The 144,179-nt window shown below is 38.7% G+C and overlaps 1 protein-coding gene across 1 annotated transcript; it reads left to right on the forward strand.

The window, feature by feature from the left end:
• Positions 1 to 2,799: 2,799 nt before the first annotated feature.
• Positions 2,800 to 89,355, forward strand: LRRC8C (leucine rich repeat containing 8 VRAC subunit C). The gene is made up of 3 exons (XM_063106560.1): positions 2,800 to 2,963; positions 51,657 to 51,798; positions 87,082 to 89,355. Exons 2-3 carry the CDS (start codon positions 51,661 to 51,663, stop codon positions 89,353 to 89,355), a joined length of 2,412 nt encoding a protein of 803 aa, XP_062962630.1. The 5' UTR covers positions 2,800 to 2,963; positions 51,657 to 51,660.
• Positions 89,356 to 144,179: the final 54,824 nt, after the last annotated feature.

Consider the following 144,179-nt stretch of genomic DNA (forward strand, 5'->3'; position numbering starts at 1 on the left):
CAGTTGAGCGCAGATCTGTATAATTCCAAATCTCTTACGATGGCCCTACACTGCCTAGAAATATCTAGTACTGCTCCCTATTGCCAACCATACATGGTTAACTTGTATCTGTGTGGAGTCTGAGTGTGAAAACTCACTCTGGAAGCCCATCTGGAATGTCAAAACTTGGACTAAAGAATTGGGTACAAAGTGAAAGGCCAAGATGGAGATTGTATACCCAGTTGACCTGGCCCACAGTGCCCTCTCCTTTCCTTGAATTTCAATCACATTTAGTTTGAAATGGTTTATTCTGGTTCATGTGTATGCCAGATCTCCTCTCCCATGAAATGTAAACACATTAAAGTCAGGGAATAAGCCTTATATGTATTTGAAACCCTTAGGGTCCAGCACTCACACAGTTGACTATTGATTGCCAATTCACCCCGTGTTTTACAGAGAGCTTGATAAGTGTGGATGCTGATTTGAGTTAGATTGTGTGAGGTGAGATGATCAGACTTAAGGTTTAAATGCTATAAAACAAGAAAAGGTGAACTAAGCAGTACAGCATAGTGGTTTTTAGACTACTAACTCTCAAACTTTAATATGTATGTGAATCATTTGCCTACATGCACGGAACTGTGCAGTTTACCCTATTAGAAGACAGGCAGAGTAGACAAAAGTATTGCAATAAAGCAACTCAGAGGGAGACTCAGTCTGAGTCTGGGGATTCATATTGCTGGGGACTTATATCCCGTGTTTCCAAACCTTGTTGCTGTTCCTGGTTCTTTTGCTTTCAGGGCATGAAGAGTGGTAAGTACAATAACAACTATCATTTATCAAATACATACAAAGTGCCTGTCACTGGTTTTGGTACTTTAAGCATGTTATCCAATTCTCACAGCACTCTGTAGTGCTCTGCCTATTTACTAATGATGAGGAGTGGGGATGCTAAGAAGGAGCAGTAACTTCCCTAAGTTTAAACAGGAAGAGCAGGAATTTAATCCTGGTCCACCTGAGTCCAAAGTATAGGGTCCAATGGTTCCTTGACACTTGGTAGCCATGCAGCATTTTAGGGATGCCTCAGCTTGTGGTCAAGGTGCCAGTGGCACAAGGATAGAAGTACACTCAGAAAGCACCTGCAGGACTAGGCCTTCCACAGGAGGTTTGTGCCCTTAGTCCTTGCCTCACTGAGTATTTAAGTCCAGGTTGGATATTTAAGAGCTGGAGCTACCTCAGAGAGAATTTCTGCATCTCCCTGGTGGCTTACGAGGTACCTGTTTTGTTTGTTTGTTTGTTTAGCATATTGCTAAAGTGAGCCTCTGCCTTTTTCCCAGAGACTCTCTAGGAAATCTTTCCATCTGCTAAGAGGAAAGCCCCACCCAAGATTTTTGTCTCAATGTAGGTTAATTAAGGCTGTTATTAGTCATCTTCTAAGGCCTAAGAGGATTTAAGGTTGACTTCTGGGAAGGACATACAGCAACAGCACTGGAATTGGAAATAATGGAGTATTTCGCTAGAGCAGGGAAAACAAACAGTTAAAGCCCAAGAGAACAACTTTTGGACAATCTTTTCATTTGGGCTTGGAAGTAGAAATGGGGTGAAAGGAGATAACTGCTTTCTGAAGGTTTGCTGTGTAAGAACAGAACAACTGGCAAATGTCTATTAATTTCTCTACTCACATACATCTGTCTTTTCCAGATTGTCAAAACAGAACAATAGTTTAACTTTTGGTGCTCTTGGAAGAGCTGGCTTGATAAGGCATTCCCAGAAAACTCTATTAGTGAGTGATCTTGTCTGTACAATTTTTCACCGGGCAGAAAATTTTCCATACAGAATGCTGCCAGCTTTCAAGAAGTCAGAGTTTGCTTTTCATCCTGAAATTGGGTGGGCAATGGGGGGGAAGAAAAGCAAAGTTTAGATCAATAAATGAGGGAGAACCCCTCCCCCATGCGCTTTAAACAACAGGTGGTTTTGCTGTGCACCAGCTCCTTTATGCACTGCACGAACTGTAGGCGGAGCATTTAAACTGGGTGTCCCTGGAACGTGCTGCTTAGAGATGAGGGAGCCCGTCCGACAGCGTTCGTCGGGGCACATGGGGATTCCTGCCCGAGAAGAGACTCTGTTGTCAAGGGGCTCAAGGGCTTCCTGCTCCAGGGATCTGGGTTTTGCCTTCATCCTTTTCCGCCGCCCTCAATGCATCCCCCCATCCCCTCCCGCCCTTCTGTTATAATGCGGTGGGGTTATCTCCATCCTGAGCCGGGTCTTCCGAGGAGCTCCCAGAGGGGCTACTTTTAGTGGTGGCTGTCCCCCTCCTCACTTACCCAGGGGAGGAACTGCGGGAGCGAAGTCGACGCTGCACGCACAGAAGCTTCGAGTTTTCCGCTCCCTGTTAGGGATGAGGGGGGTGGAGGTCGTAGTAGACGCAGCCGACCCCCGGGACACAGACTGCCCGGTGGGCGTCCCAGGGGCCCGGTCGCGAAGCGCCGGGAGGATTTTTTCCCTTCGTCCTCCAGGAAAGCCCCCAGCGGTCGGCGGCAGCCTTCGCTGGCCAGTCCCAGGCGCGGGGTGGTCTCAGCAGGGGAGGAAGTTCCCGGGCGCCGCGGCCTGCGTCACAGCGGGGCTGGCACCGCGGAGTCGGCTCGGCGGGCGGCTGCGGCGACCCCGGGCCCGGGCGCTGGGCGGCGCTGGCTGCCGCTGGCCGGGCCGCACGCGGGGCGGTGCTGGAGGCGGCACCGTCCGCGGCCGGGGAGGCGGCGGGGAGGAGGGCTGCGAGGCTGGGGCGTTAGCCGCGTCCCGGCTCGGAGCCCGCGAAGAGGACGAGGAAGGAGGCGCCGCCGTGGCCGTGGCCGCCGTGCTCCGGAGCGACAAGCCATGAGCGGCGGCCCCTCGGGCGACCCCGTTGTCGCTGGCCGCCGCTGAGCTCGACCCGGAGGCAGCTCACCGCTCCCCAGCACCTTCTCCAGCCGGCAGCCCCGCGCTCGGAGGTAAGGGCGGGGAGCCCGCGCAGGGATGGAGAGGGGCAGCCGCAGAGGGCTCCGCGGCTCGGTCCGCTAGGCGCGCCGGAGCCAGCCCTCGCCCCGCCTCGCTCGCGTCCCTGCCTCCTCCTGGCTCTCGGACAGGCAGAATGTGGTGGCCTGCCCAGCGTGTGGTCGCTGCAGCCATCCGCTGCTGCACTCGGGAACCCGCCAACCCCGACCCTGCCCATCCCACGCTAGCCCCGGCGTCCGGGCAGGGACCTCAGCCTGGCGCCCGCCGAACGCCGCGCGGCCGCGGCAGGTTCTGCGGACTGGGGGCGGGGGACACGAGGAGCAAAGGCGGTCACGGCGGGGCTGTCGTCGTTCTTTCCTACCTTGAAAATCCCTGAGACCCCGGGGCCTGCCCCTCCTGGTCTGTACCTCCCTTGCCACCCCCCAAACGCCTGAAGTTATTAGCACTTTGGGGGAGAGAGAGGAATGTGTAGGTTTCCGAAGGGAACGAGAACGCTGCTCACCTGCGAGGGGGCTTAGCCGGATCGGGCGGGCCCCGCAAGCCGGGTGTCTAGGCCAGCGCTCGAGGCCAGGACCGCTGCCTTCATCCCCACCTGAGGCCTGCTGACCTTTCCTTTTCCCGCTGGTTCCCAGCAACGGGCAGTTTAGGGATGGAGCTAGCAACTCTGGAACCCTCGGACGTGCTCTCTGGACGCCAGTGCCTTTCTTTTCTCCCTCAGCCAGTTCTTCCCTTCCCCACCCACGCCTACCCGTACTCATCGGATTCCAAACAGTTTCTTCAAAACCTCGCACCATACCTCGCTTTGCAATAGGCGGACACCTAGCCCACATTCTAATGCGGATATTTCGGCGTTAGGGCCAGGCTTCACTCGGTTTCAAATTCCTTAAGCATTTTAAACTCTCAGCAAACCATTTAAAAAACACTTTCAGGTTCCCAGACTCCATAAAGTAAAAAAAATAAGAACCAATCAATCTTTGTGGGAGTGCCGGCCGGCGTTTGGCAGAGGGGGGCTTGCATGACCCTCTTTAACACAGCCTTTGGAGAAGGGAATAGGTAAAGGAAATCGCAGGCCTATTTTAGGCACACACTTCTTACAAAACCACGGTAGTGTAAGAAATGCAGCCTTAACCAACGGTCACATTTCCGGGCAGGTGTGTAGTGGTTTCCTAAAGCATGGACAGGTCATTAAGATGCCATCTAGATGAGAGAGGAGTAAAAGTGGTGGTAATCCATGTATAAAGCTGATTGGCTCTGGCATTCTCTTTATTTTTTAATGATTCTTGGAAAACTTATAAACCCAAAATGTAATCTGAACTTCACAAAATTTGCTCATATTCATAAACCATATGTTGGATATATGGACAGAGAATAGATTACTAGATTTATACAACACTAATCTACAATATTTGAATTTCTCCGGACTTACTTAAATAGGAAGGCCAAGGGTGTAACCCTGAATGGCTTTACTTTGGAGTGATTAACTTAAATCCAGTCTTGGGGTCAGTTTGTTTGCTTGTTTCCTTTGAGGGGGTCGTGGGTAGCACTTTTGTCAGGATGGATATTTTCCATGGTTAACATAATTGTTTGGGGCCGGTCGATTAGGTCAGTTGGTTCAAGCACAGCCTTGTAACACCAAGGTCACAGGTTCAGATCCCTGTACCAGTCAGCTGCTAAAAAACCCTAAAAATCAAAAACATAATAGATTGACCACAGATGGGGCCCACCAACCCAATGAGTATATCAGAGATAGCAAGAATATTTAACAATTTTCTTATTAATAAAATTGTCAAAGCCTTTGTTAGTGGTATTAATCTCTTATTTCTCAGATTGACTAAACCCTTTATTTAATGAAGTGTGTTTTCAAAAGGGAGTGCATTTGGTGAAAAAAATGCCTTAGGAGCTGAAAGAAATTAATGAAAATTTCCCGCTTATATGAAGTTTATCTTTTTAAAAACAACACAAGGTTAGAAATATTTTTAACTCCTAAGGAATCTAGTTTTTACTGAATAATTGCTATAATTTTTTAGTAGTCTGTAGTATTCTAAAGTTACAGTCACCTGTAACATTATAATAAGCCCAAGTTCAAAAAGATATGAGGTGGAAACTATACTTATTTTGCTAAGAATTTTGTTAATGGTATAATATAGTACATTTCTACTGTATAATATAGTCTAGCTGCTCTAAGTACCAAACACACATTCTCTCCTATTCTTACGACAAATCCCTAAGGTAGATGGTGCATCCACATTTTATAGAAGAAAGCTCAGAGTTCTTGCCAGAGACCATAGAACAAAGTTAATGCCCAAATGAGGCCAAGCCTCATTTGAATTTTGAGTCAGGGCCATCTGTTTCCAAAACCCATGTTCTTGCCACTGTCTCTATTAAATAACTGATTCAGAGCTCAGCCTCATGGACAGTTCACTCCTCCTGCCCATCAGCTGTTCTCATCCACGTGACGACAATGGTCTCATAGGCTGCAACACACTCCCAATATTTTATATCGCATCCCTGGAGTGTTGACTCTATCTCTAGTCCTGGGTCACTTATGAAAGCATATTACAAACAATGAGGGTGGCACTACTAGGGAGGTATCCTTGAATCCATTTAATCTTTTTTTAAAAAAAACTATAAATCATTCTACACTGGCAAAGGGTAAAGAGCATGGCATCAACATAGGAAAAGCTGGTATCAAATTCTGGCTCTACTGCACATTGGAATTCTCAGAGCCCCGGTTTCCTCTTGTGTAATGGAATTCAAAAAGCCTAGTTAGCTGGATCACTGTGTGGATTAAATGTAGCAATGCACATAAAAGATAACTCTTGTCACCTGGTAGGTGCTCAGTATTAATACCATTGTCTCCTGGTACTGACTGAAATTTCTGCTGTGTTTCACTTTATGCCTATTTTACATGCATGTAGTGATTAGTCAGTGCTATCAGTGGTTCACTCTTCATTAGAGATCTAATCTGGTTTTTATTTTTTTTATTTTTTTTATTTTTTTTTTTAAAAGATGACCGGTAAGGGGATCTTAACCCTTGACTTGGTGTTGTCAGCACCACGCTCAGCCAGTGAGCGAACCGGCCATCCGTATACGGGATCCGAACCCGGGGCCTTGGCGCTATCAGCACCGCACTCTACCGAGTGAGCCATGGGCCGGCCCCTAATCTGGTTTTTAGCATCTTTAACTTTTGAATCACATCCTTTTTTTTTTTAGTCTTGAGTAAGAAACATACTCACCTTTTGTAGTTTTTCCTTTGTTCTACTCTCACTATTTTTTAGAACTTTACTAGCAATATTTCAATGGATTGGAATTTGTATATTTTTTGGCAAACACACTTCCCTGTTTTCTGCCTCTCCTGATCTTTCAGTTTTGCTTATCACTTAGGGTAACATGGCAATGCCGGTATCTCCCCACCACACATCTCACCCTTGATCAAGCCTCTCCGGCTAACCCTAACCTTAATCCTAACCCTAACTCTAACCCTAAGTCCCAGCCTAAATATCATCTCCTTCCTGAGCCCATGTGCCTCCCTCTAAATCCTTTGTCAGTTCACTTATAATTCAGACAACATGTATCCCTAATGCTTTTTTAAAAAGTTGTTATATTTTTAAATTTTTTCCCTGGTAATATACTATGAAAGAATGTAAACTCTTTGAAGTCAAGGATATTTTTCTATTTCTTTATATTCTTTTCTTAGGATAACACACAGATAGTTTCTATTTCCTGAATGAAAGACAAGTCATATATTCTGGGAGAAATCCTTACAATAATTAGGAAAGACACCCAAATTATTCATCTCTATTACATGATTGTTAGTGGCAACTTACTCGTTATTATTACACTTGTTCATCCCAGACTTCTACACTAACTTAACTGGTAATACACTTGCTGAAAGGCCATAGTTCTTAAACAAAGCCTTGGTCATTAGGTACCATATCTTGTTATTAAGTTGCTCCCATGGTTATATAATAGCCTCATTAGTTTGCAAATATATTGAGCACATCAACAGTATTGAGTAGTTTGGCATTTTAGTTGGGGTAATGGTCCAGATGGATTTCTTTAATTAGGAATAATACTTACCTGGGAGGAAGGAACATCTACCTCAGAGGGAAGGTTGCGATAATGAGCAAGGGGGATTTCAAACCACTTTGGTTGGAAATAGGACAAATCATGGCAGTGTGGAGGCTACAACCAGAGTGACCTTCATGAGAGAATTAGCACAGGCAAAAGACCTAGACAGTCTCACCACAAATGAGAGGTGAAAAAAATAAAAACAAGAAGGCAAAAGAAATGAAGAATGACTATAACGCTGTGTGACTGAGATCGACTATATATCAGTCATTCCTGAATGGTAAAATAGGAAAGAGACTGTAGGGTCAAGATGGGCAAGAGAGGAGAGAAACTAGTGTGGCCTTGAACATCTAGCACATTAATTTACTTCCACTTGCTCCCAGGGCTAGCACAGAAAGGCAAGAGGGTAATTTCAGAGCTTTTTTTGGATAGTTTGGCAGGAATATGTTGAAAATTTCCTAATCATTAAAAAGTAGAGAATGACTAAGCTCTTTATCAGGGTGAAACAAACAAACAAACAAACAAAAATCTGGGTTATCTACTTAGAAATGTAACATGTCACAAATTTTAGGAGTGAATTTAGGATCATTTTCTGGTGTTGGATGATTGTATTTCTTAAAAGCTCCTCCACCTGCATCCTTTAGTTTACTGGATGGGAAGCCCTCCCCAGACTTCAGATGTTCAACATCCTTTATTTATTTCTGTTATTCTGATAATGCTCTGATATTAGCCATTCATTCTTGTGACTGGTCAATTATATGTGGATATAAATTAGTTTGTCTATATTAGAGAATTTGTATTTTAAACCATTTAATTATGAAATATGGTGTTCCATATCAAAGACATTTCAGTTCACAACGAGTAGATATTGGGGAGAGGAGGGCCCCTGAAGTCATTCTTGGCTTTTTCATGTTCGGTGCCTTGCTCGGTTTCCCTAGGGAGCATAAGCCTGGGCTTCTGATGCCTAATCTTGGGAGCTGCCAGGACTGGAGGAGCTTATCTTCTTTATATATTGGTGCTTTCAGCATCTGAGGCCTCTCATACCCTGGAATGCTTTCTTCCCCCAAAACAACTCATCCCTCATCTCTTCCAGCTTTTATTTTAATCATATTGTTTTTTCCCCTTTTCTTTACCCTTAAAACTCCAGAATGTTTGTTTTTCAACATCATTTCTCTCTGTTTGATTTTTGGAGTTACACTGAAACTTCCATGAGAAAAGAGGCCATATATGTCTCATTCACTGCTGTACTACAGCACTTGCAAAGTGCTTACGACGTAACCTCCTGAGAAATAGTCGTGTCATAAACATTTAATGATATATTTTACAATAACATTTCTTACATACTATCTTGGAGTAGACCCACTTCCTTTTCTATTATTTTAAATTATGGTAATGAAATTTGATGGTGTAATTAGAAGTCATCCTTCTTAATAGGGATATAAAATATGGACATGTAAATATTTCTACATGTGATTGGAAATTAGAAGCAAGCATATAAAACACGAAGTCAGGACATCAATGTAAATCCTAGGTAAAAATCAAGAAATAAGTTAAATATATGAAAACTCATGGGTCCTGTGAGTTTTCCCTGTGTATTTTAAGAACTTATCAAAATCAATGAAAATTACTAACCATTGTTTTCAAATATCTTAAAGGTTTATGAAAATTAAAAACATGTTCAAATACTTTCTTTTGTAAATGGGAAAGATATAACCTATAAGTCCAACTTCTGGGAAAATACTGTAAAGGATTATTTAGTTAATAACACCTTGATTGTTTAAGTAACTGTGAGAATGGCTTCATTAGGAAAACACTGACAGGCTAATTTATATTATCTCCCTTAACATTCGCAAGGTGCTTACTGATAATGAATGTGTTAATCAGTAAAGTTAGGAAATACCACCCAGCACACATAACTTTCTAGTTAATGCACAGCTATGTGGATGATTATAACCAGAAAGTGGTTATTAGTTGAGGAGCAGACAGCTGGAGGTGTGTCCAGGATTTGGATCTGCATTGGGTGTTTCAGCATTTTATCTAAGGATCTGGATGGCATGATAGAAAAATATCTGATAGTTATATAAGTGACTCCATGGTGAATACAGTGCCTTGGTGTTGAAACAGGGGTTTGAAATGAGCTTGGCACAATAAAATAACTAAAATTAAAATGAAAGGAAATAGTCAGAACCAAGCAATTAAATTCATTTAAGGAAAGTACGGGGTGGGACCTTGAAGAAAAATAAACAAATGAACCATACTGATATACTAGATTTTTGTTTGTTGTATTATGTTCCTTGATGTATCACCAGTATTTAGAACACAGTGCACAAAATGTAGCAAACATTCAGTAAACATTTGCTAAATGAATAAATGAATGAATTGAAGATGGAGGAAGACTATGTGCCATTAGGGCAAAAGTAGACTTATTGCTAAGGGGATGGTGAAAAAAACTTTAGGGGCAAATAATTTATGAGCACATTTCAAAGTTTTAGTTCACTATATGTAAAAGGCTTCTGGGCCAATTCAGAAATTCATTCTTAGGGACATTTGGTTAGAAAAGTAGATGGTTAGATATTGTTAGGCTAGACAAAAAATGTGGGTTCGAGGTCACTAGGCTCTTGACTGACAGCCGACAATTAACTGGATGGCTAGGTAGCTGATTTCTAAGAACAAGTCTCATCCCCATTCAAATTAATCAAAAATTGCTTAAGCATTTTGTAAAGAATGTTAATTTCTTCACAAAAGGAGATTGTGAATTCTACCTTGCCAGTAGGTTCTGTCTCAGTTCAAGTTTGAAACATTTGAAGTGGTGGACTAATGGGTACAAAACTATGCTATCTACCCTAAGTGAATCGTTGTTTAGTATATGTATGTGTTGAAACAACACATCGTATCCTACAAAAATAAACACAAATAAAATGGAAAAAAAATAGTCACTCGATTTAGACAATCTTTGCAGATCTGTTTTGGTCAAGAAATGATCTGTCCATCTCATTCCATTTTTGTAATAAGGTCATTGAATTCGTTGCCTATTCAATCACTTTGTAGATTTCTTCATTTATGCTGTACATCTGCAATCACAATTACCAGTAATATTTGTTTAAAACACTGACACAAACTGGTATGAGTTTTGAACTAGTTTTCTACATCAGGGAAGATTTTCAAAGCATCATCTAAATTAACACTGTTTCAGTGTTATCTACTTCACATGGTTTATGAATCTGGGCTTCTATATTTTGTATTCAGCATGTTTTATTTTAAAAGGTACAGCAACAGGTGTTTACTAACACATTTTGTGTGTGGTCAGCAAGTTCACTGCCATGTGATATGATATTGAACAACCACTAAGTTAACTTCTTTGCAGAGTTTATAAAATCCCTTCAGTTATATATTTGATTGCTTCTTTCAGTCTAGAAATACTTCTTACTACTCTCTCAGCTTGTTAACTCCAAAGCCAGAATCCGAGAAGTATCTAATTTATCTCCATCAGACTTTGCCTACAGTACTTATAACTGTGGTATCCCTACTTTCTTGAGGACCTGCTCTTTCCCTTAAGATTCTTGACATGTTAGGAAGTTATATTCTTTACTGCCTGAAACTTTGAGATTCTGTAGGCCATATAGTAAGTACCACACTAGTATTCAGGAAGGACATTGTAGGCATTGTTACTATTTATAAAGTGTAGCATTAGTATCTTAATAGTAGGATTGTCATACCAAACTAAATTCATCTCTAAATGTAACACTTTTGGCATGGCATGTTAAAAATTAGGCTTATTCAGTTATATACTGATAAAAAGGACAGATTCTTACTGAACCTATGCAAATAGCTACATAACCAGGAGCAGTAAGGGCTTCAATAATGACTGCCATTCTGCACAGTGTGGAGAAGGCAAATCTATATATGTCCCATTTTCTAGGGGATCATGATTCCATGGTAGTGGAGTTATCTACAAATGAGATTTTACTGCTTTTAGGTGTAGTTAGAATAAGTAAAGTTTATCTGAATAAAAACTAGTTGTGTTTTTCTAAGTTTACCCTCTTTAAATTTCAATTATTAAGAAGATTATTGTTATGTTCTCCTGAGTATTCACTAGTTTGTGATCACAGCTTTTCCTATTATCATTTCATATAAGATGTTTTCCTTCATGGTGGTAAAATACTGGGAAATTTTGTTTGTTTCAGAATTCTATAGATTGTGCTGCTGTTGGGTAGTATTCTGAGGAATGTAGTCCCTCAACCCCTAAAACAGGGTTTCTGACATATACAGCATTATTTATACCAAATAGAGATTTGAATTTTGATGTAGCTGCAGTTATAACCAGTAATCGGAGATATTTAAGTTAGAAGTCTTTTGGTTTTAGCAGTTGTTTTTTTTTTTAAATATACCATACAAATATATTGAAGTAACCTGCCAAATTGAGAATTAGAGATAATGTAAGAAGAAAAAAGGGGGATTTATCAGATACCTTGCAAAAAATAAAACATCAGTGGTGGAATAGCTTGTGCCAATTAACTTTCAAGCAGATAACAATTATAAACTCTGAACAAAATATAAAACCCAAGTATTTGAAGGCATGGGAGAGCAACCAAAAGCAAGTAGGACTGGAGGGGAGCTGATCCTTGAGAGGAAGGAACTGCACTGGGTGACATTTGAATTATGGCTTTTCTCCTGAAACAATTACCCAGTCCATGTGGTCCAGAGCTGCTAAATCTCAAACCACAATACTGCAGACATACTGACTTGAAAAGTCGTTTGAGCCTTCCATAGTGGTTGGAAAGTAAAGGGGAAATCCTGGGGAAAAAGGAGTCACATAAAGGGAGAGTCCCAAAATCTGCATATAAACTTTCTCCAAATCTTTGCCAGATCCTGGAAATGCTGATGGGAGGTGAGAATCCATGGACTCTAACTGCAAATAATAACTGGAAATCTAAAAGACATGAGCAGATATTTCAGTGGCTACCCACCTTAGGAGAGACAGATTTTGGAGTTTGAGAATAACCAAGTTAATGGCCTGCTAAAACTAAAACCAGTACTTTTCAGAGGAAGTTAACAGACTTCAGAGCTTCTATAACATATCATCTAGAATATCTAGTATAAAATCAAATGATCAGACATAAAAATGCACATGAAAATGTAACCCACAATCAAGACAAGGAATGGGCAATAGAAATTAACTCCAAGGTGATCCACATGTTGGAATTAGCAGATAATGACTTTAAAGCAATGCAAAAAAACCAAAAAACATAGTTGTAATGAATTAACAGATGAGAAAAAAAGAAAAAGAAAGAAATGGAAACCATAAAAATAACAGCAAAGTGGAAATTCCAGATTGAAAAATCCACCGGATGGGCTTAACAGCAAATTGAAGATGGCAAGGTAAAGAGCAGAGAACTTAAATATATATCAGTAGAAATTATTACAATCTGAAGAATAGAGAGAGAAAGGATAGAAATTAATTGAACAGAGCCACAGTGACGTGTGGAACAATATCAAAAGCATAACAATGTCTTAGAAGGAAAAGAGAGAGAAAAAAACGGAGGTAAAAAAGAAAAAAAAATTGAAGAAGTGATAGCCATAAATTTCCTAAATTAGGTAAAAAAAATAAAGTTACCAATCCAAGAAGCACATCATACAACAGCAGGTTAAATACAACAAAATCATTCCTAGGAATATAATCATACTCTTAACTACTGGAAACCAAAGGTAAACAGAAAATGATAAAAGCAGCCAGAGAATATAAAAATACATCTTATCCAATAACAACAATATTAATGATGACTGAGTTTTTCTTAAAAAATAATAGAGGATAGAACATTATAATTGAAATATTAAATTGTATTCTTTGACCACAATAGAATTAAATTAGAAATCGGTGACATTAAGATATCTAGAAGAGCCTCAAGTATTTATAAATGTAATAACAAACTCCTACATTTCTTATGGGCCAAAGAAAAAATTCAAGAAAATTTAAAAATATTTCAAACTGAATGATAAAAATACAATGGAAATTAATGGGAAAAAACAATGACGTAGCTAAATCAGGACAGAGGTAGGTTGGTAGGTAGACAAATGATATATAGATAGATAAATGTGCTTATATAGAGCTTGATGTGCTTATATTAGAAAATAAACATTTAATATCAATGATCTAGTTTCTCCCACAAAAAGATTAAATTTCAAAAGAAGTGGAAGGAAACAATAAAGAGCAGAATCAATGAAATGGATGAGTGATAGAGAAACATTAAATAAGCCAAAAGTTGGTTATTTGAAAAGATTAATAAATCCAGCAAAACCTGTAAAGAGGTGGAGGGTAGGGGAAAGAGAGTGAGGTAGAAAACACATTAGCAGTATCAGGAACAAAAGAGATGTGTCGCTACAGACCCTACTGACATCTTTTAATGATAACAAAGAAATATTGCAAAAAGTAAATGACAATATATTTGACACATGGGAAAACAACTTCTTGAAAACACACATCAGAAAGCCTGAAAAAAAATTTATTTATAACCAGAAATCTTTCCCTTAAGTAAAACTTCAGACAAAAGAGATTGAATCCCAAGAATGCAAGGTTGGCTTAACATTCAAAAATCAAACACTATAACCACTATATTAAATGATCATATTATTTTCTGTCATTTATTATCTCAATAGATGCAGTCAACATTTTCAACATCTATTCATGATAAAAATTCTGAAAGATTATCTATAAATCTCATAAAGGTCTTTTATTTTAAAATAACCCATAGCTAGTAGCATCATACTTAATGGTGAAGTTTTTAATGTGTTCCCCCAAGACCAAGAATTAACCAAAGATATGTGCTCTCACCACTTTCATTCAGCATTGTACAGGAGGCTAGCCAGTGCAATAGGGATGACAAAAATTAAAGACAAAGATTGGAAAGAAAAAAGTGAAACTCTCCTTACAGACTTTGTGATTAGAAGTTAGGATTCCATATCCTAAGGAATGTACAAAGCAACAACTATGAATAAGTGCCACACTAATCTCTAATTGATACACAGTTATTTAAAATTTACAAAGAAAAAGAAATTAGAAATAAATCTGTTGACAACTACTGTGTCAGTCAGCCCTTGTTTGTGAACATAGCAAATAAGCCAGCCACCTAATAATAGCAAATACCATAATCACAGTAATGACATTTTACATATTAATTTTGTTTTTACTTGACAGCTTCCCCCATAATGTGAGTGCAATAAACAGAACTACCTACTGTTGACCTAATTAAGGAATTAAGAAGCAAATCAGTTTAAACTAATTATTTCTAGCATCTCTTTAACTTGTGAGTGTCACATCATGGTTTATAGAAGAGGGACCAACCTTTGGTGCTACCTAGATGCTCTCTAGTGTGTTATCAAACGTGTTTTGGGTATAAAAGCATCTGCTCCTTTTGTTATTGCTCCAAATTTGGAACATGATCTTAGAGTAAAGCAACATTTCAAAATGGTGTCAGATAAGAATACAGATGTCCAAGGAGAAGAGAAGGCCATAGTGGTGGCTGGCTTATTAACTAGTAATAACTATATCAGAAAGTATATAAGAAATGTTAGAATTTTCATTTCTCGAGAGGCTAGGAATCCTTAATATTTTGCTTGTTTGCTTTCAGTTATTTATAATTTTGAAATATCAAAAGCAACACAAAAGCATGATAGCTAATTTCCCCTTCTGTAAGAACACATTTGGGTTGGATGAGAAAAGAAAATAACTTTTGCCATCTGTGTACAACATACAGTAAGTAAATTACAGACTCATACTGAGAAAAGACCACCTCAAAAATAATTTCCTTTTGAGTTATTAGTTACCTATTTTACTTAGCTACTTTAAAAAATAATTTTACCTCAATATGTGTTATTTTTTATATAAATCACATAGGCCAAACAATGGCAAATGACAGTTTTTAAAGTGTTAATGTTTAGTTTTTAAAATTAATTTTATGACGCATGTTATAATGAATGGCTATAGTCTTATCTGAATTTTGTAAAGAACAAAATATGTTCATGTATAGATGTGATACGTAGGTTAAAACTATTGTGTGATAAGATTTTTGCCAAATTTTGGTAATTACCTAGTTTTAATGTTAGTCTCCAGTCTTAAAATTAATTATCTTCAATTACAATTTACATTTCCACTGAAAAATAATACAACCACTGTTCATGTTAAAAACTCACCAGAGAAATGCAACATTCCATGATCTCACATTATTGCAGCATTGCCTAAAATTTACAACCATTAAAGAAACAGACAATAGTTACAAATCAATGTTGTTGAGCACATCTATCATCTTAAATTTTTCCCATAAATAATGATCAGCTATTTTACCTATGAGACAATATAAGGAAGTTAGTATCTTCCAGTTAAATAGGCATGCCATCAGAAAAAAAAAGATAGAATGAAGTAAAATGCATAAACTAATAATTGTACAAACTAAAATACATTTTTAACAGCTTTATTGAGATATAATTTACATACCTTAATGTTTGTTTGTTTATAGTATACAATTCAATGTTTTTAAATATAGTTACCAAATTATATAACCATCACCATAATCTAATTTTATAACATTTTCATCACCCCAAAAGAAACCTGTACCCATTAGCTATCACTCCCTACACCCCACCTTATCCTCTACCTGTCCTTCCGATCTCTAGAAAGCCAGTAATCTAATTCTGTCTCTATAGATTTGCCTGTTGTGGATATTTCATGTAAGTGGTATCACACAATATGTGTTTTTTCGTGACTAGATTCCTTCACTTAGCATGTACTTGAGGTTCATCCATGTTGTAGTGTGTATCAGTCTTTTATTTCTTTTCATTCTCAAATAATATTCCATAGTATGGACATATCACATTTTGTTTATCCATTCATCAGTTGATGGACATTTAGGTTGTTTTTACTTTGAGACTATCAGGAATAATGCTCCTATGAACACTCATGTACACATTTTTTGTGGACATGTATTTTCATTTCTTTTAGATATGTGTAGAAGTGGAATTGCTGGGTCATATGGTAACTCTATGTTTGACATTTTGATGTAAATGAGGTATAATTTTTGCATCATATCTCTAACTAGAATAAAATCAGTGCTAAGACATTTAACTGTCTTTTTAATGAAATTTAACAAAATAATTTGTCCAAGTATTCATCATTATCAGGAATGTCAATTGAACTTTACATTTTATAAAATTCACTCAAAATTATTTGCAAAATATTAAAGCACTGGTAAATCTCTTTGCATTTTGCATGCAAAGTTCTGGCTAGGAAATATAGAAAGGGCTGCTAAAAGGTGACCAGATAGCTATTTGCGTATTTTTTGTTCTTTATCCTTAGTGACCCGTGCACCATCCATTAACTCCAAACTTTCCTGCTGTGCCTTTTTTTCTCTCTTTGTTGTGTCAGGAGGGGGAATTTTTCAGATTCCCTTATTCTAGATGTATAAGTCCTTATTAGATTCTGTCTAGAAAATGGGAACCCCATTTATTTGAAAGACTTTACAGTCTTAATTTCTGTCTAGAAGAAGGTAAGGAACTTTTGAGAAGTAAAACAACTTTCCTTAGTTGACATTTTGGGGGTCACTATTTTGCCTCGGATGGGGGGGGTGTAGAATTTACGTTGATAGATTGTAGATTGTATCTGTTTGCACCAATTTACAGCTATTCTTTTAATTCATTGTCAGCTACAGACACAGCAGTAATTTCCTTTAATAACCCTTTCTCTTCACACCCTTGTGGAACCACCCAGGTAGATTTCCTCTCCTCCCTTCATCTCAAAGTGAATCCATTTGTTTAATGAGGCATTCTCAGAGATCACAAGACAAACTCCTGTGACCACTTAACCTTCATTCTTAGAGGCATTCTAACTGGGAAGCTATTGTACCCAAAAAACTCACTAGCCAAAAAACCAGAACACTGAAAAAATAGAACACTACAAATGTGCAGAAAACCTCTGAACCAACTCTATATACTTTTACAGTTTTAACTGTTAGACAAATGTAAGTACAGATGCAGATATATATACAAACAAACCCACTGCAGGCAAAACACAAAATAACTTAAAACTTCTGTGAATGTTGTCAAAGTATAATTTTCAAAAAGTTAAACGTGACTCAAACAGATATAAAATAAGCATGTCAAAGATTTAACTCATAAATGAGAGAGCCAGCAGGATGGCAAAACTGTTTCAAAGAGTATTCAAGGAATTATTTTATAAAAGAATGTTAGAATAACATTGCTAGGTTAGATATACAACTAGGTAATGTCCTTCAGGTAAATAAAAACCATAATGTTTTGAGTTTTCTTTTCCACTGAAAAAAATCTACAAGTCTGGGATTTCACCAGTAGTAATTAGCATGTAAAAAAAGAAAAAGGCATATGTCCCTAAATAATCCTTGGGTGTGCCAGTTAAATAATTCTTCAGTATTATATTGAAAGGATATACTGCTCTTCCTTTGCCTCACTTCTAGGTTTTGGATACTTTGTTTAAACAGTGCAAACTTGCTCATTCTAAACTTTCTTTTTAAGGACTATGGTTTCTCAGTAATATAATAGACATTTAGCCATGGAATGTGTCAAAGAATAAAACACTGGCCATGGCAATCCGCAATCTTAAAACATGGGACAGAAACTTTGGGTTCTACACTTGCCTTCTATACTTATGTCACTCAGATATCAAAGTGTCGCTCTAGTTACATCCTGGGGGAGGAGTTTATTTTAACTACAACCCCAAATTCTTTTTTTTTTTGTCTTTTTCGTGACCGGCACTCAGCCAGAGTGCACCGGCCATTCCTATATAGGATCCGAACCCGTGGCGGGAGCGTCGCCGCACTCTCCCGAGTGCGCCACGGGCTCGGCCCACAACCCCAAATTCTTAGCACCCAAATAGCTCTGCAAGGCCTCAATTTAGATAGCATTTTAAACCCAGTACAATGAGAGTCCTTTCAAATGGCCATTAGACTTTGACATTCAAGTGCTCAAATTGCTGTATTTCAGCAAAAAAAAAAAAAAAAAGAAAAAAAGAATCCAAGGTTCAGGAAGAGAAACACAATGGATCTCAACAGCGTACATTCCATGAAGTACCTTGATACAGAGGCTGCCAACAGCTCTGCTTCTCTTGAGCTGAGTAAGTCTGTCCATGGGACTTCCAAGAACCATTACAACAGGAATTGGCAACTGCGGCCCATGTAGTTTAGGTCTGCAACCTGTTTTTGTATGGCCCACCTGCTGAGGTTGGTTTTTAAAGAGTTGTTTATTTAAAAAAAAAAAAAAAAAAAAAGAATATGCAACACAGACCATATGCGACCCTCTAATACCTAAGTATTTGCTCTCTCCTTTTATAGGAAAAATTTTACTGACCCCTGCAATTAAAAAAATTGACCAACGACTTAGCTGTTAGCATGTATCAAAGTTTTATAATAAATTCGTTATAAGGCAAAAGCTCTCTAATAGGCTAATTCAAAGATTTGCTCTTGGTAGAAATATTTTATAGCAAAAGAAATGGTTAGAAAATCATTAGATTTGACATCAAACAAAATAATATTTGGTTAAAGGTCACTAAACTCTTGGTTGACAGCTAGTCAACTGCATGGGTGGTAACTAATTTCCTGGAACAAGTTTTAGTGTGAGTAGAGTTCTTGAGAATCAATTGTTATACTTAGCCATTTTATCAGGAACACTACAGTAATTTCTTTCTGGGAGAAGATTATAAGTAACATCATACAAACAGGTTTGGGACAACTTTTCTTTTACAAGGCAATGTAGTAGTATATTTTAAAAGCATATACTCGGGTGCATCAAAAGAAAATAGACTGTAGGGATCTTTTGGCACCATAGTAACTCTTATAGATTGATCGGTTTAGCACTACACAATTAAATAGGAAGATGAGAAATCTGGAACAGAATCAGAGGACCATCACAAAGAAGATTAGAGCACTGAAAAACAGAATCCATGTGGAAAAAACAAAAGGAATTGAGATGTTTCAGCTATAATGAGGAGGTCAAAGAAAATTTAATAATTATTTTTGGGAATAAGAAGTGATCTTCCACTGAATATGAAGAGCAGTTGTATGTCTCTTCTGAAAAGAAATAAAAGTTTAACCTGCAGCATGAGGATTTCAGTGGTACCTCAAGTGATCAGCCTTTTCACAAATTTTCACAGAGACTGGGTCTTTGAGGGATCTTAAAAACAGAATGGAGTTAGGACTCTCTGCCATGGGACTAATATGGTCTTGCCTGAAAGTTTAGCCAGATAATTCCTTGAGATCAGCCATGTATTTATATTTAAGACCACTCTGGGTACAAACTACTAGATCTGCTGGCCTTTGGGGCACTGTCCCTGAGGACTTACTCTGTGATGGAGGGGGTAGGATAAACAAATATACAAGTGGGCAAAGATATGGGGTAGCATTATCACAGAAGATCAGGGAAATAGTTGGAGGTATTTAAATATCTGGAAAGGGAAAAAGTTGAAAATATGGCTCATAAGGCAAAGACCTGGAGGAAGGGAGGGACGTACCAATATCTGAGATAGGAGAGGTCCAAGCAGAGGGGACATACAACTACACTCATAAAGCTGTATCCCTGTCATGACAGAGGAGCAGCAAGAAGGCAAGTGTAGGTGGCACTGAGATATGGGGGAGCAGTAGTTTTTAAGAGAGGGTGTTACAGGCTCACGAATGTCTTGTCCTCTACTCTGAGATGGGCAGTCATGAGAGGGTTCTATGCAAATGAGATTCTTAATCTGACTTGGGTTTTAAGAGGATCACTCTAGCTGTGGTATAGAGTAGCCCTTAGCCAACTTTTTCATCTCAGGGCCTTTGCACTCTTAAGCAAGTATTGAAGACCCCAAAGAGCTTTATGTAGATTATATCTATAGATATTAGAAATTTAAAACTAACAACTATTTATTTATTTATTTATTTTAAGATAATAATAAAGCCACTACATGTTAACACAAATAACATATTTTTATGAAAATAACTACATATTTCCAAAGCAAATAAAAAGAATGGGAAGATGGCAGTGTTTTAAATTTTCGCAAGTCTTTTTAATGTCTGGCATTCAGTCTGTTCACTATCACGTGTCATGTAGTCTCTAGAAAACTTCACTGTACACTCACCAGAAAATGAGTTTAAAAAGCAAATAATGTTTAGTAGTCTAATGCAAATAATTTTGATCTTCTTGATTCCCCAAAAGAGGCACACTTTGAGAGGAAAGTAGACTCACGATGGGAGAAAGGACGGCAGCATGGAGAATAGTTAGAGACCTGAGGCAGTGAACCAAATTAGACATGCTGATGGCTGGGGTTATAGCAGCAGTGATAGTGAGAATTGGTTAGATTCTGGATATGTTTTACAGGTTGAGCCAGTTGGTTTTGCTGACAGAATAGATCTGGATGTGAGAAAAAGAAGCCAAAATTGACTCCAGGATTGTGAACCAGAGGGACTGCAAGGATAGGTTTCCTGTTCACTGACATGTGGAAGATTGTGAGAACAGCAGATTTGGGGGTGAAATAAAGAATTGTTTTGGACTTGCTAATTTTGAAAGGTCTATGAAACATTCAGTTGGAGATGTCAAGTCAGCAACTGGATATCTAAGTCTGGATTTCAGGAGAGGGGCTTTTTATTGCCTCTATATCCCTCAGTACTTTTAAAGGAAAAGCTGCATCAAAGTAAATTTTCTGAGTCCTTCAATGTCTGAATTATCCTATTTATCCTGCTCTCAAATTTGAAAGTTAGCTTGGCTGAGTATTGAACTCTAAATTGACAACTACTTTCACTAAGAATTTTAGAGGCTTTTTACCACTATTTCTAGCATCCAACATGGTTACTAAAAAGTATAATGGTAATCCACTTTTTGTTTCTTTTGTGTGTGCACTCTTACCCTCTCTATCCAACCTCCAACCCCTGCCAAAGCTTTTAGTAAAAGCTTTTACTAACAATACAGGATGCTAGAAGATAGTGGTAAAAAGCCTCTAAAATTCTTAGTGAAAGTAATTGTCAATTTAGAGTTCAATAATCAGCCAAACTAGCTTTCAAATTTGAGAGCAGAATAAATAGTATATTCGAGACAATGAAGGAAACAGAAAATTTACTTTTATCCATTCTTTCCTTAAAAAGTACTGAGGGATATAAAGGCAATAAAAAGTTCCTCCCCCAAATTCCAGACTTAAACAATTCTTCATGAGGGTGGAGTTCTCGTGACTTAAATACTTCTTAAAGGACCCACCTCTTAATACTGTTACAATACATGTTACATGTTACATTTCAACATGAGATTCGGAAGGAAAAACATTCAGACCATAGCACCATATTTAATAGTGAAGTGTAGATAGCTGTTTGGGAGTTCTGTGTGAATTGTGGAACTTGTCCACTGAAGGGCTTCACAATAGAGTGATCAGGTTGTGAGGGACCTTTTCATTGTATGACTTCCACTAAAATGTCACTGCTACAAGATTACAACTCCTAGCATCTCATTGCCTTCCAAGATCACGCCTAAGTCATCTTTATCCCCTACACAACCCAAAAACATATGTATGCATGACAGTGTATTGATTGGACAGATACACGTGTGGTTCTGTTTTATAAATGCAAAAGCACTAGGGCAGTAGGTCTAATATGTGTCTAATATATCACTGTCAAAAGTGGAGTCTAAAATCTTGGACTTACAGTGTAATGTTCTTTCTACAACTAATGTTCCTCCTACTTCCCATCAGTGCCTTCCTCAAGATAGAAGAGATTTACTATGTATTTCAGGAATCTGGAAGTAGAGCTACAAGCATTTCATGTTAAGGACCAAATTTTGTTTAATATCTTATATTTTAACTTTAAAATGCACATGAATTTTGCTTTTGAGTCTATAATTTTTGTTGGTTTCAATATATTTCCTTTTAATCCAAAATCTTTGAGTAAAGTCAGTGTTCCAGGAAAATATGCCATGTGTATCCCATGTGTATCCTGTGTGTATCCCGTGTGTATCCCGTGTGTATCCCATGTGTATCCCGTGTGTATCCCGTGTGTATCCCGTGTGTATCCCGTGTGTATCCCGTGTGTATCCCATGTGTATCCCATGGCTTCTTGTCCTCTCCCTCCTCCACTTGGCATGTATTCACCAGCTCCAGAGTGGGAAGTCCTACCCCATGTGACTAAAGAGTCAGGCTATGAGTTCAAATGCTGTCAGAGAGACTCTCCGTCTCCTCCTCAATACACAGTTGTGACTTAAACCAGAAAGGATATTGTTTCGTCATCTCTCATAATAGTCTGGACATGATCATGTGGGTCTGTGATGTTAAGCCTCCTTATGTCCTGATGTTCCACCATTGCTAACATGTATCTCTTGCTTATCTGATTGAAGATTAATAGTAAGCCCACATCCCACCTCAGAAGTGGGAGAAGGGTCTAAGGACACAACTCAGAGTTGAATACATCTTTTCCATTTATGTTCCAATGGCGAGGACCAAGTCACAGGGCCACACCTGCCTGCAAGTAACATGTACTTATCTATTCTTATGAGAAAAGGAGAGGCTGGATGTTGGGAGACAAGCTGTCTCTCCCATTGTGATGCTGCCAGCATATAGCCAGGGCACATAGAGCAAAGGGGCTAAGTAGTAGCTAGCAATGAAGATTCAACATGAGGACCCTTTCAGTGACTGTTCCTGGAGATCATATGACTCAGCTTCCAGGACGTCTCCCTTAAAGGGACATATCAATCCCACAGATGGCATCTGGGTTTGTCAGACACAGCTGCTGACCATCCTCTAGACCCCAGAAAGGCAGATGTGGTCTTGGATGGCAGCAGTCAGAAGAACAGCTTTTCCATAAGTGGTTCAATCTTCATGCCAGCAGGTAGAACCACCTATGAGGTGTGGGGTAGGGATGGTCCCTTGTTCTTAAGGAACGGTTCAACTGATTTTAACATTATTGGTCATAGCTAATGAGGCTTCCTTAAAACTTTGGGTCATGCTCCAGAGATGCCAGGTAATGAGTAAGCTCCAAGGGTCACGTAGTCTGTGGAGAATCTAGTTGAATAACACATCTGGGACCTCTGGATTTCCGGATACCTTATTTAAGAATGAGGACAGGTTTGCATTACTTGTGGCTTTGTTTCAGTAAATCCATGCAACAGGACAGGTAACATATGGGGGTTAGAAATGGTTGACTTAGAGAACCTGGTCTATCTTGAGGCAAGGGAGAAAAAATTACTGAATGTTTTAAAGAGGACACCACAATTTGGGGTACTCTTGGGCATTTTTCATGAACAGCAGATATAGAGGAACATGGGTAAATTGGATTTTTTAGAATCTAGAAGATTCTCAGGAGAGAAGCCTAACTAATATTTTCTTAATTAAATAATGAGGTTGATAATTGTCACATTTGCTGCCAGGTACTTTTCCAAGTGTGCATAATTTAAAGAGGTTAAATAACCTGCCCAAGGTCACCAGCTAGTAGCCATAAAGCTAAATTTTAGACCTATATCTTTCTGGCTGTAAAATTTGCATTGTAACCACTTCATTATGTTATATGAAATGGTGACTAGAGATGACTTACTTTTATTTTTATTTTTTAGATTAATGTGACTGCTTATGACTAAACTTAGAGTTCTGAGAATGCAGATTTCAATGAGATAATGTATACATATAAGATAATAACAGGAGTATTTTTTATTAGTTTTACTATTGACAGTATATTGTTTTGGACTAAGGACTTCATATCACCCTAAAGGTACAAAACAACTGTGATCAGTTCATCGAGAAGATAACTTGCACAAATTACCTTTAAGTTTTGTATTAAAATGCTATTAGTATAATGTTGGTATTCTAAGTAGGAGCATATTCCGGGTCATTGTGGTTTAGAAGGTGCTTAGAAGGATAACAGGAAACAGTTTGTTTCTGCAGAATTTTCAGGGGACCTATTCTTCGATAGGAAGGAAAATAAATTTAGACCCAAACTGGGGCCATGCACAAAGGACCATATAATATTAGAATATTTTATAAGATAAAACAAAAACATTTTAGGTGAGGCAATAAGTGTGTTACTAATGTTAAGCAGCAGATTTATTTCCAGAGAATCTCAGGAATGCAAGTGTCTGAGAGTATCTTTACATTTACTCAGCTGGACTGAAAATTTTTTTTTAATCAAAATATACCATGCTTTCAAAAAGCCCCCTTGTGCCACATCCAAATAAGAGCAGAATAGTTCCCTTATAAGACGAAACCACAAATCTTGAAAACAGAGGTTTTCCTTGATGTTTTCTGGCTACATTACTGTTTGGTTTAACTAGCATTTCTGGTAATGGAGTTGCTTGAGCCTCAGAATTAGTTTGCTTAGAATTTTTGTTTCTGCCAGACCTCTTCCTGTTGACATATTCAAACTGAATCAAAATTATTCACATGACATCATAAACCGTGTTAAGTCTAGCATTTGAAAACAGTCAAGATTCTGATATATTAATCTATTTGAGTGTGTTCGCTTGGAAACCTGGAATGAAGCCTGTTTTAAAATATGTTTGTTTTTACAATATACTCTGAAAAAGTTAGAAAATTCTTAACCTCAGTAAGGTTTTAAAATAGTCATTCCCCACATCTCAACATCTCATACTCCAAGGCATTTTATTTAGTGGAAGTGGGGAAGGTGGCAGAATAACTACATTTTAAAAATAACCACTATGTCCTCATTTTTAGAAAGATTATACCAAAGCACCATCTCTATTTTTATGTTAGGATCATCAATGAACAGGATTTAGGAAATCCTTATTATCTTTTCAAAACTAAGCAGTCAATATAAAAATTGAAGTGTATTTTTAAAAAAATTTTTAAATTGAAGTGTGTACCATTGTCTTTCATATTGAGTGATATACTATAAAATGTTTAATAAAAAATATATATGTACACATGCTGAAAATGGGCACTTTGGGACAGGAAAGTATACTGTCATTTAGCTATTGGGTGAAGTAGATTCTACTCTTTAAATTCTTTGAAATTATTAAGCACCTGACCAAGTGGCTGCAGTGCTAAAAGATTTAAAGCTGAAGAGTTAGGAGCCATTTCCAATGGAAAAGCAAACAAATTTAAAAGAAAACATCTATGAGCATATATTATACTCTGAGTATAATATAAATTTTAAAGTAAGCATCTCTGATATTATAACGTAAGTTAACAGGAAATTTTAGGTAGGTCACTCCGCTTTTGAGAAACCCTTCTGTAAAGGAAAACACCCTTTCTTGTTAATTAATTCCTAAATTAAATCAAGAAGGAATTCAATTCAAATGTTAATTCTGTTGTTTCTGTTGTCAATGGAATGTTAGGTTTAGTGACCTAAAATAACAGGCTCTAAAAACAGATTGCCTGGGTCACATTCAGGCCCCTGTGCTCACCACTGTGTAATCTCAGGCAGGATATTTAACCTTCCTAAGTCTCAATTTCTTTCTAGGCTTAATACCTAGAACCTAGGGTTATTTGGGGGTTAAATAATATAACACATGTGAAGCGCCTGACACAATCTAAGTACACACTAAACCTTAGCTCACATTGTGGAAAAAGTGGAGTTTTCCAAATATGTAAAGAGAGTTTTGTTAAGTAAGATCAATCCTCACTGTTACTCTGAAATAAAACACTTACCAAATAAAAGTGGACCCCACACAACTACAGTTCTAATGTTCAAAGCATCCTTTGCATTCTGAAAATGTGCCAGAGGGGTAAATCACTGCTACACATGTGGAGCTCTGTGTCCTATAAAAATGTTACTGCTCAGATAACTAGGTCGGGGGCTGGGAGTGCCAAAATAAGCACTCCCTTACAAAATTTACAGTGTGGGAGGGGAGATAGATGAGAACGTAAATAACCCAGGGGAGTGAAGGAGAGATCAGAGCAGGTAGGAAAGTGTTGCTCTTGGACTGCGTGTGAAAGTACTCAGCCACAGATTTCCAGAATAGGACGCTGCAACTATGGTCTAAGACCCTTTCAAATATTGTCCAAGCAGCATGCTCTTCCCGAGAGAGTGTTGGGCTGTGTGGGGAGCCTTTCAGTCCTGATGTGGTGATCTGGATCAATGTGGTGGTCTGTCTGGGTCTAGGTAAATATTAACTAGAGATATGATATTAAAACATAAATGCAATCATTTTAACTAAGAAAACCTGCCTTTGGTAGGGCCAGATGAAGCTCTGGTTTTTCCTTAAGACCACATTTGGTACATAACTGTACTTTTTATCACAAGAAGAAGAAACAGATATTTCTGGAGGTCTCAACCTCCACTGCATGTTGGAATCACCTGAAGATGTTTTTAAAAAATCTCATGCATAGGTCCCACCTTAGGGATTCTGATTTAAGGGCACCCAGGCATTAGCATTTTTAAAGCTCTCCAGGTGATTCCAATGGGCAGCCAAGGATGAGAGCCACCCCTCTACTCACCCTGGTTTTTATTTCCCCCAGGTGTTCTCTAACACATTTCAGAGACTAACTCAGCCAGATCCTGTCAACAGGTCTTCCAGTCGGCAGTTCCTAATTTAGTACCAGTTCATGTGTTTTCCCTTTGGAAACACATGGCACTTTCTGTGTTTCACTCCGTGATGTTGGCTCTTAGCAGATGGAGCGGCAGGGGGCCTTCTCATCTAGCACCCTGCCTCCAGAGAGCAAGCTCACCATCAAGACATGACATACTGTCCTATTTTCACCTCTCCATGGCAAGAGCAACCCACAGGTTTTGTTCTAGAATCTTTTATCCAGTCATTTAACAACAGGTTCTTCCTAAGTCTCTCATGAAGCAATTTGAAGCCTGTCACATAGTTGAAGCATTTTGTAGCTGGTCCTGTAGTCTGTCGATGTACTTCCAGGCTCTTGACAGATCTGTTAGTTTTATATATTCTTTTGCTTATCTCAATTGATGTAATGTTTCTGTATAGGTTTTGTTCCCACTATTTACTCTTTCATTCAGCAACTATCTTGAATGACAAATATGGGCCAGGGACTCTCCTGGAAATTAGGGACAAAACAGTTTTCAATTCAGGCAAAAAATTCCTGCCCTCATAGAACAGGAGACAGAAAAGGAAATGCATAAGTAAGTGTTGTGGAGAAAAATAAGGCAGGATGGGAAGAAAAGGAGTGCTGGGGGGAGGGTGGGTTATAATATTAAATCAGCTTTGCAGTGTCATCCATACAAGAGGTGGTGAAGGCTTTGACCAGAATGCTAGTGACAGAGATGGTGAAAAGTAGTTGAAATCTGGATAAGTTGCAGCATGCTCCAAAGAAGGCAAGAGATTAAGCCATGCAGATATCAGGACGAGGGTAATTCCAGGCAGAGGTGCTACAAATGTAAAGGTCCTGAGACAAGATCGAACATGGGATGTTTTAGAAACCATGAGAAGGACCAGTATGGCTGGAGCAAACTGAGTGTGAAGGACAGGGCTATGAGACTGGTATGGCGAGGGAGTGAAATTGTGTAGGGCCAGTAGGATTTTAGTAGATATTTTGGCTTTTTCTCTGAGTGAGATGGAGAGTTATAGGGAGGGTTTTGAGCAAAGGAGAAACTCAGTATTTTAATAGGATCATTCTGGCTGCTTGGTTGACTAAGCTAGAGAGGTCAATGGTAGAAGGAGGGAGACCGGTTAGGAGACCATTGCAGTGATCTAGTTAAGAGATAATGATGGCTTGGACAAGGGTAATAGCAGAGATGGGTTGGAAATGGTTAGAACCTGGATATGTTTTTGAAGGTAGAATTTGTTGCCCTTAAGTAAAAGTCTAATATTTTCCACATTCCTCTTTAAAAAAGTAGAGCCCCAATCAATTAATAAATAACCAAATAAAAGAGAGAGAGAGAGGAAAAAAACAACAGTAGCAATAATATGTTGAACTTTTAGAAGGAGAAAACAGAACTGTTGTTACTAGAAGTGGAAAAGGGGAGGGGGAGGAGGAGAAAGAGGGGGTTAATGAGAAATTGTTTAACGGGCACAGAGAATGACTGCCTATTATAATGATGAATAAGCTAACTATCCTGATTTGACCATCACATATTGTACACAACTATTGATAGTCGACTTTGTACCCCATGAATATGTATAATCAATTATGCTTCAATAAAACAAACAAACAAAAAAACCCAGCCCTTACTCCAATAAGGGACCTGGATAATGCTAGTTACAGCAATAGGCTAGCTTTTCTGGCTCTTGAATACCCCAAATTCAGTACAGTGCTATTTTTTTAAACAACATTACTGCTGATTTGTTCCACTTCTGATCCATCATAACTTGCCACAGTCCTCACTCTTCCATTTTGCTGTGCTTGTGCATTACTGGTCATTGGCCATTGAGTATTTTGACCCAAATTGTCAATGATCACTACTGCACTGCTGTTGCCTAGTAAACACCTGCACTTCTCTTCTTGCCATTTTTATCTTATTCCGTGGTAGGTCTCTGGAAGGTGACTCAGGCAGGCAACAGGAGTAGAGGAAAGAATGTGATACTGCTACTAATTTTATAAAGGAGCCCATGGTTCAAATTAAGTCAGACTGAGAACACCTCTTGCCCTACCTTCTTTCTTCCCTCTTCCAACTCCCTGAATAAGGCAAAGAAAGAGGATTTCCTTTTCCACCTCCACACACATCTCTCAGTGACCTCTTTATAATTTCTTTGCTTCCCTTTTGCCCCTAAGCAGAATGCAGGTATCATGAGAAAATGCAGACCAGTGCAAAAGAAATCAGGTGACTCTCCTCCCCAAAACTAAGTGCACTTTACTCTAAATTCTGGTTTTCACATAAGCATTTCTGTTACACATTTTTAACAACTGGGAGAATTTCAGAATAAGCACACAATCATTTTTCATTCATTTGCCAATTATTTATTGAGTACTTTTTATGTGCCAGGCACTGTTCTAGGCACTGGGAGATAGGAGTGAACAAAAACAAGTTCTTATTTCTTAGGAAACTTACCTTATGATGCAGGAGACAGACAAAAGCACGAGTGAACAAGCAAATACAAGGGTACTTCGAAAAGTTCGTGGAAAGGTAGAATCAAAGTTAATGTGAATTTTTCCATGAACTTTTTGAAGTACCATCCTATGTATATAGTAAGTCTGATAAAGACAATGCTGTTGAGAAAAGCAACATAACAGAAGGAGAAAGGAAACGCTGGGATGGTGTGCTGCTGCTGCTGCTGCTGGTGAGTTAGTATGAATATTTTCAGTAGGGCAACCAGAGAAGGTGTCTCTAACAATGACATTTGTGCAGTGACCTGAAGGAAGAGACAGAGCAATATTCATGCCCATATGTGGGGGCAAAATGTTATTTGCTGCAGGAAGTCCTTAGATAGTTTTTCCTTCTCTCTGTATTCACTGAGTGGTTTCATCCTGTGACTTTAATAATTTTCTATACCAATGACTCCCACATTTACATTTCTAGCCCAGATCTTTCCTGAGTCTACTCTAGTAAATCCAACTGTTTGTGGAACCCCATTATTGGACGTCTAATAGACATCTCAGATTTAATATGTCTTTAACCAAACTCCTCATTCCCCTTCTTCCCAAACCTGCTCTTTCTGTAGCCTCTCACTCCTTATAGTAAATGGCAACTCCATCCTTTCAGTTTCTCAAGTAAAAAATCTTAGAGTCACCATGACTTTTCTGTCTCAAACCCTCCTTTGATCCAACAGATAGAGCGTGAGTTACTTATATTGGGAAAAACTAAAAAAGGAGGAAACTTGGGACGGGGGGGTGAAGAAATCCCAATAAAATAGAAAGCAAAGCAGTAACAGAAGTACCCACAAGGCAGTATTTGATGGGATGAAGAAAAGCGAGCTATGGGTATTTGAGCCCTGGAACTATATGAAATCACATCATAAGTCATATTTCCCTAAAAGAACTAAAACTTGAGAGTGGTCTGCTATGTTTCAATATGTCTCAACATCAAGTGTTAGTTGGCAGAACTGAGGCTATAGCCTCATGGATTGGAAAGAGACTTTATGTACCCACGGGAATATTTTATATAAAATTCACCTGAAGCATTTTCTGTTTCTTGCCTCTGGAAACACTGTGGGACCTGGATGGGGAAGTCAGAAATGCAGAGTCATAATTTAAAAAAAAAAAAAAAAGAAAGAAAAGAAAACAGTGAATATTTCAACCAGTCATAGAAAAATGAATCCTCATTTTGGGCATATTTGAGAAAACCAAAAACACTTTGATAAACCATCGGGGAAGGGAGATCCTGATAATTTTCTAGGGGCAAGAGATGGTTAACTGTTAAGTATCTTGACCAAATTAATTTGAACAAAAACAATGAAAAGGAAGTAAGCAGTCACTGTCCGTCTATTTTAATTTGGTCTAAGTTTCCCAGTATTCTGACTCTCAGTACAGAAGGTTCTTGCTGTTTTGCTGCACAAAGTTCCTGGAAATCAAATGCAGATCCTCCAAAAGTAGATTGCAGCAGTGCAATATTTGGGACCAGATTCTCCACCCAGGGATTTTGCATCAAGCAAAAAACAGGTATAACCAAGTGTACAACCTAAAAGAGTTTCTGTGGCTCTAGTAATATTTCATTTTTCTAGTTATTTACAGTAGAAAGGTACGTTCCATACTAGTGACTCTTCATGGACAGAAGATGAGTCCTTTATAACCTCTAAAAGGATCTTTCTTTCTCAGTGCCAGATTTTAGGCTACAAGTTCAAGTCACGAATGTGATTGCCCTGAGTAGAGTTCTTAGATAGCTAACTTCCAAATAGGTGCTTTTGCTAATGGATATCAAGTCTGAATTTCCCGTAAAGGAGGTTGTTAGAAATTAAAATAACTTCCCTCGTAAAGTGGAATGAGCTTGGAAATTGGAACCTGACAATCCTGAGATGGAACTTTTGCTATGCCATTCATAGCCTTTGTAATCTAGGGAAATCCTTCTTTGCAGATTTCCTTTTCTGTAGAGCAAAGATAATACCTACCTCATAGATTTAATGTGGAGTTTAAACATATAACATTTTTAATGTCTGGCAATTAGTGGGCACAATGACATTAAATGTGAGTTGGTATACCTTTCCTTTCCCATTTAACAAAAACGATTCTTTCAAAGTTTGTTTTTTCTATTTTTATAAACAATTCTTTTTTTTTTTTTTTTTTTTTTTTTTAGTATGTACCTCAGGTTAGGACTGAAGGCTCCATACACCAGTAAATTCTTATTCTTAATAGTAAACTCCCCTATTCACAATAGCCAAGATATGGAAGCAACCTAAATGTCCATCAACAGATGGATAGGTAAAATGTATACACCTACAATGGAGTACTAAGCAGCCTTTAAAAAGAAGGAAATTTTGTAATATATGTGACAACATGGATGAACTTTGATCACATTACTATAAGTTAAGTAAGCCAGTCACAGAAAGACAAATACTACTTATATGAAGTATCTAAAATAGTCAAATTCATGGAATTCAAGAGTGGAATGGTGGTTGCCAGAGGCTGCGGAGAGACAGAAATAGGGAGTTACTAACAGATGGGCGTAAGTTTTCAGTTACCAGAATAAATAAGCTCTAGAGATCTGCTGTATGACATTGTACCTTATAGTTAACAAAACTGTATTATATACTTGAACATTTATTAAGAGGGTAGATTTTATGTTGCGTTGTTACCAAGATATATTAAAATTTTTTAAAATAGTAAACTATCACACTTATCAACTTTGATTGTCATATCTATTGATAATATTAGTAGCTGTCATATGTCAAGTGCTAATTTCCTGCCTAGTACTCCAATTAGTGTTTGACACAGTTATTTCTTATACACTCTCAACCTTGTGAAGGAAGATAATATCCTTTTCCCCATTTTAAAGATGAGGAAACAGAAGAATTAAGTAACCTGCTCATGGTTATAAGTGGCAGAACCAGGATTCAGACTCAGGTACCTTGACTTCAGTGTCCAAACTCCCAACTATTATGAGTCTAGAGTATGACTTTAATACTCTAGTATTATATCAATATGATTGTTCTTGAGAAGAGACACATATTGCCTTAATAAGCAGGGACAAAACTCCTCCGGAAAAGTGGAGATCAGGCATGGAAAATGTAACCTCGGAGGATGTTTCTCTTTTTTGTTTGTTTTGCTTTTTTCTGTAATAAAACCAGAGCTTTAGAGTGAGTGGAGATTCTATGCCATTTGGGGAAAAAATGAGTGGGTGGAAATAATACATAATGCTTAATTTTAAAAATCATTTTGATTATATGTCACTGAAGGAAGTCTCATTTGATCCTTGCAAACCCTATGCCATCTCTCTTTTTAGTTCTGTGAGTCAAAGAAAAGAAAGGTACAGAATCTTTATTAGATCAGCTTAATCCTGATTACCATGCTTCCACTCCCTTGTATAATTTTTTATTTAATCCGTTTACATGTTTTTTGCATGTTGCCATGGTAAAGCTCATTCCATGGTGTGAGAGACCTTAGTGCTGACGAAGGTTTTCTTAATGTGAAACCTCGCATTTTCATTTCCACATTTTATCTTGGTGTTACTAGGGCAACCCAAATAATTTCATCTTTTCTTTGAAGTTGATGCCCTTAAGACTGTTATACCCTCCTGCTGATTCATTTCAAAAGAAATGTTCTTACAATTTCTTTTTCTATATTAATTCCTGCAGCTACTTCCCTCACCCAGATGTTTTCTATGTTCCTTTTAATAATCATAATAGCCAATACATTATTGGTGTAGTGGTTAAGTATTTGGGAGGATTATAAGTCCCATGGGTGATTAGAAAAGAGCTGTAGACCTTCTGACGAGAAAAATGCCAGTTTAAGAAATAATGGATGAAAATATTGAATATATAGAAACTTATTCAAAAATCTCTTATCCCTAACTATTTGATTCTTAGATTTTGAAGAGCAAGTTGCAAGAGTTTGTATAGCAAGGGATTTATCGAAAAACCTATCTGAATTTATTACATTTCTACATTCAGATTGTGAAAGTTAAGATTCCTATTTATATCCATTTTCATTTCTTCATCCCATTCATTTCTTCATTGCCCATCAGGGCAATCTCATGGTTGGTTTTATTCCCTGTCCTTTTCTGGCAGGTCTCTCGGCAAACTACCTGCAGGAGTTAAACGGCTGGTTGGCATGAATTTTTCCCAGTTCTGGTCTGACTCACATAAACTCTTTGGGTTTGAATCAGTATAAATAGCTGAGAAGCATAAAAAAAGGGGTAATATATTTTTTAGTCTCCTTGTTTATAGATCTGTTGCCCACATATTCTATTATAGACTCTTATTTATCTTTTATCCCCAGTGCTTGGCACCCAGTAGTTAGGTAAAAAAATGTAGAAAGAGGGAGGGAGGAAGGGAGGATAGAGAGAAGAAAGAAGGAGGAAAAGGAAGGCCGAGGAGCACATTAAAGGAAGAGGAGAAGAAAAAGAGAAAAGTCAAAACAGACCAAAGGAGACTGTCCTCTGACCAAAGTTGAATTTCCTGTGTGTCGCTCGGTTGTCAGTTCCTAAGGAGGTTCTAAGTGGATTTTGAGTGAGGTGACTACAGGACGGGCCGGCACACGTTTGGACAGATGCAGGGGAGAAAAGCAGTCTGTCCCTCATCGTTGCCACCTGTGTTCAGTCTCAGGAAATTGCTGACCAGCCCCTCATTGGTGCTGAGGCTCACCAAGATTACAGAACTACGTTTACTACTTTTGATGAGAATTTTGTGAACTTGACACCAAACGTGGGGTACATAAGGATTGCTTTGGGTAAATTTTCACCCATACCATAGAAATAGACTTTTGGTGAGTGAGTGTTGGTGACTTTTTGCCAATTCAGTGTAAGAACATGAAACTTGTTGCTTTTCTTGTCTCAGGGCATCTGGACCAGCGTGGACTACCCCTATCCTTACATCTCTAGAGACAGAAAATGTCAGGGTCCAACCTATTCAAAATAAACAGAAACAAGACATGAATAATGAGTAATGGAGGGCAAAATGAAGCATCTTAAGAGGGATAAAAAAAAAAAGCAATCACATTGCATGCCTTTTACTCTGCCTGGAATGTTCTCCTGTCCCTGGTCTCCAACTTGATCTAGCTAACTGTTACCACTTTATATACTTTATATTTCTGTGCAGGCATCACTTCTTAAACCCCTACTAGCTCAGGTACCTCTGTATACTATCAGAGTATCTTAAACTTCTACTTCATCAGTCTTGTTGCAATTGTGGTTAAATGGTTGTGTGTAATTTTTTACTATCTGTCTTTCCACCATAATGCAAGATCTGTAAAGACAGAGGTTATGTCTGTCTTGCCCTTTGCTTTATCCACATTAGTGATCTCAATATCTTGCAGATAAAAGCAATCCTAGTTCTTGTGGAAAGAATGAATAAAGCTGCCAGGCACTGTTGTAGGTGCTAGGTATATAAAGCTTTACAAAGACACTGCTTCTGTCTTTGAGATACTTTGTACTCCAGGAATAACTGTCTCCAGTGATAATCTGTCTTTCCTTCAGCCTCCAGAAAGTGAAAGACCAAGGGTGAATCAAGATCCTAAGACTTTTTCCATCCCATTTCCCCAATCCTACCTTCCCACGAGAACCCCAAGACTGACCCTGCTTGTATCCAAAGACATTGAATAGAAATGAACCAACTTATCTTTCTACCACCAATTTCCATTTCTCTGTTGAGTGGACTTTTTTTTTTATCAGAAACAATTTTAATTTAGGTCTGTGTAACCTTTGATCTGTGATGAGTTTTTAAGATGTGTCATCTGAAAAAAGGATCAAACACTACAGAAGAAATTAAAAAACCCAAAACATCCCTACAGTTGTTCCATAAAACCCTTCTTTTCCCTTGGCCCTAAGCCTATTTTCCACCACCCAAAAAATATCTACTTCATTCCTAAATCCCTCTTCAGAGCTTCCAAAGATATCTCGTCTTTTAAACATTTGACTTTCATAAGTTTGTCTTTCTTCCTTAGTTTTTCTCCACTAAACCTAAGGTTTTAATTGAATTCCTGTGACCTTTTATGCAATTTTTCAATTTTTTAGTATTTGTGATTAATATAGTTAAATCTCCCAATTTAACAACTCTTGAGCTAGTTTCACTCCTTCCAAGCACCCCAAGTTCTCCTTTTCATTCTGGTGATGAAGTCACTAAACAAGTTCTGAAACCAGCTTTAGATGTCACCATGCAAACTGATGTATTGCTAGGTTTTCATATCTTGTTTTCCAGGTCTTTCAGCCATTTTAAGAAAATACATTTGACAAGGCTGTAGATCTTTGAGATGGTTTTCTTGGGAAGACCACATCTGGCCTTAAGCCAGCTTTCTTACTAATAATAGCAACTTCAAGTGAACTATTTTGAAATACTGTAGTACAGTTTGTCTATACAGATGGCATTGCTTTGTTCCAAGTTGGCTGATGGGCTTTAAGTTTTTTCCTCTATTTTCTTTTTGCTAACAAAGAATTCAAATTAATAAATCTGAGACCCTGTACTTAGACTGTTCTCGTAACTTTGTTTTTAATTAATTATTCATTTATTTACTCAATGAATATATACTGAGCAACTAATATATGCCAAGCACTGTTTGGGAAAGCCATGGAAAACAAATCAGAAATTATTCCTGCCCTTATGGAACTTATAGTCTAGGGGGAGACCAACCATAATTCAAAAACAGGAGTGAATGGAAAATGGTATTCGTGACAGGAGCCATCTAGGGATGTCTGAAGTGCTGTTACAGCCTGAAATGCTGGATTTGACCTAGTCAGGGAGATGGGTGTGGCTTGCCTGAACAAGTCGCCCTAGAGCCCCAGTCTGCAGTATGCATACGAGTTTGCAAAGCAAGGAATTGGGGGGACTGAAAGAACATTCCGCTTAGAGTATTAGTACCATGAGGCCCTGCCACTATTATTTATATCTTTTTTGTAGTGATTTCTTAGGATCCACATAGATCATTTGGCCTTTGCTATCACGTAATGTGTATCACCTAGTTTTGCTTTTTTTTTTTTGATGGGAGGATAGTTGTTTTTATCTTTTTAAATTAAAGAACAAATATTTATCTTCAGAAACAAATGCCTTTTAATTAAATGACTCACATTTTCCTAGAATTTTTTTATGTAGATTTATGGCACAGTCTAAATTTGAGAAGGCCTTTGATCATGTCCTCCCACATCTTCATATAAAGAAACCTTTTATGCCTTTCTTCAGCTTCTAGGATGTGTGGCTCTTAGACTATCAAATGTCTTCTTCACATTAGAATTTATTTAGCTTTGGTGTGAGAAAAGAAAACTTGGAAAAGAGAACTCACATAATGTCTAACTTGGAAAAGATGGCCATTTAAATCAATATGTTAAATTTAGAGCCAAACCCAACAATTATATTTCCCACTGTCACAAAGCCTTGCATTAAATATTTATCGACTGGATGGACAAAAACCTAATATTCTAATTTTTAGGTACACTCATATCCATTTTAATACTCTGACAATAAAATTTCATAGTTGCTGATTTCCTCCTGTGGAGTTGTTTTTTCCTGGAGGCTAGAGGACCTGAACTACTTCCCATCATGGATTTTATTCAGCACATCCAATAGCAACAACAAATCAAGGGTTGGCATGAGATTGAGGGTAGCCTTCTTGAGAAGTCTCAAGGAGGATTGTTCAGTAGTTAGTGTTTTTCTGGAATTATCAAACCTTCCATAGTCTCTAATCCCAGAAGGGAAATTTTAAATGGTAGATTTCTATAAAGATTAATTTAATAAAAAAGAAAGGCAAAAATAATCATATTCTACATCCATTAGTCTTTCAATCTCTCACTTTAAATATCCAACTCTTGTTTCTTGGGAAATCTTACTTTGTTTCTTAGTTGCTGTACGTATTTATCATAGCAGGAAATTTTAAATTTTACTCTATTAAAAAAAAAGAAGATCCAAGTGGGAAAGTTTTTGACAAAAAGTTGCTTTAGCTTCCCTGATTCATTTTTGGTTGACTGTTTTTATAAGTGTTAGTTTACCATCTATGTTGGTGAAAAGGCATTTAGAAAACAAGCTTTAATTCCTGTTGGAACAGAATTGAATCATTAAAAATTCAACTCAACTATTTATTGAGTTTTTGGCCCCTGAGTGAGGCATATGAAATAAAAGATGACCCCTAATTTTTTACATTACCGTAAACCTCAGAAGTTGAAAAATAAACAGGAAACTTACTTTTAATGTTCTTGAGGGCAGAAGCCTTCCATGTTCTCCACCTTTTTTCTCCTTGTTATATCCCTTTGTCAGAAGGAAAGTAGCATTCCAGGTAGACAGCTTAGCCAGCACTTGTGTCTGGAGGTTTTGGCCTGCACTGTGTGTTCACAGTGTGTCTGCTACTTAGAACTCATGTGCTGTCTTTGCTCAAGGAGTGAAAATGGATTGGAGATACACTTCAGTCTCTCTTTGTCCATGGAAGGGAGAGATAAGTAATCTTCAAAACAATCACTGCAGATTTACTTAGTTGAATCCTAGACTTTGTTTTTGGAGGTTGAGACTGATAAGATGAACCAAAATCTTGTCTAAACTACTATTGAATGACATTGAGAGTTTGAGGGGAAACACACAGTCTTTTCAAGGGTTTAGAATTCTGTTGGGGGTTGGGGTATTTATACACTCTACCTCCTGGAAGACTATTCATGGTTTAAAGGGGATGGGGGGGGGGGGATAAAGAAATAAAGAGGTTCCTAAGAAGTCCAGAGGAATGCAGAGAGCTGAAGCCATTTCTCAGAGAGACTAGGTGTGTTCAGATTAGCTGAAATAAGGAGAGGAACAACTAACATTTGAAGATAATCTTTCATGGTCAGTTTATATAAGACTATTAGATCACTGCTTAGCTTCATTTCAGAAAGGATTTAAATTTAAATATACTTGAAATGTTCAGGATAAGCAATAAATAGTTATTAATGTCATATAGATGTAGCTGAAACTATTTGACAAAAATCCCCCCCAAATTAAAGCCTTCTTTTAAGATCTCACCAAGATTTAGAAATATAACATTCCAAATCATCATGTTATTAACAAGAGTTTTATGTTTAAATTTGTTTTCTGTGACTCGTTTCTTAATAGGATCATGTTCTGACAAGGGAGTCACAGAATGTGGCCATTTCCTTGGGTACAAGCTGAGACCTTAGGAGACATTATTGATCAACACATCCTCTTTAGCACTCTAGTGACAGAACATTGTGCATTAAAATTTCAGTGATCCTTAACTTTGAGGTTATGAATTATTCGTAACTCTTTTCTTCATCTCAAACATTCTCATCAGTAGTGAATGTTCTTTGGATAATCATTATTTACAATATAGAGCTATGTGGTAATAGTCACTCTTTTATATATTGCAATGTCAAGCTTTATAGATAACATAAGAGTTTGGTCTTTACTACAAAATGCTTAATGGGGTATGTGTATCTGTGCATGTAAGTGTATGTTTAAGTCTTTTTCAATTTAACAAATATGAGAGTACTTCAAAAAGTTTGTGGAAAAATAGAATTAAAAAATGAGTGAAAGAAAGTGAGCCATGCTTGTGAGAGGAAAAAAGAAACAGCTAATGATCATAATGTGTAATAAATTTTTACTGGATTCAAAGGCCTGTACTACAATAAAGATAACTGTGGAAACAGTTGTGTAAAGCAAAGGCCTTGAGATGGATGCCTGAAGTACAGTGATCAAAAGGATTATTCTTTACATATGTGAAGGATATCATTGAAAGAGAAATAATATCTTCATCGATTAAGGGAGAACTAGAACTGCCAGGCAGGAGTGATTTTTCTCCCCACCACCACCACTCTTAGAAAAACAGACTAAGCTCAAGTTGAAGACTTCTCCAAATAATGTAACTGGGCCATTAACTAAACATTCAATGTCATGGAAATATCCAAAAAGAAGATAATACAGAAGTATCCATGAGTTGCAAGTTCAGTTTGTCTGTTAAGATTCCTTTGAGTCAGAAGTTCTCTCATTTTATGATGCCATAAAGGCAATATACCTTAAGAATCATTTAAATGTACTCATATTAATAACAGTTTATTATTTTTTGATTTTTTATTATCAAATAAGGAACATGAAAAGAGAGATCTGAGTATAGGAGAAATTCTGTCTGAACTATTTGTTTCTTAGTACATTTTATATTCTTTAAGTTCTAATCAGCATCACGTAATATTAGCAAAGAGCTCTACAGTGAGGAAGAAGATTTGGTTAGAAGTCATGGCTCACCACTAGCTGTGTTCCTTGGCCAAGTCACCTAATCTCTTTTGGCTCAAGTTTTTAACCCATAAAATGAGGGCTATGGACTGGATGTTCTCTTTGGTCCCTTCAGGTTCTCAAATGTTGTAACCCATTTATGATTTTCTTTTTTAATTAAATATATTTTTATAGAACCATACAATTACATTCTTCTTCAGTGGATTTTTCTAGAAATATTTTGTCATGTGTGCCACAACTATACAATAAAATACAATCAAGAGTTGTGCTTTCCCAAGGAAGAAAAATAGAATTTTTATATGATTGAGAAATTTTGGCTTTTTTCTTCCTGTTTTTAATTTCCATCCTCATATTGCCGGAGGAAGAGCAGTTTGTTTCATATCTGATGTTTTGAGCATATCCTGATGTTTTTTGATTTGTGGAGCCTTTGGGTATAACTGAGGACCCATAAATTTTAAATCATGAAATTTATGTGTTCTTCCACTTCCACATTTGCACTTCTCCATACTGGCCTCAGATGTGCTAATGTTCTGGCCTTGCACTGTGGGACCTTCCTCCCATGACATTACTCAGACACACACTTTGCTTTTTTTTTTTTTTTTTTTTTTTCGTTACCAGCGCTCAGCCAGGGAGTGCACCGGTCATTCCTATATAGGATCCGAACCCACGGCGGGAGCGTCGCCGCTAGCGCAGCACGCTACCGAGTGCGCCACGGGCTTAGCCCACACACTTTGCTTTTTGAAATTATTATTTATAAAACTGAAGGCAATTGCACTCCCTTTCTTCGCTAAAATTACTGCACATTCATTAGTTTATTCATCAAGTATTAATCGAGCATCTACTATATGCTGAGTTACTTTTAGGTATTTGTGATACATTGATGAACAGAACAGAACTAAAAAGAAAACTTCTGTCTATATGAAACTTACATTCTTGTGGAATGAGAGAGGCACTACATTAAGAAACATAATAAATTAGCCTTTTTTGAGAGATTGAATATGATGTAAGAGACAGAGAGTAGCCAAGGATGACTTCAAAATTTTTGGCCTAGGCAACTGGAAAGATAGAATTGACATGTACTGAGATGGAAAAGCTGCAAGTGGACCAGGGCTTTGCTGTGGGGATGGGGAGTAAGGAGTGAGACAGGTGTAGGTTTTGGACATGCTATTTGATGTGTCTAGTGGACATCCAAGTGGAAATGTCAAGCAGGTAGTTGGATCTATGAGTCTAGATGGAGATATGAAATTATTAAGTGTTCAGTGTAGATGGTACTGAAAGCATTGCGACCAAGTGTAATCACCAGGGGAGTGAACAGTTAGGGAGTAGGAGAAGACCAAAGACTAAGCACTGGGGCACTCCAAAGTAAGAGGTCAGGAGAAGAGGAGGAATCAATGAACGAGTGGAAGAATGAACAGCCAGGAGGAAAGCCAAAAGCCTGTGGGTCCTAAAGGCCAAGAGAAGATTAGTCAAATTATGTCAAATGCTGCTGCTGATAGCTCAAATAAGATGATGAATGAGAATGAGAACTGACCATTGGATTTAGCAACATACATGAACAATACACATGTGGGTTTCTTTTCTTTGAATTCATATTTCATGTGCTCAGGAATTATTATTATTTTTAATTCATTTTGGTAAAGGGACACTCACTGGTTACTGATATGATAACTATCATCATTTGGAATTGTCCCTTGCTTCCTTGAATAATATATGATTGTGCTGTCTAAAGGCGATGCTATTTACCTATTGCCCAAAAAATGTGGAACAAAACAAATTTTAGCTATACCTACCTGATAGCCATAGGAGAACAATGTTAGCAATCAGGTTGGAACCAAAGTAGAATGAGTTTGGTGTTCTTTAAGTCATGGGTTGATAAATAGAGCACAATACATTCTGTGTAATTAATTGTAAACGAGAGTACTAAAATGATCCTGTGGAGGGATAGGGACACATTATTTTAGGAAAAGGCATATATATGAGAGAAATAAGAAACTCTATGTTTGCACCTAACTTTACCAATATTCTTTACAAAGGATTATATGGTATCTTTGAGAGGTAAAGTTTATGGAATATGGAAATGTGGGGGGTTTTTAAATAAGTATTCTAAATAAGGAAATGCATATGGGTTTCTGCAAAAGATTTCAAAAGCAGAGACATAATGTAAATGTTTACATTTTAAAAATTAGGACATCAGAATCTCTTTATTTAATTTGAAATGCCATATTTCCAAAGACATTACTAATTAGATAAAGTAAATGCTTTTGTGATAAGTTGGAAATTGCAATTGAAGGAGGCATAAAGATAATTATTTACATTTCTAAAAGAGAAAAATGTTTAAATAGAAATAAAATAATCGTGATTGATCTTTAACCCCTAACTACTTAAACACAACAGTTTATCCAGAAGTAGCTCCCTTAATTTAAAATGATACCTCTTGAAATTGTCTCACATAATTTGGAAACAGTAGTAATGAAAGCAAAATCATGAATAGCTGTCACTGAACTGCATTAATTTTCAGAGGTGCTGAAAGTTGTGAAAGGATACAAAAAAATTTTCAGTTAAGCAAACAAAAGGTCTAAAACCCTCTCTTTAGTTTTGGGGTTTTTTATTCAACTTCTCCCTTTCTCCCCTTTTTGTATCAAAAATATTAAGGATTAATGATGTGCTGGATATCGGCTTTCAGCTTTGTGGTATGTTACAACAATAAAGTCTTTGTATGTGTGTGTGTGTGCATGTGTATTATACATCTATATATTATTAACATGTACATACACAAGCACCTATATGCACACACCGAAAACTCTAAGTGCAACAAGAGTTGAGTTATAACGTTAAAAGGCTTTGTCATCTTGACAGCTGTGTGTCTAACAAGTCTTGTAATTCATTTTAAATAGGCTGTGCCATATTAAGAAGCAGTAGATAATACTTAAGTTTCTAAGACTCCTTAGTTTGTCTTTATTTCTCATATTAAAAGTATAACTAGCACCCATGAGGCAATTCAGCCAAGGATTCAGAGAACCCTACCTGTTGTGAGTGCCCAGGACTTTCTCAAGGAAAGCCATAGGGATAAAGAAAGGAACAGTGACCTGCTCAATGCCCCAGTGGTTCTCAAAGTGTTGTCCATGGAACCCTAGTAGCCTGGACTTTTTTTTTTGTACTCAATAGCAGTATAGCAGTATTTATTTTCTAGAGCTTTATTCCCAACAGTTATAAATCGTAAGTTAAAGAAAATTTTTTTGCCTAAGTACTGTATGTGTTTTGGGGTTTTTTTTGTTTTTTGGTTTTTTTAATTGTAACATAGTTGACTGTACATATCTGTGGGGTACAGACTTGAATATCAGTACCTGTGTGCAATATGTGATGCTCAAATCAGAATAATTATTCAACAATATATACTGTCATTGTCTTTCATGGCCCTTTACTAATTCCTCCATCCCCCTCACTTCCCACTTCTGGTAACCTCAGTTCTCCTTTTGAAAGTTCAACATATTATTGTGATTGTTGTATCTTTCTTTCTTTCTTTCTTTTCTTTCTTTTTTTCCCTTTTTTCTATGCTTATTTTTTAGTTCCCACTTATGAGTGAGGACATACAGTATTTCTCTTTCTTTGCCTGGTTTATTTCACTTAACACGATTTTCTCTGAGTTCATCTGTGTTGCTGTAAATGGCAATATTTCATTCTTTTTTATGGTAGAATCGTATTCCATTGTGTATATACACAGCATTTTTCTTATCCAGTCATCTGATGATGGGCACTTAGGTAGGTTCCAACTCTTGGCTATTATAGATAGAGCTGTGATAAACATAGGAGTGCAGGTGTAGAGGATTCATAAAGCAAATGTACTTCACAGGCCCTGGTATTCCAAAGCCTTGCAGTTTCAAATATTGACCTTGCAAAGGACAGGGAATTAACCCCAGGCTATATAGTCTCTTTTGCAAGATAAGAATTGTAACACAGCAAGGTTGCTGGCTCAAAGCCAGACAAGTTACTAATTGATATGTAAAGTTACTAAAAAGCTGCTGGACGGAAAAAGAATGTTTGCTAGATCAAGCTTTTTTTAGTGAATTGACTTAATTGCATTTTACCAGCTTCTATTGTGAAACTTTTTAAACTGTACTTAGCATAACCCCACCTATGTCTCTTCCTGTAACTTGCTGGTCTGGAGAATAAATGCAGGAAGAGAACCCCAATTTGTGGTTAATTTCCCAAGTGGAAGAAATGCCTCGCACTTGAGGAAGTTCTGGGATGTTAACCCCTTTCTGGGGCTTCTCACTGCTCAGAAGAGATGGGCTTCAAGTAATCTTTGGCAGCTCCGTCACCCAGGGGAAAAGGGGTGACAAATCTGTGGGAGGCAAAGCAACATGCATGTATCCTTTTGACATGATGATTTCAATTCTTTTGTGTATATACCCAGCAGTGAAATTGCTAGATCGCATGGCAGTTCTACCTGCAGTAGTTTGAGGAACATCCATAACATTTTCTATAATGGCTGCACCAATTTACAGTCCCACCAACAGTGTAGGAGGGTTCTCCTTTCTCTGCCTCCTCTCCAACATTTGTTGTTCTCCATCTTTTAGATAATAGCAAGTCTAACTGGGTGAGATGATACATATATATTTTTTTGTCTTTTTCGTGACCAGTAAGGGGATCGCAACCCTTGGCTTGGTGACACCCGCACCGCGCTCAGCCAGTGAGTGCACTGGCCATCCCTATATAGGATCCGAACCCGCGGCGGGTGCCGCTGTGCTCCCAGCTCCGCACTCTCCCGAGTGAGCCACGGTTTCGGCCCGAGATGATAGTTTGATGTGGTTTTGATTTGCATTTCCCTGATGCTGAGTGAAGTTGAGCATTTTTTCATGGTCTGTTTAGCCTAGACCTTTTTAAGGAGCCACAGAGTCAACTATTTTACAATCCTAAATTTTTTCTGCCTTTTTTACTGATGGTGCAAAAGCAATTGTGGGTAAGGCACCCTTGCATGACTCAAGATCGAGGCACCAGAGTGTACTGAAGGGATTGTATTATGCACTGGCACACACTTGCAATTAAAAAAAAAAGCCAATTTCACTTAATGTCCTTGTTAAAGTGGTAAAATTATTATTACATGTTGTATCCCAAAGTACAATGGTTGTCTCAAGGGAAAGTCGTGCATGATTGTTTGAGTTGAAACTTGAATTAGCTACGTTACCATATCATACCATATCATACCACTTTGAATAAAACAATTGATTATTGATATTTGGGTATGTGGCATATATGAATGTAGTGAATCTGACACTTGAAGGAGAACAACTAACAATATTTGTTGACACTGATAAAATAAAGCTTTCAAGTGATAAATAGAACTCTGGAAAACTTGTATCTACCGCCATGAGCTTAACAGCTTCCCAATACTTGAAAATTTTTCTGATGATAGCAGTGGTGATAGTAATGAATGGGATTTTTTATACTTTTTAATGGAATGTGTCAACATTAGGAAGATGTGCATAACTCAGTGATCCAATATTTTCCATATTACCAATTCATGATGTTACAAAATCATTCCTGGGTAAAAGATTCATTTAAAGTGCAAGATAGACTAATGGGTTTTAATATAATGGAGTGTGAAAAGTTTATTGAAATAGTTTCCAGGGGGCCGGCACCATGGCTCACTCGGGAGAGTGCAGCGCTGGTAGTGCTGAGGCTGTGGGTTCGGATCCTATATAGGGATGGCCAGTGCGCTCACTGGCTAAGCGTGGTGCAGACCACACCACGCCGAGAGTTGCAATCCCCTTATCAGTCAAAAAAAAAGAAATAGTTTCCAGATTCCATATTGTAACTAACCAAGGTTTGGTTTAGTCTCAAAAACAAATATCCACAATGATATGAAAAGGCTATTACTCCTCATTTTTCCAACTACATATCATTTTTTAATTGACACATAATAATTGTACATGTTTATGTAGTACAGAGTCATATTTCCATACATGAATACAATGTGTGATTCAATTCAGGTCAATTAGCATATTTATTACTGCAAACATTTATCATTTTTGTGTTGAGAGCTCCTCTCTTTCAACCATTTGAAAACATATAATAAATTGTTAATTATAAGCCCCCAACAGAACCTGAGGTCAGCGTCAGTGTTTCCCTTGAACATGCAGGAAAGGCAAGGCCATGAGTGGACCAGCCGTGCAAACCAGGACTCTATTTGAAAAAAGAAATGCTGCCCCAATTTTACATTTATCTGGTGGGATGTGACTATCGTTAGGACAAATTATTATTATTATTTTTTTTTTATTTTATTTTGTCGATATACATTGTGGCTGAATATTGCTCCCCATCACCAAAACCTCCCTCCCTTCTCCCTCCCCCCCTTCCCCCCAACAATGTTCTTTCTGTTTGCTTGTCGTATCAACTTCAAGTAATGGTGGTTGTTGTATCTTCTTCCCCCCCCCCCCCGGTTTTGTGTGTGTGTGTGTGTGTGTGTGTGAATTTATATATTAATTTTTAGCTCCCACCAATAAGTGAGAACATGTGGTATTTTTCTTTCTGTGCCTGACTTGTTTCACTTAATATAATTCTCTCGAGGTCCATCCATGTTGTTGCAAATGGCAGTATTTCATTCGTTTTTATAGCTGAGTAGTATTCCATTGTGTAGATGTACCACATTTTCCGTATCCACTCTTCTGATGATGGACATTTGGGCTGGTTCCAACTCTTGGCTATTGTAAAGAGTGCTGCGATGAACATTGGGGAACAGGTATACCTTCGACTTGATGATTTCCATTCCTCTGGGTATATTCCCAACAGTGGGATAGCTGGATCATATGGTAGATCTATCTGCAATTGTTTGAGGAACCTCCATACCATTTTCCATAGAGGCTGCACCATTTTGCAGTCCCACCAACAATGTATGAGAGTTCCTTTTTCTCCGCAACCTCGCCAGCATTTATCGTTCAGAGTCTTTTGGATTTTAGCCATCCTAACTGGGGTTAGGTGGTATCTCAGTGTGGTTTTGATTTGCATTTCCCGGATGCTGAGTGATGTTGAGCATTTTTTCATATGTCTGTTGGCCATTTGTATATCTTCCTTAGAGAAATGCCTACTTAGCTCTTTTGCCCATTTTTTAATTGGGTTGCTTGTTTTCTTCTTGTAAAGTTGTTTGAGTTCCTTATATATTCTGGATATTAATCCTTTGTCAGATGTATATTTTGCAAATATTTTCTCCCACTCTGTTGGTTGTCTTTTAACTCTGTTAATTGTTTCTTTTGCTGTGCAGAAGCTTTTTAGTTTGATATAATCCCATTTGTTTATTTTTCCTTTGGTTGCCCGTGCTTTTGGGGTCGTATACATGAAGTCTGTGTCCAGTCCTATTTCCTGAAGTGTTTCTCCTATGTTTTCTTTAAGAAGTTTTATTGTTTCAGGGTGTATATTTAAATCCTTAATCCATTTTGAGTTGATTTTAGTACACGGTGAGAGGTATGGATCTAGTTTCATTCTCCTGCATATGGATATCCAGTTATCCCAGCACCATTTGCAGATGGATTCACAGCAGAATTTTACCAAACATTCAAGGAGGAATTGACACCGATTCTTTACAAACTATTCCAAAAGATTGAAACGGACGCAAATCTCCCAAACTCATTCTATGAAGCAAACATCATCCTGATACCAAAACCAGGTAAAGATATAACCAAAAAAGAAAACTACAGGCCGATATCCTTGATGAATATAGATGCAAAAATCCTCACTAAAATACTAGCAAACAGAATACAGCAACACATACGAAAAATTATTCATCACGATCAAGTGGGATTCATCCCAGGGATGCAAGGTTGGTTCAACATACGCAAATCAATAAATGTGATACACCATATTAATAAACTCAAACACAAGGACCATATGATCATCTCTATAGATGCTGAAAAAGCATTTGATAAAGTTCAGCACTCATTCATGACAAAGACCCTCTATAAGTTAGGTATAGAGGGAAAGTATCTCAACATAATTAAAGCCGTATATGACAAACCCACTGCCAATATCATCCTGAATGGGGAAAAGCTGAAAGCTTTTCCTTAAGAACAGGAACTAGACAGGATGCCCACTCTCACCACTCCTATTTAACATAGTGTTGGAAGTACTAGCCAGAGCAATCAGAGAAGAGAAGGAAATAAAGGGCATCCAGATTGGAAAAGATGAAGTCAAACTGTCCCTGTTTGCAGATGACATGATCCTATATATCGAACAGCCTAAAACCTCTACAAAAAAACTGCTTGAATTGATAAATGATTTCAGCACAGTAGCAGGATACAAAATCAACACACAAAAATCAGTAGCATTTCTTTTCTCCAATAGTGAACATGCAGAACGAGAAATCAAGAAAGCCTGCCCATTTACAATAGCCACCAAAAAAATAAAATACTTAGGAATTGAGTTAACCAAGGAGGTGAAAAATCTCTATAATGAGAACTACAAACCACTGCTGAGAGAAATTAGAGAGGATACAAGAAGATGGAAAGATATCCCATGCTCTTGGATTGGAAGAATCAACATAGTGAAAATGTCCATACTACCCAAAGTGATATACAAATTCAATGCAATCCCCATCAAAATTCCAAGACATTTTTCTCAGAAATGGAAAAAACTATCCAGTCATTTATATGGAACAATAAAAGACCACGCATAGCCAAAGCAATGCTGAGCAAAAAAAATAAAGCTGGAGGCATAACACTACCTGACTTTAAGCTATACTACAAAGCTATAATAACCAAAACAGTATGGTACTGGCATAAAAACAGACACACTGACCAATGGAATAGAATAGAGAATCCGGAAATCAACCCACACACTTACTGCCATCTGATCTTTGACAAAGGCACCAAGCCTATTCACTGGGGTAGGGACTGCCTCTTCGTTAGGACAAATTATGAGAGACAAGCCAAGAAACTCCTGGAGTTGATGGAGAGCACAGATGTGATGATTGTTGCCGGGGGAGATGGGACACCACAGGAGGATGTTAGGGGAGTTCTTCCAAGCACAGAGAAGGCTACCTTCAGTAAGATTCCCATTGGACTTATCCCACTGGCACTGACCAATAGTTTGAGTCATACTCTCTTTGCCAAAAGTAGAAACAAAGTCCAATATAGTACAGATGCTACCCCTGCTATTGGGAAAGAAGAGACAGTTTGTCCTGATGTGTTGAAGGCTAAGGGTGAAAAGGAACATCCCGTGTTTGCGATAACTGGTCTTCAATGGGGATCCTTCAGAGATGTCTTTCAGGCTCATCCACGTTGCCATGAATGACAGGATTTCATTCTTTATGGTTGAGTAGAGAGTTTCATTGTGTATATTTACATTTTCTTTATCCATTCTTCTGTCGATGGACACTTAGGTTGATTCTTTATCTTGGCTATCACGAATAGCACTGCAATAAACATGGGAGTGCAGATATCTCTTCAGAATACTGATTTCATTTCCTTTGGATAAATATGCAGCAGTGGGATTCCTGGATTATATGGTAGTTCTATTTTTAGTTTTCGAGGAACCTCCATACAGTTTTCCATAATAGCTGTACTGATTTACATTGTCTCCAACAGTGTGTAAGAGTTTTCTTTTGTCTGCATCATTGCCAGCATGTTATTTTTTGTCAAAGCCATTCTAACTGGGGTGAGATGATATTTCGTTGTGGTTTTGATTAGCATTTCCCTGATGATTAGTGATGTTGAGCATTTTTTCATACATCTGTTGGACATTTGTATGTCTTCTTTTGAGAAATGTCTACATAGGTCATTTGTCCATTTTTAACTGTATTCTTTGGGGGTTTTTGCTGTTGAGGTGTTTAAGTTCTTTATATATTCCGGATATTAATCCTTTGTTTAATAGTTTATAAACCTTTTCTCCCATTCTGCTTGTTGCCTCTTCACTCTGTTGATTGTTTCCTTTGCTGTGCAGAAGCTTTTTAGTTTGACATAGTCCTATTTGTCTATTTTTGCTTCTGTTGCCTGTGCTTTTGAAGTTTTCTTCATAAAATTTTTGCCCAGACCAATGTCTTGAAGAATTTCTCCTATGTTTTATTCTAGTACCAACTACATATCTTTGTGAGACCATATTTGATTTATAAATTTTAATCAGAACAACATATCACAATACATTAAATGCAGAAGCAAATGTGAGAATCCAGCTGTCTTCTGTTTTAAGCCAGACATTAAAGAGGTTTACAAAAATGTAAAACAATGTCATTGTTCTTACTAACTTTTTATTTCTGAAAATACAGTTATTTTTATAATATATTTTGACATGTAGTGAGTTTATTATGTTGTAATTAATGTATATTTTTAAAATTTCTTGATTTTAATTTCTAACATGGTAAATACTTATAGACATAACTGACATAACCATTTTGGGGTTCTCCTCATTACATTTTATAGCATGAAGGAGTCCTGTGACCAAAAAGTCTGAGAACCAGTTCTCTACTTTGGTGCATTCTATTCCTGAAATTGTCCCTCACTTAAATGAACAAGCCCAATTTCCTCCAAGTAGTAAAGGAACTTATCATGAAAAATGTGACACCCAAACCTATCGAAGAACAGTGGACTACCGCACAGGCAGTTTGCTAATCACCACTGTCACTGCAGCTGGTTAGGGTCACCCTAAATGTGACTTGAATGAGCATTGCTCCATGAATGAGCTCCTGAATTCATTCATTTATTCAACAAAGAGTTGTTCAGGGCCCCTTATTTTCCAGATACTATGTCAAGTGATGGGGATGCAAAATGGAATAAGACAATAGCTTCTGAAGTGGAACTTGGAAGTTAAGATGAGTTAGTTCTTTTCTGTGTCTGCCACTGAAACTGACTAGAAAACATTTGAGGCAGTGAGATTGTAATGATTCATTGAAGAGAAAAGATGTTATAAAGCATCAGGAAAATCAAAGTTTAAGCTAGTCTGAAATTTTAATGACACTAGGAATATGCAAAGTAATTTATTTAGCTTGTGCAGTTTGCCTGCAACATGATTTGAGAACACACATACACATAATTTACAAATTCTATCCTTGAGAAGCTTGCAGCCTAGTCGTGGTAACAGAATGGAATTAAGAAAGGCGGGTTTCAGTAAAATGAGGAAATTGTATCGAATGCTGCACAGATGTCAAGTAGGTAGGTCATAGGTGAAAGCATCAGCAGACAGTTGAAATTTTCAGCATTGTGTTAAAGAACAAATCCAAAAAAAGACAAATTATCGTTTAAGAAAAAGTTATAAAGCAGCAAGACAGAACAGATAATACAATAGTTTCCAAAGCTATAGCCACCAATGAATTCAAAGAGGAGGCTTTGCTTTTATTTGGGGTGTTTACCGTCTAGTCCTTAATTCAGAATTAGGGAAGGAAGATCCATGAAACAAACAAAATTTGAGAGACCAAACAGCAAATATAGCCTTTTTCCTGCCTCTTTAATTAGGACTAAATAACAAGGACAGATGTAGAGAGCTAGGTTATTGGAGCTAAAGAAGGCGGAAGAGAAAAATTTTCTTTTTGGCTCTCATTGGTCACCATTATTGCTTGCTGTAAGATAATGGAAGAATATTTATTCTCACAGTGCAGGGCAATTAATCTCAAGTCCTGGGTGACAGTAAAGGCATGGGAACGAGGAGCAAGAATGGAGACCAAGAAAAGGATGTGCCTCTTTTTTTCCTTATCCCAGAGTCTCAGATATGCCCTATTCATTTATCTTCTGTCATTTCAATAGAGCTAGGAGTTTCCAGAACAATCTGATTTCTCAGAGGAGAAAATCAGGATAAGTTTGAGGTTCACAGTGAAATATGAGAAGTACAGGAAACAGAGAAAAGAAATCAAGAGAAAAGCACAGAGAAGAAGGAAAAAAAAAAAAGGCAGAAGAAAAAGGGATCCTCCCTAACCCACCACCACCACCAATAATAAGATCTTTCCTCTTAAAAGACAAGGACCAGGTGGCAAGATTGTTTTCCTTCTCTATGGAGCAAACAGAATGCTTTACAAATAGGACTCAGTAAAGAAGTAGCGCAAATGAATGCAGAAATGACGCTTAAAAAAGAGTTTAAAGCAATAACCCAAGATGGTAAGATAAATAGCAAAAACATTTCAAAGGATGGGCTCTGTTCTTTCTGGCATCTTCATGTTCTATTTAAGAGAAATGAGGATCCAGGAAATAACTGAGATGTGGCAACTCTTTTGGCCGTGGTCTCTCTGTCCCATGTGGAGCACAAAGGGAGTCTAATTATTGGACAATGATTCAGTAAAAGAACTTGCCTTTTTCATATGGGTCTCCTTATTTCCTCAACCTGTGGTTTTATCCAATGGCTCGTGGAAACAGACGTGCCTGGACAGCTCCTAGACTCCTTTCGACCACTACTTCTGATGGACTAAAACAGCATTCCAAATGCTGTTAACAATGCAGTATGTTGTGCTTGAAGATAAGTTAACTCACCAGTAATCTCTTCTTTCTTAGAAACATGATTCCAGTGACAGAATTCCGGCAGTTCTCTGAGCAGCAGCCTGCCTTCCGGGTGCTGAAGCCATGGTGGGATGTGTTTACCGACTACCTCTCGGTGGCCATGCTGATGATTGGTGTGTTTGGATGTACTTTACAGGTAGGTGCCTAGGCCCATGGCAAAATGGGGGTCAGAGCAAGACATCAAGTCAATGAAACATCTTTAAAGAGCTGGCTGTGTGATTTTTAATCATGTAAATATTAGTTGCTCTTATCTACTTGTATATGGTATTTATAATCATGGAAGGGAGCCTAAAGCACTTATTCAGTGAACTTTCCTAATCAATATGGTACTCAGAAGATTTCAATGAGCCAACAGCAGTTGATTGAATTCAAGTAATGTTGGATGTCACTAACATCTTTCAAAGTTGGCTTTACAGTGAAATATAGAATGTATATCCATAATGCCATTTATATTACCAAAATGGAACTTTTTGCGTTTCTTTATCTCTTATACTTAGCCCTGATAAAATTTTCTGGAAGAACTAACATTTTGATGAAATATCACTATTTTACCCAATATTTAAAATGATTCTGATTTAGAAAGTAACCCAATCAAAATTTATTCTATATAGATGCTATGTATTCATATATTGAATCCAGACTTTTTTTTTTTTTGCATACTTGCTATGTGCCAGGCACCATATTTTGAGGACATAGATACCTATAAGAGTTTATTTCTAGGGGAGAACTAAATAGACTAGCATTCAGAAGAATTCTGTTATATTCCTAGTACACAGAGGCATCCACAGGCCGCTAAGAGGGTGCAGAGGAGGGGTGCTCAACTTGGTTTGGGAACAGGAGAAAAGGTGATGGTTGAATTAAATAACTTAAAGAACCAGATGAAGTTAGTCAGGGAGAGGGAGCTGGAGGTGGGAGAAAGTGCCAGGAAGAGGAAAGAAAGCTCCAAGTCATGGAGGAGAGAAAGAATGCGACATCTTTGGGAAACTGTCAGTAGAACTGGTAACTGACTAGGTGTCATTAGTATGAGAGTTGATGCCATGGAGTCACCCAAGGAGAATGTGGTGAGTGAGATAATGTCAGGAATAATATCAAAGAGTAGTGGAGGAGGAAGGGGAGCCTCTGAGGAAGGCTGAGAAGGGGCGGCCATAAGGACAGGTGGAAAGCAGGGAAGAGGAGAGTGACAGAAGTCAAAAGGAGGTGTGGCCAGTGATGGCAGGCTGTACACAACTAACTCATGGACTAAGGAGAGGAAAGTGGTAACTAGGTTATTTGAAATCTTATTTGCAGTGGTTGAAAAAGTGATCGGAAGTTAAAGTAGAGACTGTGGGGTGGGTGTGACCTTCAGGAAGATCAGCTGGAAGAGGAGGTAGGAAGAGAGAAAAATAGCAACAAGTGGTGCAGAGTGGAAATAACAGCCTTTTAAAGTTGATTTTTAATAATAGTTAACATACAGTGCTTAACACAATGTCTCCAGCACTCTTCTGAACACTTTACGCATATTTTTACTCATTTCTTCCTTGTGGCAACTCTTAGGTGTAGGTGCTATTACTATCCTCATTTACAAATGAGACACCTGGGGCACAGAGAGGTTAAGGAAACCTCCCAAGATGAGAGTCAAAGCCATTACTTAAACTCATGCAGTTTGGTTCCAAAGACCCTGTTCTTAATCCCTAACACCATGCTGCCTTTTGTTTGGTCATTGAAAACATTTTGTCACCTTCACCCAAAAAAGGATGCCAGTGAGAAACTACAGCCTGAAAGAGAGCAAGGGCATAAATTCATTTATAAATAAAACAAATACTTATAGTTGTTAAAGAACCTACTGTGTGCCAGGCGCAGTTCTACCAAGAATTATCAGCGAAGGAGGAAAAACTAAAATATAAAAATCCCAGTCTTATAAAGCTTAAATTCTATGGGGGAAAAAAAGAGCAAAGTAAGCAAAATCAATTAGTAAATTATATAATATGTTAGAAGGTGATAAGGACATAAAGCATTCAAGGATGGTAGAAGGTCCTAGCAGGTGAGATAGGAGTTGCAGTTTTCAAATAGGATGGCCTGTGAAGGCCTCATTGTAAGGTAACTTTTGGCCAAGCAGTCGAAGGAGGTGCAGGAGTAGGCCATGCAGATGCCCTGGAAGGAGCCGTGCAGACAGGGAGCGGCAAAAGCAAGGAGCTCACAGACAAAGGGTTAACGAGACCCTGTCCCCTCTGCAGAAGAATTTGACTTTTGACTTTCTCAGTGTTATAGCTCTGTTTCCCAAGAGACTTGATAAAGTTAGACTGTTAACTGTGTTACTAGGTTACATTGCTTTTGGTATAAATGACCGCTGATTGGTCACCTGCATCTGGGCCGGGAGAGGGGCAAATGCTTGGTAGGCATCCGTGTCACTGGACTTCTGTGACTGTGGTGACACTTGTAACTAGGTGTCCCTTGACACATCGAAGGTGTATCTATTGAGTTACAAGAGATATTGGCTCCTTTAGGGCATAAGGCTTTTAACCCAGGATAAATCCTGAACCTGCCTAAGGTGAATCTCTTTTCCTGGCACCGGAAATGACATGGGGGATGAAGGTCTCAGGGAGAGACTAGGTCATACTACTGGGCAGTAGTATGGACCACTGCATGGACAGTAATGAAGATCTTCCCAAAGGAGGAAAGCCTGATGCTGCCTTGCTGGCAAGCTGTGTCTCCAGTCCTGTCTTTCTAAGTGGTTCTGGTGCCAAACGAGGGTCATGATAATCAATCTGAATGTTGAGGTGAACCTAGAAAGATCCCTGGTGATGTTACAGGCCTGAATCATGGGTATCCCCAGCATGTCAGAGGAAGAACCAGGAGGCAAGTGTGCTAGAGCAGTGGGCGTGAGGAGAAGGGGAGCAGAAGATGAGACTGGGGAGACAGTACGTGCAGATCATATAGGAGCTTGTAGGCCACTGAAAATTTGGGTTTTGCTCTGAGTGAGACGGGACATGTTTGGAGGATTTTGAGCAGAGGATTGTCATGCCGTGTTTTAACAAGACCACTCCAGCTGCTGAGAATATAGTGTAGTAGGGAAGGATGGAAGTGGGGGGATTATTGGAAGGCTAGTGCAATAATCCAAGCTAGAGATGAATCAGATGGCTTGAACCAGGGTGGAAGCAGTGGTTCTGGATGTATTCTGAAGGAAAAGCCATGAAGATTTACTGAAAGATTAAATGTGAAATATGAGAGAAAAAGAAAAATCAAGGGTGACTCTGAGGTTTTTTAGGCTTGAACAATGGGGAAAAGTTCGTTTCTGTTCATGTTAAGTTTGAGATATATGTTAAGCACCAAAGTGGAGATATTAAGTAAGCAGTTGGATATAAAACACAGCAATTCAGTGTAAGTGATGAATGGTCATCTTCAGGAGGAAAGAGGCGATGGACCCAGGATCCAGGTGGGAAGATTACCCTTGATTTGGGTGGAGGGGGCATCTTCCACTAGAATGGGAATGATGGCTACAGATGCATTTTATTTGGAACTGGGCAGAAAGATGGGAGTTTATGCCTTACGGTTTCTGGTTTCTCTGTAATATAGAAAGCAACATATCTGTTGAATGATTGTGAGGGTGAAGGAGGTAGCAGAAGGTGGAAACAAGGAAGGGAGTGGAGTGGGAATCTTAAGGAGAAAGGCAAAGATTTGGAACGGCCAGGTTGGGAAATAGTAAAGGGGGTGACATAAGATCATCAGGAGGACAATAAATCTGTATTACTTTATTACAGTGTCATGGCTTATGGTACTGCTGTAGGATCTGCTTAACAAGCATGAGGAATCGTTTCTCTTGTTTACGTATTCCATGGCAGGATAAAGTGCAGAAAAGAGAAAGGACACTGAAAATCTATAAGAACGAGTATGTAACTTGGAATAAAATGAATGAAAATAAGGGAGTGTACCTATGAAGGTGTGTATAATGAACATCACTTAGGAGATGTGTCTGCACTGGGTTCAGGAGGGGATTCAAGCACAACTTAAACCTCTTTTCCTGTACCATGGTCAGAATCATTTTTCTGCATCACAGGAAGATGTCTCTCTGCTGTGCAGAAGGCTTTGAAGCTCCCCACTGACCCACCTGCTCAGCACCTCCACCAATACCTCCTGTGTTCAAGGCCTACTCCTCAGATAGGTTACCTAACCTGGGTCCTTCACATATAAGCCTATATTATCTTTATTGCCTTTTCAAAGAAATCTGATGCCAGTTGACTGGGTTCAGGAAGCATAGACTGAGCTGCCAAGGTTCTGAGAAAAAGTAAGATGCCCTGAAGGAATATTGCATCAGAATATGAAGGTTGCAAGGCTCAGAATTCTTATGGAGTGGGCCATTCAATTCAACATACATCCCTGAGCACCAGCAATATATATGGCACTGTGTGGGGTTTTAGACACTGAAAGAGAAATACAGCACAGTCTGTGCCCTCCGATTGCTAGCAGTCTAAAGACCATAGAAATACATAAGCAATGCCTTCTGATGTATAAGTGCTTTAATGATGCCTCAAGAGGATTAAAAATCATGTTATAATCAGCCACTGGAAGTTAGGGACTCGAGGAGGAGATAATATAGGGAAATCTCAAAGAATGAATATTCATAATCAAAATATATTTTCAAAAGAGGAGTGGAAGAAAAAACAAGCATAAACAGAAGATTTAATATGATCATTTCACAAAGCCCTCATTGATCAGCACAGTGACTGGAGGGCACAGAGAGCATTTTAGCGGGTAGGGTGAGGGATATTAAACATTTGAAGTAAGTGAGACATTTTCCACACAATAGAAGAATTGTCCTATCCAGAATACTAATAGCACTTCCAGTGAGTAACACTGGTAAGGGGACCTGTGCTAGAATCTGTATGTACTTTATTTAGTTCTTAGAATGTCTGTAGAAGTAGATTAGTCCCATTTTCGGATAAGAATTCTGAAATATGTAAGGTTAGGTAACTTGCCCCAAAGCCAAGAGGAATACACCCAGGATTCAAATCTCAGGCTGATTCCCTAGCATGTGCCTTTCACCCCTGTACACACTGCTTTCGAATATTATAGAGCCATTACAATTGCACAGATTGTGTGGCCAAAGTTTGGTCTGTAAAACAGGATTTTCAGTACAAAATGAAAATAGAAAAGTTATAAAAAGTATCAATTTTCTGAATTACAGGTTAGATTTTTTAAGGTTATTTACTGCATACCTGTCATAAAAAGAATAACTTCAAACCTATAGTAAGCATTGAAGAAAGAAGGAATAACATATGGTATAAATCATTAAAGAAAGTGAAACTATCCAGGATCCATATTACGAAAGAAAGTAATGTTCCTTAAGGAAAGAATTTAAGCTCTTATTTTAGCTCTGCTATGATAATCTTCCAAAGTTGGCTTGATGACTGATAACTTTTTAAACAAAGAGTTCTCTGTGAAGCTCAAATTCCTTTCCCATTTCCAAGGTGATGTTAAAATGATTAAAATATGTTATTATTCCTTGATTTTTCCTTTTAAATTGAAAATGCAATCATTCTTTCTGATCTTATTTACAAAGCAAGTTAACTCCTAGGTTCGGAAACATGACAAAGCAAAATCTAAGGTAGAGTTCGAAGAGCATTCATAGGTGATAAAATAGTAAGCCATCAGCTTTTATTTCCACTGTCAAAAGACAGATTTATTTGTCTTCCCTTCATCCATAATTTACGGTTTCTTCAAATAAGTTTAACAAAACATATCCAAAATGTTAATCAGCACATGCATGATACCAGTTAGTGACAATACCAGTATTTATATGTACCAAAAAAAATTTCACCAATTAACAAGAGCCAATGTGGACTATTATTCCCTTCTTCAGGAAGAGAAGTCTTCTTCAGGAAGAGAAAATAGCGTTAGCAGAACCAAGGGAAAACTATTTCTGAGTAGCGTTCTTTCCCCGAAGGTGAAAGTTAAGAAATGTGGCCTTTGGCCTGGTTATTTTGGAAAGTAGATGAAACCGGAAGGGACTCTGAAGATTTGGTTGAATTTCTCCAGTGAGATGAAGAATCACCTGTGAGTGTCACACCAGCATTGCTGGTGGGAAAGAATTACATTCCTTTCTCTTGAGACTTCTGCATCCGAAGACTAGAGGGTAGAAGAACTCAGTAGCCCTCCTGGAAAAGCAGCCCATGGTATTCAGAAAGCCTGCCTACCTTGTCTTCCAGCATATCTTGGACTTCAACAGAGATGATGTCTTGCAAACAGTTACAATGTATACATTCTGGGCTGTGGCATTACTCTGCTCCTTTTCTTGCCACTTCTTCAGCGACCTAAATTTGCAGGTCATAACATCTCTCTTCTCCCAGATATCAATACCACTAATCTCCAGGTCCAGATTAGCAATGACAATTTTTATTAACTCTTTCCCCATCTTCCCAGCAAAGGTAATTAATTGAGTCTTTATTAACAGTTTTTTAGTCTTCACTCCAAATTCTCTCAGTTTTGCTGTCTGTACAATTCCTCGGAATCCATTTCAAATAAAAGTAATTCAAAATCTATTGATTGCTTCAGTGCACTTCAAAATAACTTATCCATTTGAAAAGTGAACCATCAACAAATTAAATTTCCTGTTCTCTGAGATGCCAGCAGTGTGGCTGCTCATCACCTTGCAGCCGGGAGGCTCTGCACTATGCTTGTGCTAAGCCCGACAGCTTTTTGAGCAACTGCTTTGTAAGTTGCTTCTTCCATGGCAAGTAACAGTTGATTATCTGTTTACTCCTAAAAGATTCTGTTCATATAGGTTAAATACTATGCAGCTTTGAAAATACTGGGGGAAGGAAGGGGTTATTATCTCTCAAAGGGGTGTTGATTCTTTCTTGCCCTGATGTAAAAGGATTAGAATCAGCACTCTTGTCATACGCATCTGACAAATATTTATTCATTTATGAGCAAGTAGCATGGAATAAGAACATGTAAAAAGAGCATTCCTTAGATTACATCAGTTCAAATAAGAAACAAATATAAATTCACTATAAACCAGGAGAGTGTACCTATCCTATTCTTGTGCAGACATACACCCCCAAGGACCAATAGTGTAAACACCCAACTTTGTGCTATACAATGCTATTCAAAACCTCAGCACACTCAATAAAATAGACAAAATCCTGAAAGGTCAACATGTTGCTTACTGGAAAATTAAGATTGCTTTAGATCTCTGCTCAGTGACTCCAGGTTATCTTATTAGGACCAAATCCAAAACAACCCACAGACAGACTGTTACCAAATATAGTGGTGGCAGTCAGAAACCAGAAACAGGAACTGGAAGATGCAAGCCTCCTGGAAGCCCTAGGGGACCTGCCTTGTGATTGTTACACAGGAAGGACATTTCCTGCTTTCTGAATTGGGAAAAAAAATCCAGGAGAGTGATTTCAATGACTTGAGACCACCTACAAAAAAATGTTTGCGGACTTAACCTAACCATCAGAGCAAACTGGCCAGCAGAGTCACACTGTGAAAGAATTTGGGACATCTTTCCTTGTTGGTCAGAGTTGATCCCCATTCTGATTTTTGATGCACACTGAAGTTCATTTCTTTTTCTTTCTTTCTTTTCTTTTTTTTAAAATCAACAAAATTTGCAAACCTTTATCCAGACTGACCAAGAAAAAAGGAGAGAAGACAAAAATTACTAAAATCAGAAATAAAGCAGGGGCATTATTACATTGCCATCATGGTTTTTTGAGGTGGGAAGACTCAGTTTCTTTGTTTCTTGTTTGCATTTTTGTTGTACTAGTGGGTTTTGTTCTTTCTTGTGTATTTGCAGTAGTGGTTATCATTTTTCGGATTCCAGATGCAGGATTTCTTGTAGGACTGGTTGTGTGGTAGTGAACTCCCACAGTTTTTGTTTGTCTGGAAAATACACTATTTTTCCTTTACTTCTGAAGGATAGCCTTGCTGGGTATAGTATTCTTGGCTGGCAGGTTTTTTCTTTTATATTTTGGATACATCATCCCATTTTCTTCTGGCCTGTAGAGTTTCTGTTGAGAAGTCTGCTGTTAGTCTGGTAGGGGCTCCCTGACAGGTGACTTGACACTTTTCTCTTGCTTCTTTTAACATTCTCTCTTTGCCTTTGAGCTTTGCCAGTTTGGCTCTAATGTATCTTGGAGAGGATCTTTTTGGGTTGAGTCTGTTTGGGGATCTTTGAGCCTCCTAGATCTGAAGGCCCATGTCTCTTCCTATACCTGGGAAGTTTTCTGTTATTATTTCATTGAATAGGTTTTACATGCCTTTTCTTTTCTCCTTCCCTTCTGGAACACCCATGATTCAAATGTTTGTGAACTTAAGTTAAGGTTGTCTGCTAGCTCACTTAGATTTTCTTCATTTTTAAAAAATTCTTCTTTTTTATCTGCCTGGGGTTATTTCAAAAAGATTACCTTCAAGATCAGAAATTCTTTCTTCTGATTGTTCCAGCCTGCTAATTAAGCTCTTGGTTGTGTTTGTTACTTCATTGAGTGAATCTTTCAGTTCCATGAGTTCTGCTACATTCTTTTTTGAGGTATTAATCTCTTTGTAAATTTCCTCCTGCATATTCTGGATTTTTTTCTCAGTTCATCATGTTGTGTCACTGAGTCTTCTTGTATCTCAGTGAGTTTCCTTAAGATTGTTGCTTGGAATTCCTTTCAGTCATTTCAAGGGTTTCCTGCTCTATAGGGTCTGGTATTTGAGAATTGCTATAGTCTTTTGGTGTTGTCATATCTTCTTGGGTTTTCATATTTCTCAGATGTCTGCATCGATGTCTAGCCATCTGGTAGAGCAAGTTGCTTCTTCTATTACTCTGGAGTGGGCTTTGAGGAGAAATAAGTCCTCTTATTTTTCTGGTCTGTGCTGGTGACTCCTTGAATCAATGCAGTCAGGTGTCTGGTGGGCTGCCTGCATGGTGCCTGTGGCTACCGCTGTGGTGTAGAGCCAATTTTGCAGCAGCTGTGGCTGTGGCGGAGGCTGCTGTGCAGAAGGGATGTTTTTGGCATGCTCTCTTGCCTGCTTCTGGATGGAGTGCACCTTCTTTCTGAAGTGAAATTTTTAGTTCTCTGATTTGGAGCCATCAATGTCAGCTCCAAGGCAAATCACCTTCAGGTGAAAATATTCAGTTAGTTCATTGGAAAGTACAGGCAGTAAAAATTATAGATTCCAGAGAAGTTCATTTTGATAATGTGCTCTGAATTCTCACATTTACTCTCCCCCACACCCCCACAATCCTCTGTCCCATACTATCTGGGGTTTCTAGTAGATATTCTTGTTTTGCTAAATTTGAATTTATAGATGGAGGCCCAGAACTTCTTACTTAAATTAGCCCATTGTTTAAAGTAAAATTCAGAATACTGATGAAATAGCAGGTAGCACTAATGGGCAGGCTTAAAATAAGAATTTCATCTAAGATATGTTTATAAAGTTTCTATGTACCCAATACACATCATAATTCTACTTGGGCCTTTGGGGAATCTAAAACAAAAATAATTTGTATGGTGAAAATTATTTTAAAGAGCAGCCTTCTTTTTTTTTTTAATGTCTGTAAGAATGGTGGTGTATGCTATGAAAGAAACATTGTCTCAGAACCCCTGCTACATATAGTAACAGAAATATGCCTTAGGACCTGCCTGTTATGGTGGTTTGCTAAAACGGATACTTTTGATCTCCCCTAGAACTTTACTTCTTGTCATCGATCACCTTGACACTTTAATGTGCAGTAAATTCCTGGCCACAAGGATAATATATGAGTGCCTTTCACCTCATCCTCTTGGGTTTAACACAGGGCATGAATTTAAATTCTTTTCTTAGATCATCTGATACTGTCCAGTGTCAGTCAGTGAATGGGGAACATTTACTTTTATCTCATTATTATTGATTGTTATGATCTTGCCTATTGTTTAACAGTTTATCTTTTTCTTCAAGTAACAAAGCACTGACAGAGTATCAGGCTTTTTTCTATGTGAAGCAAATGTGATTTACCATATATTTGTTGTTTTTTAAGTAGAGGTCAAAACCTCTGTTTAAAGATCTATATTATTAAATAGGCTTACCATGACATGGAGGGGGCAACATTTCTAATCAGGGCCTGTGATTGGGGTTCTTCCCCAATCCGCTAATCATATCAGGCAAACAGATCCATGTTACTGCTTACCATCTTCACTTTCTTCCTCTCGAAGTCCTCTCTGTCCCATTCCACTGAGAACACTGATAACATATGGAACCTCTCAGTCATATAGGGGCCCTGTGGTGAGGATTAGACTTGCGTTGGGGACTACATTTCAGTTGTAGGCTAGTAATTTTCTATGTTATATCTGGAGTCTTCTGTTTAACATAAATAATGAATGCTGGTCCTTCTTCCTATACACTTCTGTTTTCCTTTGTAAATTTATGCATTTTATGTTTATTTTATAATTTCTATCATTTTGGAACATCTAACCTTCATATAGTAAAAAAGAAAATCAGTAATAGTTTGTATTCACTATACAAAATATGAAATAAAATACAACTGGAAAGATACATGCCAACTAAAAGATTTAACAAAAAATAAGATACCATTCAAAATATACACAAAAACTATCAAATACCTAGAAATTGAGCTAACCAAGAATACAAAAGAACTTTGTTGAAAACTTTAAAATATCTGATAAATGATGAATAAGACAATTTGAATAAATGGAAAGACATTCTACATCCTAGGATGGCACAGAATTGATATTACACATTTGTCCAGTCTCCACAAATTATTTTATAAATTCAAAGGAATATTAATAAGATTCCAATTAAATTTTTTCAGAAACTTGATAAACGTATCCCAAAGTTTATATAAAGAATCCTCACTTATGGTGATGGAGGAGAATAGAATGGTGTAAGAGGCGAAAAGAAAGAAGGGAAGGAGGAAGGACAGGGCTTTGCATAAACTGATGCTGATAATACTGTACATTAAGGAGCATGGATACTTGAATTCTCTGCCCCTGAAGTTCCTCTCTCCTGCCCCCCCCCACGCACACACTATCACAATCACTCCCACTGAATGAACTAATTTCTTCTAATTTCCTTTATAGAATATAAATCAGATGATCCATCCAAATTGTAAGCTTCTAAACCTCTTTGGAAAGATTTCAACTGTATTTCAAAAGTAGGAAATGTCTTTTTTTTTTAATTGAAATGTAATTGATTATGCATGTTTGTGGGAACAGAGTTGAATATCAATACCTGCATATGAGTGATGATCAAATCAGGATAATTAGTATATTCATCATTACAAAACTTAATTATTTCTCGTGATGAGGACATCAATCTTCTCTCTTCTAGTCATTTGAACATGCAATGAATTAATGTTAATTATAGATGCCTAGCTGAACTGTACACCAGTAGAACTTATTTTTCCTAACTAGCTGTTTTGTGTCCATTAACCAACTTCTCAGTATGCTCCCTTTCCACCCTCTGATAACCAAACTTTTATTCTCACCTTCTGAAAATTCAACATATTATTACTATTTTTGTTTCTTTTTATTTACTTATTTATTTTTTAGCTCCCACTTAAGAGTAAGGACATGTAGTATTTCTCTTTCTGTGCCTGACTTATTTCACTTAATATAATTTTCTCCAATCTCATCCATGCTACTGAAAATGGTAGAATTTCATTCTTTCTTATGGCTGAGTAGTATTCCATTTTGTATATATACTGTTTTCTTTATCCAGTTGTCTACTGATGGACATTAAGGTTGGTTCTATATCTTGGCTACTGTAAACAGAGCTATGATAAACATTAGAGTGCAGGTATCCCTTCGATTTTCCATTCCCTTGGATATATTCCAAGCAGTAGGATTGCTGGATCAAATGTTAATTCTATCTGTAGTTGTGAGAGACACCATCATACTATTTTCCATGGTGGTGGTACTAATTTACAGTCCCACCAACAGTGTATAAAGGTTCCTCTTTCAACATGTCCTTGCTAGCATTTGTTATTTTCTGTCTTGATAACAGCCAGTCTAACTGGGGTGAGTTGATATCCCAACATAGTTTTTATTTGTATTTTTCTGATGATTAGTGATGTTGAGCATTTATTCATATACCTATGGGCCATTTGTATGTCTTCTTTTGAGAAATCTCTATACAGGTCATTTGCCCATTTTTAAATCAGATTATTTGTTTCTTTTACTATTAAGTTGTATGGGTTCCTTGTATTTCTGGATACTAATCCCTTGTCAGATGTTTGCACATATTTTCTCACATTCTGTAGGTTGTCTATTCACTCTGTCAATTGTTTCTTTTGCTGTGCAGAATCTTTCTACCTTGATAAAATCCCATTTGTTTATTTTTCCTTTTGTTGCCTATGCTTTTGAGGTCTTATTCATAACGTATTTGCTCAATTCTACATCCTGAAATGTTTCCCCTGTGTTTTCTTCTAGGAGTTTTAGTTTCAGATCTTGTATTTATGTCTTTAATCGATTTTCAGTTGATTTTGGTATATGGCAAGAGGTAGGGATCTAATTTCATTCTTCCATACATGGACGTCCATTTCTCTCAGCACCATTTTTTGAAGACGTTGTCATTTCCTTAATGTATGTTCCCAATCTATGGCACCTGTCTCAAAGATCACTTAACTATAAGTACATGGATTGATTTCTGAAATTTCTATTCTTTTCCATTGGTCCATGTGTCTGTTTTTATGCCAATACCATATTGTTTTGGTTACTATAGTATATTTTGAAGTCAGGTAGTGTAATGCCTCTGGCTTTATTTATTTATTTTTTTGCTCAGGATTTCATTGGCTATTTGGAGTCTCTTATTGTTCCATATGAATATTAGGTTGTTTTTTCTATTTCTGTGAAGAATATTGCTGGTATTTTGATGGGAATTGCATTGAATCTGTAGATCACTTTGGGTAGTATGAAGATTTTTACAACATTAATTCTTCTAATCCATGAATATGGAATGTATTTCCATTTTTTGTGTACCCTTTAATATCTGTCATCAGTGTTTTAGAGTTTTCATTGTAGAGATCTTTCACCTCCTTGGTTAAATTTATTCCTAGATATTTTACTTTTTTGGTAGCTATTGTAAATAGGCTTGATTTCTTGATTTCTTTTCTTCTAGTTTGTTGTTGCTGCATAGAAATGATACTGATTTTTGTATACTGATTTTGTATCTTGCAACTTTACTGAATTCATTTATTATCTCTAAGAGTTTTTTGGTGGAGTCTTTAGGTTTTTCTATGTAAAACAGCATGTCATCTGCAAACAGAGACAATTTGACTTCACCTTTTCAATTTGGATGCCCTTTATTCCTTTCTCTTCCCTCATTGTTCTGGCTAGTACTTCCAATACTGTGTTAAATAGGAGTGGTGAACACGTGTATCCTTGTCTTGTTCCTGATCCTTGTGCATCCTTGTTCCATTAGGGATGAATTTAGTTATGGGTTTGTCATATATAGCTTTTATTGTGTTGAGATAATTTCCTTTTATACCTAATTCGTTTGGAGTCTTTATCATGAATGGATGTTGAGTTTTGTTGAATGTTTTTACAGCATCTCTTGAGATGATCACATGGTTTTTGTCCTTCATTTTGTTGATGTGGTGTATCACAGGTATTGATTTGCATATGTTGAAACATCCTTCTATCCCTAGCATGAATCCCACTTGATTATGTTGTGCAGTCTTTTTGATGTGCTGTTGAATTCAGTTTACAAATATTGTGTTGAGAATTTTTATGTCCATATTTATCAAGGATATGAGTCTATAGTTTTCTTTTTTCATTGTGTCTTGTTTGGTTTTGGTATTAGGATGATGCTGACCTCATAGAATGAGTTTGGGAAATGGCCTCTGTTTCAATTTTTTGGAATAGTTTGAAAATAGTTGTTATTAATTCTTGTTTAAATGTTTGGTAGAATTCAGCAGCAAAACCATTTGGTCCTGGCCTTTTCTTTGTTGGCAGACTGCTTATTTCCTATTCAATCTTGTTGCTCATTGTTGGACTATTCAGGTTTTTCATTTCTTCTTTATTCAGTCTTGCTAGTTTGTATATGTACTGAAATTCATCCATTTCCTCCAGATTTTCAAATTTGTTGACATGCATAATAGTCATGTTCATAATAGTCTATAATGATTCTTTGTATTTCTGTGGTATCAGTTGTAATGTCTTCTTTTTCATTTCTGATTTTTTTTTATTTGGGTCTTCTCTCTCTGGCTAGTGTTTGTCAATTTTGTTTACCTTCTGGAAAAAAAAATACCTTTTTTTCCTTGATCTTTTGTATCATTATTCTGATCTCTATTTCATTTAGTTCTGCTCTAATCCTTATTATTTCTTTCTGTCTACTAACTTTGGGATTGGATTATTTGTGTTTTTCTAGTTCTTCGGGGTATAAAGTTAGGTTGTTTTTTTTTTTTTTAATCTTTGTTTTGATGTAAGCATTTATTGCAATAAACTTCCTTCTTAGTACTGCTTTTACGGTATCCCACAGGTTTTGGTATGATGTGTCTTTATCTTCATTAGTTTCATGAAATTTTTTGATTTCCTTTTTAATTTCTTCTTGGACCCATAGGTTGTTCAGGTGCATGTTGTTTAATTTCCATGTACTTGTACAGTGCCACAGTTTTGCTTATTATTGATCTCTAATTTTGTTCCATTGTGGTCTGAAAAGATACTTGAAATGATTTCAGTTTTTAAGAATTTGTTGAAACTTGACTTGTGACCTGGAGAATGTTCCATGTGCTCATGAGAAGAATGTATATTGTGTAGTTGTTGGATGACATGTTCTGTAGATGTCTGTCAAGTCCAATTGGTCTAACATGTGGTTTAAATCCTGTGTTTCTCTGCTGATTTGTTGCCTAGATGATCTTTCCAATATTGAGACAGGATTGTTGAAGTCCCCAACTATTATTTTATTGGGGGCTGTCTCTCTCTTTAGGTTTAATAATATTTGCTTTATTCATCTGGGCCCTCTGATGTTGGGTGCGTATATACTTATAATTGTTATATCGTCTTGCTGAATAGATCCCTTTTTCGTTATATAATGACTTTCTTTGTTTTTAATTTAAAGTCTATTTTATATGATATATGGATAGCAAAACCCGCTCATTTCTGTTTTCTATTCATGTGGTAGTTATTTTTACATTTCCTCACTATTAGTCTGTATTTGTCTTTACAAGTGAAGTGAGGTCCTTGTAGGCAGTATACAGTGGGGTCTGATTTTTTAATCCATTCAGCCAGTCTGTATTTTTTGAGTGGGGAATTCAGTCCATTTACATGTAGGGTTGTTATTGAAAAGTATTGTCTTACTTGTGGCATTTTGTTGATATTTTATGGTTTTATATATCTTTTTTTCCTTTCTTTTCCTTTTATTGTTTGTCTTTGTTGTTTTTTGAGGTGATAAGATATATTTTCTTTATCTTTCTCATTTGCATATCTGCTGTACAAGTGGGCGTTATTCTTTCTCACATATTCATGATGGTGATTACTGTTTTTCAGATTCCATATAGAGCACTCCCTTAAGGATTTCTTGCAAGGCTGATCTTGTGGTGGTGAACCCCTGCAGTTTTTGTTTGTCTGGAAAATACACTTTCTCTCCTTAATTATTTTTTTGACAGTTTTTTTAATTGAAAGATAATTGATTATATGTATTTCTGAGGTACAGAATTGAATATCAATACATGTGTACAATATGTATTGGTCAAATCAGATTAATTAATATACTCATGTTTCTAAAGTATAATCAATTTTTGTGACCCTTAATTAGCTTCTCATCAACCCCTCTCCCCACCCCTTTCCCACCTCTAATAAGCACATTTCTCTTCTTTCTTTCTGTTCTTTTTTGGGTGGGGGGAAAGTTTAATGTAATATTGTGATTCTTTCTCTTTCTTTGCTGGGTGTAATATTCTTGCTGGCATTTTTTTTCTATATATCATCCCATTCTCTCCTAGCCTCTACAATTTCTTTTGAGAAATCTGTTGTTAGTCTGGTGGAGACTCCCTTATATGTGACTTGACATTTTTCTCTTGCTGTTTTATAATTCCCTCTTTGTCTTTGACCTTTGACAGTTTGAGAGGACCTTTTTGGATTGAATCTGTTTGGGGATCATTGAGCCTCTTAAATCTGGAAGTCCATGCCTCTTCCAATACTTGGGAAGTTTTCAGCTATTTTCACTGAATAGATTTTTCAATGACTTTTCCTTACTCTACCCCTTCCAGAATACCCATAATTTAGATGTTTGTATGCTTAGGTTTGTCTATCGATCTCATAGGCTTTCTTTATTTTTTTAGATTTTTTCTTTTTTTTTTTTGTCCACCTGGGTTGTTTTAAAAAGCCTGTCTTTGAGTTCAGAAATTCTTTCTTCTGCTTGCTCTAGGCTGTTGCTTAAGCTCTTGGTTGTATTTTTTATTTTGCTGAGTGAATTCTTCAGTTCCAGTAGTGCTGCTTAGTTTTATTTGTTTTTGTTTTTTTTTTAATGTATTTATCTCTTTGTTGGATTCTTCCCTCAGATCCTGTTTTGTTTTTCTCATTCCATTTTGTCATCTATCTGAATTTTCTTGTATCTTATTGAGTTTCATTAAGATTATTGCTTGGAATTCCTTTTCAGACCTTTCTTGCTATTTGGAATTTGGTATTAGAGAATTATTATATTCACTTTGAGGAATCATATTTTGTTTTTTTCATGTTTCCAATATTCCTATATTGATGTCTGGCCATTTGGTAGAGCAGTTGCTTCTTCTAATACTCTGGAGTGGCTTTTAAGGGGAGAGACTCCCTGCTGTATGTAGATGTGCTTTCTAGTCACCATTGGGTAGAGTGTGTTAGGTGTGATTTCAGGTAGATGCAGTAGTGTAGTCTTTGTGTAATTACTTTGATCATATTCAATGTCAGAGTTTTCTATGAGTGCCTCTGTGGCCTAGGCAGTGGCCTCAGTTCCTTGTTGAAGTGAATAACACTGGACTGGGTCATCAGGGTAATAGGTGAATTCTTGAGCTCTTAGAAGAAGTGCTGAAGTGCCTTGTTTCTCCTTGGCTGAGGTAGATGGCCCTGAGTGGGCTCGCTGGCACCCTGGCCAGTATCCCATGACCCTGATAGGTGCACTGGGGTGGTCTGAAGCTCCTCAGTTTAAATAAATGAACTTAGGAGGGATTTCTGGGGGTTGAGCTTAGGACCTTAGGCTTTGAGGGAGATAATGAGGTGCTCATTGGCTCCTCAGCTAGAGTGGGTGACTCAGTGGTGTCACTGAGGCTCAAGGCTGGGCCCTGTACCCGTAAAGAAGACATAGGGGGCACTCTGTAGCTCCACTGCTCAAGTGGGCAATCCTGAGTGAGATTGCTTCATGGCTGAGGACCTGTACATTCAGGACGGGTACTTAGTTGCTCTACAGCAGCACTGTTGAAGTGGGCCACTCTGGGCAAGGTGGTAGAAGTTTTGGTTGGGACCCTTCACCTCCAAGAGGGATGCTGGGTCCCTCTGCAACTATTCAGCTGAAGCAGCCACTCTGGGTGAGGCTACTGTGGTCATTGACAGGACTCTGTGCCCCCAAGAGATACTGAGTCTCACTGCAGCTGCTTAGCCAGAGTGGGCTACCCTGAATAAGATTACTGTAGTTATGTGCAGAACCCTGCACCTTCAAGAGAGATGCTAGGGTTTTCTGTAGCTGCTCAGCTGATGTGGTCACCCATGGTGAAGCTGTTGTGATTGTGGGCAGAGACCCCTGTGACCTTAAGAGAGGCACTGGGTCACTCTGGAGCTCCTCAGCTGGGGTGAGCTGCCCTGCACAAGATTACTGGGGCTGTGGATGGGCTGTTGTGCTCCCAAGAGAGATGGTGGGTCCCTCTGCAGCTCACCTATTGGGGCGGGCTCATTGGTACTGGAGGTGTAGGTCCGTGCCCCTGAAAGGGATGTAAGAGTCCTCCACCACCTCCTCATGGTTGTAATAATTGCAAGGGTGCTTCACCAAAGAGGGCAGGGTCACTGGCAGTGTCCAAAGGCCCTGATTAGGTGGATTTCTGCCTCTAGAAAATGTATATACCTGACTCCCTCTGTCCCGAAGGTGACACCCTTGCTGCACTGGACTCTCTGTTCCCAGGGCACAGGACACTGACTTGGGTGTAGGCAACCCAGCATGATGATGGGCCTCAGGGCTGTAGAACTGCTGCCAGGGCTGAAGCAAAATGCCCTCAGGTGTTGGGTCCTATCCTATCACTGTGACTACTGAAGCAGCCTGGGACCCAGGGGCTGGGGGTGGCTCAGTGTAAACTTCCTCCCCCGATCAATGCAGTTGCATGGGCTCCCAGCAGTTCCCAACACCAGGCACATGGCCACAAGGGCAGTGCAATTCCCCTGTGGTTTGGGGTGCCGGCATATGCTGCTGTGCTTGCTCACCTCTTTCCTGCAAGGAGAAACTCCTCCTGAGTCTTTGCTGCTCCCAGCTGGAGGATGGAGTGGTAGTGACTGGGAATTATTTTCTGTTCTCTTTGTGACTTTCCTGAGTTTCTGCACTCACCAGCATCTCTGCTACCCCTTTGATGTATTCCAGCTCTCTCCTTTCATTATTTTTCACCCAAGTGTAGTTGCATATTTGCTATTCTCTATCTTTGTGGTGGAGACAAGTGGTGAATACTTCTGGTTGGCCATCTTGCTCTGCCCCCCAGCCATAGGAAATTTCTTAACTCTAAATTTCATAAATGGGAAAATTATTAGATTTGAGATTCATCATCCCTTTGTTTAAAAAACAGGAATCTAGTTGGAAGGATTACTTCTAATTTATAGAAATATAAACATAAAGCCAGGCCCCATCTGCTCATTTCATTTGTGTATCCCCAGAATGGAAATCAGTAGCAACCACATGTAAGTGCTCAAAAGAATGCATTTTGTGTAATGAAAAGTGAATGAAGTAGTGTAGATGACACATTTTAGCCATGTGCTAATTAACGTACAATTTGTATTCGGTGTCTTTGGAAAGGGGCTGAGACCTTTGGATTACAGAAAAATTTGTATTCGGTGTCTTTGGAAAGGGGCTGAGACCTTTGGATTACAGAAATAATATATGAATTTCTAGGTATTTTACACCATATTTTAAGAGATTGCAACCAGTAAAAAAGAGGAACCAAAAAACCTTGTAGAAGCCTGGTGGAAGGTATGTTTACCCTCAAGTGGAGGAGATTGGAAACATGAGAAATGACAGTAGATACTTGAAGGACTGCCGTGTAAAAGTTTAAACAGCTTCAACTTATTCCATGTGTTTTACAAGAAAGACCAAATAAAGCTGTATTAGTCTGTTTTTGTGTTGCTATAACAGAATACTTGAGACTGGGGAATTTATAATGAACAAAGATTTACTTGGCTCACAATTCTGGGACAGCTGCATCTGGTGTGGGCCTCAGGCTGCTTCTACTTATGGTGGAAAGCAGCAGGCAGCCAGTGGGTACAAGCAGATCACATGGTTAGAGGAAGCAAGAGAGAGAGAGAGAGAGGAGGTGCCAGGGTCATTTAAACAATGAGCTCTCCCTCTGCCGGGAACTAATAAAGCAAGAACCCACTCACTAGCCCCACCCCTCAGGGAGAGCATTAATCCATTCATGAAGGATCCGATCCCCTGAACAACTCCCAAGAGTGCCACATTGGGAATCAGATTTCCACATGAGTTTTGGGGGGACAATAACCTCCAAGCTCTATCAAGAGCCAATAACAGATATTTTAAGACAGAATATTTTGGCTCAATACAAGCCCAACTTTGAAAACAACAAGCACTTTCTGATAAAATCATGTAAGCTAATGAGTTTCCTATTTTGGGAGATCCCCTTCTAGAAACTGAATGGTCTGGTGGAGTGGATGCTACAGGGAGAATCCATGTGTCATGAGCACCATGTTCTTTCCATATTAATACTTACTTTATAATAGTTCCAGTAGGGTTAGGCAGTGGTTAAAAAAATCCCTGCCATAAAACAAAGAAATTAAAAATACAATGATATAAGTATTTTTACGAAGATAACAAAGATATAGGTGCTTTGAAAAAAATAAAGCAGTGGAAGGAGAGTGCAGGGGTCCTACTTTAAATAGGGTGGTCAAAGAAGTCCTCTCTGAAAAGGTGACATTTTGGCAGAACAGAAGGATCTGTGAAGGAGGCATGTGGGAATCTGTAGAAGGAATATTCCTGACAGAGGGAACTATTAGTCTGTGTGAGTCTTTACAGGTGAGGTGAGTTTCTTGTAGACAGTATGTAATTGGGTTTAGCTCTATAATCAAATCTTCCAACCTATGTCTTTTGACTGGAGAATTCAGTCTATTTACATTTAGGGTTGTTATTGAAAGGTTTTGTCTTAACCTGGCATTTAATCAATTTTCATTCAGTTTTTAAAAATATCTTTTGTTCCTTTCTTTGCCATTTATTCTTTGTCTTCGGCGTTCATTGGTTTTTTGAGGTACTAAAATATAGTTTCTTTCTCTTTCTCATTTTCTTATCTGTTCTACCAGTGAGTTTTGCTCTTTCTCATGTATTCATGATGGTGATTATCATTTTTTGTATTCCAGAAGCAGGACTCCTTTGCAGATTTCTTGTAGGGCTGGTCCAGTGGTGGTGAACTCCCACAGTTTTTGTCTGGGGGAGTGCACTATTTCTCTTTCATTTCTGAAGATTAGCTTTGCTGGATGTGTATTCTTAGCTGATAATTTTTTTTCTTTTAGTGCATTGAATATATTGTTCCATTCTCTTCTAGCCTGTAGAGTTTCTGCTGTGAAATCTGCTTTTAGTCTGGTGGGGACTCCCTTATAGGTGACTTGATGCTTTTCTCTTGCTATTTTTAGAATTCTCTGTTTGTCTTTGACTTTTGCCAGTTTGACTATAATATGTCTTGGAGAGGACCTTTTTGGATGGACTATGTTTGGAGATCTTTGATCCTCTTGGATCTGAAAGTCCATGCCTGTCCCAATACCTGGGAGGTTTTCTGCTATTACTTCTTTTAATAGGTTTTCAATTCCTTTTTTTCTCTTACCCCTCCAGAACACCCATGAATTAGATGTTTGTGTGCTTCAGGTACTTCAGGTTATCTGATAGCTCTCATAGATTTTCTTCATTTTTTTAAGTTCTTTTTGATTTTTTTTTTTTTTTTTTTTTTTTTGTCAGCCTGGGTTATTTCAAAAAAACTGTCTTTGAGATCAGAAATTATTTCTTCTGCTTGCTCTAGCCTACTGCTTAAGCTCTTGGTTGTGTTTTTTATTTTATCAAATGAATCCTTCAGTTCCAAGAGTTCTGCTACATTCTTTTTTGAGGTATTAATCTCTTTGTAAATTTCCTCCTTCATATCCTGGATAGTTTTTCTCATTTTGTTTTGTCATCTGAGTCTTTTTGTATCTCATTGGGTTTCTTAAGATTGTTGCTCAGAATTCCTCTTCAGTCATTTGAAGTGTTTCCTACTGCATAGGGTGTGGTACTTGAGAATTACTGTATTATTTTGATGGTGTCATATTTTCTTGTTAGTGTCTCTGTGTTGATGTCTGGTCATCTGGTAGACCAGGTGCTTCTTATATTACTTTGGAGTGGATTTTGAGAGGAGAGATTCCTGTAGGAGTGTTTTATATGGAATATTGAGTAGGGTATTTCAGTATTGATTCCAGGTAGACACCATGGTGTAGTCTCCTTGTGGTTACTTCAGCCATATTCAATGTCAGAGTTGCATGTGAGTGCCTCTGTGGCCTGGGCACTGCAGCACTTAATGGTTCATTCCTAAGTTAGTGACACCGTTGAAGACTTGGGCAAGCTCTGAAGTTCTTGGGAGAAGTTCCTGAGTGCCCTGTTGCTCTTTGGGATGGGTGACCCTGGGTAGGCTTATTGGCCCCCCAGCAAGTATCCTGTGATCCTTATGGGTGCACTGGGGTATACTGGAACTTCTCAAATTGAATGGGTGATCCTGGGTGGGGTTTCTCTTTCCTTGTTCCTACAGGCAGAGATTCCTCCTGTGTCCTTTTTCCCCCCCTAATTCCTTGTTTGTCCTGGAGCAGTTTTATTCAAAAGAAGAAGGAAAAAAACAATGTAGATACAACAAAGATATAGGAAATGAAAGCATCCCTGATGGCTGGAAAGTCTCAGCTAACCAAAGATTTAAAAATTTAACATTATTTAACATAGTATGTATTGTCATCCTCACCCTCAGAAAAGATAGAGAATTATATTTATTAAGCAAGATATCAAAATGAAAACATGATCCTAATGTAGATGTGATGGCTTCTTTTTTTTTTTTTTTTTTTAATTTTATTGGTTACATATATTCATGGGGTACAAAGCCGACCATTACCACTTGTGCCCAAGATGTGATGGCCAGATCTATACTATCGCCATGCCCATTACCACAAATTGTGATTATTCCCCATGTCCCCACCCAATTAATCCCTGCCATTACCCACCCCCCCGACCCCACCACAACCCGGGTTCTCTCTCTCTCTGTGAGTCCAACACACTACTGTGGTCTTTCTTTCCTTTCTTCTTTCGCTCTTAGCTCCCACTTATGGGTGAGGACTTGTGGTATTTTTCCCTCTGTGCCTGGCTTATTTCACTCAACATAATATTCTCCAAGCTCATGCATGTTGCTGTGAATGGCATAATTTCATTTTTTTTTATGACAGAGTAATATTCCATGGTGTGTATATACCACATTTTCCTTATCCAGTTATCCGTCAATGGACATTTAGGTTGGTTCCATATCTTGGCTATTGTAAATAGAGCTGTGGTGAACATGGGAGTGCAGGTATCCCTTTGACATGATGGTTTCCACTCCTCTGGGTATATACCCAGAAGTGGGATTGCTGGATCATATGGAAGATCTATCTATAGTTGTCTGAGAAGCCTCCATACTGTTTTCCATAGTGGTTGTACTAATTTACAGTCCCAGCAACAGTGTAGGAGCATTGCCTTCTCTCCACACCCTCGCCAGCATTTGTTATTCTTCCTCTTTTTGATTATAGCCAATCTAACTGGGGTAAGGTGATATCTCAATGTAGTGTTAATTTGCATTTCCCTGACGATTAGTGATGTTGAGCCTTTTTTTAAGTGCCTGCTGGGATGGTTTCTTTTTTACTTAGGAATGAATGGACAGTGCCTCCTCAATCTGACCCTCTTTGTGTATCTTAAATGAGTCAGCATTTAACTCTGGCTTTAGGAATCACTAGGCTGACATCACTTGGCAATTTATAGGATATGTGGAATGAACTGTTTTATTTCAGAGGAAGGCAGCTAGAAGCCAGATATTTCCAGATGTTCACTGGCATCTGATAATATGAACGTGTGTACTTGCCATTCTGTGGCTTGTCCTTCTGGGGGAAGGGAGGAGGGCAGTGTTTATTTATTTATTCACCTCATATTTATTGTGTACCTACTTGGTGCCAGGCAGTGAAAACAAAGCATGGTGCCTGCCATTAGGAAGCTTACTGGTCCTTAAACTATTACTTGTTCTTTATAATAATGACTTAGGAAATGATGCTTTAACTTTTTCAGTGTTTAATCCTTCTACCAGGCTGGTAGCATTTAGTGCTTCTTAAACACAGAAATTTCTGATGATGCATTAAGAAGATTTGCTTGATGTCTCTTTTTAAATTATGTATCAATGAAACCTGTAGAAAATGTGTTATTGTTATACTTCACCACTGAGAAAATTTATAAATTCAAAAATCCAAGTTTTAATGGATTCATCCCTCTTGATCCCTTGGATTTTTTTTTTCAAGGACTCCATGCCTCAGAGCTACTAGGGTATGATTTTTTTCTTTTCCTTTTCCTGTTGCAGTTGCGGAAATGAGTAACCAGTAAAACAAACTTTTTATTTAACCCTGTGTTTATTAATAAATACCTTAAAATTTGCAATTTGCTGTAAACTATTTTTTTCTCTCACTTTACTATCTGGTTCTAAACTTCCTCCATACACAGTGTGTTATTTCCTGGCCATCATGTAAGTTTAAAACATCATCATCACTAAAAAGAAGGGATGATCTACACAGTGGAATATTAGCCAGTGCGAAAAAGAAACAAGCTATTCAGCCATGAAAAGAGAAGGGAAGGATCTTAAATGCATATTGCTAAGTGAAAGACACTAATATGGAGAGGAGGATTGTATGATTCCAACTATATGGCACTCTGGTGAAGGCAAAACTATAGAGACAGTAAAAACTATCAGTGATTGTATCGGGGTGTGGTGGACAGAGCAAGAGAGGGATGAATAGGCAGAATACAGAGGACTTTTAGGAAGTGAAACTACTCTGTATGGTACTGTAATGGTGGATACCTGTCATTGTATGTTTGTTCAAACTCAGGGAATGTACAACACCAGGAGTGAACCCTAATCTAAACTATGGGTTTTGAGTTATAATGATGTGTCAGTGTAGCCTCATCAATTGCAACAAATGCACCACTCTGATGGGAAGATTGATAATGGGGGTGTTGATGCATGTGTGTGGGCAGGAAGTATATCGGAAATTTCTGTACCTTCCTCTCAATTCTGCTGTGAACCTAAAACTGCTCTAAAAAAAAGTCTTACAAAGAAAAAGGGGAGATCGTACAAGCACAGCAGGCCGGAAATGATGCCACAGACTTGCAGTTTTGCTTTTCCAGTTCCCCTGGAGACAGGAACCTTGTTTGTCCTAGTGATAGTGATGCAGCCTGTGTGGTTCTCACAGATGTCTATTTTTGTGCTCAAGTGGTAACTGCCCCCAAATATGCATATATTGGACTTGGAGAATAGCAGGACTTGTAAACAGGCGTTTGCTAAGAATGAAAGCGTCTCAATATTCACCCCTTTAGAGCCATCTACCTACCTTTTCAGTTCCTTTTCTTTCTCACCAAGGTTTTTTTGTACTTAAAATATTTTCAATAGTTAGTCTCAAGACAAAATTGCATTTTCAGAGTTATCCATTGAAGAGGATAAATTTCATGCCTTTTGATAGTGGGTGCTTGCTTTGTCCTCTAGCATCTTGTTTTTGGAGAAAATGTTTAAGTTTGTACATCAACTGATAACTTAATGACGTGAAAGTTAGTTCCTTTCTCTTCATTTCCATTCCTTTACCAGGAAAAATGGATCTACCTCAGAAAAAGAGTGACAATCTTTCTCCCCAAATGTAACCCTTTGCCCTTGTCTCTGGAACCAATAACCTGTCCAAGTCTAGTAGCTTCAAGACCTAAATGAAGTTACTCCTATTCCGTGAAGCTTTCTCTGCTTACTCCAAGCCTGAGCTCCTACTGTAGTTACCACACCATTCACTGGTATACCTGCTGCCTAACTGGCAGTCTTGCTTGACTTCTACTATGCTATTTATGTCTCTTCAATAAGATTGCAAGTGCTTTTAGAACAGCAACTATTGGTTATGCCTCTTTGATTTTCCTATGATGCTTAGCATATAGTTGATATTCAATCAGTTTTAGTTGACAAAGGATAGTCTGTGTTTAAGATCTGTGAATGAGCCCTGGGGAATAGGTCTTTAGGATCTGTTTCTTGCTACATCATTCTTAGGTCAGCAGAGACAACTTGGTTTGTTTTGTCAGACGGGAGCAAGTCTGGGTGATCAACTCCAGAGTAGAGAGAGCCCTTTGATACCAGCTGTATTTGAATCTATGGTGATGGAACAAGAGAGAAGGATAAAGTTAATTGCTTTTATTTGGTTCCACCTGCCGTTTTGTGGCTCTACTCTGCCTATTTGGCTTGAACCTTTCATAATCAATTTAAAGCACTGTCTTTTAAAAAAAAATTAGCCACAATCTAAAGAATACAGCTGGATCACAATTTAACATATTAGAATGGTACCACCTGTTTTATCATACACTGTGATGTTTCTCACTCATTTCCTTTTCTATGATAATATAGTCATAACTATGATTTAAAGTCCAAACAGGAGAAATAATTTTGGTGTTATAATTCATAGAAAAAGAACAATGGATTTTATTGTTGAATATGTAAGAAAATAAATATTCTCATATTCTGTTGGCAGGAGATATGTAAAGAAATCCAGCCATTTGGGGGAGGGAGGGAACTTGGTATTATAAGCTTACCTTGTTCGGCACCACCCAGGCAACACTGATTCTTTATCATGTTAATTTGTCTTCACTAATTTTTATATTAAAATACACCCACATACACTCCTGGAAAAGATGATAAAGCAAATGCTACATTTCAAAACTCTTCTGCTCAATGTATATAGTCATGATAGATAAACTAGGAAAAGAGACAACAGAAATGCATACATGGACTTAAAAATGAGATAAACTTTTCTGTGGATCACGAATGAAGTACTGAGTGGGGCTGAATCAATTGCTGGGCTCTCATCCAAAATAAAGCAGTAGCAGCCAGAAGCTCAGCTCCTGCCAGTAACTATAAATGCAGTAAGCAAGATAAGAGGCTGGAGCCTGGTCACTGTTTGAAGCCAAAGACCCCCACTCCCCAAAGGAAGCTAAAAAGAATGGCAATTTACGATTTACTGGATGCTGGAACTGGTGCTTCAGAGGAAACTGTACATCTGGGGTTCCTCCCAACCAGGAACTGAGTCAGCCTGCCTCTAGCTCCCTGACTAGGCCTGTGAGAGCCTGACATCTCAGTGAAACATCAAAGCACTGTGAGATGATCTAGTGGTGGATGGAGGGCTCGGGGGTGGGAGCAGGAAACCACAGAAGCACACGCGAGAGAGACAGTGGAAAACAACCTCCTACTCAGAATGCACCTACCATCCAGAACACATGAAGGAGACTATGTTAAGAAGGGCTATCAACAAAATTTGCATTGGAACACTGATTTCCTCAAAATGAAATTAAGTTTTGAAACAGCTGGCAATTTAAAATAAATATATTTATAGTGGTCAAAGAGATAAAGACATAACATTTTAAAAAGTAGGTAGATAAGAAAAGAGTAGATCGATATAAGAAATTTAGAAATCTTGGAAATAAAAAAGTCAACGAATTTTAAAATATCAACAGGTAGAATAACTGGACTTCACTCAGTTGTAGAAAGAAGTAATGAAATAGATAAGAGTTCCAAGTTTACACAGAGCTCAGCACAGAGGGACAGGGATGACAAAGCACACACACGCTCATGGAAGATATACTGAGAGGCTCTAACATACATCTCATAGGAGTTGTAGAAGAAAAAGGAAGAAATGACTGGGCAATCCTGAAGCAATATTTGAAGAGATATTTGCAAAAATTTTCCAAAATTAAAGAAAGCTGAGTCCTTAGCTCCAGGTGTGGAGAAGGATTAATATACATACACTCAAAATTAAAGTGAAATTGTAGAAAATGTGAGATTAAAGGTAAAATCTTAAAAGCTACCATAAAGATAGATAGATTGGGCACTAAAGAATAAAATCAAACTGACAGCAGCCTTCTCATCAGCAAAAATACAGGCCAGGAGAAACTGGAATAATATTTTTAAATGTCATCAACACAGAATTTTATAACTTATCAAACTATTATTCAAGAATGAAATCAATATAGACATTTTCAGACATACCAGGTATACAAGTTTACCATCCATAGACCCTTACTAAAAGAGTTATTAAGAGATATGACATACTTCAATCAAAAGGCAAATGAACCCAGAGGGAGGATATAGGATCTAAAATAACAGATAAGCACAAGATTAAATAAATATAAAAATAATCACAATCAACTGCAGATTGTTTTAAAAAAAATGTGTATTTCAAAAGAAAGCTAAAACAAACTCTGGGAACAAAAAAAAAATGGGGTAGTTAAAACATTCTTGGAAAGGGAGTAGGAATACTAAAAAACTTTAAATGTACATCTTAAGAAATAATAGATAATCTCTAGAAGAATAGAAATATAGTGTACATCTTCTGAACCAGCTGGGGATGGGGGTGGAAAACAGGAGATATAGACAAAAATGATCAATACAACAGACGGTAAGAAGGAGGAAGAAAAAGTATGAATAAAATAAAAAATCTAGAAATAAGCTAAAATACCCAAATATGACGAGCAAAATAATGTAATGGATTAAGTTCACTTGTGAAAAGAAAGAGGTGATTGGTTTGGATTTTTTAAAATCCATAAGGCAGACACCTAAAAAATAAAACAAAACCACTAAAGTAAAAAATAGAGATTAAAAAACTATATAACATAAAAATACCAAAAAAAAGTTGATAGAGCAATGTTAATATTAGACAGCATTTAGCCCTCTCCAAGAACTCAACCTAAACAAGGTATATATTTGGGTGTTAAAACACGCATAGATTCTTGTAACTGCCACCCCAAACAGGATACAGAAGAATCTCAACACCCTAAAGAATCCCTGGTGCTGACCTTTACAATGAACCCCCCAGCCCCCACCCCTAACTTCTGATCTGTTTTATGCCCCTATCTCTTCTCTGTCCTATTTTTCAGCATGCTATGTAAAATCAGACAATATGTAATCTTTCAAAACTGGCACAGTTTTTAGTAGCAGAATTGCCAACGTGCACATCGTCATGGAAATGTTTTTAGTAAAGTATAGCAATCCACAGTATGTAATTCTGTGGTACTCGGAATGAAGTAGATCTCCAGATACCTATGTATTATAATCTCCAAGACATACTATGAAAGTAAAAAATTCAAAGTGCTGGCATAATACATGTGGAAAGATCCCATTTGTTTACATACCATATGTATGTAAATGCACAGATACAGGTCTGGAATACTACGTCCTAAACTTAGGACTCACTAAGGAATGACAGGGTGGGTAGGGAACGGGAATGGAAGATGCTACCTTCTGTGTTAAAAATAAATGTTTTAAAAGAAAAGGCATTTATGGTAGCAAAAAAATAGAATAAAACATTTAGGCATAACTTCATAAATGTACAAAATCTATGTGAGGAAAACCATAAAACACTCCTGGAAGGCACAAAATTAGATGTAAACAAGTGGAAACATACACCATGGAGAGGGAGAATCAACATCGTAAAGAAGTCAGTTTTTAAATTAACTTATGTAAAGTTATCCCAATAAAAATACCACCAGCATTTTGTTCTGGATCTAGATAAGTTGATTATAAAGCTCATAGTGAAAGACAAGTACAAAATTGAGGACTTACCACACTAATCACTGACTTAGATCTGTTTCTCTTGTGCTTGATCTTGAAGGGCTTGGTTTTTTTTGGTATCCCTAATATCACAACTTCAAAACGATCGACTTTCCCTGGTACACACTCAGCACTACTTAGTATTTATGTTCTGCATGTCCTATGCCAGCCTCTTCAGTGTCATTTATACCTCTGGCATGTAATAGATAAACTGGCCCTTATTTATATGACTCTTTGTTATTTTAAGCAGTTTCTCTGAAGCTAAGTGGCTTTGTTTTATTTTGTTCTAATCTCAGCCCTTGCTGTCTCATTCATGCAAATGTGGGGTCTTTTCAATTATCACAGGTGGGTTCTGCTTTTTACTACATTGCTTCTCTGGCAACTGCCTGAATAAGTAGGTCCTGCTTTTACATCATCATGATGCGTGTGTTATGATTCTAATAGAGGACTGACACTCAGCCATCACCAAAGCTATATCATACAATCAAAGATGTAACCACAAACATGAATGATTTAAAATAAGAAAAGTTACTTTTTAGAAGGCCCTATTTTCACATTGACTACTCAAGGTATTTTTGTATGCAGTAAAGTATGCACATACTCCACTTAAAAATGCATGTCTTTGAGCTAGCTGGTTAGTGCAGTCAGCTACAGTGTGGCCTTGTAACACTAAGGTCAAGGGTTTGGATCCTGGTACCATCCAGCCGCCAAAAAAAGCATGTCTTTGATGGTATAGATTTGATAGTTATAATTTTAAGTATTTGATTTCTTTTCCTATATTTGAGTAATATTTCAATGCAGACTTGAAGGGTTGTTTCCTTTTTTAAGGAAATTTGAATTTTTACTCTACGTTTCTCTTGAAAACACCCCGTGTCAAAAGCAAAAGTAAGAAATCCTGTTTATTTTGTTGACCTTAGTATTCAGAGAGGATCTTCAAGACCGTTTTTTTTTTTTTTTCAAAAATAGCTGTTGTGTTTTCTCAGCATGATTATTTGCAGATGAGAATTTATGAATCCAAATTTTAGTGAGCCCATTTCTCCAATCCCTGCAACCCTTGAGTTTCTTTTCCAGAAACACTATATAGATGTTATCACAAGTCATGGGACAATTTTACATGTACATTTTTTTTTCCTCCAGGGACTTTAATTGGGAAGCCATGAGGAGCATTTTATGCACTTTTGTAACCTAGATGTCAGCTACTCCTTGATCTAGAGGATACTGAGTCAAACTCCAATCCAATGTCTTGTCCAAGTTTTGGCACATTCCTGGAAGGGTTAGGTTCTCATGGTGCCAGTTTCTGCTTCCATGGAAATAGTTTAGATGATAGGTTTTTACCCATTCCAGGCAAACTCTCTGTCTGTACAACTTTGATCCAAGCATGAGATTTGCTATGGTTTCTACAAAATTTATTCATAAAAGTCATGTAAGTTGTGTGTGTGTGTGTGTGTGTGTGTGTGTGTGTGTGTATAGGTGGCAAATTTTACTAAAGGTTTGAGAAAGATTGAAAGGTATTTGCATCTCAAAACGGAAACAATGAGCATATACTCCAGCCACCTCCATGTTGCTTGACTGACTTTTCTTCTTTCGCTGTACCCCTTTTTCCTCTGCTGACTCCCTCCCACTTCCATGCCTATTCCTCCCATTGTGGAGTAGGTGGTTCAGCCATCTCTTTGTACCTTGGCTTCACCTGACCCTTGCTCTCAGTGACTCACCTTCTGCTGTGTCCCTTTCCTCCTCATTCTACACTTACTTATTTTGCATAACATAAATTATTTCATTCTAAGAAGAATTCTCATATCAGCTTTTAGGATACTAACTTTTCTCGATGTATTTGGTTCTCTTGTTTTTTTTCGCTTTTTAATCCCCAACCCCCAATTTCTTTCCCCTCTTCTCTCATTCTCCCCTTACACAAACACACCATGTAACTCTTTTCCTCAAGCCTTTTTCCTCCAAAGGCAATCTGAGGGTTGCCCTGAGAAGAAAATGATAGAATTCCTCCACATTGTGATGTGTGTGTCTGAGAGATGCTGGTGATGGTCTGAGCCTCAGGGTTTTGTAGAACTGGATGGGGTTGGGGACTTTCTCCCTACCCATACCCCAAGCACTCTCCCTTCGTCCTGCACCAGCAGCATGGAACCCTACAATTATTCTTTCAAAATTTGTTTTGCAGCCATTCTTTAAGGCTTGTTTTTCACTCTAATCTTTAAATTGCTGGGTAAAGATTAAAAGAAAAAAAAAAAAAGAAAGAAATGGTGTAGGTTTAACTAGGCAAACTTCTCAAAAGAGCAGAAAAGATGAAACACAAACTTCCAAGTTCCTCAAGGCTGCTATTGTTTTCAAAACATGGCAAAAACACCTTTTACCCTTTTTATTTTTTAGGAAGCCCATCTCTTGTTTTTTTCTGTCTACTTTCTCTTTTTGAGTATACATTTGAAAATACTGATCCTTCTCCCAGTTCTTCCCAATGTTGCAGTGTTTAGAAATACTGTTTCTATTAAATTGCTAAAAGGAAACAGGGGAAATGCTACACAAAATGGAAGTGGGAAGTTCTTTTTTGAGCAAGACTACAATGGCACAGGCAACTAAAGCAAAAACATATAAATGGGACTACATCAAACTAAAAAGCTTCTGCACAGTAAGGGACATTATCAATAAAGTGAACTGACAACCTACAGAATGGGAGAAAGTGTTTGCAAACTGCACATCAGAAAGGGGTTAATATCCAGAATATGTAAGGAATTTAACAATAAAAAAAATCAAATAACCCAATTAAAAAATGGGCAAAGGACCTGAACAGACATTTTTCAAGAGAGGACAAATAAATGGCCAAGAGGCACATGCAAACATGCTCAACATCACTAATCATCAGGGAAATGCAAATTATAACCACAATGAGATATCTCACTCCAGTTAGAATGGAATCATTGTTCAGTATATGCATGTGTTGAAACAACACAGTTTACCCCACAAATATGTACACGTAAGTGTTAAAATATTTTTTAAAAAAACTAAAAAACACTGTTTCTGTTAAACATGGAGGGTAACTTACTTCCTCTGCCCTGTAGCTATTTTACTTTATTTTGTTTTAAATAAAATTATTTGAATAAATAATTTAAATAAATTTATTTAAATAAATTTATTTATTTCTATTGTATTTTATTTTAAGTCTCCATACTGTTTGCTGCTGGACTCCCTAACTCGGCTGTGTCTTCTCATAGTCTTAGATCAGACAACCTGCCCTCACATTCTTCTGGAATTCTACTCAGAGCTGACTTTCTGCTGGAGTCTTCTTATGATATATACCCTCAGCAACATGAGCAACTACTGTTCTTAGTGACTAAATTCCAGTATTGCTTTTCTACTCATTGCTCATTTCTGAGTGGTTAACAGCTTTTGGAAAATAGATCACTGTCTTTACCCTCCTGAAGTTTGAGTAGGCACATTTCAAAAATTATGCCTTCATGAAAACTGAAATATAAAAATCAGAAGACTAAAAGGAACTCCTGGAAATTGTCACTGTATCACCCTCCTCCATTGGGCTGTTCTCTATAAAGCCATCCTAGCAGAAGCTTGGTGAAATGAGAAGAATGTGTGGAGTACTGGAAGAACCTACGCTGGAAACAGAAGACAGGTTCTGCCATTTCCTACTTATGTGAATTTGTGCAGGTCACTCAAGTTTTCTGAACTTCAGTCAGTTTCTTCTTCTGTAGAATAGGGAGTATGTGACCTACCTCCCCAGCATGGCAGACCCCAGCAAGTCAGGTGCTTTAGTGCAAAATATAAAAAGGCACCCCCACTGAGTGGCCATAGACCCAAGGGCACAACTGAGTGAGAGGGGCACAAGCTAGATTTCAGCCCACACTTGCCCCTCAGCTGGGCACCTGGTGCAGTGCATAACCTGAAACCCTGTGCAGCAACCAAGCTCCCCTGAGGTTCACCTTCTTCCATCATTAGGAGCGAACCTGGCGCAAGGGCTGGGCAGGGAGAGTAACGGGCCTGCCTGGCTGCTTGGCAGGGACTTTGCACATTAAGAAGCTGCCTGCTTTTTTACCTTCTAACTAATGTTGCTTTTACACTGATTCTTCTTTATTTTCATCACACCATTAACAATGTCATATTAACATATTAGCTCAAAGGTGTCTCTCTTGGAGACTGTACTCAGGGAAGCAAATTCCTTCTCTCTACTAGTCTCTGGCACCCCCACCCCCACCCCCGCCGACTTCACAGTTTAAACGAGATTATGAATGGGAAAGCATCTGGAACATGATCCCAAACACTGAATTTCTTAGTTGTTTCTCTTTTATATTCCTTCAAGATATTCTGGCATTTGTCTAGGCTTTCTCCTATTATTTTCTATTCCAGGGGTTTCCAAAGTTAAGGTGCTTAACCCTCAAAAAAGTATGCTCCATTGGGGTGTGAGATAAATATAAATAAAAATTTTCATTTTTATTTTAAATGTAGTGGGAAAGAAGTTAAGTGCTTCCAACATTTGACATATTGATTGCCGTATGGATATAATTATAAATATACATATACTGGGTGAGCTTGCTCAACCTATTTTCTCTGATATGGGTAAGTGATGAAAACGTTTGAAGACTAATGCTCCATTCTCACATCTCTGTAGCCACTGAACCCTCTGAATGCAATCACTTTTGTTCTTCTTCCCTGCCTTCTTTTGATTTAAATAGTAAGTATTAGCCCTTGCTTTATTTCCAAGGACAGAGCTTTATAAATTTTATAGTGAAAATCTTGTTTTATCCTAACTCCACTTCTTGTTTTCTGCATAGGACGTGGGAAGCAGTAACCCTTTCCCCTAAAATGTGCATATAAGGCAATTTATTGTTTAGGATAATGTCAAACTGAAATGCTTTTGATTTAATCCTAGAAATTCAGTAAAATAAAATAGGAATGTGGGCTCTGGTCCAGTTGGCCCTGAGCTAGATGACATTAGGCAAGTTACTTAACCTGAAGCTATGCCTCAGTCTCCACATCTGTAAAATGGGAATAATGAGAGTACCTGCTTTATCAGATTAAGGTGGCAATTTAAGGAATTAATGCCCATAATATTATGAGAACAGGGTCAGTTGCATATAAAGCACAACAGAAGTTTTCTGCTGTCATCACTGTAATCATCATCTTCATCTTTGAGCTGTCCTCCACACCCAGACTGCTACAACCCTGAACTGGAAGGAACAGTGGCAGTTGTGGATTCATTCACTTTCTCAGCAAATATATACTGGTGTTCTCCTATGTGCCAGGCACTTTACTAAGGGTTGGATGCTTTGCTCCATTGTCAGTCTTGTGCTTCTGGATGGTGGGCTGCTAGTTCCCTTGTTAGCAGCCTGTGGTCACGTAACCATGCCAAAGCAGTCCACTTTGCAGTGGATTCAGTTTCTCCTTCTCTAATCTATGTGAGAGGCTGTGCTTTTGCAGAATCACTAAACACTGTGGATTTCCAGCCATTTGGAATTTTCAGGCACAAACAGACTTTCTCTGCATTATTAATTCCTCATGTTATTGCTGTATATTCCTTGGTTATTATTCTTTCTTTGAACTGTTTGCTTACTGCTCAAGTAGCTCCACTTACAGGGGCCTCTTTTGGGGATGATTCCTTCAGGTTGATTCAAGGTGTATTCTGCCTCACCCTACCTCAATTTCAAAAAGGGTGCATTCTATCTTTCCAAATTGCAATCTTATGAGACTGCTGGATATTCGTACAGCTTAATATTCTTTTTGACAAATTGAAGCATTGATAGAAGGATAGAGGTTCTCAGTGTAATATATTGTTTGGAAAAACTAGCAAATTTAGTCATAATTATTTTACTATTGAACACTTCTATATTCTTTCATCTCTCTATGAAGAAATGGTTTTTATAAAAGCTCAGTAAAATTCCCATTATATTAAAGCCATTCATATTAATCTGTGCATATAATCCAGGATATGGGTAGAAAGAAAAGGGGAAACAATAAAGGCAGGAATTTCTTTCATATTTTCTTCTTCCGATCCTTTTACTTCTCATACACCAACTAATATAATTTGGGGGACCATCCAATTCAAGATTGAGTCTGACAAGGGGCTGGACTTCCCAGACCAATGACTGATCCTCCCAGGCTCCAGCGAGAAAAGAAATACAAATTTTAAATCAATGTTCTCTAAATATTTATTTTGTTATGAATTGTTTGAATTGTTCTATGTCCTGACAAAACCACTGTTTTATGTCAAAACTTAGACATGATGAGCAAAGTCAGATATTTCATTTTTCCAACCTGTGGGCTAAAAATAAAATCTTGGTGCTGGAATTGAATGTTGTATTCTCCAAGCAGAGGAAGTGGGCATTTATTGGATATTATTGCTGCTTTCTTCACAGTAATGACATTATGAAAGCTCTTTGAGTAATATAATTTGAAAATATTGTTTCTGTGTTTCAGGTCATGCAAGACAAGATAATCTGCCTTCCGAAAAGAGTGCAGCCTGCTCAGAACCAGTCTTCCGTTTCGAATGTCTCTCAGGCAGTTGCCAGTACCACCCCACTGCCTCCACCTAAACCATCTCATACCAACCCTGTCACTGTGGAAATGAAAGGACTGAAGACAGACTTGGACCTTCAGCAGTACAGCTTCATAAACCAGATGTGTTACGAGCGAGCCCTCCACTGGTATGCCAAGTATTTCCCTTACCTTGTCCTAATCCACACCCTGATCTTCATGCTCTGTAGTAACTTTTGGTTCAAATTCCCTGGCTCCAGCTCCAAAATAGAACATTTTATCTCCATCCTGGGGAAGTGTTTTGACTCTCCCTGGACAACACGGGCTTTATCTGAAGTGTCTGGGGAGGACTCAGAAGAAAAGGACAACAGGAAGAACAACATGAACAGGTCCAACACCATCCAGTCTGGTCCAGAAGGCAGCCTGGTCAACTCTCAGTCCTTAAAGTCAATTCCTGAGAAGTTTGTGGTTGATAAATCCACTGCAGGAGCTCTGGATAAAAAGGAAGGTGAGCAAGCAAAAGCCTTATTTGAGAAGGTAAAGAAGTTCAGACTGCATGTGGAAGAAGGTGATATACTATATGCCATGTATGTTCGCCAGACTGTACTTAAGGTTATCAAATTCCTAATCATCATTGCATATAATAGTGCTCTGGTTTCCAAAGTCCAGTTTACAGTGGACTGTAATGTTGACATTCAGGACATGACTGGATATAAAAATTTTTCTTGCAATCATACCATGGCACACTTGTTCTCAAAACTCTCCTTTTGCTACCTGTGCTTTGTAAGTATCTATGGATTGACGTGCCTTTATACCTTATACTGGCTGTTCTACCGTTCTCTAAAGGAATATTCTTTTGAGTATGTCCGGCAGGAGACTGGAATTGATGATATTCCAGATGTGAAAAATGACTTTGCTTTTATGCTTCATATGATAGATCAATATGACCCTCTCTATTCCAAGAGATTTGCAGTGTTCCTGTCTGAAGTCAGTGAAAACAAATTAAAGCAGCTGAACTTAAATAACGAGTGGACTCCTGATAAACTGAGACAGAAGCTACAGACGAATGCCCATAATCGACTGGAACTGCCTCTTATCATGCTCTCTGGCCTTCCAGACACTGTCTTTGAAATCACAGAGTTGCAGTCTCTAAAACTGGAGATCATTAAGAACGTAATGATACCAGCCACCGTCGCGCAGCTAGACAATCTCCAAGAGCTCTCTCTACATCAGTGCTCTGTCAAAATCCACAGTGCGGCGCTCTCCTTCCTGAAGGAAAACCTCAAGGTCTTGAGTGTCAAGTTTGACGACATGAGGGAGCTGCCCCCCTGGATGTATGGACTCCGGAATCTGGAAGAGCTCTATCTGGTTGGCTCTCTAAGTCATGATATTTCCAAAAATATCACCCTTGAATCTCTGCGGGATCTCAAAAGCCTTAAAATTCTCTCTATCAAAAGCAACGTTTCCAAAATCCCTCAGGCAGTGGTTGATGTTTCCAGCCATCTCCAGAAGATGTGTATACACAATGATGGTACCAAACTGGTGATGCTCAACAACTTAAAGAAGATGACCAACCTGACAGAGCTGGAACTAGTCCACTGTGACCTGGAGCGCATTCCTCATGCCGTGTTCAGCCTGCTCAGCCTGCAGGAACTGGACCTGAAGGAAAATAATCTGAAATCTATAGAAGAAATTGTTAGCTTTCAGCACTTGAGAAAGCTGACAGTGCTAAAACTGTGGCATAACAGCATCACCTATATCCCAGAGCATATAAAGAAACTCACCAGCCTGGAACGTCTGTCCTTTAGTCACAATAAAATAGAAGTGCTGCCTTCCCACCTCTTCCTATGCAACAAAATTCGATACTTGGACTTATCCTACAATGACATTCGATTTATCCCACCTGAAATCGGAGTTCTACAAAGTTTACAGTATTTTTCCATCACTTGTAATAAAGTGGAAAGCCTTCCAGATGAACTGTACTTCTGCAAGAAACTTAAAACTCTGAAGATTGGGAAAAACAGCCTATCAGTACTTTCACCGAAAATTGGAAATTTACTATTTCTTTCCTATTTGGATGTTAAAGGCAATCACTTTGAAATCCTCCCTCCTGAACTGGGTGACTGTCGGGCTCTGAAGCGAGCTGGGTTAGTTGTGGAAGATGCTCTGTTTGAAACTCTGCCTTCTGATGTCCGGGAGCAAATGAAAACAGAATAACTTATTTTTTGTTAAAGTTTGACTGAAACACGCTTCTACCAAATACAGTATAATAATTAGGTAGTCTTAATGCCTTTCCTATTTTATTTTTATGGTTTTTCTTTTTCACACAAAACAAAATGTACACAAAGACTGAGTATAAGGAGTATGTATTTTTAATAAAAATTTAATTGTATTTTTCCAATATTAATATTTTAAAGTTTTTTTTGTCTTGGAACCTGATGTACCTATTATTGTTTTCTACTGACAGAAACAGATGGTTCCCTCTATTTTTTGTTTTTGTTTTTTCAGTTCATTCTTGTGAAAAAGAGGGAATTATAAGTCTCATGTTATTTGGCATTTTTTTAAATAGATGAAGATATTTTGCCAAGGTCATTTTTAGCTTGTTTACCCCTGTACGGGATCCTTATTTTCGTTTTCACTGTGTATGTACCAAGGAATCTGTGCTTGCTATTGTAATACCAGCTGCCTTCTCCATTGGCCAAGTCCATCATTCTACAGAAAATTCTTCTCCAGAGGATAAATTCACATAAGTGCATTGTCACAGAGTATTATTTTTAAATTTTTCCCCTGCCTCCAACAGAATCCTAAATTGCGTATTTCATATACCCGACAGTTATAATTATCCTTAGGCGAGAATTTTGTAAGTGGGTGAAGAAAATAATTTTTAGTGGTTTGCATACTTGAGTTGGTCATTTATAATTTAGCTGATTTTACCAACATTTTAAAAATATCATTTAAAAACTGAAAACAGAGGCTCTCTCCACCTCCTTAATCTCAATACTGCTATGTAGTACTGGTGAACTACCTTAGAGAAACTAGATTTATTTTAATATCCTAGTAGGTAATTAAATTTTAAAGTCATAGAATTAGAAGCCTGTTTTTTGAGTAATTTAATCATCTTTGATGTCTTGATATGCTAATGCATCCGATGGAAAAAAATTCACTAGTAAAGCACTCTGTTAAAGAGCTGGTGTACTCATCTGACCCTTGCCCTCACTCTGGGCAGTGTGGCAGAGGCAATCTATTCAAATTCTGCCTGTTGCACAAAATAATCCTCTTATATATACATATATTAATTGATTTTCCTCAATCGATTTTCCTGCCCTTGCTCTGAATGCTAGTGATGCAAGCACAGGAACTCTATCTGCTCTCTGGCTTAAAATATGTATCTCTTCTAAAATGGTTCTTTTTTTTTTTTTTTTTAAGTGTGAATAAATTGCTACATGGTCATCACTTAGCAATAATTTTCACCTGATGTTTGGCAGAACTTTTGTTTGCCTTTGAACTTAAAAATTAACAAAATGTGGGGTCATGGGCAAAATATTTTACTATTAAGCTTGTACAGAACAGGAAAATGAAGTACAATATTTGTGCCCTCAATCCAGCACCAATACTACTGATCATGGGAACTTTGCTTTTATGTACCAAACTTATACTGGCCATTTTCTGAGCCCTAGACTAATCTAAGAAAGTTTTGTGACTTAACAATGAAAGAAAGTAGAAAGATGATTTGAGGTTTCAAAATACTGTTTTTAAAAATTGCTCCTTGATCCTAGTGAATTTGCCCAATGCTACTTTGAAACCTGTACAGAAGGCAATCATGGGAACTACTCAGCAGTTATGTGTACCTCACTTTTGTTTTACATTTTATGGTATATCCATGGGGTAAAGGATTAGGGAAGGAGATGATTTTCCTTTGTTTAATAAATTAATCATTTAGACCAAAGTGCTCCACAGTTTCTTCGCTATGTTAAAGTTTTAGAATGGCGATTTTGTATAGCTCATTACTTATATCTGGAGCTGAAATAATATGTTTGAAATAGTAACATGGTTATTGTTCTTGAACAATAAAATATTTGATCCCAGAATACCATTCGGATCCTAAGTATAAACAAAGTTGTACATTTAGAAATATAGCCCTATCTGTTTAAAACAATTTATTGGCAGATTGTCCATGATTGAGCATGACAAAAATACCCTGTTGAAACGTAAGCTTAGGTAACTGCTGGAAAAACACTGGGTGCACTATTTTTCTGGATAAAATTTATAGTTATTTTCTATATCACCCTTCAAAAGGGATCTATTCAGGTTAAAAATCATATTTATGCTGAAGTCCTTATATGGTGTTAAACAATAATTTCATATGGGTTTGTAACTGAAATAAGTCACTAATAATTCACTCGTAATAATTTGTTCAAAATTCCTAAAGAATTCGATTTGTTTTTTAAATGATTTTGCAGGCTGACCCCCAACCTAAGTTTTAAAAAACATGCAGTAAGTCAGTATAGTTCTATTTTAACTAGGAGAAAAATTCATAAATGTTTCTATTAAATTTTATAAAAATTCAAAAGTCACTTAATTTCGAGACTGTATTTCCTGACTCTGTCCCTTTTTAATATTATAAGTTTTTGTTCATGTTCTTAAGTAAAAAAGTGTTCAATTACTATTTAGCTTTTAAATGGAAAACTCAGGTAAATGAACTTCTGACTTTTCTAAAGTTCTTTAACTGATCAACTCAGTATATGGGGGTATTTACCTAGCCACTTTCTGTATTTTACAAGTGCTCTTGCTAAAAAGGAACAGCTAGTTCTCTTTCTCCATCCTCTGTAGGATTCAAGAGCAACTGTTTGTGTAAATATAAAAGCACCATATGAATTCTTAACTCCTATGATTGCTTGAATGTCATGATGGGTAAGCTTTTTGGTCAGTTTTAATGGTTAAATACAGAACAAACAAGTTTGCTGATGGTCTGGTTGAAAGGGAACATATGACTATATCCCAGTGGAACCCACATAGGAAGGCTACAGCTCAGAAAACTATTGGTATGTGTTGGGTTTTGTTTTGTTTTATTGTTTAACACAGCACCTTTAATATAAAAGTTCTTGATACAGTGAAATCTGTTATTTACAGTCATGAATTTTTCTTATTTTTCATCCACCTCTTTCCCTGCCATTGTATTTCCCAGCTAGCTTAATGAGTTGTAACAATTTTCATGGGATCTTTTGCAGCAGGTATTGCTTTTTCAGAAAGGCTTGGAAAATATACCTGCTGTGAGTATTTTGTTCATTTAGAGTGCCTCCTTACCTAGCTTTTAAGCCATCTTTGTGAAGGGGCACTTAAATTATGTGGAATCTTCCTTGGGTTACTAGAGATAAGGGAAGTCCAAGTTCTTGCAGTTTTATGATTTCTGGCATTAAGGAAGAGAAAACAAAATCTTCTTATCTCTTGTTAACATTTCCCCCAAGAGGGTTTTGCTGTTGCTTATTTTCTACTATAAGAAAACGTCCACTCAGCACCACTCTCCCAAGTAAGCCATGGGCCGGCCCTAGAACATGTCCACTCTTTAAGCAGTTTATTTTACTCTCTAATTCATACCACATACCTGATCAATGGTAATGATATATTTATTTCAATAATGAACATTCAGGGCGCATCATCATGAAAACTGTCAACAGTACTTAGTAGTGATCAGATAAGATAAATTTTAATATAATTTTAAAATTTTTTGGAGACTAACTGAAGGTTCAATTAATATTCTCCCATGAAACCTTGATGCCATAATGCTATTCAAACAGTTCACACTTTTGGTAGGATCTTAAAACTCCGGATAGGGTTCCATACTAACCTTAAGTTAGCAAAATAAATTAGCAAAACAGCATAGCTATTTGTGAGGAGACTGCTTAAAGGGTCTATAAGATTTTCTCATTTTTTTTCTTGTCTATTTAGAAACATTGTAACAAAACTTGGATAATCTTGACCAGACCTGCCATGATTTTTTCAGATTTAGGCCTCAGGGACCTGATTCTGTTATAGGTTTATGCCAGCGGTCCAAAGTAGGTATCCACTCATATTCCACCTTCCTAGAGATGGCAGGTCTTGAAAAGGGGTATGTAACTTTGGACAACTTAATTTCTTGGCCACGTTAAATAACGGTTCCTATGCATGGTTTCAAATGTGGTGTAAATTTGCTTCTTTCTTCTGAATACCTCCCCCCACCACCACCTTATTCTGCCTCTTTAATGAGTATTTTTACTGGGACCAAAACTCCAGGCCTTATGTGCTTGCTCAGTTTTCCTTCTGCTGCTTGTGTACTCTCACTGGTCTCTGTGTATTCAGATTGAGTCAGTTGCTGGCAAAACCTCTAAGACTGTCAAGAAAATGCTTGAGAGTTGATTTGTCATAGTGCAAATTCATGATAAAATGTCTGGATGTTATTTGGCTATGTAGTACATTGGAACAGAAAATAAAGTCATTTTTTTAACTTAAAATTGAGATTTGTCCCTTTCCCATTCATTTTTAGAAATCATGTTTATCATTTGCATTTCTTAAACTATTACTGAGGCTCCCTGTGCTCTACAGGAAATAGGCTGCATGCATTCTTTCATTTTGTGTTGAGCTAGTTTCTATAATTGTAACTAATTACTTCCTTCCTTAATTCACTGTACTGCATCTACCTAAGGTGCCTCTGGAGTTTCATTTGGGCAATTAGTGCCTTAATATGTAATCTGGAGTGCAATTTCTGTATATTTGCCAGATCAGATTGTACAATAGCTGTCCAGCTCGGCTTGCAGTAAATACTCTTTTGATAATGACTGTTGTTACTTTAAAGGAATCAGAATGGTTCTGCACAGTTAGGAGGCCTCCCCTAATTAACCACATTCACTCCATGCTTAGGGAAGCCCTCCCTCTGCAAGAAAACTTACATATAAGCAGATTGTGATTGGTATCTTTGAAAGCTAAATTGTCACTTTACATATTTTTCTATAATGTTTATTTTACTGATAGTCAACTTTCTGGAGAAGGTCTATTGAGATGAGGAAGGATGGTGAGTGTGGTAGGAGAAGCCATGTGAATGTGTGTATCAGAAACTTAGAAGAGATTTTGTGAGAGCTCTGGAGAAATTTTGGAGACAAGAGATGGGGAATGTAATGAATAGAGACATCTGGCTATTTCAGTGCAATTTGCACATAAGGAAAAGACTGTCCACTGCCACTCTTCACTGTTTCATCTTTGGTCCTTTCATTTATACAACATATAGAGATAAAAATCTGATATTAAATAAATTGATTCAGTTATCAGTGTTGGTTAGCAAGATATAAGATAAACATTTTGTTTGGATGGAGAAGTAAATGCATAAAGCAAAAGTCACTAAGTTAACTTGAGACTCAGAGGGACTCAGAGACTCAGTGATTTTACACAGTCATAGCACAGGGCCCGCACATTTCTGAATGGAAGTTTGAAGGTCATCCTAAATATCCAAGTAGGAGAAAAGCAAAAAGCTCTTCTTTAACCACATTATCTTTTGTGTACAAATCTTTGAATACAGGTTATACTTTAGATTTCATACTTAAACATATTTGACCACAGCAAGGTGCAAATGAACATTTATATGGTCAGACATACCATAAGAGATAGAATATTTTCAGAATTTGAATATTTTGCATGAAAGGTGAAAGATAGGCAACAGTATTCTCAAACATCTAAACCAAATTGGCCATTCTGATAATTTTGATTCAGGGGTTCTTCTGTTATAAAGTTTGAGAACAAGTAGATGGATTTTCTCTTTAATTTGTTTTTTTAATCCTATAATAAAGGAATAATTTTATTTCAGTTCAAGTTACATCTAGACATATACGACAAAAATGGTGTCTAGCTCAGATTTGGGGAAAGTGACAAAATGGGCAACATGTAAGTTTTTCATTTTAAATCTTCTCCATAGTTCTTCTAACAAGAACAACAACAAAAAAAATCAACTTCCCAGAAGTGATTCTGATATGGCAAATAAATTATAACATTTCTTCACTATGTGAAGGTGATTGTGAAGGTTTTGGGGATTTCATTTGTAATTTCACATAGATTGTGTGTAATAATGTTGTTAAAATCATACTCTAAGTAACATTTGGACAGATTTGAATATCTCTCTTAGGCTGATTTAGTCCAAGAATAATTAAAACATGAAGACATATTCACTGCATTTGAGGAATAGATGTCCACAAGTTTATGATAAAGTTAATGAGTTTCATTTGTGCCTTTTGAATTGTATGTATAAATTATATTTCCTAGTGATTTAAATTTCTCTGTAGAGTAGCCATCCTCAACAAAAATCTGAAAGGCTGTGTACAACAATGGAAACCAAATTTTATTTCTTGGGGGCAGGGCTTTTCTGTGAGCCTTTCTAACAGGAAGTCAATGTGTTCAAAATTAGCAGACTGTTTTTTCTTAACTGTCCCCAGTTTCTATCCTCTAGTGGTGTGACTCATAAACTTTCCTGGTAGTCATACTCTGAGCCTTAACAATATCAGCGTGCTAACAGATTTAGTTGTTTTATGCATCCAGAAACAAAGACAGGATGTTGACAGCATTTACTTCAGTGAGGAAGTATGTAAAATGAATTCATACTTGTGAAATTGAAAACTAGAGACACAGCTTTAGTCAAAACAACTCATTCTAAACATTTGGCTACATAAATATTTTGCTAGATCCGGGTAACCTCTTAAAGAAACTGAATTCATGTCAAGTGGAAATATAAAGGATGTCAGAGGGATTAAATACCTGATTTGTATTAAATGAGGCTACTGTTCATTTGGAGGGAAGAGGGTGCAGCATGAATGGGGCTGTGACTTGCTTAACAGGCAGCCTCCTGATAAAGGATGTTTAATGTGCTTTCTAAAATTCAGGATGATTTGTTGCCCTTTAAATTCTACCAACAACATTAAAACAATCAAATCTCAAGTACAGCAAACAAGCTAGCTAATTATTTTCAGATAATTTTCCCTAACTCAGAAACTTCTAGTGACTACTGAGTGCTTTAATTATGAATCTTAGAACTTGCATCAAAAAACCCTAAAAGTTGACGTCAAAACCTGATAGTAAATACTGAGAACTGTCATTCTTAGCACTGACTATGCTACAGAACACAATTATAAGACAAAAGGTACATTCTGGCTTGTTTTAAAATGTATAGAATCATATGCATTTTTTTCTTATTTGTACAGGGAGGAAAAAAACATTATGCAAAAATTTATCCAGAAATCTATAAATGCCTTAAGTAGGCCCATTAATAAAGGAGTTATACTTACTCTATTTACACGTTTTCTTTAGGCAGGGGCACATAGAGTGTTAGGTATTCATAGAAATGCCCCTTCCATCTTCAGTTCTGTCCATTCAAATCCAACTTAGGGCTTTTCTTGTATTAAAATCCCTGAGACTTTTAAAAGGGTTTTAAAGACATATTTAGAATTTTTCCAACACTTTCTACCTGCCTTGTTATTTAGGGCACTTACCACTTACTTGCATTATGGTTATTATCTCTCCTTTCCAATTAGTGCAGAAACCAAGACTTATTTATCTTTGTATTTCCCTACAGTGCTTACCATTGTGACTTGTACCCAATGGGCTCCAAAAAATATATTGCAGAATCAATCAAGAGGTCTAACCCCATTCACTGAGGGCCTTGGAATGTGAGGGGACATCATCCCAGTTCACATCTACTCCTGGGTATATGAGTTTCTTAGGGCTACCATAACAAAGTACAACAAACTGGCTGGCTTAAACAAAAATTTATCACCTCACAGTTCTAAATCAAGGTGTCTGCTGCAGAATTGGTTCCTTCTGAGGGCTGTGAGGGAAAATTTATTCATCCCTCTCTCCTGTCTTCTTGTGGTTTGCTGGCAATCTTTAGTGATCTTTGACTTGTAGATGCATCACTCTGCCTTCATTTCCATATCGTGTTCTCCCTGCAGGTGTCTGTCTCTATGTCCAAATTTCCCCTTTTTTCTAAGGACACAGTCTTAGTGGATTAGGGCTCACCTTAATGACTGTATCTTAACTTGATCTGCAAAGACCCTATGTATTAGTCCATTTCTGCTGCTTATAACAAAATACCTGGAACTGGGTAATTTATAAAAAAACAAAACTTATTGCTTACAGTTTCAGAGGCTGGGAAGTCCAAAGTCCAGGGAACACAATTGGTGAAGGCCTTAGGAGTGATGACAGTGACCCAGGGGTCTCACATGGCAGAAAATGGGGAAGTGAAGAGAGCGATAGTTCCTCATGCTTTCTTCTTTTGAAGCCCTTAGACCCATGCCCCTGACCACCATTTTTAATCCATTCACTACTGAACAGTCCTACAATCTAATCACCTCCTCAAGGCCCCACCTTTCAATTACTATAATAGGATTTCACCCTCAAGAGTTACTGTGGGGATTTAAGCATCAGTGAGGTTGGGGGGCATCCAATCTACAGCACCCCATTTCCAAATAATGTCACTTTCACAGGTACTGGGGGTTAGGACTTCAGCATCTTTTGGAGGGACAAAATTTAATCCATAACACTTAGAAAGGTACTTCTCTTTCTTGATGGAGCTATTAAATTCTAGGTTTATTAGAAACAGAGACTGTGTGGCCCTTAAAGATCAGTTGGTTCGGAAGTTTTCAAATAGTGTCCCAAGGAGCTCTAACTCTCCAACAAAGTACCTTGGGAGGACTCAGGGAGTGGATAGGGCTCCTGGTTTCATACCTGTTCCAATTACTGTTTCCATGTAACAAACCAGTCCAAAACTTAGTAGTATAAAGCAACTAATTTATGACGCTCAGATTCTGAGGGTAAGAAATTTGGACAGGGCACATCAAAGACAACATTTGTTAAGCTCCATGAATCTGGGAGCTAGAATCATCTGGAGAAAACCATCACTGCCATCTCTGGCATTTGATTCTGGCTGTTAGCTGGAATCTCAGCTGGGGCTGTCAGCCAAAACAGGCCTCTCCGAACAGTCTGGCTTTCCTCCCAGCATAGTGGCTTCAGTGAGGCCAGGCATCTTACATGATAGCTTAGGGCTTCAAAATGAGTATTCCAGGTGACAGAAAGGATGCTGTGTCACCTTGTGTGGCCTAACCTTGAAAGTCATGTACATCACTTCTGCCATACTCTATTGGTTGAAATAATCATAAATCTTGCCTAGTTTTGGAGGCAAGGGCAGAAAAGACATCTTTCAGTGGGAGAAGTACCAATTTCACATTGTAAAAAGAATATGTGAAAAAGGAGATATTGTGGCCATTTGTGAAAAACACAATCTGTCATACCACCTTACACCAACTTCTCTCACCATCGAGCAACACCTGTATATGTTTTACATGTGAGGACCCCTAACTCTTTAATGTTTACTAGCATTTATGATAAATATAGGATTTATAGAGGCCAGGTAATATTCATGTATTTCATGCAATTCTTCTAGCATATCCAGTGATTATTGCAGAAAGCCAGAAAATTGAGAAAGCTAATATTTTCTACACCCTTTTCTTTGGGCAAGCTGGGAGAGCCTGGAAGAATGTATATTATGAAATAACTGCAAGGAACTCATTTCATTTTATTGAATTGCATTTTTAAAAAATTTTTTATAGGGTTTTAGCTAGGCTTTCACAAATTTGATTCAACTATCATGTTTCTTCCAACGTAAACCAAAATTTCCCAAATTGCTCAGAGACACATGTGCACACACCTCTTACCTGTGACTTACACAAATTAGTAAGAGGAAATGTCTCATCTGTCTGTGGTGAAAAGGTGGAGCAATCTGGGGTGGCGCCTTAGCCAAGCCCCTTAGCTCCTGTTCTTATCCCAGCACGGGTGTCTGCTCAGTGCTCCCTCCCCCGCCTGACTTTAGTGCAGGTTACAAACCCTCACAGCTACTCTAGGACAGGAGGAAAGAACAGCTCTCTGAGGCTTCTGACCCCTTGCTTTGCAGCTGCCTTCTCTCTTAGGTAACAGAGGAACCTTTTGGGGGCTGTAAAAAGTCTTCTAGGAAACTATTACTCATGAGCAAAGAGACCAGAAGTCCCAGAGTTGTTCTCCAGCAGGCAATTTAAACTAATGACTCACAGCTGGGCAGCCTGCACCATTACAGTAGATGTAAACTGTCTATGGAAAGCTGTATTAAGATCTGCATTCTCCTGACAGCCTACTAAATCTTCCAACCAATTCACTGAGGGCTTCCCTCGCTCATGTTTCACTCTTGTAAAATCCACCAACATATTTAGCTCATTCAAAAAGAATAACTACTTAATACCACCCTATCCATGATAAGTCTGTACTGCAGATGTACTGGAGTCTCACTAAAAACAAAAAACAAAAAAACCAAGGAATCAATTTAACCAGGGAAGTGAAAGATCGCTAAAATGAGAACTATAAATCACTGTTGAAAGAAATTAAAGAAGACACAGAAAGATGGAAAGACATTCCATGCTCTTGGATTAGAAGAATTAACATTGTGAAAATGTCCATTCTACCCAAAGCCATCTACAGATTCAATGCAATCCCCATCAAAATACCAGCAATGTTCTTCACAGAAATAGAAAAACAACCCTAACATTCGAGTGGAATAACAAAAGACTCTGAATAGCCAAAGCAATCCTGGGCAACAAAAAAAAAAAGCTGAAGGCATAACACTACCTGACTTGAAAGTATACTACAAAGCTATAGGAACCAAAACAGCATGGTACTGGCATAAAAACAGACACTTGGCCCAATGGAAGAGAATAGAGAACACTGAAAGTCCCTTACTCAGATGAAATTGGCCATACCCCCATCCCATGTCCTCTGGAGGTCCACTGCCCTCCTCAAGATTTCACAAATTTCCAGTGTGCTTATGTTTTCAGGCCACTGACTCTGAACTCTACAGAATGTTTCCATTCATCAGCTCACCATTCCACAGGTTCCATCCCCATTCTAGTGTGTGATCCCTGTTCCACCCCTCCTAAGACCAGTCTGCCCTGTTCCTTGATTTCCCCTTACACTCACACCAGGCTTTTGTGCATTTTAAAGACCTTAACTAAGGTTTGAAGAGACAGCAGAACATTCACAAGAGCCATGCAAACCACTTTAAACCCCTATTTTGTAAAAGCCTTCCCCATCTTCCCTCTCCCCAGCCCTCCTGTCTTTTTCTCTGCTCCACAACCCCTGTCTTAAAGTCCTCACTCCTAGTGCAAGGCAGTTTAACTTTGTCTCTCATTTCCTGTTCTCCCACTATCTACCTCCTTACTCTTACTCTTGTCACCCTAGCAGCTCATCAACATTTTTCTCAACATACTTGCAGCCTGTACGAGGATTCTGGCATCTGCTGTTCAGTTGTTTAATCAGCCAGTTACAAGGTGCTGCTCTGCCTGTGCCTCTCTCCCTGTGCTTCCTGTCTTTTCACAATTCTCCCTCTTCTTTTGCCCTCTGAATATGCCAAATCTCCAAGTTTATTCCTCAGCCTTTTGTCCCTCTGTCCTTACCCCAGCTCTTTGTGACCTCATTTACTTTCAGGGTTATGTCTGCAACCTTTCTATAGCAACTCCCAGATTTCTACCTCTGGTTAGCACCTCTTATCTACCTCCCACCTCTCACTGTCTTCTGGACATCTCCACTTGTCCTGGCATCTCAAGCTTATGGTGTCTGAAAGAAAACCTCTTCTCTGCATAACTACTTCAATTGCAACAGCCTCCTAGAGGGTCTCCCTGTAAACCACTCATCCTTATACACTACGTTCTCTCCTCTTCTCCACTGCTAGACCAGTGTTCCCAAGTGTAACTCTGATCTCATAGTTCATCTGCTCAAGAGACTTTCTACTGTCTTTTTAACATGGTTTGTGGAGCTCACCCTGACTTTCAAAATCTACTACAAACTAGTCCTGGCCTGAGTTTCTGGCACAGGCTCTAGACTCCAAGATGAGTTCAAATTCTCACTAACCATTGAACTGATGAATGACCTTGGGCAAGCTACTGTAAACTCTCTGGCCTCTGTTCATATTAAAAACATCCATATTTTGGCCCTTCCCAAGAAGTACTAATGTTATATATCCTAGTGCTTGTACCACCCCCAATTCTGTCCTTATCTTTACTAAATTGTAAATTTCCTCTCATAGTTTATCACCAGTCCTGGTTTTAACCAAGATAAAGACCATCTGTACTTATGGCCTTCTACCTGCTTCCTTAACCAGAAGTCATAGCTATTTTAAGGTCTGTATGATGTAACATAAGAACTGATGGCAAAAGAGAAAAATGAAATGACAGTGTAATAATATATGCAATTAGCCAACGGATGGTAAGCTGTATCACAAAGCGGTTAGGGGCCTGTGTAGAGAACTTAGTGGAGTTGAGGAAAGAGAGTTTGTTCCCTTTCCTCTGTAGTTCAAATGCTGACAGGTAACAGGCAACACAGAGGGCAAGGGCTGGAACCACAAGTCTGGCTGAATCAGAGCATCTGAGTCTGGGAGGCCACATGATATAATGTGTGCCCATTATACATTCAGACCAGAGTCTACATCCCATCTCTGCCCTTTCTGGATGTGTGTATTGCAGCAAATCGCTTAGCTCCCTTAGTCATAGTCTCCTCGTGTGTAAAATGGAGACCTGCTTTAAAAGCTATCACAATGACTAATGGTATGAAGTATACAAAGTGCCTATCTCAGTGCTTGCATTCATGAAATTTGCTGGTATCATGATGACTATAGACTGAGTTCTTGATAATATAAAGATAGCCTGCCATTTTGCACATTTTTCTAAAGTCAACACTTGTTTAACACCTAGAATGTGCTAGTCATTGTCTTATGGGCAGTGAGGTTGTACCTTTGCCCTTGAGGAGCTGGAGCATCATGGAGAAGTCTCAGGTAAACAGTTGCCATTGGGCATCATGAGGGATGTAGTGAGCGTGTAAATGAAGTATTCTGGAGACACACACACCTTCTCAACCAGCTGGCATTTTCTGAGTAACTTCCAGGTACTAGACACTGTTCTAGGTGCTGAAGGATCAAAAATTAATTATGTGATCCCCATTCTCAAAGAGTCTATCATCTAATAAGAAAAGGCAGCCATGCATTCAAATAGCTAGTATATGTTATAAGAGCTGGGACATCAAAGAAGTCTGTTTGCACTAGGACATCAAAGAATGGTGGGGCCAGAGTCACCTGGCCACAGGAAAGATTTCAGGAAGTGAACCTGAGCTGAGCCTTGATGCAGGTGACCCCCAGACAGCAATGACAGGACATCAGGGAATGAGATTTAGGGGTATGGACAGAAGACTGAAAGACCACATAGTGTCATTGGAGAGCTTGGGGCAGGAGAAGGGTCATGAAGCATTTGAATGGATGGGAGGTAAGGATGGAAAGGCATATTAGGATTAGCTTGAGGGTACCCTATATATGCCACCCACACCAGAGAGCTCTTTATTTTTATCCTCCCAGCAATGGGAAACTGGGAAGAGTATTTAAAATTCATCCTCAGTTACATATCTTAGCGTCTGAGACCTTCCTTTCTGTTTTTAAGTCCTTGTAAAAAGAAAAAACTACCATCTGGTCTTGCAGAAAACCAAAGGCTGCAGAGAAAAGCCAAGAGTTGGCAGATTAACAATGCCCAGAGCAAATTTCGCCATGCATAAATGAGACTCATAAACATTAATGTGTTGCTTCAACTTATCCTTGGCATTACTAGACCTCACAGAAACAACCTAGTAGACTCATTCTCCTTTGTCCTTATCTCTTCCTCTTCTTTTACACCCCAGTTTCTTCCTTTGCTTTGCTGTTGTATTTTAATAGTCCAGCTGATTGTAGGAAATTTGTCTGATTTAGAGTCTGGAAAGTCATAAAGGAAAGCACTCAATTAACCCAAACACTGAGTGTCATTCTCAGGAAAAAAACTCTCCTCCTCCCTCTGCCTCTGCCCCTTGTTCTACCGGCATGCTCATTCTTGAGGTGCCATTGATCTCAGGGCACACAAGTATGTACACAGGTTTGCATCTGCCTATCATCTCGGAAGCCCACTTCCTCCCCAGGTAAGCCTGACCTGCCTGCTTGGAGTCGTGTGGGCTGAATAGCCCAGCACAAGATATGGGGAGGAAGATATGGCTCAGTTGATCCAAGTGTCCCCATCTGACCTCTTGCTCTTTTTCTGTCCCCAGAGGAAAGGTGGAGATTTCCTGCCCACAGAACTTAATTTCCTTTTCCCTTTCTTTATAATGCTGCATTCCTGCCCTACCCTTCTGGGTAGTATGGGACTTAGTGTTTCTTATGGGAAGCACTCTGTAGAATCCCCTTGTTCTCGAAATGAAGGGCTTTGATGGGCCTACTAGGAAAACTACAGGTGGAAAAACTTGAGGTCATACTTCTCCTCTAATGGTACCACTTCTTAGTGTATTTTGCAGCCCCTGCCTCTACTTCTGGCAGGACTATGGTGAGCCACAGTAGGAGCCACAGAATCTCTGGCACCCATGTTAACCTTGACCACACCCAGGGAGCTCCTAACTCTTCTCATTACTTTCAGATACGGAGGAAGCACTGCACTTCAGATTATGAGATCAGGCCCTACAGCAGCTGTTTAGAGGGACCAGGTGACACAAACTAAAAGTGAGGGACAGTTCATGGCCTATTTGGTGAATGCAGACCAAATAGGAAAAGGAAACCCGAGGGAGCTGGCAAATGAATTCCATGCCTTTCCTCCCTCCTATGGATCATTCCTAGGCTTGGTGGTTTGGTTCAGCCCACTAGAGGTGTCTCATGCCACCAAGCAACTGTCTGTGTTTTATCAGGAAGCTATGACCAGCTTATTAATGAGTATTCACTTTCCTCCTTACCTGCCTGTGTTTTTCTTTTCTCTCATTGTTGCAACTCTATCATTGCACTTAACAAAAAAAAAAAAAAGCATTAGTCGGTAAGCTTTGCCTCAGACTGTCTTTTTAGGGAGTCCACTAACACTGGCCCACTGAACTCAATAACACTCTGGACCCTTTAACTTGGCTGGCTTGTGACTGGGCTGGCCTGTGCAGGTTTATAATCACCTCTCTCTCACACCCTCTAAAACCCCAAAAGAAAGCCATTTCTGCCTTGGAAGAGAACAGGTTCATATTGACAGATCCCTGAAAAATATTTAGTTAGAGGGAGAGCCATCAGAGCACTATTAACAACAAGAAAAAAAAAAAAAAAGAAAACAGTCTAAGCTTCTAAAAAATGGAGAGTGATTTTTAAAATAATACAGTTTTATAATAAAATAATAGGTAGATACCAAAAATAATGTTAGACATATTTATTGACATGTAATAAACTTCATGACATGTTCATTGAAAAATTTAAAAATGAAGTACAAAGGGTTCAAATCCTCACACTAGCCAATTGACAAAACAAACAAACAACCAAAAAAAAAAAAAAGAAAAAACCCTAAGTGTAGTGTTATCTAATTTTTGCAAGAAAAAAACCCCATATATATCATATATAGAAAAAATTGGCAAAAAAATATATACCAAAAATGCAAATAAAGGTTGTCATTTAGTGGCAGGATTATGAGTGAATTCTCCTTTATCCTTTATATGTATCAGTAAATATTTTCTCTAAGAAATATATAATGTGGGGTTTTTTAATTAAAAGGGAAAAATGTATACTGGGTTTGGCACTCACAAATGCACATTCTGCCAGCAATATGCTATAACTTTAGAAGGAAAATGATATAAGGACCTCAGAGAGACTCTGGAGCACTAAGGATAACAGATAAGCTTTTATATAGGCTTTTATTTTGTGTGGGAATCATTAGGAGGCTAAGATTTATAATTGTTCAAATAATATATACTTGCTGAGGTATAAAGGCAATATGTACAAGAAACTCACCTCATCTGTGAAGAGTCACACAGACTAACAGTGAAGGGATGGAAAAAGACATACCATACAAATGGGAACCAAAACCAAGCAGGAGTAGCTATTCTTGTATGGGATAAAATAGACTTTAAGCCAAAAACTATAAAAAGAGACAAAGAAAGTCATTACATAATGATAAAGGTATCTATCTAACAAGAGGATATAACAATTATAACTATATATGCACTGAACACCATATCATTCAGATATATAAAGCAAATAATATTAGACAAAAAGAAATATATAGACACCAATACAATAATAGTTGGAGACCTCAAGATCACCCAAGCAAGAAATCAGCAAAGAAACAGAATTTAAACCACACTTTAAACTAATTAGACTTGACAGACATCTATAGAACATTTCACCCAACAACTACAGAATATGCATTCTTCTCATCAGCACATGGAACATTCTCCAGGGTAGACCACATGGTAGGTCATAAATCAAGTCTCAACAAATTTTTAAAAATTGAAATTATTTCATGTATCTTTTCAGATCATAAGAGAATAAAACTAGAAATCAATAACAAGCAAAGCTTTAGAAACTATACAAATACATGGAAATTAAACAACATGATCCTGAACAATGTTTGGGTCAAAGAAGAAATTAAACAGAAAATCAAAAAAAATTCTTGAAACTAATGAAAATAAAGGGACATCATACCAAAACTTATGGGATACTGCAAAAGCAGTACTAAAAGGGAAGTTTATTGCAATAAATGCCTACATCCAAAGAATAGAAAGACTTCAAATAAACAATCAAATGTTACACCTGAAAGAACCAGGAAAACAAGAACAATCCAACCCCAAAGTTAGTAGATGGAAAGACATAAAGATTAGAGCAGAACTAAATGAAACAGAGACCCCAAAAATGATACAAAAGATCAATGAAATAAAAGTTGTTTTTTTGAGAAGATAAGCAAAATATATAAACCATCAGCTATACCAATTTTTAAAAGAAGAGGAAAAACTCAAATAACAAAAATCAGAAATGAAAAAGGAGATATTACAACCAATACCACAGAAATGTGAAAAATTATTACAGACTATTATGAACCATATGCCAACAAATTTTAGTATCTGGAGGAAATGGATAAATCCTGGACACATACATATCACCAAGACTGAACCAAGAAGAAATAGAAAATCTGAACAAACCAATAACTAGTGATGAGACTGAATAGGAATCAATGTTCTCCCAATGACAACCACAACAAAAAAAAGCCTACGACCAGATGGCTTCACTGCTAAATTCTACCAAACCTTTAAAGAAGAATTAATACCAATCCTTTTCAAACTATACCAAAAAATTGAAACAGAGGCCATTCTCCCAAACTCATTCTATGATGCCACCATCACCCTAATACCAAAATCAGAAAAAGACACCATCAAAATAAGAAAACTACAGGCCAATATCCTTGATGAATATAGATGCAAAAATTCTCAGCAAAATATTAGCAAACAGAATTCAGCAGGACATCAAAAAGATTACACACCACGATCAAGTGGGATTCATCCCAGGGATGCAAGGATGGTTCAATATACATAAATCAATAAATGTGATACACCACATCAACAAAATCAAGGACAAAACCATACAATCATCTCAACAGACACAGAAAAAGCATTTGACAAAATTCAACATCCCTTCATGATAAAGAGTCTCAGCAAATTAGATAGAGAAGGAAAGTATCTCAACACAATAAAAGCCATATATGACAAACCCACTGCTAACATCTTCCTGAAGCTTTCAGCTTTTCCTTTAAGAAAAGTAACAAGACAAGGATGCACACTCTCGCCACTCCTACTTAACATAGTATTGGAAGTAGTAGCCAGAGCAATCATGCAAGAGAAAGAAACAAAGCCATCCAACTTGGAAAAGACAAAGTCATAGTGTCTGTTTGCAGATGACATGATCCTATGTATAGAAAAACCTAAAGACTTCACAAAAAGTCTCTTAGAGATCATAATTGAATTCAGTAAAGTTGCAAGATACAAAATCAATATATAAAACTCAGTAGCATTTCTATACACCAACAACAAACTACCAGAAAAAGAATTAAGAAAGCAAGCCCATTTACAATAAAATACCTAGGAATAAATTTAACCAAGGAGGTAAAAGATCTCTGTAATGACAATTATAAAACAGTGATGAAAGATATTAAAGAGGAAAAAAAAATGGAAAGATATTCCATGTTCATGGATTAGAAGAATTAATGTTGTAAAAATGTTCATTCTACCCAAAGTGATCTAAAGATTCCATGCAATCCCCATCAAAATACTAATGACATTCTTCACAGAAATAGAAAAGAAAAAATCTTATATTCACATGGAACAATAAAAGACCCTGAATAGCCAGTACAATCCTGAGCAAAATAATAATAATAATAAAGCTGAAGATATTTCATGACCTAATTTCAAATTATACTACAAAGTTATAGTAACCAAAACAGTATGGTATTGGCATAAAAACAGACACACAGACCAATGGAACAGAATGGAGAACCCAGAAATCAATCTATATACTTACAGACAAATGATCTTTGACTTATGTGCCAAGAACATATACTGGGAAAAGGACAGCCTCTTCAATAAATGGTGCTGGGAAAACTGGATATCCATGTGCAAAAGAATGAAACTAGACCCTTACCTCTCGCCGTACATGAAAATCAACTCAAAACAGATTAAAAACTTAAATATAAGAACTGAAACTATAAATCTCCTAGAAGAAAACACAAGGGACACACTTCAGATGTAGGGCGAGTCAAAGGCTTTATGAATAAGACTTCAAAAGCACAGGCAAACAAAAGAAAACATAAATAAATGGGACTATATGAAACTAAAAGGCTTCTGCACAGCAAAGGAAACAATCAAGCGTTAAAAGACAACCTAAGGAATGGGAGAAAATATTTGCAAACTATGCATCTGACAAAGGATTAATATCCAGAATATACAAGGAACTCAAATATCTTGATAGTAAAAAAACCCAAAAACCAAACAATATGATTTAAAAATGGGCAAATTAGCTGAATAGACATTTCTCAAAGGAAGACATACAAATGGCCAAGAGGTTCATGAAAAAATGGTCAACATCACTACTCATCAGGGAAATGCACATCAAAACTACATTAAGATATCATCTCACCCCCCCTTTAGACTGGCTATAATAAAAAAGACAGAGAATAACAAATGCTGGAGAGGATGGGGAGAAACAGGAAGACTTTCACACTTTGGGGGGGATTGTAAATTAGTACAGCCATTATGGAAAACAGTATGGAAGTTACTGAAACAACTACAGATAGAACTACCATGCAATCTAGCAATCCCACTGCTGGGTATATACCCAAAGGAATGGAAATCATCATATTGAAGGAATACCTGCACCCCCATGTTTATCACAGTTCATTTTCAATAGCCAAGACATAGAACCAACCTAAATGTCCATCCATAGATGACTGGATCAGGAAAATGTGGCATATATACACAATGGAATACTACTTGACCATAAAAAAGAATGAAATCTGCCACTTGCAGCAATATAGATGAGCTTGGAGAAAATTACATTAAATGAAATAAGCCAGGCACAGAAATAGAAAAACCACGTGTCCTCACTCACAAGTGGGAGTTAAAAATTAAAAGGAAGGAAAAACGAAAGAAAGAATGAAAGAAAGAGAGAAAGGAAGGAAGGAAGAAAGCAAGGAAGGAAGGAAGGAAGGAAGGAAGGAAGGAAGGAAGGAAGGAAGGAAGGAAGGAAGGAAGGAAGGAAGGAAGGAAGGAAGGAAGGAAGGAAGGAAGGAAGGAAGGAAGGAAGGAAGGAAGGAAGGAAGGAAGGAAGAAAGAAAGAAAGAAAGAAAGAAAGAAAGAAAGAAAGAAAGAAAGAAAGAAAGAAAGAAAGAAATGTTGAACTTTCAGAAGAAGAGAACAGAACTGTGGTTATTAGAGGAGGGAAAGGGGGAAGGGGAAGGGGTTAGCAAGAAATTGGTTCATGGACACAAAACAGCTAGTTAGGAAAAATAAGTTGTATTGATTTACAGTTGAGCTAGGCAACTATAATTATCATTAACTTACTGCATGTTATCAAATGACCAGAAGAGAGGAGATAGAATGTCCTGAATACAATGAAATGATTACACTTTGTAATGATGAATATGCTAATTATCTTGATTTGATCATCACATATTGTACACAGGTAGTGTTTTTCAACTCTGTAACACACAAATATGTATAATCAACTATGTTTCAATAAAAATAAAGGAATAAAGGTAATATGTCTATATCTCTAACAAAAGAAAGGTGATAGTACTGCTGTGGTAACTGTCCTTTGTGAGGCAGCTCATAAAGCATGCCCATGAATTTCATTATTTTATTATTCTCAATAATTGTATTATTTCTAATATTGATATGCTGCTCCTCAAATCCTTCTTTTGGTATGCTTTTTAGTTTTTGAGAATTTTTGAGGATATATCATTGTCTTTGCACAGCGTGGGGCAAATGATGGGTAGTCCATTTATTTATTTATTTATTCAGCATACACCAAGCTCTGTCTCTTTCTCAGAAACTAAGCTGGGAACTGGGGAATCAGAATGTAAAGTCACATACTCTTCCCTCTGTGAGCTGGCAGGGGACAAGGACCCGTGACCCAATATCTACAGTGGACTGTAATGGGCACTGGATGCCCCGGGCTCTAATGGGCGCAAGAAGAGCATGTAATCCAGATGGCAGGACATGAGTAGTCAGGAAAAACTCCCAGGGTAGGTGATGTCTGAGCTGTATGTTGAAACACAAGTGGGAATTAGCCAAAGAAAGGGAGAAGGGCATAGTACGAAGAGGCTAGGAGATATGAAAGGGAGCAGGGCCAGGAACTGGAGAAGTTAAACCTGTTGATCAGTTCTGTCTAGAGCTATCTATGATGATGGAAAAGTTCTATACTTGCCCTGTCTAGAAGAGTAGCTACTAGCCACAGGCAGCTATTGAGAAAGTGAGGAACTGAAATTTTAATTTGATTTCATTTTTTAAATTTAAATTTAAATAGCCACATGTAACTAGGAGCTACTATATTGAACAGTGCAGCTCTAGATGAGATCTGCTATGTGGTTTTTCCCCCCAGTAAGTTTTGTTTTCATTTGAAAGGTTAAAAGGAGTCACTGCAAGAGTAATTAATTACATGAGTAGATTAAGAAGAAAGATTACCTGCAAATTTGAAAACAGAATAATTTGGCTGGTTTTTAACACGCATTCACTTTTCTATAACCTTCTTAGAGAAGGTGACAAAAAAGCATATAAAACATAAAGCATATAAAACAGAAAGGAAGCATATCAAGCAAGTAAAACATTGCCATAAAATTCATCTTTGGAAATGATCTGACAGTGGAAACTACCAATTAGCTCACCTATAAGCCAAGAGGTAAGAGATAACCATCACAGTAGGAAATTGAGTTGATGGCATTAGTGGACCATTCCCTGGGGCCTGCATACAAATGGCCAATCAGTGTGTGAAACAGTATTCAACCTCACTAGTATTCCAGGAAATATCAATAAAAATGAGGTTCCCATTTTTCAACTGTCATATTAGTAAAATTTTATTTTGAAGCTGCATATCATGGAGGATGTAGATAAAAAGTCTCAAACATCTTTGGGAGAATAGATTGGTACACCATTTTTGAGGCCAATTTGGCAAATTTGTAGCAAAAGATTTGAAAATGTTTACGCTCTGTCAGCCAGCTATTCCATTTCTGGGAAAGTGCCATTAAGAAGTAATTAGGGATTCTTGCAAAGATTTATGCACAAGGCTGTCCATGTCTATGTTACATACAACAGTGAAAGAAATTGACAACTTAATTGTGGTTCCCAGCAGGGGATTTCTTTGATAAATTATGCTTCGTCTGTACAACTAAACACTATGTAGCTATTAAATATCATGTTGTGCATAAATACTTAACTGCATGGGGGAAATGTGTGTGATATATTTTATAGTGGGAAAAAATCAAATCCATATTAGAATGTAAGATTTCAGTTGTATATAAAAAAATTGTATGAATAGAAAAAAACAACTCGACAGATATTCACCAAAATGTTAATGGTGTTTATCACCTAGTAGTGTGATTATGGGTGGTCTTTGTTTTCTTCTTTATGTTTCTCTGTATTTTGTAATTTTCTACAATAAAAATCTATGACATTTAAGATAGAAAAGTATTTTTTTAATTAAGGTTATTAATTACATCGGTAGGGTTAAATTGTAACAGAAGTAATTAAAAGTACACAATTGCCACATTTCTGCTATGCTACATAAAATAATTGAAGCAATGGCAGGCATTTGCTAGTCTAGACTTATGGACAGTAGAGCTTTTAAAGAGGCTAAGTGACTTTGGCGTCCTTTCTAGAAACTCTTTCCTGCCGTTAGTAGCAGCACAAGTGCTTTAATTAATCAAGATAAAATGTTTTCAGCCAGAGATAATTATGCATCCCACGGTGATCTTGCAGCCAGATATGTGGATGGTTTGTAAAAATAGAGGGAATTTCCCCCTTATTAGGTTCTTGCTAATATTTTAACCCAGAAAAGTTTCTGGTGTCTGGAAAAGGAGAGAGGGGAGTGGCAAGGAAAGCTCTCACCAGAGACCAAACAACCAGAAACCTCAGCTCATCTGACGTTCTTCTGCCTTTACATTTTAGAAGAAGGGGAAATCTCAAGAAAGCAACTGTAAATTGAGATTTGCTTGTAACCAACCTTCAGAATATTTCTAAAGGCTTTACCAACAACTCAGACTGGTCTCCAGACTTTCTATGTCAATATTTGTCACTCTATCCAATGAAAATAATTCCTAATGGTGAATATGAGATTCCAGAAGGATTTTCAGAATCAACTAAAATAGATTAAATTACATTTTATATGCTCTACTTACCAGAGATAAGGAAGGAAGAAAGGGAGGGAGGAACCAAGGGAGGGAAAGGGGGGGGCAGAGGGAGGAAGCATAAGCAAATGAGGGGAGGGAGGGAAGGAAGGACGGAAAGAAAGGAAAAAAGAAAAGAGAGCAACTATATGGACTGGGTAAGAGTGGACGCCACCCAAAGACTCACACGACTGCATCAGAGATCTGTCTTCCAAGGGTCTGGTACATCTCTGTGCAGTCTGTCTCATATCACACTGTCTAGTATTTTCCTTGGAAAGTGACAGTCCTGCTAGCCTCCTCTTCAAGAGAGAAGGAAAGAATGTTTTCCTCCACAAACTGGTTTGGAGGCTCGTGGACATTCCACGTCATTCCCATTCCTCCTCCCCGGCCAGTCACTCTACCTAGCTTAGTATCACAGAGGATTTTGCTTCTGATGTCCCCTGCTGCTCCTTTGGGACTAGCTGATAAACCATCTAGACAATTCTGCTCATGCATTTCACTTCCAGTTCTGTTCAGTTACAGGAAATGTTTATGTTTTGGCATTTGGAAATTTTATCAGTCTACTTCCCCTTCTCCTCCTGGTTCTGACAGATATTTACAGGGAAAAGAAGAAGTCTTCTATTTCTAAAGTGACTTGGCTGAGTGAAAGAAAGTGGGCCGGGACGCCGGGTACCATTCAAGCTTTATTAAAGAAGAAGCATCTGCCAGGCTGCACTCAAAGTGGGGAACAGCCTGGGGCTGCCCTGAAAATGGGGGATAGCAGCTAACCTAGGGCAGTGGGATCTTATATTGGTATGTTGGTGCCAAGAGCTGGGTGATGTAATTTGCGGGCGGGGATTGAGTTAGGTCATGGGAATGGAGAGTTCGGTGCATGTGGAAACGCTGAAAGTTTCATTTTCTCTAAACCATGAGGCTTCTTATAAAAGAGAATGGGGGAGGGGAGGGGAGGAGGTGGACGGCACCATTTTGTACTTGGGCTTGTCTAAAGTGGTGCTGGTTATGTTGCAGATCTATTAGTGAGTAATGGAGTTTGGGCTTAGAAGCGGCGACAGAGCACAGTTGATGGACATACAATGGCAACTGTGGATCTCAGCAGATTTTTCTGTTGGAGTTGCTAGTATGTGACCAAATCAGGGTGGGGCAGAATCGGATTATATATGGGTCTCAGCATATAAAGAAAAACAAGGACAGCAGAAGAGGACTGTGAAGAGACATATCTGCTTATATTATTTTTAAGTAGATTTTAGATATTTGACATTAGTAGATGCTGTAGGCAGAGGCAGTGTAAAATAAATGAGCAATTTCACATTTCTGAGAGGGCAACACAGCAAGTCTAACCTTTCCTCAGGAGGCAGCAGGGTTCCTCCACAGGCTGCCAGATTCCTGGCTCCTATGAATATCTGGAATCTAGTTCCCTGTCCTGCCCCACTTGCCCCCCCGCCCCCCACCACACACACATACTTACATCTAGCATGTGGCAAAAACAAGTCAACAGCAATCAGCTCCTGATCTAGGGCTGACATTCACTTGCTGTCTAGATCTCCAGTGCAGTGGTTTCTGACTCCAGCTTCTGAACTGTGTGTGCCCAGATCCCTGGCCCCTGCCTCAGCTGATCTGAGATTCTGTCTTGTACATCCCAGCATTTTGATCCCAACTGGGTTTGCTCCTTAAAACTTGACTTCCATTTGTGTTTCATGCTATAATGGATATTGCACCCAGTTGCTGTCTGTGTCTTGGGGAGGCAATCACACTTTAAATTCAGGACTCATAGTAACTACAGCACACATCTTAATTAGATGGCATGATCATACCTTAACAGACATGTTGCTTTACTATTTCACTCATTATATGAAAATAACACGTCTCCCCAAATATAAACGGCCCTTTATCTCTCTACCTGATCAAGTGGCCTTCTCCAGACATCGTGGACCCCCTCTACTCACTTTTACACACTGTAACCTAGATGGACTAAGAAGCTCTGCCCTTCTTACATTCCTAACATAAGCTCTTTTCCTATCTGTTCTTAACTTAGCTTCTTTCTGAGGTCATTTACCCCTGCCTTCACCAAAACAGTACACTTAACTTTGCACTGTAAATATACTCTGGACAGGCTATTAGTAAACCAAATTTCTGCTTAACACAAATCATAGCTAGTAGCCTGGTGGAATATCACAGAACTTCCTTCAAACCCACCCTTGCGAACTGTGTGACTGTGGACACAATTCTTAACCTCTGTGGCCTCTGTTTCCTCATCTATGAAACAGAAATAATACTACATGCTTTGTAGGATTGTTAGGAGCATCGAGTTACATCATTCATGTCAGGCTGCTGGTAGGGAATAGGTCACAAGGCTTCTAACAATTTACTCTTTTTTCCTCCTCCCCCTTTTCCTAAATTATCTTTAAATAGGCACCATGGGAAATTCAAATGTAGTTTGTAATTTCCCTAAGAGCTAGAACTTGTCTGTGTCCCTAAGGCCTAGTGCTCAACACACTTAGTTGATGTTCAATAAATATTTGTTGAATGAATGAATGAATGTGGATGTTTTACATGATCACTTCTACCTTGTCTTGTTTCCTCAGTACTGATTCCTATGACACTGAATTTCCAAAATAGTAGCCCCACTGATCTCTGCCTTTGCCTGGAGCAATGACCAGTTTCTACTCTGATGAATTACTTAGCCTAAGGGCAACTCACTTAAGAATTCCCTGCAAACTTGTTGCTGAGGACTGTCCTGCCTCTGCACAGCACCCTCTGCCTAGTGCAAGAAGGCAGGCCGCGGTTCTGCGCAGTTTTCCCAGCCCAGTCCCTGGCAGAGCACTTCAGATGGTAAAGTGAGGGCAGGGCTGGTGGCACCCTCTGTGCTGTGGCTCCAGCCAAGATTCTTTTCTGAAGATCACTATCCCAGTGACCTCAGGGCCAATTTATCCATTAGGAGCAATAGGCACAGAGGGCCTAAAGCTCATGATGCTTTTAGAGGCCTACAAAAATGTTTTAACTTTAATTTATTCTCATATTAGAAGAGAAATCAACATTGCTTATATAATAATGAACCCAGTCTGGAATATATTCATCTCTATACCACAGTTGTAAAATACAGGGAGGAAGGGGCTCATGAAGGCACAAACCATCAGGGCTCATGAAGTTTCTAGTGTGGCCCTGGATGACCCAAGCAGCACAGCAAAACTGGCTGCACCCTGTACTTCCTCAGGCACCTTCCAGAGTAAAGCAAGCTCTGCTGGGACAGGCCAACCCATGGTTTAGAGACAGAAGGCCTTGCATCTGGGGCACAGTATACCCTCTCCTTACCTCTCCATCGAAAATAAGGGAAACTTTAGGGGCCGGCCCCATGGCTCACTCGGGAGAGTGCGGCACTGGTAGTGGATCCTATATAGGGATGGCCGGTGCGCTCACTGGCTGAGTGTGGTGCGGACAACACCATGCCGAGGGTTGCGATCCCCTTACTGGTCAAAAAATAAAATAAAATAAGGGAAATTCAGCATGATCTCATTCTTTCTTCTCCCAAATAACACAAACCCAGGTGTGACCTCATCCCCCAACTCTCAAGAGAAGAACGCTCATCAATGACCTCACCTCCGTCTCCCTTAACAAGCAAGCTCACCCATGGCTTCCCCTCAGATCAGACAAGATCAGGCCTGATGTCACCCCTCTCCCTCCCTTCCCCAGTCTCTGCGCCTCTCCTGCCACACCCTCCCAGCAGATGACACATTTCCACCCCAACACTTCTCAGAAGTGGCTTTGCCTGAAGGCGTGGGTGTCTGGCTGGACGCTGCTACCTCCCAGCCACAGGGCAAGGCAGCCTGTCTAAAAGACAGCTTGGAGTTAGTGAATGAGGAGCGACACAAACTGTGACTCAGCACAATGGGGCAGATGAGAATTCATTCAAGGCTCAACACTAAACAGAGTGTTTTTAGGTAAGTCTGGAAGACAAGCTGAGCCAACTCAGAATGAGAAACTAAAAAGCAAAAGGGGAAATCCTAGAAAGGAATTTGTAAATTTGGCTGGGAGAAGGGTGTCTGAATTGTCAGGGCTAGGTAGGGACGACCCTCAGCCCGGCAGCAGCTCACAGCCCTGAAGGCACTCTGGAGCCATGCCACGTGTCCATCCGTGTCCATATCTGTCCATCTGCTTGTTGGTCTGACCTCCTCTGCAGGGACTGGGCATTCACAGCGGGAGAATGGTAGGCCCCTGACAGCCTGAGCAGCCGGCTGTGTACAGGGGACTCAGGATCCAGTGAGCAATACTGTTTGAACCTGTAGCCCAGATTTGATTTATGAGAAAGGAGCAGGACCGGGAAGAATTTAGCTTTGTAAATTAAAAGTCTGTTGTAGCAAGATGCTGATAGCGGGAGAGGCTGTGCGTGAGTGAGGGCAGGGGGTGTACAGGGACGCTCTGCACGTTCTGCACAATTTTTCAGTGAACCTAAAACTGCTCTAAAAAATAGTGTACTAAAAATAAATATTGACTGAGATAACAAAAAAGTCTATCCTATGGCCACAGAACCCTGTCTAGCATCATGCAGAGGTTCGTTCTAGATCAAGAGGGAGACCAGGTAAGCAGGACCAGCAACTGAGACATGGTGACTCTAGGAGCCCCAAGAGAGGGAGACTCTCCTCTTCCTTCAGGACTTCAGTGTCTCCCTTGGTGTTAAAATTCCTTAACTGTGAACAAATTGCTTTGCATTCTACCACTAAGAAAGTTACATGCAAATACTTCAGGAAGGAATAGTTTCTAACATATGAATAGCTGATAACATATCTATTCCTAAGAAAAAGTTTTTATATTCTAAGCTTCAATTTCTTCATCTGTCAAATGACCATAAAAATATTATCTGTCTTAAGGGGATGATCTGTTGTGCAGATCAGTTTTGAGTGAAATCTTCACCTGATCACCCTATTGAAAAGAGCCACCCTCCCCTCCTCAACCCTCGCCAGTACTCCCAGAACTCTTTTTTGTTTTATTTTTCTACATAACACTTACCATCATCTTCAAAGCATATATTTTACTTTTTAAATTATCTTTATCTCCCTTTGGAATGTAAATTCCATGAGGGCAGGGATTTTTGTCTGTTTTATTCTCTATTTTGAGAACCTAGAACACTTTCTGGCATATAGTATGTTTACAGTAAATATTTATTGAATGGATAATTTATAGAAAGTCCTTAGCACAATAGCTGGTACATACCAAGTATGTACTACATGTTAACTATCCTTTGTATTATTCTATGCTATAGGTTTCTAGGAGTGAAGAATGATAGAGCTCGAGAGAGGAGAGAAAGGGATGCAGAAAAGAGAGATTGGTGAGCGTCTAGGAACATAAAGACAGTCTTCCTGAAAAGCTCAATTTTGCTAAAGATTTGGCCTATGGGTTTGGGAGTTTGAATGGCTCCAAGTGCCCAGCATAGAATGGTGGTGCATTGTGTCTATATTAGAAAGCCTTTAAAACAATGTATGTGCATTTTAGTCAGCTGTTTTACCTCCTTTTTTGATTCTTAGGGTAGACTCCACTATGGGCCAGTTGTACTTCCCATTACTGTTCTGACCACAGGCATTATGCACTTTCAGTATGTCATTTGATGCTTAAAAGGAAATATGAAGAATTGTCCAAAACTGGCCTCAGTTAACCATCCCCCAATAGCACCACGAGGGTGTACCAGGCTATAGGAACCATAGCCGAGGCTAGGAGAGACATCAGAACAAAAGGCTAGAGCCCCTTAAAGAGGCAGAACGAGAGATGACAGGCATCTCTTAGCATCTACTTAGAACCATTTTAAGTAGATGCTAAGGTATCAGGGTATCCTGATAAGGCATGTTCCTGTTATATGAGCTCACAGACTGTATACAGCCAAAATCAAGCATTGGTCTTCCATCTTGCTGGAAGTTGATTCTTTCAAATTATGGCTCCATTGCCTCACTTGCTACCACACACACACACACACACACACACACACACACACACACACACACACACCTCAAACCCTGCTATATAAAGCTCAGTTTTCTTACTGAAATGCCTTGCTAACCCTCAAAAGGTAAAGGAGAAACTCTCCAAAGCCATGGTGAAAATATCATTGTCTTGATGCTATGAGAGGACCAGTGTGAAATTACTTGTTTGGTTTTCCATCTTAGCCCCTACTTTCCTCGCATGGAGGTCCTCTCAGGCTCCAAACAGAAAGGCCAGGAGCTGAGCAGCATGAGGGCAGTCTGTGAAGTCCAGACAAACTGTCCTGGCTTGGCTTCGTCCCCCGTCCCGCTCTTAAAAAAAAAAACCAGAAAGAAAACCTGTTTCTCTGCTTACAACACTTCTGACATCAAATGTGTGGGTTTTCCACACCAAGCCATTTTCCAATTCTCTACAGACACCCACTGAGTGTCCTACACTTTAATTTGGCTCTGACGCTAACTACCCAGAGTTAGCGCAGGCCCACAGGTGAAGGGCTCAGTCCCACAAAACTGCCACCACTTCAGATGCCAATTGCAAGCAGTGAGACCTCAGATTATCCACAACTGCTGTCCAACTTGGCTCAAATCGGTGGTTCTCACAACCTCCTCCTAATGTTTGATTATTTGTTATAATGGTACACAGAATTCAAGGAAACATTTTACTATTACTAGTTTATTACAAAGGGTATTATAAAGGATACAAATGAACAGACAGATGAAGAGGTACATAGGGCAATGTCCAGAAATGTCCCCCCAAGTGCAGGAGCTTCTGTCACCATGGAGTTCGGGTGCACCCCCTCCTAGCACGTGGATGTGTTCAGCAACCCAGCAGCTCTCTGAGCCCCACTGTCTAGGGTTTTTATGGAAGTTCCATTAAATCATTGGCCATTGGTGATTAACTCAATCTTCAGCTTCTCTCTCCTCCCAGAAAATCAGGTGGGGGGTGGGGGATGGAGCTGAAAGTTCCAGCCGTCTAATGAAGATTTGGTCTTTCTGGTGACCAGCTCTCATCCTGAAGCTAGCTAGGGACCCCAGCTACCAGTCATCTCATTAGCACAAAAAAGACACTTTACTCTGGAGAGTCCAAGGGTCTTACAAGCTCTTGTCTCAGGAAACAGGGACTAAGACAAAAGATGCTGTTATTATCCCTATCGTTTGGGAAATTATGAAGGCTGTAGGAGCTCTGTGTCAGGAACTGGGGGCAGAGATTAAATATGTATTTCTTATTGTGTCACAGACAGCCATAGTCAGATGTTCAAGGGGCATAGCCACACATCCAATGCCTTTGTGCAAGTTATAAAAAGGTGCCTCCTGCAGGCCCATGGATTGGGAAGAGGTTTCATTCTTCTGGGCTGAAACATCTCTGAGAATGGCGAGAGAAGCAGGGCTGTATTCCAGCCCACTCTCATCTCTGCCTTTGGCTGGACAGCTTTGTGCGGTACAGAAACTGCATAACTGTAGCTGGTGACTGGCTCCGTGTGAAGGCGGTCCTGGAGGGTGAGGCGTACGTGGAAAGCAAAATGCCCTGCCCCTACTGTGTACATCTTGAGGATGAGACTCTTTTCCTTTGCAGTCGGAGTGGAATCTATTGCAGATGCTTCTCAGCAAGGTGCTCACTCCTAGTCCTCCTCCACCACGCTGCCCCTGGTCACTAGCCAGCCCAGCTCAATACTTAAACTGGACTGAACTAGGAAGAAGGCCTCTCCTGGGCTTAAAGGTTGAACAAGTAATTTAAAGAGCCATTTGGAGAGGGACAATGTGGTGTCATGGGAAGGCCACAGGTCATGGAATCAGCTGCCCTGGCATGGTGGCTTGATAATGTGTCAACCTGATGAGGGAGAACTGCATTTCCCAGAGTTCCTTCCTGGCATGCTTCCCATTAAAGTGGGTCACAAGAGACTCTTGTGTGAGAGCTGGAGGGTAGACGTGAAGGCGTGAAGCCACAGCCATTGTGTAGCTCACACCTGTTCCAGTTACCATCAGCCTGCTCACTACCCGCCACGGGCTCTGCCAGACAGGTGTCTTCAGTTGTCGTGTTTGCCTCCCAGAGCTCCCCACTGTAGAGCACTTGCTGTGACAGGCTTACTCCACCTCCTCACACCTTCGGCTTGGGGGTCAGGCCTTCAACATATGAATTTGGTGCTGGGGGGAACATAAACATTCAGTCCATTGCAAATCTCGTGCATTCTTAGCTGATGGCTAAATAAAGCAACCCTATCCCTGTCAACTGACCTTCCTCCTCTCCCAAGCGAAATACCAGCATTTCCTAAGGGTATTTGAGAGCTAGTGTTTTTATCCAAAGAAGGGACATAAGTAGAACTTGTGGGCACCAGACCAGGCTGGTGGAAGAGGTATTTTGGGGGTGGTTTCCTCCAAATCCTACCATAAGCAGTATCATGTACTCTGTCTGGACTCACAATAAATGTGATTATTTGTGACCTTACTAGCAAAGAATATAAATGCCTCAAAGAAGGCCTCCACTGTTTAAAATTCTTTTCCAGTTTTATGGACTTGCTGGAATATGGGGCTATTCAGACAAGGAGCCTTCTTACCCCTCCCTGGTATCATACCCTCAGCTCCATCTGGACCTCCCACTCCCAGAGTCCACACATATACACCCTGCATCTCGCCACTCTCTCCCTTTCATCCTGCTGTGTTATCACCCTGTTCTCCATCTGTCCGGTCAAAAATGAGCAAAGAGGTATAAGCCACCCTAGGATGGCTTCACACAGAAAAGATATCTATGCAGAATCCTAGAATGTCACAATGAAGTAGTTGAGAAGCAGTATGATGGACTGTGTTGGCTTCTCCAAAGACAGCCTCTGTGGAAAAATATTGAACACTGGACTCATTCACTGACATTTGGGACAGTTAAGTGGGGGAGGAAAAATGAGAAAGAAGAAAGGAATGAATAAATGGTTTCTTTTTTCTCCATAGGTATCTTATTCAGGCGCCAAAGCTCATGAATCTCGGAATACAGTCAGCTACAATCATGGGTGATTCTCCAAATGAAGGAGCCAAACACTGGCAAAATTAAAAGCACATTTGGTCCATCACATTCCTAATTACAATGGATGCTGAGAAATGGATGCTCTATAACAACTCACAAGTTTCCTTGTATTGCTGCTGTCATTGCAAAATTCTGGCTCCTTGCTTGCTCCTGCCAGAAAAAGCCAGCCTTTAAGAGAAACTAAATCCAAGGCCACTCACTTAGTTCCACATAAAGCGAATATTTTGTTAGCTGCCAAAATTCATTTTTCCAAAGTGCCCTTACCCAATAACTTGAGCCTGGTGTGCTGGGCAGAGTCCAACTTGGGTAATTCCATTCTCACAACCACATTCTCCCAAGGAGTTTGAACTGCACATGATGTTATTCTTTACTTGTTTAGCTATCGTCTTACTAATCAAACTAATGTGTTTCATCCCCAATGCATAATGGAGATACAGGGATGGAATTTCTGAAAAGGGATTATTATTAAGAATTTAGTGATGACAGTTTTCATTATATGAATTTTGTTAAGTTCTTTGGAGGTCAAATCTGGTTTCATTTATTAACAAATAGGTGTTGAGGTATAGGCCAAGTGCTGTTCTCAACAGTGCAGATGCAGCAGGATGCAAGAAAAGGTTTCTGCCCTCAAATATTAGAGTAAGTATATGAAACAAGGTTGGAGAGAGAGGCAGGAATTAGACCATTTAGGCCATGAGATGGAGTTTGCATATTATTATAAGCACACTTGGAGAGTCTTAGTGGAGTGATATGATCAGATTTAAGGTTTTTTATAAGATCACTGTGAAGGGGAAGAGCCACTGTACAGGATATCTATAGGCCAGGGTCTTGGCCTTCTGCTATTTTCCACTGGAATCTAGTCGTTTGGGGGATAAGGGAGACAATACCGCTATGGCCAGATTTTTCTCCCTGGATCCTTCAATCAGCATTGAAATCTTGGTTAGCTCAAGGGCCAAGGAGTCTAAAGCCATGGTTTGACCACATGGTCCATCAGCATCACACGGCCCCACGACTAACACCGCTTCCCTCTTCCTCTTGAGCCAGCTGTATTCATAGGCTCCTTTGGTCCTGTGGGACACTAGATCAAAGAAGGTAAATTAGAAGCATTAGCTCATCTCCATGAGCTGCTCCAAGAGCTGTTCATGCTCTGCTGAAGGTAGTTCAGTGGTAAAATAAGGAGCAGTGGTATCTATACATACATGTGACTTATTAAATTGTGGTCTTCTAGGAAGAACATTACCACTGACAAAGAATCATTAAGAACTTTCTATTTCTTGACCATCCTTTGAACAGTGGCAAATATAAATGATAAAATCATAGAATCTAAGAGCAGTAGGGGACACAAATGGTCATTAAGTCCAATCTCCCACCCAATGTAAAAATTCTTCTGTGCAGCCCTAGCAGGAAGTCTTCCAGTGTCCTATATCCCTCCCATGTTAGATGGAGATGTCAGATGTCACCAGATGAGTGGCAATTTAACTTCACACTGTTCTGTTGTCTGGGGAAGATCATTGACTGTGGCACCTATTGCCCCAAATTGTGGGTAGATAGAGAAAGTCATGTTCTAAAGAGGGGCCAAGGTCATGACCTGGAAAGAGCACCAAATAAACTTGTTAACTTCAGGAGCAAGAAGAAAGACAGGAATCAGGATACAGAGTCAAAACAAGAAGGTATCCAAGATGCTGATGAATGAAGGATATGGATGGAGAAGGTGTATCGGAGGTGAGCAAATATAATTGTATTATTTAATACAATTCCCACAGAAATTTATATGATTGTGCCAAGTACTTTTGGAGAGGCTGGAAGGGAGCATACATCTTGCTACTGCTGAATGGTGACCATCTTACATGGAAGCCCATTCCATCATTAGAAGTGCCATGATCAGAATATTCTCTGCATCCTCTTTCCTCTGGACATAGGTCTGTTCTTGCCTGATGCTTAGAAAAGTTCCAAACTCCTTTTCCTCATGACAATCCTTTAAATGATTAAAAACAGCTCCCATGTCATCCTTCAATATTTCCTGCTCTAGGCTATACATCCCTGATTCCTTCAGCTGTTCGCAGATGCCATAATTTTATAGGGGCCCAACTTTGAAGTTGAAAAGACTTAAAAAATTCAAGCCAAGTTCTCCTTTTATACAGGAGGAAGATGAGGTTTAGAGAGATGAAATGCAGCTGGGTGGGGAATAGATTTTGCCCAACATCACCAGGAAGTGGCAGATCCAACACATAAACCTGGATCTCAATCTCAAGCCCAGTGTTTTCCTCGTACACGTCAACATCACTTACTATCCCACTCACCTTCCTCTGGACACATTCTACCTTCTCAGCCTTCTTTAAATGTAGCCCATGATGCTAAGCCCACTGACAGATGTGGTTTAATCAGCCAAGAGAACAAGGGGATTGTTATCTATTTTATTCTAAACTCTATACATCCTTTAAGCCTTCTATGATTACTTTGAATTTCTTTGGCAGGCTCTGATAATTCATACTGAGAATGTGATTAACTAAAACCATTTGTTTTGCGTGGTTTTATATCACTTGAAACGTATCAAGCAAGCTATTTTCCATCGTGTACTAGAATGGTTCGTTTCTAATTTAACCAAGGTATAGAAGTTTATATTTACTTCTCCTAAATATCTGTTTTTTAATTTAATTTATTTATTTGTATTTATTGACACATAACTGATTATACCTTTCTGTGGGATACAGCGTTGAATATCAATACCTGGGTGCAACATGTGATGCTCAAATCAGGATAGTAAGTATATTCAAAATTATACCATGTAACCAATTTTTTGTGGGCCATTCACCAATTTCTCAATAAGCTCCTTTCCTTTTCCATGTTCCCACCTCTGGTGGCCTTAGTTCTGTTCTCTCCTTTTGAAAGTTCAACAAATTATTATGATTGTTGTATCTTTCTTTCTTTCTTTTTTTATTTATTTGTTTATTTTTTTAGCTCTCACTTACAAGTGAGGGCATGTGGAATTTCTCTTTCTGTGCCTGGCTTATTTCACTTAACATAATTCTCTCTAAGTTCTTCAATGTTGCTGTGAATGGCAGAATTTCATTCCTTTTTATGGCAGAGTACTATTCCATTGTGTATAGACTACATTTTACTGATCCAGTTGCTGTGGACTGATTGAATGTGTCCTCCAAATTTTATATATTAGAAGCTTAATTCCCACTGTAACTGTTGAGGGTGGGAAATCCCATTGTGGTAATTGAAAGGTGGGGCCTTAAAGTGGTGAATGGATTGTAGGACCGTGCAGTAGTGAATGAATTAAAAATGGTGGTCAAGGGTGTGATTCTGAGGCCTTTAAAAGAAGAGAAAGGAGAGTCTGTCTTTCTCTGTTGCTCTCTCTGCTTCCGCCATCTTGCAGTGTGAGACCCCTGGGTCACTGTCACCACCACCAGATGGACTTTGGACTTCCCAGCCTCAGAAACTGTAAGCAATACATTTTGTTTTCTTTCTAAATCATCCAGTTTCAAGAATTTTTGTTATAAACGACAGAAATGGACTAATTCACCAGTCCTCCATTAGTGAACATTTACATTGATTCCAATTCTTGGCTATTGTAAATAGAAGTGAAACAAACATGGGAGTGCAGGTATCCCTTCAACACGATGATTTCCCTTCCTTTAGGTGCATACCAGCTGTGAGATTTCTAATCATTTGGAAGTTCTATCTGTTGTTGTTTAAGGAACATCTATACTGTTCTCCATAATGGCTGCATTAATTTATTGTCCCACTAACACTGTAAAAAGATTCCCCTTTCTCCACATCCTTGCCAGCATTTGTTATTCTCTGTGTTTTTGATAATGGCCAGTCTAACTGGAATGAGAAGACATCTCAATGTGGTTTTGATTTGCATTTCCCTGATGTGTAGTGATGTTGAGTATTTTTTCATGTGTCTGTCAGCCATTTGTATATCTTCCTTTGAGAAATGCCTATTCAGCTCCTTTGCCCATTTTTAAATCAGGTTACTCATTTTTTTAGAGTGAAGTTGTTTGAATTCCTTGTATATTCTAGATGTTAATCTCTTGTTGGATGCATACTTTGCAATATTTTCTCCCATTCTATAGGTTGTCTTTTTGCTCTGTTAATTGTTTCTTTTGCTGTTCAGAAGCTTTTTAGTTTGATATAATCCCATTTGTTTATTTTTTCTTTTGTTGCCTGTGCATTTGGGGTCTTATTCATAAAGTCTTTGCCCAATCTTACTTCCTGAAGTGTTTCCTCAATGTTTTCTTTTAGGAGTTGTATAGTTACAGGTCTTATATTTAAGTCTTTAATTCATTTTGAGTTGACTTTGGTATATGGCAAGAGGTACAGGTCTAATTTCATTCTTCTACATATGCATATCCAGTTTTCCCAGCACCATTTATTGAAGAGGCAGTTTTTTGCCCAAAGTATGTTCTTGTGGCCTTTGTCAAAGAACTGTTGGCTGTAAGTATGTGGGTTGATTTCTGGATTCTCTAATCTGTTCCATTGGTCCATGTGTCTATTTTTACAACTGTACCATATGTTTTGTATGGTATATATTTTTAAAAAGCTTGTACTATAGCTTTGTAGTACAATTTGAAGTCAGGTAGTATTATGCCTCCAGCTTTATTTTTTTGCTCAGTATTACTTTAGCTGTTTGGGGTCTTTTGTTGTTCCTATAAATGATAGGATTGGTTTTTTTCTATTTCTGTAAAGAATGTCACTGGCATCTTGATGGGGATTACATTAAATCTGTAGATCACTTGGGGTAGCATGGATGTTTTCACAGTGTTAATTCTTCCAATCCAAGAGCATTGAATGTCCATCTTGTTGTGTCCTCTTTAATTTATTTCAGCAGTGATTTGTAGTTTTCATTGTAGTAGAGGTCTTTCACCTCCTTGGTTAAATTGATTCTTAGGTGTTTTATTTTTTTGGTGAGTATTGTAAATGGGTTTGCTTTCTTGATTTCTTTTTCTGCTAGTTTGTTATTGGAGAATAAAAACACTACTGACTTTTGCATATTGATTCTTGTAGCCTGCAATTTTACTGAAATCATTTATCAATGCTAAGAGTTTTTTGGTAGAGTCTTTAAGTATTTTTTTTTTTTTTTGTCTTTATCGTGACCGGCACTCATCCAGTGAGTGCACCGGCCATTCCTATATAGGATCCGAACCCGCGGCGGGAGCGTCGCCGCGCTCCCAGCACCGCACTCTCCAGAGTGCGCCACGAGCTCGGCCCTAAGTTTTTTGATATATAGGATCATGTCATCTGCAAACTGGGACAGTTTGACTTCATCATTTCTAGTCCAGATGCCCTTTATTGCTTTCTCATGCCTGATTGCTCTGACTAGTACTTACAATACCATGTTAAGTAGGAGTGGTGAGAGTGGGCATCCTTGTCTTATGCCTATTCTTAAGGGAAAAGGTTTCAGCTTTTCCCCATTCAGGATGATTTTGACACCAGGATTGTTGTATATGGCTTTCATTGTGTTGAGATGCTTTCCCTCTATAACTAATTTCCTGAAAGTCTTTATCATGAAAGGATGCTGAATTTTGTTAAATGCTTTTTCTGTGTCTATTGTAATCATCATATGGTTTCTGTCCTTGATTTTGTTTTCGTGGTGTATCACATTTATTGACTTCCATATGTTGAATCTTCCTTGCATCCCTGGGATGAATCACACTTGATCATGATGTATAATTTTTTCAACATGTTGCTGTATTCTGTTTCCTAATATTTTGTTGAGAATTTTTGCTTCTATATTCATCAGAGATATTGGCCTGTAGTTTTTTCTTGTTGCTGTTGTTGTATCTTTGTCTGGTTTTGGTATCAGAGTGATGCTGGCTTCAAAGAATGAGTTTGGGAGAATGGCCTCTGTTTCAATTTTTGAAATAATTTGAAGAGAAGTGGTATTAATTCCTCTTTAAAGGTTTGGTAGAATTTAGCAATAAAGCCATCTGATCCTGGTCTTTTTGTTGTTGAGAGACTGCTGATGCTGCTTTAGTCTCATTGCTTGTTATTGGTCTGTTCAGGTTTTCTACATCTTCTTGGTTCAGTATTGGTGGTTTGTATGTGTCCAGAAATTTATCCGTTTCCTCCAGGTTTTCAAATTTGTGGCATATATTTGTTTATATCAGTCACTAATGATTCTTTGTATTTCTGTGGTATCAGTTGTAATGTCTCCTTTTTTATTTCTGATTTTTGTTATTTGAGTCTTCTCTCTTCTTTTTTTAGTTAGCCTAGTTAATGGTTTGTATGTTTTGTTTATCTTCTCAGAAAAACAGGTTTTTGTTTCATTGATCTTTTGTATCATTTTTAGGTCTCCATTTCATTTACTTCTGCTTTGATCTTAATTATTTCTTTCCATCTACTAACTCTGGGATATAATTGTTCTTATTTTTTTAGTTATTTGAAGTTTAGAGTTAGGTTGTTTATTTGAAATCATTTTTTTTTTTGATCTAAGCATTTATTGCAATGAACTTCCTTCTTAGTACTGCTTTTGCAGTATCCCACAGGTTTTGATATGATGTGTCTTTATACTTATTAGTTTCAAGAAGTTTTTTGATTTCCTATTTAATTTATTCTTGGACTCACAGGTCATTCAGGAACATGTTATTTAATTTCCATGAATTTGTGTAGTTTCTAGAGTTTCGCTTGTCATTGATTTCTAGTTTTAATCCATTTTGGTCTGAAAAGATACTTGAAATGATTTCAATTTTTAAATATTTGTTGAGACTTGATTTGTTACCTAACATGGGGTCTATTCTAGAGAATGTTCCATGTGCTAATGAGAAGAAAGTATAATCGGTACTTTTTGGTTAAAATGTTCTGTATGTATCTGCCAGGTCCAATTGGTTTAACGTATAGCTCAAATCCTATGTTTCTCTATTGATTTGTTACCTAGATGATCTATCAGTGCTGGGGAGAGGGGTGTTCAGGTCCCCAACTATTATTGTATTGGAGTCTATCTCATTCTTTAGCTGTAATAGTATTTGCTTTATTTATTGGGTGCTCTGAGGTTGGGTGCATATATGTTTAAGATTGTTATGCTTCTTACTAAATAGATCCCTTTATCATTATATAATGGCCTTCTTTGTCTCTTTTTATGGTTTTTGGTTTATCATTTATTTTATTCAATATAAGAATAGCTACTCCTTCTCATTTTTGGTTTCCATTTGTATGGTATATCTTTTTCCATCCCTTCACTATTAATTTGTGTGTGTCTTTAAAAGTGAGGTGAGTCTCTTAAAGAGAGCATATAGTTGGGTCTAGCTTTTTAATCCAATCAGTCAGTCTGTGACTTTTGAGTGGAGATTTAATCCATAGCCACTTAGACTTGTGATTGAAAGGCATTGTCTTACTCCCAGCATTTTATCGATTATTGCTTCGCTATCTTAAATATCTTTTGTTCCTTTCATCACCCTTTATTGTTTGTCTTCAGTGTTTGCTTGTCTTTTAGAAGCAATAAGATAGTTTCTTTCTCTTACTCATTTGCGTTGTTGTTCTACCAATGGGTGTTGTTCTTTCTTGTGTACTCATGATAGTGATCATCATTTTTTGGATTCCAGATGCAGACTCCCTTGAGGATTTCTTGCAGGTCTGGTCATGTGGAGGTGAACTCCTGCAGTTTTTTGTTTGTCTGGGAAATAACACTATTTCTCTTTTATTTCTGAAGGACAGTCTTGCTGGGTATAGTATCCTTGGTTGGCAGTTTTTTTCTTCTAGTATTTTCAATATATCATCCCATTCTTTTCTGGTCTGTAGAGTTTCTGTTGAGAAGTCTGCTGTTAGTCTGATGGGGACTCCCTTATAGGTGACTTGATACTTTTCTCTTGTTGTTTTTAAAATTCTCTCTTTGTCTTTGATCTTTGTCAGTTTGACTATAATGCACCTTAGAGATGACCTTTTCAGATTGAATCGTTTTGGGGATCTTAGAGCTTCCTAGATCTGAAGGCCCATGTCTCTCCATATACCTGAGAAATTTTCCATTATTATTTTATTTTGTTGAACATGTTTCCAATGCCTTTTCCTTTCTCTTCCCCTTCCAGGACCCCTACCCTATGATTCAGATGTTTGTGTGCTTAAGGTTGTTTGCTAGGTTTCTTAGATTATCTCATTTAAAAAATTTTTTCTTTCTTTTTTTTTTTTTCTTTTTGTCTGCTTGGGTAATTTTGAAAAGACTGTCTTCAAGATCAGAAATTCTTTCTTCTGCTTGCTCTAACCTGCTGCTTAAGCTTTTGCTTGTGTTTTTTATTTTGTTGAATGAATCCTTCAGTTCCAGGAGTTTTGCTATATTATTTTCTAAGGTATTAATCTCTTTGTAAATTTCCTCCTTCATATCCTGGATATTTTTTCCTATTTCATTGTGTTATCTAACTATGTCTTCCTGTATCTAATAGAGTTTCTTTAAGATTGTTTCTCAGAATTCCTTTTCGGTCATTTCAAGTGTTTCCTGCTGTATAGAGTCTGGTACTTTAGAATTATTGTGTTTCTTTGGTGGGATCCTATTTTCTCGTTTTTTCATATTTGTAGGATCTCTACATTGATGTCTGGTCATCTGGTAGAGCTGTCGCTTCTTCTATTACTCTGGAGTGGGCTTTGAGGAGAAAGACTTCCTCCTATAGATGTGTTTTATATTGACCATTGAGTTGTGTGTTTTATTATTGCTTCTGCTTAGATGCAGTACTGTAGTCTTCATGTGGGTACTTAGGCCATATTCAATGTTGGAGTTGTGTTTGAGTGCTTCCATGGCCTAGGCACTGTGACACTTAGTGATTCCTTGCTGAGGTTAGGGACACTGTGTTGGTTCATCAAGGATGTAGGCAAGCTTTTGAATTCTTGGGAGAAGTGCCTGGAGGGTGCTTTGTTGCTCTTTAGCTAGTGTGGGTGACCCTAGGTGGGTTGGTTGGCACCTCAGCCAGTGTCCTGTAACCCTGATGGGTGCACTGGGTATACTGAAGCTCCTCAGTTTGAATAAGTGACCCTGAAAAATGTTACTCTTTTCTCTTTCCTACAGACGGAGGCTCCTCCTGGGTCCTTGCTTCCCTTAGTTGGGACATGTGTTGGTGGTGTTTGGGAATTTTCTTTTTTACTCTATTTGGGTATCCTGACTTTTTGTACTCTTGATGGGTTCCATGCATCTATACCTGAATCAAGGCAGTTGCATGGGCTGCTCATGTACCTCCCTCCCCCAGGTGTGTTACTGTGTGTGTGGCAGCATAATTCCCTCTGTGGGTTGGGCCCCTGGGTTGCAGGTATGCACTCACTCACTTCTTTCTCTGGGCTCCACTGGCTACTCTCCTTATGTCAGTTCAGTTGAGCAGTCAGCAGGCCATTGGCATGGCAGTGGTGGCTGCTGCTGCAACGGCAGCCACCCATGCAGTGGCAGTGACTGTGGTCATGGCTTTGGTGGACCACCCATGCAGCAGTGATGTCTATAGCAGTAGCAGGGGCTGCCCTCTGCTGCCATAGACAGCTGCCTGCTGTCTGTCAGGCAGGTGGTGCACTTGGCTCCTGAGATCCCTGAGTGCTCCTGCTATCTGTTGGCAGGGTCTGTCCATGGCTGCTGAGGTCCCCATTTGCTCCCACTGTCTCTGTTTGTTAATGTAGTACAGTCATGGGCTGCATGACAATATTTCAGTCAATGACAAACTGAATATACAATGATGGTTCCATAAGATTATAATGAAGCTGAAAAATTCCTATAGCCTATCACATCACAGCCATTGTGTTACAGTTGTCTACAGTATTCAGTACACTAACATGTATAGCCTAGGAGCAATAGAATATACCATATAGCTAGTAGGCTATACCATCTTAGTTTATGTCAGTACACTCCATGATGTTCTCACAAGGATGAAATTGCCTAACAATGCATTTCTCGGAATGTACTCTCATCATTAAGCAATTCATGACAGTATATCATTCCATCTGGTTGAGGTATTTTTAAATTTTAATTCTCCTACCAAGCATATTAACTACCCATCCATGTTTTATGACATATATAAACACAATCAGCACACTGTGGCAAAGCCAATTCTTGCCAAATATGCCATGTGCTACCTTACTTTTCTCTGACTCTGTTGTAATTGGGTTGAAGCCATGTGACTTCCTCTGGCCTATGGACAGTGAATGAATGCATTTAAGAGACTATGTGATTCTTCTATTCCTCTATTTCCCTGATACAGAGACCTTAGAGGCCTCATGTTCTAGATGTCATAACTGCACATGGAGCTTACATGAGCCTGTGATAATACATTAAAGACAGTTAACATTATTCCATTAATTTAAAGTCGCTACATCCAACAACAAATTAATTTTGTTACCTGAAAACATCATTAAGACTTAGTTAAATGTTGCATATGTCAATTAGCCACTCTACAAGGATTTAGCCATTCCACCATGTATGTGTGTGTGTGTATGTGTATGCATATGTATCTCAAAACATCATGGTGTGTACCATGAGTATACACAATTTTTACTTGTCAATTTTTTTAAAAAAGACAGTTGAATGCCTTTTTAAAATCCAAATACATTAAGTCCCAGGGATGCCAGTAACCAACTAAAGGTTTATAAGCATGGGCCTGTTACAATCAGATGGGCGTTTTAGAGATACCAGTCTTCTGAGAGGGGAATGAATTGAGGGAACTTAGACTAGAAGCAGGCAGAAGAGCTTTGAGGCTGGTTCATGAACATTTAGAAAGGGAATTATGATTATTGGAGACAATGTGAGCGTGTTTGCTAAAAAACAAAGTTCTGTTAAAGTTCTCTCATTTCCACTTTTGCCAGTGTTCCTAGACTGATGTACCAGAGAATGACAAAGTTCATGGTCCTGAACTTGGCTCTTGCCTGCCATTCATTTTGTTCTGTACCGTTCTCCTCTGTCCTCCAGCCACACAGAGCCCTTTCAGTTTACTTCAGGGTCTTGTGAATTCTCTCTGATGCCGGGCTTTTGCACAGGCTCTTCTGTCTGTTTAAAATGCTTTTGTACCCTGTTCCCTTTTCCAGGCTAATTTCATTCTTTAAATCTTGGTTTTTTCAGAGAGGACTTTCCTGACCACCCAAAACTAAGTTAGATCTCCTTGCTTAAATTTCTGCTGCCCTGGGCCCTTCCTCTCTCAGGGCATTCACTACCCCTGTAATCACTTCTTACAAAGTCACTTTATCTCTCTTTCCTTTGATTAAAAATTCCTTTAGGAAAAATTTCTTTAGGGCAAACTAAAAATTCCTTTAGGAAATATTCCTTTAAGGTAAAGGCCACGTCTGTTGTATATAACACTGAGAACTTAGAACAGTGCAAAGTAGATATTCAAATAATATTTGTTGAATAAGATTACCTAATTTTTTTTTCTGGAAATGTGTCAGAAATCATTGCTAAACTAACGAACTGCAGATTTTAGAGTCTTTTTGTTCTCTGCCCTTCTCCAGATTCTGGATACTTCCTCTTTCCTATAGGGTTCCTCAGAGATAACTTATAGTGATTCTGTGTTGCAACAGCAAGTTCTTTCAGTTTTCTGGGTTGTTATTGCTTTAATGCAAGGACCAGCAAACTATAGCCTCACAACAGCAGAGATGAGTAGTTTCCGTCAAGACCAAATGGCCCACAAAGCCTAAAATATAACCTTTACAGAAACAATTGTCATCTCCTAGTCTAGTGTGAATATTTGAACTCATTGAAGACAGCTAGTGGTTTCTATCACCTCATCCATATTTGGCTTCTTTTCCTCTTTACCCATCTTTTGTCTGCCTTTACAATTTGAAAATTATTTTTGCTAATAAAGCATTCAGAACAGAATCGACAGCTGCTGCCTATATGCATCTGCTAACACATCTCTTCTGCTCCATGCAGTGTCTATTCCACATAGTTCTTGCTGTACACATGTCTAACAAAACCCACTTTATTGCCCTTAGAATTTTTATAAGATGTATTTCACTCTTGACTTCCTGTTGCAGATTATGGTCTGCCTTGAATATCAACTCCTCCCACCAATGGTTCTTCATGACCCTTTAAGATAAGAACCCACCAAAGAGCTCTCTTTGCAGCCACAATAAATCTGCTCTTCAGGCTCACTTCCACTTGTGTTATCAGAATTTTATTTTTGAAAGTCACCTATCTCTCATGATTAGGTCTTTAGATTAGGTTTTTAGACTATATCTGTGAGTTTAGGTTTTTTTTTTTTTTTTTTTTTCTTTTCTTTTTCTGAAATGTTTAAAAGTTATCTTAAGAGTTTTAAGGGCATGTTAGAAGAAATCAAGATGCCTTTCCTTAGCAATTTTGTACTCTCAGATGCAAATCCACTCCACTTCTACTACTCCTCAACCAGTTCTTCTAGTGTTATGGGTTGAATTATGTCCCCCCAAAAGATATGTTGAAGCCCTAACTCCCAGTACCTCAGAATGTGACCTGATTTGGAAACAGGGTCTTTATAGAGATAATCAGTTAAACTGAGGTCATAAGGGTGGGTATCTATGAGGGTTCTAGGGAGCATGGAGACAGAGCATCTGACTCAGATTTGAGACCAAAAATGATGAAGAAGGTTTAGCAGAGGCATCACTAAGGGTGCTTTGGAGGAGCTGTAGCCTTTCCCACAATTTCTGTCACTCCCTCTACCCCACCCCCAGCAACCCAATACTATTGAAAACAAATATTTATTCAATAATTGCCATGTATCAAGCAGTTCTAAGTACTTAACAGTCATTAACTCATTTAATCATTACAAGAATCCTGTGTGGTAGGTACTATTATTATGCTAAGCTCACATATGGAGGAACTGGGGTACATAGAGGTCGAGAACCTTGTCCAGGATCACTAAGCTGAGTGGTGCAGCTGGGACTTGGACTCAGACAGTCTGCCTCCAGGAGCCATGCTTTGAGCCTACCTTTTACACAAAGAAAAGGGGTTTGCCTTCTATGCCAGGCAGCTTTGTAGCAGATCTTCCAGCATCTCTCTACCTGCCTGCTTCACACAGGTGGCCACCATTAAGTCCCTCCTTTAGGGAAATTCTAAAATGCCCTTGGAAATGAGCCCCCCAGAAAAGAAAAGAAATATTGAGGCTTGGGAGGAGGGAGAAATCTTCAGGCCCCCAAACTAAAGAAAGCATAAAGTTTTCTGATATGAGCAAGTAGCTAGAGGGATGGGCAGGGGTTAAGGGTCCCCCAGACCCAATCCTGTGCCACTAAGAAAGTCTTTCTCAGAAGCGAGGAAATCCCATTCAAGAATGCAGCATTACTAACATCAATTGCATTTAAGAACATGGCCTCTGTCCAGAGAAGCATCAAGGTGTGCATAAGGGACCATCTGGGGGGATGTGTATCAAATGACCCGCAGCCCATCTGTCCCTTATCTAGCCTCTGACTCTCTCACGTGCTCTCTCTTCATCTCCCTGGCTTCTCTTCTGCTCTACCCATCCTGCCTCACAGGCCACAAAAATAATCTGTTATTGTTCTTGGTCTGCAGTTTTCTAGTCTTTAACAGGCAACCCCTTCAACCTGGTGTGGCTGAAATCTCAAGGTCAGACCTCCGTGGCACAGTCCTACATCCCCTTTCTCCACCACAGCCATTCAGAATGGCCCCCACAGGAGCCTGCAAGGAAATTAGTTCCTGGATAAAATTAAATAACAAGAAACCTCTAGAAATCTAGATTTGATACTGCCAACTGAAGAACCTAAGACACTGGGCATAAGACAAGGCATGAAAGACTCCATCCCAGTCCCAGGCATTTGTATGTGCCTCACAGTATGAGTCTTACCTAGCCAGCTTTGACAAATGCTCTCTTGACCTGCCAGGTTATATCTTCGTATCTAAGGGACCATTAATCAGCAAAATATGGCAGCTAATATTTAAAATGGATGGTAAAGAAGAAAGGCAATAATTTCCTCACTTAAAGAGGAGATATGAATCTGAGGAACACAATCTGGTACTGATTGAAAGTAAATTACCAGTTGATTAGACGGCTGTAAATATAGGGAGAGAAGCCCCATCAGGCAACTAGATTTTGTAAGAAGAGGGCAATTCTAAAGGGCACAGGAGATGCTGAGCACAGACAGAGCTCTGGAAAAGCAATAGTGGCAGTGCTGTAATGCCGAGAACACAGAAGCAGGAAGGGATTTGTAGTAAGTGTTCTGTAGATGGAGCCTGCAGGAAAGGAAACTTCCCCACCCCCTCGACCCCTTAGCTCCTCCTCCTTGGTAAGCCTGAAGGGGTTAAACAACCAAACCCATATCTAGGGGAGGTGTTTGTTGTTGCAACACAGGAAGTATCAACGATTTCTGTTCAGAGGGGAAACCCTTTTTTAGGTTATGCTCAGTCTGGAGGCTTCTCACTTCCTACCAAAAAGCCAGGGACTTGAAAATCACTCTCACCCCTGCAGCCTACAGGGACAGAGTCTATGCAGATCTCAGTGAGAAATGCCATCTCCAAATAGCAGTTTGGGTCACTTTCTGCAGAGAAAAAGCACTGAAAGATGCAAGCCTGTGTGATTACCAAGAACTGAGAATGCTCTGCAATTAATAAATGGAGCTTGAGACAAGGAAGAACAAAGTAGTGTAGCTGAAAAACTTAGGTCTCCTCTGTGCATACCAGAAGAGATCTCCTCTTCTTCTGGCAAGTAGGGGGAGAGAGTTTGGTCAGCCTAGGAGGTGACTGGTTGGGACAGAAATGGGAGAGAAGGAAGATGACTGCGATTTTTACTTTGGTGATGAGAATGAGCTTAGCAAAGAACAGACAACGGATGCCTTAGTTCCATGGGTGTTATTGTTTCCATAGCTCTGAGCTCTGCCCTACAGGCTTCTGTGATCTGTCAGTAATGCAGCAGTGGGCTCTCATGGTCCAAGGAGAGAATATTTAGTGCAGACCCTCCAGCTGCTAGGTTAGCTCAGCAACACTCCACTTTTGTTTTCTTTGGGCTCCAGCCCTTAAGCCCTGGATATGTCTCCCACCAGTAGTGAACTCTTGTGGGGGCAACAGACCCAATGACCACATTAGTTACAGATTACATCTAGAAGAAACCATTCCAATGTAACATGGTGGGGGACATATGAGAGGATGGGAACAATACAGAATAAAAATGATAAGGAATGGGTTGGGAAAGCGATCTTCTTTGAGCTGGGATAGTCATTTCCTTAGCCAGATCTTACTAAGGGTTTCACTAATTCCCTAGTATTGAGGCGCTGGAAGTTACAACACACCAGCTGCTACTTGAAGCATATTACGCAGATACCATACTGCGTGCGGTGGATTGGATGTGCCTGCAAACTCATTGAAAAGCTTCACTATGACAGTGTTGAGAAGATGGGAAATCCTATTATGGTAATTGAAAGGTGGGGCCTTCAAGAGGTGATTAGATTGTGAGGGCCATTCTCTAATGAATGGATTAAAAATGGTGGTTGGGGCATGGTTCTGAGGGCTTTAAAAGAAGAGGAGAGACTGTCTCTCTGCTCTCTCTGCTTCCACCATCTTACAATGTGAGACCCCTGTGTCACTATTGCCACCACCAGATGGACTTTGGACTTCTCAGCCTCAGAAACTTTAAGCAATAAATTTCGTTTTTCTTTATATATTACCCAGTTCCACATATTTTGTTATAGCAACACAAAACAGACTAATACAGTAGGTGACAAAGTTAGTCTTTCTCTCTGCTCAAGCCATCCATCATGTGATGCCATACATTGCTGTGAAGGGTCACCACCCACCAAGGCCCTTAGCAGATGTGTTCCCTGAACTTTTGGACTTCCCAGCCTCTGAAACTGTAAGTAATAAATTATTGTTTCTTTATAAATTACCCAGCTTCAGGTATTTCTCTTATAAGCAACAGAAAGGGACTAACACACTATTTTCGTCTGTTTTGTGCTGCTATGACAGAATACAACAGACTGAGTCATTTATAATGAACAGAAATGTATTGCCTTATAATTCTAGAGGCTAGGAAGTCCAAGATCAAGACACCAGCATCTTGCAAGGACCTTCTTGCTACATCGTAATGTGGAGGAAGGCATCACATAGCAGAAGGACAAAAAGAGGGTAAGACAGAGAACAAAAAATGGCTGAACTCATCCATATATAAGGAACCCACTCCTGCCATAATGAACCTACTCCTGCCATAATGAACTTACTCCTGCCATAATAAACCCACCCATGCAATAATGGCATTAATCCATTCACAAGGGCAGAGCCCTCACATCCTAATTTCCTTTCATTAGGCCCCACCTCCCAATACTGTTGCATTGGGGATTAAATTTCCAACACATGCTTTTGTGGGAACATTCAAACCACAGCATTCCATTCCTGACCCCCCAAAATTCATGTCCTTCTCACATGCAATTCTTTCTTTCCTCATAGCCCCCAAAGTCTTAACTCATCCATCAATAACTCAAAAATTCAAAGTCCAGAGTCTCATCTAAATCAGATATGGGTGACACTCAAAGCATGATTCATCCTGTGGCAAATTTCCTCCAGCAGTGAGCCTGTGAAATCAAAACAAGTTATCTACTTCCAAAATACAATGGTTGAACAAAAATAGGATAGACATTCCCATTCCAAAAGGGAAAAACAGGCAAGTAAAGAAGGGTGACTGGTCCCAGGTAAGTCCAAAATCCAACAGGGAAAACAACATTAAATCTTAAAGCTGGAGAATAACCTTCTTTGACTCCATGTCCTGCCCTCTGGTCACACTTGGGCAGGGCTTGTGCCTCTCAGTCACTCAGGCAGCTCCACCCCTATGGCTTTGTTGGGCTCAGCCAGCTGATATAGGAGCTCTCATGAGTTAAAGTTGTATGCCTACAGCTCTTCCAGACTGGCATTGCATGCTGGTGGCTCTACAGGTCTGGGGTCTCAGGGACAGCTCTGCCCCCACAGCTCCACTAAGCATTGCCCTAATGAGCACTCATTACTGTAGTTTTGCTCCTGTGGCAGGTCTCTGCAGCATCCTTTGAAATCCAGATGGAAGCAGCAACACCTCCCAAGCTTATGCACTCTGCACACCTGTAGAATTATCACTACATGTTTGCCCCAAGGTTTATGGCCTGTACTTTTTGGAGCAGTGGTGAGAACAGCAGTCATAGCTGCACCCAAGCCTGCTTGAGACATGGTTGGGAAGTATAAGGAGCATTGTGCTGGAATGTGGGAGCAGATGCTTAAGATGGCACAGGGTACTGAATGCTGAGGTCCCGTGGGTGCCTCTCTGGAAATCTTGCCATTAAGGTCTTAGATGGAAGGGACAGCCTTGAAAATCTTTAAAATGCCTTTGGGGTCTTTCTTCCATTGTCTTGATGAGTAGCACCTGGCTTCCTTCTGTCCATGCCAATCCCTTTATCAAAGGGTTGCTTGGTCACATCTTTGCATGATTTTTTTGTTCTTTACATGACCAGGCTGCAAATCTTTACATTCTGGTTCTCTTTTAATTATAAACTTTACCTTTAAATCATTTCTCTACTCTCTCACTTTACTATATATAGTTAAAAGAAGCCACACACATCCTTCAATATTTTGCTTAGATATTTCTTTTGCCAGATATCCTAGTTCATCACTCTTAAATTCTATCTTCCATAAAGCCCTAGCATATGAACACAATTCAGCAAAGTTCTTTTCCAATTTATAACAAGGATAGCCTTTGCTACAGTTTCCAATACAGTCATGCACCACATAATGACATCAGTCTATGACAGACCACATATACAATAGTGGTGCCATAAGATTATAACAGCTAAACCATATCAGCAAGGTATGTAATAGGCTATACCATCTAGGTTTGTGTCAGAACACTCTACAATGTTTGCACAGTGACTAAATTGCCTAATAACACATTTCTCAGAATGTATCTCCATCATTAAGCGATGCTTGACTTTACCTTTTTCCTCATTTATTTCTGAGACCTCATCAGAATGGCTTTAACTACTTATGTTTTTACCAACATTTTAATGACAACCACTTAAGTAATCTCTAAGAAGTTTCAGACTTTCCCTACAGTTCTTCTCTTCTTCTAAGCCCTCACCAGAATCACCTTAATGCTCCATTTATGGCAATATAAGATTTTTCTAGCCTGCACCTCCAAATTCTTCCCAGCTTTTACCCCATTACCTTGTTCCAAAGCTGCTTCCATGCTTTCAGGTATTTGTTATAGCTCCATTTCTCTGGTACAAATTTTCTGTCTTATTCTGTTTTATGCCACTGTAACAAAATACCACAGACTGGGTAGTTGATAATAAATAGAAATCTATTGACCGAGAGTTCTGAAGACTGGGAAGTGCAAGATAAAGGAGCCAATATCTGGCAAGGGCCCTCTTGCTGCATCACAACATGGCAGAATTCGTCACAGAGTGGAAGGGCAAAGAGAGGGTGTGAGAGACAGAGAGAGCTAAAAGGGGGCCAAACTCATCCTTTTGTAACAAACCCAATCTTGCAATAATGGCATTAATCTGTTCCTGAGAGCAGAGCCCTCATTGTATAATCACCTCTCATTAGGCCCTTCCTCCCCAAACTATTGCATTGGGGATTAAGTTTCCAACACATACTTTTTGGGAACACATCCAAACAATAGCACATATTGAACCATTAACTGATACAGTTAACTCTTTAGTTAATTAGATAGATACAGTTCTTGATCCACACGTGGAGTCGATTACTCGCAACAATTTTTTTGAGTGCCTCTATAAAATTCAGTTAAAGAATCCCTTAAAGGATGCACAAAACTGTCATCAGTAGTCTAGAGTCTAGTGTTCTGTAGGGAAATTTCAGGTAAGTTGTCCTTCTGATCCACTGCTTTTTAAATGATATTTTGCAGCTCTCTGGATGTGATACTCACCACAGAAGTCAATATAAATCTAAAACTAAATGGGCACAAATAATTGAGACATGTCGAGAAGAGTTCAAAGTTTTTTAAAACTAGTTCAGGGCCAACTGTTGGGTGAGAACAGAAGAGGAATTGGGTTTACTTCATCTAGTGTTAACCAAAATGAAGGTTTAACATGACGTATATCTGGGTCACTGACTGAAAATAAGACAACAGATCAGAAAACGAATGGGTGTGACTAGAAGGAAGTGGTGGCACTAAAAAAGGTGTAAAAACAGGAGGACCTAATGATAAGAGCTGGTTCCCTAATGGGTAAGAAATATGAAGAGAACACAAGAGAGGAGACTGAAGACCAGTGCAGGTAAGTTTAAAGGCTTTCAACAAAAACCACCCTTTTTTGCAATATCACCATTTCTTCTCCTGCTCTCTGAACAATTCCTAATGGTGCTGGTGAGAGGCATATTTTCAATAATCCCCCAAGTTCATTAGATCTTCCTTCTCTGGCAAAGCAGAGATGAGGATTAATTTTACTGAAGTAAACATTTGGTTCTCACAGACTCAAGAAGTACAACTTACTTGGCTTAAGACATCTCTATTTTGTTTTCCTAAAGACAGTGTACACATTCCAAGAAGCTACAGCATGCCCCATGGAGCCAATTTAAAGCACTGAATCTGCTCAGGTGAGATGGAACAATGTTCATTAGTGAATCATGTACCAACTATAGCTGCCTAACTTTTCCACATAGAGTTTCTTCTCTGTAAAAAGAAAGAGGTTGTGTTGTCTGGAAGTAAAAATAGATTCCAGGCAAGAGACCTTTAACAAGGTAATACTTTAGAGACACTATGGTTAAAACTTGCTCCCTGAAAATTCTGCTGCAAGAAAAAAAAAAAAGTCCTTTCTTATCTCTGATTCATATTAATGCAATTCCTATTGAAATCTCAATAAGTTTCTTTGCAGACAGAGACATGCTTATTCTAAAATTTGTATGGAATAGAAAAGACCCTAGTATACCCAAAAACAATTTTGAAAATAAGAGTAAAGTAGAAAGAATCACTCTTCCCAATATTAAGGCCTAATATGTAACAGTAGTATCAAGACTATATGGTACAGGTGGAGGGAATAGGCAAATGGATCAGTGGAACAGAATAGAGAACCCAGATATAGATCCACTCAAATAAATCCAATTAATTTTTGACAAAAGAGTAAAAGCAATCCAATGGAGGGAGAAAATATTTACAAATCACATCTGACAAAGGCCTTGTGTCTAGAATATATAAACAACTCTTAAAACTCAGTATTTAAAAAAAAAGACAGCTATTATATTAGTTCATTTCTGTTGCTTATAATAGGATACCTGAAACTGAGTAATTTATAAAGAAATGAAATTTATTTCTTACAGTTTTGGAGGCTGGGAAGTCCATGGTCCAGGGGGCGCATCTGGTGAGGGCCTTGTTATTGATGGGGCTATCCACAGGCTCTCGTGGCTACCAGAGTATCACACAAGAGCTCTCTAATGTGCTCACTGGCTCGTCTTATAAAGCCATCACTGCTCCTCCTGTGACAACCCTCTAAACCATTAAACCATTACTCCAAGAATGGATTGATCCATTCATGAGAACATGGTCACCTCTTAAAGGCCCCACTTTTTAAATACCATAATCAAATTTCCCACTCTCTTAACACTGTTAAGACCAAGCTTCAAATTTTGGGAGAAATATGCAGAAGCTATGGTCTAGATGTTTGTATCCCCCCAAAATTCACATGTTGAAATCTTAACCTCCAAGTTGGATGATATTAGGAGGTGGGGACTTTGTGACGTGATTAGGTCAGAAGGATGTAGCCCTCATGAATGGGATTAGTGACCTTATAAAATAGGCCCAAGGGAGCTTATTTGCCCCTTTGACAATGTAAAGACACAGCAAAAAGGCACTGTTGTATGAAACAGGAAGTAGACCCTCACCAGACACCAAATCTGCTGGCATCTTGATCTCAGACTTTCCAGCCTCCTGAACCATGAGAAATAAACTTCTGTTGTTTATAAGCCACCCAGTTTATGGAATCCTGTCATAGCAGCCAAAACAGACTAAGACAAGGACCCAAGGACTTCAGTACTGTGTCTTAATATATGTTATGTGGACAATTTGACTTAGGATCTTGGGGGAGAAGGGGCAGAGGAGGACTTGGTAAAATGCAAATTCCTGTGTCCCACTCTAGAAATTGTGATACAATAGATTTGAGTGGGACCTGAGAAATTTTCATTTAACAGGAGCTCCTCAGGAGATTTTTTTTTTTTTTCTTAATGAAGTTCAAGGAGTACTGTTGCTGCTCAATTTACCAAACTATAAAGAAACAGCAGCATTAGAAAGAAAACCAAGGCTGGGCCACTTGTGCCCTAAAGGGGTGAACCAAGAACAAGGAATATTTAAAGGACTTCAACAAACCAGAAGTGTTATAAGCAACAATTCCTAAGTGCAACTGCCTAGATTTATTAGGATGCAAACAAGATGATGAAGTAGCTCATGCACCCACACAAACAGTCGAGAACACAAATCTGAGAACTTGCTGTACATGAAGAAAGTTTTAAAAAAAAATCTCACAGCCATGTTTGAGGGGTGTGGTGCCCCTAGGATGTGTTCACAAGGGGCTGTGAGAGCCCAGGAAAGACCTGGTCTTCTGAGGTTTTCTGAGGTTAGGACTCATACTTAGGCAATTTGGGGACACTCATTTCCTAGCTGAGCCAGTGTCTTTGGAGCCCATGTAGGCTGGGCATGTGGGAACCCACAGACAGGGACTCCTGGTATTGCTGACAGGTCTCTAATGTTAGTGTCTACCATCATCTTTCCCACCTACTCACACGTAAATATACCCACAGGCCTAGAGATTAAGCAGCAGCTCCTTCTCACCAATCCACTACACAGTCTGTGTTCCTGCCTTCACCACTCTGCTTCCAGCCCTTCACAGGCAGAAAAGGGAGAACCCTAAGGACCAGCAGGCACCATGACTAAGTGCAGGGATGGGTTGAAGCTGGGTTGTCTGAGCAGCTGGTGAGTTAGAAGGCTGTGACTACATCTCTGAGAAGTGTGGACAGGGTCCCCTGACCAAGGGAATGAAAAACTGCCCAGGGGAGGGTGAGGTAGGTAACTGTCAGGCCTTCCAAAAGTGAGGGGTTGATCAAGAAAGTAAAATCAATGTGTAGGGGCCAAGGAAGGACTGCCCCTTCAAGCCCCCAAAGGATATTGGAAAAATCAAGTGATAAACACAGATTAATAAGAAAAAGAGGCACAACAAACTTATCTGATCACAGTTTTATGTGACCGAGGAGCGTTCACAATGAAGACCCAAAGATATAGGGAAAAGTGTCCATTTTTATGTTTAGGTTCTATGAAGCAGGGACAGCCATGTAGACATGTGATTGGACAAGCAAAGTATGCTGTAATGCTAGCAGACTGAGTGGGGAAACCCAGCAAGTCCCAGATTCTTCTTGGCTTCTCTGTGCAACATTTTTTTCTCTAGGGTAGGGGGCAGGACTCTTTCTGGAATGGGGGTCTTATAAATCACCATCAAACAAGGTAGGTCAGAGAATTTCTTTATGGCCAGCTCCAAGACAGAAAGACTGGGGGAAGGTAAGAGTATAATGTTAGTCTTTATGGCTGGCTTTGGGTAAAAGGGGTTCTAGTTTCTATGCCCTGCCTTGGAAAAGAGGGATTCTGATTTCTATGGCCTGCCTCAGGGGAGAATGAGGCTGAGAGGGAGGAGGCAGAAGAAAGTCAGAGGAAAACTGCTTTTGAGGCTGCTTCTGAGGGCTTCACTTTGGGGGTTTTGCTTTTTAAGCCTCAACATTGGCCAGCCCAAAACAGGTGCTGTCCAAAATGGCATGATGCACAGATCTTTATCTAGGTGTGGGAATGATGCACTCACCTGATCAGGCACCTGGGCCTCTGAGCTGACCTTTCCTCCCCAAGGAAACTGCTGAGTGGCTTCCCAGCCCCCTACACATTCCAGGTTCCTGAGTTTTTCATCCTTTGCTCATTTGTGTCTATTGGACATCCTTTTTGTCAAAATCGAATGGGGGTTAAATAGTGATGAAAGCAGAGACTCCAGCTCACTTCCATTCACCTCATTATTTGTTTCTGTTTTGGGCTGAAGCCAAGCAACCAATATTAACATTCCTCCTGCAGAACAGGCACACACAGATGCATGGGAGCATATGCACACACATGCACTCACATGAACACGCTCACACACATGCACACACACTCACACCTATGCATCCACACATGTACTCACCCACACACACATGCACAGAGGCACACACACACCTGCTCCAGCGGCCATTCAGTTGTGCAATGCCTCAGTGGTTGGCTGTCTTGGGATATTTAGGGTAACTCCTTTTTCCATGTCAAACCTGGCACAGAGAGAGAAACAGAAATAACTGCTGGTCCAATCAAATGGACCACCTCATGCAGGCAAAGGATGTTAGGAATTTCGAGAACCTCAGTGCCCTCACCAGCACTGGTTAAGGGCCGCTGCAGGTGTTTTGCAGGC

This window comes from Cynocephalus volans, chromosome 8, assembly GCF_027409185.1.
Source record: "Cynocephalus volans isolate mCynVol1 chromosome 8, mCynVol1.pri, whole genome shotgun sequence".
Lineage (NCBI taxonomy): Eukaryota > Metazoa > Chordata > Mammalia > Dermoptera > Cynocephalidae > Cynocephalus > Cynocephalus volans.

Excerpts from the sequence above, each read along its gene's own strand:
- LRRC8C (XM_063106560.1), top strand. The coding sequence starts at position 51,661 with ATGATTCCAGTGACAGAATTCCGGCAGTTCTCTGAGCAGCAGCCTGCC. Across the intron at positions 51,799-87,081 it reads TGTTTGGATGTACTTTACAG|GTCATGCAAGACAAGATAAT; the intron begins GTAGGTGCCTAG and ends TCTGTGTTTCAG.